The sequence below is a fragment of the Danaus plexippus genome, chromosome 11, assembly GCF_018135715.1.
Source record: "Danaus plexippus chromosome 11, MEX_DaPlex, whole genome shotgun sequence".
Lineage (NCBI taxonomy): Eukaryota > Metazoa > Arthropoda > Insecta > Lepidoptera > Nymphalidae > Danaus > Danaus plexippus.
This window is the reverse complement of record NC_083544.1, coordinates 252,422-359,250: the sequence shown is the minus strand read 5'-3', so window position 1 is coordinate 359,250 and position 106,829 is coordinate 252,422. Positions and strand designations below refer to the sequence as shown.

Here is a 106,829-nt window from a genome sequence, read left to right as displayed (position 1 = left end):
TATACATTGAATAACTATAATCTTAATAAAAAGCACATGCATTCGTTTTAAGAGCACTTCAAAAGTAAACCGTAAGTTGTAACAGTGTTCAACTGCTTCCATTTAACTTCTAACTTCTATGCGAGTGTACGATAAGGATCTGGTTTACGAAGATTTTCAGCTTGAGATCTTGCTTCAGAAGAAAAATAGTGAGAGCTTTTATAATAGAGTATACAAAATTAATATTTTTTTACATTTTCTTCAACCCTAAAATTGTCCTAGAAACACTAAATTAAAAGGTAATAAATATGTCTGAAAGCTTGTTTGACATTAAACTCATTTTAACTAACATATTTAAACACGACGGTTTTATACAAAACACTGTAATTATTTTTGAGTTAGTCAGAATATATTTAGAAAAAAAAAGGCATCGAATTCAACCCGAATTCACGAATGAATGAAAGCTCTCCATTTAGTAACGGTATATCCAGTTACGTGTTATCTAAGAGCCATGCTTTGTGACTAAACATTCAAATAAAACACAATTTGCTTCTGAATCGATCAATTTGCGTTAAATATTCCATTCATCTCCAGCAGTCAAACAACCTCTCGCCCTTACACACACAACGTCACCGAACCGACGAGCCAAAATAAAACACAACTCAAAATAATTATATGATAACACGAACATAATCAAGCAATTATTTTTTACTTGTACTTCATAAGTTCAGCTTAATGGATTCTTATCTTTGTGTACAAATTTTACGTTACATTTACATAGAAATCGATTTCATGTAGTTTGGTATTCTGTCGTAGATAGGTAGTTGGTTTTTATCTATCAGATAACCGGAATAGTCAGAACCGGAACAAACACACCAATATGTATTACGTTACCCTTATTGTTAGACATAATCTATGTAGTGTCAGTCTAATATGACACATTGATAGATTTATTTTCGCAACATTTCATATTTTTCTAAATATCTAATATCTGAAGTCAAGCCATAACTAGAATAGTGTCCCGTAAGCGTTTTGTACACAAATAAACATAGTAGTGTGCCAACATTTCTAACAAAACAATTATTTATAAATCAATAATGCGATACGTTCCGAGTTCATTTTTTTTATTTTGACCCCACATAGATATATATAACCTGATTGTCTGTTTTACTATTGTTAGAAGAAATAGCTTACGACCACCGAACCCAGAATTGAGTAAGAGGTGAGAGCTTCACCTTGATTTCCACGGCAAGCAGAACCACGTGCCATTTTTCTCTCTGCAGCCACTTTATAATATACGAACAAAATTAGCAGCTGATAGAACGAAGACCAAAAAGAACTGAACGGTTCCTTGTCAAGATAACATTCTTTTGAATACAAAAAATTTCAAAGCAATAGCAGTTAATAACAGACTACTGAATCAACAAAGCTCACTACGACAACTCTTACCATGTCTTTGACTTACTTCACTTAGAATGGTTTCTCGTTTAGATTTGACTCGTATGGAACTGTTAGTAAAGTCCTGGTGGTTATGACATCATACATTCCTGAATACATAAAAACATGTATTTTCAAAAATATACGACGGAAGCCCCAGGTATAAGAACCATGCCGACATTTTTTGGGAATAACTTTGAATTAGTCAAAAGTGAAGTAGTTGCTCCCTGTCAGGTGGGTCGTTCTATAAACTTATATGGTATGAGTAAAACAGATTATTCAAAAGAATTAACTGTTTAATAAACATTAATATTTTTGGAATACGGAAAAAGGAAACATTTATTAAAATATACTGTTTTTATTAAAAAATTAAAATGAAAGATGATGTATTAAAAGCCGTCGATTTATTTAAAGACTCCATATATTATAAACACATTGTAAATGCATTCACTCGAAGAAACCTTTTATGCTAACGTCGAAAAGACGGATTGTTTAAGAGAAATAAACTGATGACACATTAAAAGCGGGTCAGCGATAAAACGTAAATAAAGTATTTTTATAAACATTACTGATACTAAGAATAAAAATGTGTACAAGTTGGTCAAGGGCGAACATGCTGATAGGACAATGTATTGTTTGACACTATTTATATCGCAGGAAAACTAGTAATTGATTTTCTTATTATTTATACCTAGACATAAAGTCGAACCGCAGTACTCTGATCTGGTATCTATATGAATTATACGAATTTCTCTTGGAAGATGATAGAAATATAAAACTATGTAGTATTGTTGTGTAAATATGCCGCGATGTTTTGGCGGACAGCCAACGTATTCACAGCAGAATTTATTGCAGGACACCTTCATTTGCCGAGCAATTTGATTATGAGAGCTTACCCACACTCATCATAGCGCGAAGTTCAACTGTGTGTGGTGTAATTATACAGATCGTCATCTCTTGACCTTTGTGTGATACGAAATTCTTTTAGATTTCTATCTATTAATTTATAGAAGAATATTTTACTGTACGTAATTAAGTCCTTGTAATGAAAATAAATACTCTATAACTCAGCATTGCTTAATGATTATTTTATAGGAACAGTATGGTTTAAAGAATAACTATTTAACGTGTGTGAGATATAAATGTTATGAAAATATTACTGTATTTTACTTTTGGATGTTTTATTAAAACGTCTTTCCTATCACAAGTAAGTGGAAGCAACTAGTGATATTAAATCCTTAACAAGTCGAGGCGCCACGAGTTGATGTGAGTTTAGGACTCATTAAGTTTACTGTGTTCATAATAGAGGGTCTTTAAGAACATTGTAAAACGTTTTTTAAGATCTATATGTATCTTAAAAAGTTCTAAAAACAAAAGAAGGGTTTTTGTCTGGTGGCATAAGATGTGGCTTTGATTGTATTCATTGAATAATTTATCTCTTGATTATATTACGACGAGATAAAAAATTCGGTACGATAATCAATTTTTTAATTATCGAACCATTAGGTTAATATTTTTTTTATGTGAGAGGTGGCAAACGAGCAGACGGCCTACTTGATGCAGGCAGTAGTGACCGGCGCCCATGGACATCCAAAAACTAAACTTGTCGCGGATGTGTTCCCAACCTTGATTTTTGAGGAAAAGGGAGGGGTAGGAATCAGGAAATGGCAGGAAAGGATGGCAATTTAGAAAGGGCAACCGGCTCTTTCACTCATCGAACTAAACGCAGTCGCTGAAGGCTACTTCACGCCGATCTTATGTGTGAGGGTGGTACTTCCCCGGTCGAGCCAGCCTATGTTCGACCTGTAGTAACTCGACCACAGCTAGGCTCTACCTTAATGAGTCTTTCTCTTAGTCAGATACGGTAGTCCCAATAAAGCTTGCTTAGGTAAGGCAATACTAGTAACTCGCTACGACTTATACGTTTTATGTAGTTTTGCACTTTCTTTTTTCTATCTTAAAATATAATTTGCTAAAATAGTTACCATCCGATTTCTAAACAATCGCTAATAAAATCTGTTTCAAATATATTTCATAATTATGTATATACATTATTCTATTATAAAAATGTTGAAGTAGACTATTCTGATCAAACCTGTAATATAACTTCATGATGCATGGGGTCTTAATCGATTGACCCAAGAACTGACTACAAATGTTATTAGTCTTTTAGTAAATCTTTTAAGAACAAATGATTTATGTTAAACCAACATTTACTAGCTTTTTCGCAAACTTAGAGATTCCAGATTTATTAATTTGGTTTTATAAAATATTGCGAACCAGAGGTCATTACATTAGACAGGTTGATAACCTCCTCATCTCTTGTGTCAACAACGCTAATGTAAACACGCCTTTATAGTGACACTTTCACAATAATGTTATGTCAGTTTCATTTTTAACCTGTCAAATCTTGTCAGACTGATCACGTGTTTCTGTTTGTTTTATAAAAAAATATTTTTATGTAATGTAACATTTTAATCGTATGCGTTCTTAAATTATCTATATTCCCAATCGTCTATGAAAAGGACTAATATTTATTTATATTTTTACTTCTTAACTTCGACAATATTAATGATATTTTCCATCACCAAATTTTTTTTTTATTTATATAATTTTGCTTTTTACATGTACATATATTGTATATTGTATATTTTTATTTTAGTCATGTACACTGTATGTGCTGTCATTTGCATAGTATTCTTAAACATGTTTAGTTCAGGCTGGATGAGTGAGTATGACATGAAAAGGGAAGATAAGAGAAATCCCTGAACCGGATGCCGCGACGACATTATCATAAAACGCTATTTCATACCTTAGTCACATCACATGACACTTTGATCTGTTCTTATTCCAAACAATTGCTATGGTGGATGAGGAACTCTTGTTTTGTGATGTCTTTTTTTATTTTGTTTGAAAACCCTTATTTATAAAGATAAGATCTTTGAGAATCTCAAGTTTTGTAATTATTTTCGTCTTTTCATAGTGTACATAATAGTTTTGTATAATTGTATATTTTTTTTCTAATATTATTATCATTAGCAATTTTCTAATTATCCTGCGAATAATATGAAATAGCATTTCCAGCTGTTACCGTTACAAGAAATTCTTTGGGAACCCATTTCGCTGGGCTCAAGAGGAAAAAGTAGCTTTTGTCTATTATAATCTCTTGGACTATACTCGTCGAATAGGATTTCAGTTGTAGTTTTTGTATAAAAAAAGCAATAAAGAGATCAATTTACATTCATTTCATTATATTTGAAAAATTATTAAAAGTTAAATGGTTTGCTTGTACTTTATATATTACAAGACTATTTAACTTGCAATGTAAATAAGAATGTTCGTGTCAAGTCTCGCAATATATTTCGAAGCAGATAACTTCCAAGGATTGAGCTGCACTTATATAAACATGTTCAATTTTACTGTAAATTTATGGTGGATGGTCAACGGATACTTATGACGTCATTCCTTATCTAACATGGCTCCATAACAAAGATGGCGGTCTAGTTATTTTTAATTCTTAAAAGAAATTTGACAGTGATAAAGAAACTGTCTAAAATAATTTACACAAGTAAAATTTAGCAAAAATATTTTTAATTTGTAGCATCGCCTGTATTTATACCAACCAACACTCTTTGTTGCGACTGCACTTGCATAGGTGGCTACGCAGGTGGTTATGCATGTGACACTTGATAATTTTAACTATCCGTTATTATTAATTACGTAAAGAAAAGGTATTCGCTCTGAAATATACAATAGTACGAATGATTAACGTAAAATTACTTAGGCCATTAAAAATCTTAAACAAAAGAGAAATCTTCCCGCTGAGTATGATTTTAAGGAAATATATCTTGATCTGGTGCGAGGGATGGCACGTCTATGTGGTTGTCGGACAATTTCGTTCCCTGGTCCAATTCCGCCCTAAAACCGATTTCCGCGTGTCATTCACAACTTCATCCGCCGTTGACAAATGTTATTCAGGACTAAATTTACAATTATCTCTTAGAAACAAGAATAGTTGTTCGAATTATGTTTGATAATTTTAAAAATTGTTAGCAGTGACCGATATAAGATATCTTTAGAATCTTGAGTTTAAGCGGTAATGATATTCATTCACTGGTATACAAATGTCTCAGTATAGATTTAATTTTATTTATTCTATACATATTAGAACATTAACGAGTAACCGAGAACATTAGTTTCTAGTTACTATTTACTTAGCTAAATTCCTAGAATTTAATTACAACTTTTAGGGAGCCATAAAACAAATGAAGTGCGTAAAGCTAAGTCACAGTAACTATATTGCTAGGCGTGGTCCTGAAGCTCAGCGGCCTGGCGTTGATACATTCCATTCTAATTGCTAGGAAATGAGCGAAAATTTTTATGGAGCTGTAAAACTTCCGTCGTAAATAAATTGAAGTTTGTCTCAGTTTGTAATTCCAGCGATTTGATGGTTTTTACGGACCTTAGACCGCGTTGTTAACTTTGTTAATTATATACAGTAACGATAGAAAAGCTTTCTTTGGGAAATGTAAAATTTATTGAAACGACTAAAACAATTATAGATTTTCTTGTGGTCGTTTATTTATTACCTAATATATTGTATTTTAGTAAAGAAACATGGCTTTATAAACGGTTACTACAACCTGATACTGGTTTAAAAATATATTTTGTTCATTTATATCACCAGCCGGTAACGTATTTATTTTAGAAGACATGGGATCCTGTTTGTTTTTAATTCCACTAGTACGAGTAGCCCAGTGTTCGGGACTCATCTGGAGATCTTAGGCTTTAAATAGTTACTTTATCCTAAGGTGTATTTTTAGCAAGAAGTTCGCTTTTATTATATTAAATAAGATTTAAGAATAACTACACTTGTGTTGTTAAACGGCTAACGGACTTTAAAATGTTAACGTTTTCGTTAATTATTTATCATATAGATCGAGCAATAGATATTGTTTTTTTTTCAAGTGTCTCTTATCACGGAGTTTCACGAGTTTTAATCTAGAAATATAATTCTCTACATCGGTACCTCGGTGCAGTAGTCACAGAATCCTTTATTCCTCATTAAGAAATTAAACATCTATTATTAGGAAAACGATGTAGTAGCTCCTCTTGAGTTAAATAAAATTATTAAGGTTTTCCGTATTCCCTTACAAAAGAAAGTAAATTAAATCTAAACAATACGATAAAATATAAACTTGAAATCGGAAAAGGTTTCCGTAGTATGTCAAATAAATATATGGAGAGATCTTTGTAAATTATAGTTAGTAAAATTTACGAAATGTGATAGCTTTTGTAGGATATAATCTAAACCTTCATCCAGATCGGCTCCTCATGAGTCTTTATTAGTATATCAAACAAAACAAAGTATTAGAATATGAGGAAGTCAATAGGGGTAGTCAAGGTAATCATTTTAAATCCAATTTAAAAACATGCCATTAACAAATTTTCTCTCAAAACTATTATTGTGTTTAGCTGATCGAAGTTTACTAACTTTAATCTATTTCGTAAATTAATAAACAATCGTACAGAGGTATTTTATTTTGTGCTCGTTATGGTGTATATTTTTTTATTATATAAAAAGTATTCATTTTAATTTACCGTACCTTATAAATTATTTGATACACATCAAATGTTAACGACATAGTGTTTAACTGAATAACAAATTTCTTTAATTCTATATATATAATCTACCAAAATAACTACATCCTAGAAGGTCGTCGCTCTGCCGTAACTAAGAACTTCTAAGCTTAAGTAAATAATTACCTCCATCCAATTCCTGCTTCCTACTCACAGTAAGATCCCGTAGTTAAATAATCCTTTTCAATCTCCGTAACGTCTTCTTTACTATGTTCTATCTAAGATACTATTGAAAACCATACAAGTTGTGCCTTTTAAGAAAATATATACTACATATAAAATTTAAACATTATCAATGTTAAGAATAAACAATTTTAATAGATTATTATGACTTGCCAATCGATGATTATACGATGAAACAACTTAATCTTAAGAAATAACTCTTACTTTTGTAATTTAAATTTCTGTCAATGTGAAATTTTATTTGATGACAGACGAAGAAGGAAAAAAATATTTCATAGAATAGTGATTTTATACCGAAGGAACTCTAAAACATCACTATGGACAATAGTTTTTTTAGCTGAAATGCCAAACTGCTGTTTACTTGAAACATGAAACCAAAATTTATTTATTAACTTTATTTTCGTAAGTTAGTTTTGTAGTCAACGATAAAAGGGATTCCGGAAGAGACTCATAAAATCTGTCGTAAGTTCAGCGGCGCTCTGATCACAATATGAAAAGTCAAGGTCAGTGAAAAGATCCTTCGATATATTGCAAGTAAACAAATGTTTACGCTACTCATTAATATATATTACAAAACTGTGAACATTGATGTAAAAATTAATTCTGTTGCCCCTCATTAGGAAAGCGAACAAAAAATAATGATATGTTAATGAAATCAACATCTCCCAGCAAATTTTAAATTTTTACTTAAGGTTTAATTAGTTATATTTCAATACTTTTTATTAATATTTATAAGAATCCTGTTTTTATTGTGGTATTAAATTGTACAAGCGCACATCAATTAAACAACCTACTTTCACCCACTGTCATGTATCTCTAACCTGTGAAGATTCTTGTTTGTTCCTTTCACACTCATCAGACATCTTCAATCAATAAGTCAGTATGTTCTCTAAGACTCGATCACATCCTTATTATGTCACTTGTCGTATATTACGAGTGGCGATCATTGTTAATACTCTCCTTCTACTTATATTTTATTGATAAACTTTGGGAATTGACCCGGTAGAAAACATAGTTGGGAGCTTTCCAAAATTATATGAAAACTATTCAGGAAGATTTGTCAATTTATTGAGTTTGACATAAATTTTATGATTCCTGCAATAAAAACAATACCGCATTATAATAATCATAAAATTCTAACGTTTATTTGTTGCTAATATTTCTATTTGCGAAGCAGAAATTTTTAATTTAATTGATGGTTCTTATGTATCTATTTTAAACTTTAATCTTCAGTAAAAATTATTCTTCTTAGATATACCATGCTGATCTTATATTAGATTTCTATATAATTTAAGTTAATAAATGCTAGAACCACGTATATACATACACATACCTTATGTTTACTACATAGGATGATTTTAAGTGTTAGTAAACTCGAGGTGGAGCCCTCTCTCGATACTGCCCTCTCCATGTATCGTTTGTGTAAGGATGTTTTTCAGGTACAGGCCATCGAATCGTGCTAACTAAAAACGTCTTGTCCACTCAGTATTGCTTTCTAAGTTACTTCATATTTAATCTTTACTTTTGATATTAAGTATAATGTAATTGTTCTATTTATAATCGCTATAATTTAAACCGACTCCTTATGTCGTATGCAAGGAATTAAGGCCCTCACCGTACGGGTTATGTATAATCACTTCCGGTTTTCCGTCCGTCTGCCTGACGCCTGTTAAAAATAATAATGTTAAATATATTATGGTACAGAGAAAGACTTAAAGATTCGATGGGATTGTTAAGAGGCTGAAAAATTCCACGGTTATATAAGAAAAGAGGATACATTATAAGTCGGAATGGTACCCGCTAATAAGATACAATATTTTTTTTGGCTTATTCATTCTCCAGCTATGACTTGATGAAACTAAATCTCGGATGTTGCTCGTCTTGCGTATTGAACAACCCACGGTTTGAACACAGCGGGTGATACATTTTAAACGAATTAATATGAAAACATGGAAATTGTTTATGTGGCCGTGAAACTACCGACGGAAATTGAATTTAGAAACTTGTCTTCTTTTATTTGTAAATCAATATTAATTTAGGAAGAAGCGTTTTTTCCATTAATTTCATCAAAAATTGTACGATATTTTAAAAGAGTCGACTCATTTTTTTTCCTTGCTAGCGGAAAAAATAATATTAGCATTTAAAAGTTGGGCTAAGCGAACAGTTTTAAATTTTTAGAAGGGAAAATAAGAACAAAGTATTTTAATAAAAGATCCCAAAAGTAAATTTAAGTAATTATAAAAAACGTTTTATAGTTAACATAGTCTTATAACAAAAATTTAATACACTTACTGTATTATAAAAAAAAAAAAATCTTATTTTTAAAAGTTGCTAATTTATCTACAGTTCAAATAGTGACAATACTAATTAAATCACTAATTACTATATATGTATCTCCTCTATATGTGTATGTATTATATTATATTCGTAATAATTTAAAAAGCCCAAGCTATGTAACATAAATATTTAACCTTGTATGACCTCGACTTATCAACGAGACTTCAGTACTCTTCTTTTATGGTGGCTTTAAGTTCTTCCTGAATCTAATTTTCATAAAATTTTGTATACAACTATGATTAACAAACTCAAAAAAGAGAACCAATGAGGACTTAAATACAAATATATTTAAAAATTTTAGATTTATCAAATAACTATTATAATATGTTTCTTAAAATAAACTGCTGTGTATTGACAACGTCTTAGTTGAAAAATTGTTATCTTATAAATAGTATTATAATGTAACAAAACATATAACACAGAAAAGTTCACCTCATGAGAGATGAGCGCTGTTAAAGATTACAAAAATCTATAAGAAATTCACAACCATGTGGTTCAGGCACCAACATCATTAGCCCAAAATATCAAAGTTTGGAACCCGATAAATGCATGCGTTTTCAGTTAAATGTTGAACGAAACTATGATTCAATAGATGTTCCTTCCAAATTGTTTTAGATTAGAGATTAGTGCTGTTGTCTCGTCGTGCCTTTTACTAGTGTATTTCGCTCAGTGTCTGAGAATCCTTCCGCTTAAAGCCACATATGTTGCTAAATAAGGATTTTCCTTATTCCAATGAATGAAGTTACTGTTACTGCTCATTTGTATTGAGATGATACACTGCCGTACGAGAAGACTACATTATTATAAAGCTGTGCAAGATATCTGTGATAAAATATGGAAGGAAATTTTACGAAGTTGGTTTTTATAACAGCGGACTTAAAATATTCATATGTAGTTTTATCCTACTGGTAATGTTTCCTTATAAAATACATCTATTGAAAATACTGCAAGGATTTTTATAACAACAGTTCAACTTGTCTGTCAGAGTGTCGTATCTATTATAAACATAAATAATTTAAGTATGTAACTGATTTAGTGGAAACATTTTTATGGATAAAGAGTTTAATTTTCATAGCTTATGTATATCCTTTTAATAAAGGTTTCTTAACAAATTCGCAGGCCGCCAAATAAATATGAAATTTTGCCCGATTTGTTGTTATTCAAGACCTCCACTCTTACTTCATTGACTATATTAACTTATGCTGTTGTAAAATAATTACACAATTAATGTAAAAATAAGTTATTTGAATTTAAAGTCACATGAAATTTAAAAGAAAAATGAAAAACTGCGATTAATTCTTTAAACAAAAACCGCCAATAAATACGAAAAAAAATAATAATACGGAAAGCTTTCTCTCTATATCTAAAACAAAGCTCTTTTCAAAAGCAGTTTTATAAATTATAATCAGGAAAAGTATTTTATGACTTTTTTATATCAATACCAATTAAAAAAAACTTATACCATATAATGACCATTCAAAATCTATAACATAGATTTATGAATTCATGATTACAAAAAAATCTCCAATGCAAGGAGAATACAAATCGTTTAGAAATTGTTATCCACCATGAATCTTAGAGTGACCGTGAATGCAGGCAAATGAAACATTTTATCAAGCTCATAACGTCATTATCTTTATAACTTCAATTTAAATAAATTTTTAATAGAACAAGTATTTTTAAACATCAACTGTTTTTATGGTGACGAAACATTTAAGTCTGCTTTAAAGGAAATTAAAAATATAAGGACAGAACACAAAGTATCAGTGCAGAGGTCGGGGAAAGTCGGGGAAATTAAAGGAAAGTTAATAGTCATAAAAAAGGGACAAAATATCAGAGTTAACTTAGTTTTATAAAAGTGAATTCTAATAAAGGATTATAGACTATACGATGAAATTTTTTTTGGTGACGCTGGAAAAATGTTTTTCGCTCGGTCTTCCTCCCGCCAAAAAATCCTGCAATTCAAAAATAATAAAAGCCGCCTTTATAACAAAGTTAACAATGAAAACAATGAGAATTACATTAAAAAGAAATAACAGACTGAAATAATATCATAAAGTATGAGACACATAACTAAACTTAATAACACATTTGACAATAAAAGGTTAATTACTTGTATTATGTTTTATACTGTTTTAAATACGAGGTACTATCTGGACATCGCTGAATACGAAGAACATCATACCAATGTAAGGAAGTATATACATATTAATAACTTAAGACACCGCCCGACAGATGACACTTATTTCTATGTAGTCGCTATATATTAAATAACATAAATATATTATCGTAATATATTGACAAAATCAAGTAACGATTGTTTTATAGCTTAACAATTGTTCTAATAATAGAGTGACTTTTCTCACTTCTTTGTAAACTTCAGTCAACACAACACAATTGTGAGAGAGCATTTCCATGTTTGTCGACGTGTTGATGCGATGCTTATGTAATATAATACACTAGACGAGCCACGCAGTTCCGCTCACAAATCCTTAATACAGTTGAAATAAACTAAGCGGTGAAATATATAAGCTTTATACACACAGACAAACTATAGTGTTTAAAGATTCATACGGACCCATCGAGCTTTAGTTTTCATTTGAAAATAAAGAAATAAATTTGTTATCATAATATCTAGTAAAACGGTTCAATTAATTTTGAGAGAAAATTATTATAATTGCAGATATAAATTGAAGACATTAAATCAGAGCCGTTCTAAAAGCATAATTATTGGTAGCAATTCATAAAAGCCGACAAATTTAACAGATTATTAACAGTGAATAAACAAAATTTTAATGAAGTCGCTTCTACACAGAGAATTATATCAAACCGCAAGTTACCTATTTAGCATACGACCTTCTTAAAGACCCTCTATTATGAACACAGCAAACTTAATGAGTCCTAAACTCACATCAACTCGTGGCGCCTCGACTTGTTAAGTATTTAATGTCACTAGTTGATCATATCATATTGTAGCTACAAACATCATTATAAGTAATTTACACAGGTGCTACAAAAAATTATATTAATTGTGTATTTAATAAAATCTAAGTAAGAATTTCTTAATTAATATAGAAACCTCCGGGTCAGTGCTTACACATCGTTAAACACAGTTTCAAAGACAGATTAAATCCTCGTCTGGATTTTGGGTTCCAACGAGATAAAACCGGCAAAAAAACAGCTCGATTGTAACTCCTTTCCAACCAACTTTACAAACTAAGTTTAGGGAATTTATATTGAAAGTTTTTATATTTAATGTATATTAAATTTTGTACTATAATTTGTATAAAAAAGAAGTTAAGATTATCAATGTATGCGAAACAAGCACTTTTTTTTATAGTAACGTAAACGAGCTGAAGATTTGTAATAGTGAAGCTGCATTCCTATACAGCGTTTGCTGGTATATTAGATAGCCTTAGAAAAATTGAGTTTATCTCTATTTTAGAAGACAATTATTTTATAATTACTAAAAAATACCCCCCTTCATGACATAGTCTCAAGAAAGGAATTTTTCACCTTGAACAAACTTGGCCCGGACACAGCGGTCTCCTAAAATGTAATTTTCGTAATTACTATGGAGCCAAATCAGAACCCTCACAAAATACGATCTGTCTGATGAATACCATGTTAGTTGCATATATTTGTTTTAAATAAGTTGAACAGGTTTCAGTCCCAAACAAGAGTAAATTCAAAATACTGGTAAATCTTAGTTACTGATATTCTCAAATACTTATTAAGTATCTTACTACTTTTATTAATTTAAATGTGAGGTATATTCGAGTAGAGTAAGATGAAACTGAGGCGCAAGCCTTGCTTACAGTCGGGAGCTCGACCTTCAGTATAATGACTTTTGTAATAAAGAGTACTCATTACAATAGTGATAGTCGAAAAGAATGATATTGAAGCATATTGCAACATATTCTGCGTCATTCCGGTAGAGTGAGGTCCTCTGCGGTCTTAGTTACAGTATCTGCCAATTACTAACAAGCTGACCTATGGGAAACTGATATATAGTAACTAGTGTTGAGTTTAAAATATAAAACAAATTTTACCTCACAAATTGACCGTTCTCAAGAGTTTAACTAAAACACAAGAAAGTTGTGCCTACTAAAGACCAGAAGCTTTGAACTGGAAATAAAAACTCTCATAACATAAAAAGCGATCATTTTAAAATTACTAAGAAATCTTACACTTATTTTTTTTAAAGTAGTCTAAGTCAGGAGTTTTTGTACTATTCATCATATGCCAGAACTTCTCCAAATTCAATTTTCGAAGTTAACATGACATGGAATCAATAAAGATCAAAACCCGTCCTGCCGTATACACATTACATCAAGGTTAAGCCTTAAATTACTCTGAGCCCTTAAATTACTTCATAATAGCTTTTGGTCTTGAACATTATAATTAATCTGAATTAATGAACCTCTCTCAAACACACTAACCGATACACTGGGTTCCAATACAGGACGCGGCGTGTATTCGATCAGACCGAAATTAAACAATATACGGTTTACTGTTTCAGACTTTATACACAATGATTTTATTTTGTGTTTTGAAAATGACTTCAGATAGTAAAATTTACCATAATTTAAACTGGTAGTATCAAATTTGATTTCATGCTAAGGATGAATGAATAGATAACGTGACATTGTATAATAAAGCCCTCACGGAGTCATTCTATTTGATCACTTTCTTAACAATAAAAATGTCCATTTAATTATTATGTGTTTTAGTTTTGTGCAAAAACTTAATTTCATTAGAAATTTTTAAAAATAAAGTAAAACTACTTACTCTATTAGTCTAGTATTGGAATTTAACTCGGATATAAATTAAAATAAATTTTACTATAAAATTAAGTACTTACTACATATTTTAATCTTATAAAAAAAGAGTTTTTAATCATCGATATGAATAACTTTATTGTTCGCTAAAACAATGAATGACTTTTTTAATTATACTCTTATTTTAAATTTCATTGTAATTCCTGTCTTTCAATGACAACATTAAAATCTTTCACTTGTAATGTGTTTGGAGATCGTGTACGAGATATGATATTGAAATTAGTGTATCCTTTTATAATAATGAAGTGAGTTGTAAGTTCAGTTTTTCCGGCAGCGAGCGAACTTACGACTGTGATGTTATCTTGCTGCAAGAGAATTCATTGTATATAGAACATTAAAATGAAATTATCTCTTATTAACGTGACATTTAAACTAATAATATAATTGTAGGGTTTCTATATATTTTAAACCTTAGCCTTAGATTGTTTAAATTTTGTATTGTTAGTTCAAATATTTGAGTAACAAAATAAATTATTAGTTAATCTATCATTTGAGACAAATAAGTAAATAGGCTTTTAAAAGCGACTTAATAAACACTGTAGAAGCTTTTGATTTAATTAGAAGAGAAAACAAGTATTAGATATATATAATAAGGTCTTGGATATTAAACCACAGCTAAAAAGATTTTTAATGATGTTAGTAAAACTACAATATAAGATAATAAATGCAACATTCTCAGAATTCCAAGAATTTTTATCTCTCATATTTATTCCCCATATATGAATTCATCTGAAATTAATTACACAAGACGTAGAATTTTTGGAGAAATTCGGAAAACCACATTTCCACGAGCATGTTTTAAATTAATTAATTTTATCCTCCATAATTTCTATCTGTGTGATAGTTAACTTAATCTCAATGAAGATTATGAAAATGATATAGTAGAAAATTAATGGTTAAATTTAATTTGTACCTGAAGAATTTCTCATTATTGTAAAGAAAATAATTTTTCACAAGTGTTCGAAAAATATGTATACGGGCTTTGGATAATAAACCCTCAGTTTTCTCTTGTATCTTTTGTAAAGTTTTATGATCACAGGAAAAACTTTTACATTGAAGGGTATAGCTACATGGGATATGGCCTCTGTCATTGCTTAAATTGGTGAAATCACATGATTCAGTTATTAGTTCCAAAAGCAGAGCTTTTAACCAAGCTTTTAATAAATCCCCGTAGCAAAGCAAAGAAAGGCTAGTTTTGATCCTATTGACCATAGTGAGATTAATTCGGATAAGCTTCTTTAACCACCTTCTCTGGTTAAACCTTGACGTGAACAAAGCTAGTAACCCAGGCATTATTTATCTCATAGTGGTAAAACTAAAGCGGTCTTTCTTTCTGACATGTTTGAGTGACTAAGTCTTGGAAACTCATAAACTAAAAAATTATGGCTGATCCAAACTGGAGACCAGTACCTGAAAGAAGATTCAAAGGTGTGCCACTGGATGAATCCTTTACCCTTTTTGGGGTTCATGTAGATAAAATAAAAAAAATATATAAATCTAAATACTATGATATAATTCAAAGGTGACACAAACTTATAATGCATAAGAAATAAATTAATAACAGAAAAAACTAAACAAATGTCATACATAATGAATAGTAATGAAGAAATGTACAACTTACAGTGAATAAAAAGCCTTTTTTATATTTCTTGTCAGATATATATGGCTACGCAAATTACAGCACAGTTGTGGACTCGTTTTACGATCAGCAGACAAGACAAGTGGCGAAGCTCTGTCCTTCCGTTATAGACTTTCCTTGCAAATAAACGAAGCTATACGATTCCATCTCTCTCTTGCACATAGCAAAATATTGGAAGAGTTTATTTACTTTATTAGATATCGTTATGAGAACCAGTTTATTGGCGTCTATGTTCTCATCCATTTACAATTTGGAGAACTTCAAAGAAAGAGTGCATAGGTTGAGACCATCTAAGACTAGATCTCTATTCACTATTTGGTTGCATAATATCCAAGCACTTTACAGTTCTAATTTAAAAAAAAATATATAAATTAATATTTACCTTGTTAATCTTATAGCTAAGTCATTAAAAGACACGACACCTTTATAATATATTTTAATAATATAGATAGAGAACATTTAATTTTTACATTTTTGCTTGTACAAAATTGTACAGACACTAAAGGACTTACAATACATAAATAAGTACAATTATATTATGTACATTTGTGTATAAATTTAAGCTACATTATAGTTTATTATGTTTTGTCGAAAAGTATTTCGTTGTTGGCTTTTTAAGAATCTTTAATTAATAAAATACACAATCAGAAAGACTAGGGCCTTACTTCTTAATAGATTTTAATACTCATATTATGTGTAAATACAAACCTTAACATTTAGATAATAATTTTTATAAACTAAGCTATAAGAAGTTCTCATACTTTTTATTTTTCTTAATGCTTGTCGTTGAATATTCCTAATCATATTCCAGGACATTTAAAACAATTCGATACAAGTTTCATCGATTCTCATTACTAAAACTTTTATCATAGTCCATTACAATAACATGACCATAACCAACATTAAATAAATCGATTAAATTCATAAGTAACCAAAATTTTGTTAATAATTTCACTATAACATAATCCACTTACATTATAAACAAGAAAATTTGTATGTATGGCCCGAAGTATTTGCAGGCGGTAGATTTCATGTACGCAAAACCATCAAAATCTTACAAACATTTTCAAATAATACAACATTATTAATACATCAAGATTATTTACTGTTTGTATATCAATGATTTAGATATTTATTACGTACTTCCGCGAACTTCCCGTTGGAACAAGACTTTATAGTAAAGTTCAATTAACACAGACAATAGATGGCGCTGATTACAAGTGGATGTGAAGAACTAAAAGTATTAATATTTTTGGATATTCAAGATTTAAGCAAATAATAATCCAACATGTACAGTAAAGATAGATGCAATAACAGTGATTGCTCGTTTATATTATTTTCACTTTAGATTCAGTCTTAATTAGCTTATAATGATATGAGTCATTGTAAGCTAATTGTCAAGATACAGTAAGAATTAATAATATAATTAAAAAAATACTCTTTGGCCGTAAAACTTACAGAGTATATATATACCTAGATTTATATAATATATTTCACTTATATAGAATTAACTTACCTGGCTCATTTATATTACAAATATAATAATTTTATTGATAAAAATTTTCATTATTTGCGAAATCACATTTTATTTGCTTTCTTCTTCCTAGGATACGATAGTAAATTGAAGATTTACATACGTTTTAATTCAATAATGTTGACGTGAAATATTCCGTATTTTTTTGAATTGTATGAGCATACATTTGTTGTTCGTCCCACAGTTATAAAATAAGATTACACAAAAGAAAATAAATTAAGAGACTTACAGAAAATATGTTCTAGCCAAAATTTATATAATTGAAAACTTTAAATTGTGTAAGCTGAATTTTTTCATCGGATAAACGCTTCCAAAGCAAAAGATCTTATACTGGTGATAGTCGTAGAATAGAATTATCATGTGACTAATACATGGTAAAGACTATTTGACACTGTGAGTGGAACTACATTGAAAATTATTCTGTAATAATATATTTTTGATGATCTTTACCATTTCTGTTTCAAAGCCATCTTGTCAATGTCAACAAAATTCAATGAATCAGTTTTGTATCGTTCAGTTCATTTCACTAGGGTATCATACTAAAACAGTGGAGGCAAAGACGTCATCGTGCATTTTACAGCATGACGTCACGGTGACGTCACGGACGAGGTGCCAGCACCAACAGCTGAGCGCGGCGAGAACCAGCCGATGAGCTCCCAGACGAGCGATTCAAAACCTGCAATAATTGACAAATATTTAGGATATAGAATATGGATATGTATGGATTTTTCATTATTCTGTTCCTGGGATGCTGACAATATTTAGGTGTTTCAAGGATCTCGCCACAAATGTATCGAAATTTTTTTAACAGACACTATAACGTTTTTACATTTTTTATCTCTCTTTGTTTATTCAGCAACATAAGTCTCATAAGAATCATCAATACATAAAGATGGATGTAATTCCAAATATTACTTTCTTAGATCTATTGACAAAATAAGAAGACGGTACGACAACTGATAGTCAGTTGCTACAAATGATTTTTTTACTACTTCCTTAGAGGTATTGGGATTTAGGAAAGCAACATGGTTTTGCTACAGGAGAAGTAAAGCACTCCCGAAACTTATAAGATTCTTAATATACTAATTGTATACCTTGGCGACCGAGTGTGATCTTCTTGCATGAGTGGAGCTCAGCAGGTCAGAATGTGCAGTTGAGTCGGACCGTGACCGGAGCGTGCCGCGTGCACGACCACGACCACACCATATCCAACGATAAGGGGGCACGCGTCTGAGGAGATATTATACTATCACAACGTAATCGTCAACATTATTATTGTTATTGTAAGTTGAAATTAACTTTATTATATTCTAACGCAACTTGACGTTAAAGAGCCTATTTTGGAACAAATGGTAAGAATAAATGAAGGTGACACTAACCAGTTATACACCTTTAATAAGTTCATTTCTTGTCAAAACAGGGACAAGGGCGCTAAGGGTGGCAAGGATATCGATATGTGGTGGATTCGTTTTAAAAGACGTTTCTTTACTATATGAAATTGGCGTTTTGTAAGGGAGTAAGCGATAGTCGATTTTTTTCAAAATATAATTTATTTATTTAATCAAAGTATCTTTGCATTCATGCACTTTGGCCTACTTATAGGTAGTTCATAGATTCCTAAATAAAAAATATATTCGGACGGGAATCAATAAACTCTTTTAAAGCGATATGGACTGGCCATTCGGAGTTGAATTTTTTCCCTTGCAAGAAGTTATCCAAATTTCGAAAAAAATGTTAATCTGTTGGAGCAAGGTTTGATTATCTTAGGAATTCCAATTGAAACTCTTCTAAACTAGTAACTAACTGTAGCGCAGTGTGTGGTCTAGCGTTGTCCTGAAGCAACAGTGGTCATAGCCAGTGGCGATTGGCCAGCGTCAGTTATTTAACACCTACATTTTCCATCATACTTTGCAATTGCTGATAATACACATCAAATTGTCTCTTTTCGGTTGGGGCAGAGTTTGGCTGGTTTACCATGATTCAACCATTGCGATTGATGTTTCCGATTATCGTAAAAGATCCGCTTTTCATCATAGATAACGATTCACTTGAAAATTCCTTCATTATCATCCCGGTTGACTGATGTAACGCAGTAGTCGACGCGCGTTTTTCGGTTTATTCCATTCAATTCATGAGAGATCCACCTTTCAGGCTATTAAACCTGCCCAATTTGCTTCAAGTGGATTACAACAGTTTTGTCACTAACACCACAGCCTTCAGTAAATTTATACGTGGTTTGCGGTAGATCTGTTGCCGCCATAATAGCCTTAAAGGAAGACCTTATCAACCTTCAACTCAGCCACCCACGGGGCTTGCTGTGCAGGTTAAAATTTTTAGAACCATTAATCCTTCGCGCCGTTTCTACAGATCTGGTGCGGCGGAACTCGTACTCGTAAGTTATTCTTTATTCTAATTTTTACATTTTGTAAACTGGGTTATATACATATAAACAAAAACCCAAAGATGAAAAAACATATGGATAGCGGTTTACAAAACAAAGAACTGAATCAGTAAACTGAATTAGAATTCCTAAAAAACGAGGAGATATTTAAGATCAAAGTGGCTCTTACGACAAAACGCTAAATTCATATGTTATGTAGGTCATATCAGCTGTATTATAAGCGGTAGAAGTGGAAGCGAGAGGTGTAATGGCTAAATCTCTTTACAACCTACTAAAAGACTAGCTGTCCAGAATTAATATCAATTAATTCTTGGAACCCACTTCAAGGGAAGCCCTAGTAGGATCTTTTTAAATTTGGTTAGGTAGAATAAGGAGCGTGGAGCGTGGAGCGTGAGCGTTTAACGCGCGTTAGATAGGTGTTCCTTAAACCCACGCCTGGGTCGGAAGTCCCAGTCACTGTTGAAGCTCCTCTCCCTGCAACGCGATGGACCCGGCACCCGCACAGTAAATCCATTAAATACTAAGAGGTTTCATCTCGTCTATTTCTTTAAAACGTTTATTTCACATATATATAATAAATCTATATGTTATATAGTATCAAAGTGCGGAATATTGCATAACATCGCTAACCACATCGATACTATATGGTACTTTTTTAAGTTTTGAGTTGTTTATAATATTTTTTTATGAAAGTTTATCATAAGTGAACCGTCTCCGGCAAATTGGACACCACATTGAGAATAATACCTTTTCACATTGATTACCGTCGTACTCAATTTCCCTTTAACAAGTGACGTCTTTTAAGAGATAAGTTAAAAAAATAAAATTCACCTAAGACTGGTGTAAATATGCGGAGAAAACATGCAACAAATGAGTGGGTTAGCGGCGGAGTTGAGTGGCGCGAGGCTTTGGATGAGTGTCGCCACTGCAGATGTCGTCTGTGTCAGAGGGATCTGGTCGTACACCTGCAGCAGGTCGAACACGATGTACGGAGACCAGCACAACACGAACACTGAAATAATAAATACAATTTTCATGTACTGACTTTTCATTTAAATATTTCCTTAACAGTTGGAAAAAAATTCAATGGAATTATAAAAGCCACATTTTTTTAGTGATTTTTTTTTACAATTTTTGTGATTTTTTTTCAAACAATCTTTGTCTCTTCTTTCAATTAATTCTTTATAATTCTCAATTTTGTAAAAGTTTAAAATATTTTTGTTATTTTAATAATTTTTATATATATAAAAAAAGTTAAAACTGATCTATAATTTCCATTTGAAAGTTTGGATCGAACAAATTTTTTTATTTAAACTTTTTAGGCGGTATTCATAAATTCTGACAAGTATACTTTTTTTAGACTACAAACTATTTCATAAATAAAGGGTAATGTAAAATACTATCAGCGTGTTAATAAAGGCCTCGAAAACTTTAACTTCTTTGTTAAAATATGTAAATGTCAAAACTTGATATAGTAAGTGAGAATTAATAAAGTATCAACTGTGATGTATATCATTGAACGAAATTAATTTTATTCTTGCAAAATATTTGGAACGCATATTATTTATTCCCCGCTGGGTAAAAATTGCAATTTATTACAATAACTTCACATATTTCGCTGTCATAAAAGTAATTTATGTTAGAGAATGGCCACACTGAATTTATTTTACCTATTTTGAAACCTAATAAAGTGAAACGATTTACGACCGAACTAATTAAAATTTCTCAGCTATATTGAAAATATTATCAAGAAATAATGAGAGGAGGAAAAAATAAACGTCTAATTGGGTCGATGAAAGAAATCAAGTAGGCCGATACTATGTATTGCTCGACATGGACGGTTGCGACGACCCAAAAAAATGACAAAATAACAGATGTGACAAGGAAGCTACAAGCATCGCCGGGAGATAAAAATAGTTTTGATCTTGAACCGGATTGAGGCCGTCTAAATATAACAGAACACAGTTCAATAAAAATGTCGCATCGAAACAAACAGTCAAGTTAACTATAACGCTTTTATATTTTTATGTTATAAATAGCATACCATTAAGAAATTCATTTTAGGGGAGAAAAAATATTTCTTGAGACAATGAATCACCGCAATTATTTTGTTTGTAAGCCAATATTAGTAAGTAGCAATTTTCTTACAAAGATAACAGATTAACTGTATTTTTAAAAAATACCTTGGGAATTCTTTCGTTTATTCTCAAAACTTGAATATGTATCTAAGTATAAAATTTACAAGTTTGTCAATATTTTTTTCTATATATTGTACAATTAATCGATTCAATAACTCTCCATCAATATGCGACTTTGATATGGATTTTAACAAAATATTTTTACACATGTACTGTCGTGCCATCAGCCAAAGCAGATCCTTATCGTGTCACGGTTCTTACGTCTCCATTGAGACTAGTTTTTTATTGACTTACCGAAGACAATAACAAACGTCATCTTCACACTCTTGATCTTCGCTCGAGGGATAAGTCCTCTTGAGCTGGCTCGTCGCGACTCCGGCTCGCAATCACTTCGACCTGTATATGTACAAAATACAGCATAATCCAATGTATATATTTTAATAACAGGTCCACAAAATTATATCTTCATTTGTCAAATTAAGGACAAATTGGCGAATTTAATTTCATTAATTCCTATAACGTTATTCGTATCCAGTTAATTGCCTTGTAGGATGCGAGCAGAATTGTTAATATCATAAGTTCAATTTACACGCATCTCTCAAATCCTATAAATGCTAAATTTTGTGAGTACGTTTTGGTTAAATTCTTATATTCACAACAAAAACTTGTTGCTCATTCTTGTAAAATATAACCACTAAACGGATTTTAATAAAACTTTTAATTGATGTAGGCTTATACGATTTATTCTTTCATTCCTTGTAGTTGGTACAGGATAATTGTATATAATATGAAGTCAAATGGCACAGACGATAGGTGTCACTGCCGGTTGGTCCACCGTGAAGTATTTATCTCTCTGAACATAATACTGAAGACAAGTGGGTGAAGTCACGGTTTTTCATTCGTTAAAACAATACATGTTTATAATGTTGTTAAAAGCTAAAATAAGTTTTTTAATTGTAGAAATCTCTCTTCTCTTGATTCCTTTACAAAGAAGGTAATTAAAGGGTATTTCGATAAAGTTTACGACGAAGTAAGTCAAGAAAATAAATTAAAGTTTATTTATTATACAAAACTGATATCTCGTTACTCATCGGAGATGTAAAAATTGTAACGTGCTTTATTATTTTGAAAATTGTTCTGCCGCGGAATAATTAAACACAATGAAAAATATAACAGTTTACGATTTCATGACGGCTTCGTGTTACAAGGAAGCCAGTTGTTTTATGTCAAGCCGTTGTATTATTTTTATTTAGCGGAAACAGGGAACTGAGATGTTTTATGAAATCTTTTGAAGTGTTATGCTAAAGCTATTTTAAAACGTACAGTTTGTAACAGTCGTTGAAAAATTATAAATTCCTTTTAAATATAAGCTAATCTATGAAAAGTAGTTTATAACTGACTTTTAAGAAAATATTTTAATAATTAGTATTAAGAAACTACACTGCCAAACCAAATAACTCTCATATCTAACCGTGTCGCGAGTACACATTTAATTTAAACTTTTTGCGTATTTACTTCGTTTGTTTAATTTTTCTATATTATTACTGATGTTTCAATTGCTTTGCAGTAACCATGATCATGATATAACGCAAAGCAAATCCGAAAACCATTGTTAAATTCGGAAAACCACTTTCATGTATTAAGAAAACCTCTACGCATTCTAACTTACCATTTCTCAAACTCTTAGTTCTTCTGGAATTAACCGGAGGGCTCATGACGACGGCCTTACTATTTGACCAAATAGTGAAGACGATGACGGCGTAACAGGCGGCGATGGCCAGCGCTGGCAAGACGAAGATCATCACGGAGACCAGCGTCATCCACACCTGCCAGCGACGAGGGCTGCCCAGCTCGATCCAGCATTGAAGCTGTCCTACAAGTTACAAGAAATATTAAACCTCGGAAACCTTAACCATTTATTAATTTATATATTTTAAGGTGAGGATGTAAACTAGAGTTATTGTGAGAAAAAGTGGGGTCACTAGTTTGAAATATAAATAAGTAAATTTTTCACCTGGTGTGGTTTAAATATTTCGTTTTTCATCGAATGCGATTAAAGAATTTGCTGAGGAACTTAACAACAATTGAATATTTGGTTGTTTGTCCAAGTTACATTTTATTAAAATGGGTCAATTCCTATGACGTTTATCAAATATTTTTTGGGTTAAATTGAATTTAGTCCTTGAAGTAAATTTTGAATCTAAAATTAAATCGATTGAGGTCTTAAACTTATTACGATCGTTATCGTTTGTCGTTAATAAATAATTGGAAAACCCTCGGGGGTCTTTAGGATTACATAAACCCGGAAGGTAGGAACACCCTCGTCTGATCAATTATTACGTGTCGAAATATAATCGATGTTTTGTATAAGTAGGAAGTAGGAAGAGCACAATGTATTCCATTATACTATGACATGTTATGCCTTAAGTTACTGATCTATTATACAAATATATTTTATATAATATTAATATTACGTTATAAATTAATTTAAATCTTTGCTTTGATAATCACTCTTTTTTTATTCAGTATTTCTTTTTTAATCCTCTTTTCGTTAGGAATTAATAATTGCAAAGGGCCGCAAATGTTACCGAGATTAGGTAAACATTGCTCAATATCACATTCAAATATTCTATAAATGATATTTTGTGTGAGTATTCAAAGCACACACAAAAAATTATAAAACATCAACTTTCTCGCACAAACAATACAGTTATATGTATATGTACGTTTATAAAGCATTACCCTGAACTTCCTTGACCTCATATAGCACTAGAAGAGGAATTGAGAACAACACGCTCACCGCCCAAGCTGACACCACTAGTCCACGGGCTCTGTTCCCTGGTGGAAGAAAAAAAAACTGTCAACTTCTGAAAACCTGATGGATTTATACAATTTTAAAATGTGAAATACAAATTGGATGAATTTGGTGTCTTCTTAAAAATTATATTAAAAATGATATTTTGTAAAATGTATCTTATTAAGTTTTTTAAGAATAGCAGATTCGATGACTATTGGAGTTTTAGAAGTGAATGTTTGCAACTCACAGCTGCCGGAGAAATTCATGGGATTAGTGATTGCGTCGCAGCGATCTATACTGAGAGCGACCAACACATACGTGGACGCGTACACGACAATTCCCTGTGGATATATAACAAGTAATTTTAACAATAAACATTTTTAAAGATCGAACACAATAGCCCAGATATTTTTGTTATCCTGAAAACGTACCTGTCGATAGCAGCTATTATAAAACATCAACGCGAGAATCAATTTTCTATAAATTGAATTTTACGATTTAACAAATTGAAATATGAATACAAAAATACTTTGCAACAATTCATTTTATAACGTCGTAAATGTTCGTATATTTCTATAATAAAAAAGTCGCAAACTTTTATTATGAACGTATAAATTATAAAGAGAGCAGGTTAAGTGTCGATAAATTGAACAAATCGTCCACATGACTACACTAATTGATAAGATGGTGAATTTATGGCTCATGGTTAAATTTTGTGGCCGATAGAAGCCGTCATGACACTCCCCTTCGTCAGATATAACAAATGTTATTCAATTATCATCCTGCTATTAAAATCTACTTGCAGTGATGACTTTTATTATGTACGTTATATATTATGTACGTTATATATATATATATATATATATATATATATATATCGATTATCTCGAGCGATCGATCGATCGATCGGTCGAGATAAACCTTTTTTATTTTCCTTTTGCAGGAATTGCTGGTATGGTGAGAGGCTCTATTTTTGGAACTAACAACAAAAACTTTTAGGTTTCGAGCATTTTCTCATGATGGATGTGCCGGATGCTTGTGCTTTTCAGCCTAAATTCGGACTTTTCCTAATTATATGATCTTTAGACGGAATATTTGTCTGGGTCCGGTATTGTAATTATTAGCAGAAGATCCAGGGCACTTTTTACACGTTCATCTACATACGACACCCTTGTAGTATATTTTACTATCTAAGAAAGACTTTTCAGCTAAGCAAATTTTTTGACAAATCGAAATTCCCCACTCCTCTCCCAGGTTAATAGGTCCCATTATATGGAAACATACAGTCTTGTTAGTGGCATTAAAGCAGTTGGGGGTAAGATTTTGTCTAAAGGGTAGTAACGATGCTAGTGGCTAATGTTAGGACTTTCCACAAATGATATATATACAAGAATGATAAAAAAATTATAATTATGTTTCATATAAAACGGAAATAATTTACTTAGAAATATTTTTTTTTAATCCCATTACTCAATAATTATATAAAAGAATAAAAGTTATATTACCTGCAAGAACCTTACGAATTTGCACATGAACTCCCCTGCCAACCAGGCGATGGTGATTTTGTGGACGATATCACCAAATACGTTTATAAGACCGACGAATAAATCTATAACAAAAACATAAAATTCATTTAAAGAAGTCCAAAAAACAAAAATATTTTTGAAACGAAACAGATCTAATAGAAACATTACCAAACCAATGATTCATAGCTATTTTAATGAATTATAATGCGATGCCCACGTCACTAAAACAAAATATTTTCACAAGATTTGCTCTTTTGAGATTAATTGATTGCTCTCGTTATATATTGTTAGTTTTAAATTCCTATGCCTCTGAATATAAGTAATTACAATGAATTTATTCCTAAATCAATAAAATTACTGTTTTTTAAGTGTAGTTAAAACTTTATTCCTTAATTATAAAAAAACTCCTTACCACATAAGTAAATATCATTTAAGAGATACCACTAATTTGAGTATTTTATCTCATTTCACATAAAATATATTCTTGTATAACAAAATTTCAACCAAATCTTCAAACCACAATAAGCCGAATCGTAGTAATCCTTGTCTATCAATCTCATAGTCTATACCAAGCTTAGTTTAGAAAATATTTTGTTAACAATAGCCTGGGTTGGATTAAGCTCCCGTTTTATGATCTTCCTGCGTGAGAATATCAGTTATCGGGGTCACCCTTATGCCTCTCTTATATTACAAATAGCGTGAAGTAAAACCACTTTTACAACTTCCAAAAAATAAGCTTTATAGATAAAAAAGTTAATTCCCTTAAATCTCTCAACAATCTGTTTATTTGTCGTTTATGTACTTTAAGAAAGATTCCCGCAATAAAAGAGGACTGTGACATCTGGACATCAATTTAAAAGTGTTTTTATAATTGAATGGCAGAAACCGTCTAGACTGTTAAGCGTTTATTGGAATTGTATTTTCACATATTCCTTCGTGTCTTTCGCTTTACAATTAAACGTTCGTGTAAATGTTTACAGAGGAAGTCTATAAGAGCTTAAACGAAGTGACGACGATTTCTTTATTTCAAAGTCTATAACTGTAAGTATATAACCTTTTCAGTCGCCTAAACATCAATTATAATGTAAATATAAAAACTGAAAAGTTAACATTAAATAAAAATATTATCTACAAAATACATGTATTGCTATTATTATTATTATTATTATTACTATACTGGTATTTGATTGGTGAAGGCAACTTCATGGTATTAATTTTAGGTTAAGCTTTTATATGAGACGGTTCCCACTATTTTATTTAATAAATTTATTTCTCTTATAACGAACAAATCAAATCCAAACACTTTTCCATAATCTGAGTAATTTCTGAGAAGCACTAGAATCATGCCTTAAATTAAAAACTTGTCGACATTAGTTAAGCAAAAAAATATTTAATAGATTTAATTTGTGTCGTATTTACGTTGGCCCTGAAAAAAATAAATATTTGGAGTAATTATAAGATTTAACATGATTTAAAATAAATATGAGGTACTTCAATAATCTAATACATATATGCTTTCAAACAGTAAACGATAACTTTGTGAAAACCAGGCAATTTTTTTTTACCGTGAAACAAAGAACACAAACAGTAATTAGCTTTCGCTATTACAAGTCGCAAGTAATAAAACTAACATAAGATCAGCTATTGTAGAACATAGATATGAGAGGACAGGAAACATCTTTTGGTCTAACTTACTTATGGGGTACGTATAAGTGTGAAATAACTAAAGGATTATCATTGTTTATCCCTTTGATAGTTTAAGTAATATTATAAATTCGTTCGCATAGGTTTAAGTATAGGAAGCAGGAAGAACTCTGTGTCACAATAATAATATCACAGAATTAATAAAAGGACTAACAAATGTTTTGCAGATAAAAATATCCTCAAATGATTTGCGCTCGGAACATATTTCCGAAGCCAGATCAAAAATCGTATACAATTTAATATGTAACTAACATTATAAAATAATAATTAAAAAAAAATTACTAAGCCAGCTAAAAAGTTATTAAAAAAAAGAAAACTCAGTATTCACGGGGGAGGAAATTTAATATCAGTTTTATAGAAGTCGCAAAACTTTCCGAGATTTTACAGCGAGTGGTTCTTGTAAACATCGTTGTGTAAGTTTTATGACGTCCAATGAAATAAAACAATAAATTCTGTTTATCCTTCACTGTACTGCATCGAACAACCCTTCAAATAAATCTTACATTTAACAATAAAGATTAAATGCAACATTGTTTACTAAGAATCAAACGAATACAATTCTCTGAGCTAAACAGCAAATATATTGAATCATATCTGAAAATTAATTCATTTTTCTTAAAATCACTTTAAAAAGCACCATTTTTGTCAATGAATGTGTCAGTGTGCCGCCGTAAATAACCGACAGAGCTTTAAATCTCACAGAGCAGATAAAATCAATGAGCTCTTGTAACGTACGACTCGAAATAACTGTTTTGGTGTTTGTGAATTGTATCGTAAAGATGTTATTTATACCGGAACTTGTGTTTCTGGTCGGTTTCTACGCGTGTACATAACATCTTATTATGCCTTATTATCAGCCTCTGAGCGTCAGAGTACAGGAATAGATTTCTCAATGGCGCATCCAGTATGTTAGACCGTAGCGGATAATTTACAAACGTTCTGTTTTTCCTTAATATCTGGCAGCTGATGGAAAAATATTTTAAAATATTACACGAAGATGTTGTTTTAAAATATTACACGAACTCTTTACATTCGCCATGTTCTATTTGTGGATGTTTTAATGTTCATCGCGAGATCTCTTTCGATGACTTTTGTAGTAAATATTTTCATTATATATTTATAACATCTTACGTTCTGATACCATGTTCAATAATCAGAAACAAAAACTTTAAATATTGGACAAAATGGATATTGTTTCACTCACTCTCACACCACTGCTCACATATTTTTGTTCGTTGAACGAAATAAACACACGCAGAGTAACTCAAATTGAGGTGACATGTTGATGGCTTTGTGTTACTCGGGTGTGTCAAGTAAGAAACGTATATTATTTTATTAACAATTCAACGAACACCTCAGGAGAGACTTCGTAATTTTGCTTTACTGTTTAAATTTGCAGTTTTTTTGTGTCTTCGTCGATAATTTTACAATATATAGGTAATAAACAGATACGTCTCTTAAGAAATTTATTTTCTTATAGTAATATATTTTATTATAAATCACACGGTACAAGCGCTCTTCTAACTTCAATTTATCTTTATTAAATGTGAGTTAATAAATAACTAATACTAATCGTGTTTGTTTTATTAACTTCAAAATTAAAAGTAGTAATGTAAGATCAAAACGGTTATTTTCCTGAACACAGTATATAATACTTAAAAATATAAAATAAAAAACATTAACAATATTTTTGTAAAATTGCTAAAAAAAAAAACAAAACGAACAGAAGGGTTGAAGGTATGACTCGCTTATTACGTAAAAAGTTAGCTAAAGAAGCCTAGCGGCCCTCTGAAGTCTCCTTTTTCTATTCAACAGCAGCCTTTATTAAAAATATATTTATTGCATCATGACATCTTCACATACCTTTCATTTGTTTAATAACAAGTTGTCACTACATACTTTATTCAGATGTAGCTGTCACATTTCTTCTACTTCGTGAGATATGAGTTAGGTAAACAGATTAATGAGCGAGTTACACAGAAGGTTCGGCTCACTGGAAGGGTTTATGAAATGTTGAAAGTAACATTGTCATGCTCGCTTAAATCTGACCGTTAGGACGAATTGGAGCAGATTGTTGGTTACAATCTGACCCTTCAACTAGTTTATTTTAAACTAGTTTAGATTTTGACCACGTATTTTTTTTTTTTGTTGAGGGATCATTACTCTCAACTTTGTAGTGTTATACACTAAGCAAAATATTGTAATTATAGATTGGTTGGAAGAGATGGCACACTAAAATTTTTCATCAAAATCATAAAAGGTACATTCGTTATTGAAGATTTAATAAAACGTTTATATATTTTTTAAACAAAAATTAAAATTATATATTTTTGTATTTCAGTTCGGAGATCATTGGTCCATTTAACAAACAACAATGACAGACAATAAATAATATTTTGGAACAACACCAAAAAATATATTTGTGTGTGAAAATAAACAAAGTATATTTTTATTTTGTCACACTTATAACTTCCTTGCCTAAGTATCCTACCTGCTATCGCCAGTTGCATAATGAAGAAGTTCATACGACTCTTCCTGGCGTTGGTGCAGAGCAGTGCTGCTATCACGGACGCGTTCAGCACCACGATCAGCACAAACAGCACCCACATCACGGTGAACTGGACAGACTGCGGCACAAACATAGCTGTATAATACACAGTGATGACACTTCTGTTTGGTGACTTAGCAATGGTAAATAAAACCATATATCGTATAATAAACTAAAATTCTTAGATTGTATATTTCCATGAACATAAAAAACTCAACCGCTCTTCAAAGACGATTTAGTGTCAGTGTCTATTCAGAAACACCTTACAAAATGTTTATTTGAATTAATCAAGTCAAATATAAAAAAGAAAAATATTAATTGAATAATCCAACAGGGTTTTCACATACAGAATAATTATTGTTTATATGAGAATTACGTTCAGAGAGACGAGGTTTCAAGAGGATTTCTGAAACTTATAAACTCTTATCATTTGTATGATATTTTAATTATATTTAAAACATTATATACAACCCCAAGATCTGATCTTAAAGTAAATTAAATCGACTATAATGTGTAGAGCACTTTTATTTGTTTCAGTTCGGATTCAAAATATTTCTTAATAATGGTCTATTTCAGTCCCAATGGTCGTTAATCTTCTACTAGCAGTTTGAATAAACCCGGAAAAGGTGTTTTATTTGAGCAAAGACTTAAAAATAGTTCGTTTAACGCCAGTATCGATCGGAAAATGTGTGTTGTTTTTATTAAAGCTCTCTACACGTTCCTCTGAATCGTATCGAATCTCTCACCATAATAAGAAAAAAATAATTTTTGTGTACCTTAGTTGTTTAACTTGAATTTTTTTAATTTTTTGCAATTCAAAACATTAAAACGAATTTATTTTTAAACCTAATGGTCAAAAATGTAATTGATATAATAAATTAACAATAAACAAAATACCTACATCGACCACAGCAGATGTTTTAGTTTTTATGCGTGTGCAAAATTATAATAAATACAAAAATTAATATGAAAGCTGTAAAATAATAGGTGAGCATAAAATTTATCAAACCCTCAATTAAAGAGAAGACATGATCCGATTGATAATATTCATCTAAAAGTTATTTTTATATGTAATTACTACTTTTAGTACGTCTTTTTTTTTCAGTCAGTTATTAAATTTATTTTCCTTCTTCACCTGACACTGTTCGTAAAAGGAACCAATTTTAATTATGTATTTTCAAATAATCCGGAATCATTTGAAAAATATTGTACATAAAAATGTGTTAGTAAAACCCGTCCCGTATAACATACATGTCATTCATATTAAGTTGCTAAATATATATTTTATTAAAGATATCAAAACAAAGCCGTAAACTAAGAGACATAAAATAGATCTTCTCATATTTACTGTTCCATGTAACGAGCTCTAGATGTGACTATCTGTTATCGCGTGATGTAAATTGAATAATCTGTTTTTACCCAACCTTTTAAGTGCAAAGCTTCAAGCCAATTTGGCCAAAATCCATATCACTTTATCTCTCAGTGGAAATTTCCTCGTTTTGCCTAGTGGCTATACGTTAAACACTAAATGTTAAGACCCAGTTTTACCAAGATCTGTTTGTTAAATCCAAACGAGGCATTCACTGACAAACCTTCAAAAATACAGTTTTCTGTTAAAATATTTACGTTCCACGACGAAAAATTAACAACACTTTATTAAATGCCACGTTAAATGACCGGCTACAAATTATTCATTCTTGTTATAAGACGACCAAATTGAAGTTATAGCGTTTAATATGACATATTTGCTAGGATGCACCACTTTATCCCGTGATCGTATATATCCCTCGACGTTACTTGTTAGCTAATGCGACCAAATTTTATATATCGTTGCATAGATTTGGCACACAAAAAGCTTTCTTTTCAGTTTACTAGAAGTAACGAGTCAAAATCGTGTTGGCAATTTATTAGCATTAATTGTGTTCAAGTTATATGTGATGAAAAGAGTACCTAATTTGCATTGTTATAGAAAAGCTGAGGGCAAAATGTTTCATTATATGATAACGAAATTTTAGTTCACCTTATTAGTGAGTTTTTGGTTGTTTTAAAAGTGGTCTTCATCCGTGTAAAGATGTGCACAGTGTATTCTGCTAGTGTCGTGTAGAATGGAGGAGACACGATCCGGGATTAACTTCTTATTAATAAATAGGCGGAAATAACAAAACAGATGCAGTCACTATGGCTACAAAAAATCAGGGGTGGGAATGGACATTTAAATTTTGACAATACAGTCCGATAGCCACTTAACGGACCTCTAGAGCAGGAATTAATATTATGGTCTTGGTAAGACATTTAAACAGACATTAGCGCGTGGTGGGACACTTGATACATCCAACAGTCCCTCAAACGCCTTAACGTGACGTTATATATTTAACATTTGTAAAATATAATTCTCTAAATACTATTAACAAAGCAGTTCCTCAAGCATATTTCGAATTGCCAGTATTTATATTCCTTGTAAGTAGTACCTCTCAAGTAGATATTTTCTTCCACAATAAATTACTGGTTTGCATTCTAGTGTATAAGGAATACTTCAAAAAAGTTCAACCTTCGACATCTATAATACATATATTTTAAAGCAATAACGGATTAAAACATTCCTACTACAACAAGTTCTGAAAACAATTCTGTTTTAAGAATATATAGCTTTATTAAGTTACTTTAATTAAAGACTTTGTTCAAATATTAATTACCACAAAACAGTTACACAGTTTTATGAAAACAAATCATTCAACAATTAAACAGCGGAGATGGATTGAATCGATACTCTGAGCCATTGAAAGATGTTCCGATATAAAATATAACAATGAAAATGATAAGAACCGTTAGAGACGACGTTGGAATAACGTTATTCTACGGTGTGGCTAGCGCCTACTGTCGGAAACTTATGAATGAAAAACTACTAAAGCTCCGTATGTAACCGGACGATACAAACTTGGGCTGAACACACTGGTCGCTCCTCTATCGCTATTTGTCTGATAATAATCTGAGAGTACAAACGTAGCCTAATATCCGAGTAGTAACATGACTAATATTGAAAGCCTGTGAGGGCGTTTGCTATCGCATCATTCAACGATATCCTACGCGTCCATTACACTGAAACCTTTCATGATGTTAAGCTTATCCTCTAACACGTGGGTGTGACTTACTTTACACAGAGCCTTTTATGATAGCTTACATCTATTATATTTAATTTATCGTCACTCCTCAGATACAAATTATATTACGTGTATTTAATTTTATTAAAAGAAAAAAATAACAATAAATCTTTAATAAATAAAATGTTCTTTGGTGGTTTTCTTTCAGGGTTTTATATAACATAATTAATTTAGTAAATATATATACATTTATGTGAATATTCTAAAACATTGGCCAGTCCCAAGTCCCTTCTGCGCTCATATTAAGTGAAATATTAATTAAAATTCCAAGAATTATGTTATAGGAATCTTGTAAAATATTTTCTATATAAATTGTTTCGTGTAAAAAATATGCAGTTAAAGGAAAATATACAGCCAATGTTTAATTTATAATATATGAAACAGTTCAGTCTAGTCATCCAACATTAGAGATCATGACGAAATTATTCATTACTGCTATTAAAGTTCATCGAAAATGTTACCAAAAAAAGATATCTTGAAGACTTATATTTCAGTGAGCAGATAATTTCATGGAATTAATTTGATTTAATCAACTTTAAATTGGCAGACTCGGCTTACATAAGAAAATTAATTTCGGTTCAAAATAATATTAAATTAAGACAGTATTTATTTAGAAATCTCAATATAATGTACATAAATACTGAAATTCTTTCAGATTATTTAGATCCAACAAATACAAGGAATAATAATTCGATTTAACCGAACCACCACTTAGTTTGAGACTTTATTTCCTTCTTGAAGACCGAAACTTTGACAATTTAATTCATTGATCACTTTTCAACACTTTCCAAAATTCATAAATTTATTTTAAAACAAATGAATTAAAGACATTTTAACCTTAACGTTGAAAATTAATAGTAAAAGTTAATCTTCCTTGAATGGAAAGTTATATTTGTAAGAGCTTACAGAATATAAAACAATAAATACTTACCTCGTAAAAATAATAAACGTTGAGATTGTTGTTGGTAGTGTTGCCGAGGAGGGTGGTTCGGGGCGAGGTACCCATCTCCCCCGCCTCCTCCACTATAAGGTCCGGGTCCATGATCTATAACAACGAAACAAAAATTGGCTCACTTGGTTGTTACTCCACTATAACCTAATCGGTACATCGGTTCAACAGCGCCCGCTCACGTTGGAAACATCCTATACTTAAATTGTAATTAATTAAAAGGCCTGTAAGATGACAAGAATGAAGAAGACATGAAAATTTGTTCATTGGTTTTTATTGGTTTTGATTTTGATTTTGTCAATATTACATGGCAAGTGTTTAAAAACATCGAAATAATTGTAAAAGATCGTGACGATCACTTATCAATATGGATCTTCGAATTAACAGTCTGAATATAAATTGTAATCATTTTAACTTCGTGTAATAATATGTTAATTCTAAAGGATTATGTCTAACGACGGCGTTCGCAACATTATAATATTAAATACATATACATATACTTCACTTACAAATTATATCATTTTTTGCCAATAACATAATGAAAGACCATTTCACATTAAGTGGCTTTATTCACATTCGCCGAGGATTTAGGAAGGCAAATAGGGACGGAGAGGTAGAATAGGGGATTTAGGACTCCGAGACTCTTCCTCGTCAAACTTAATACAGCTTTAAAATATATTAAAACAGATCAAATACCTGTCGCTCTACTACTAATAAAAATATATAGTTTTCGTTCAAACGGTTATAAAACTCACTGAAAATACAGATTAAAGATATATGACATTCAAACTGAATGCTGGAGTTCTTAGATAATGCTGTTACTCATTATATGTAAAGATTGCATATACCATTTCCTTATACCTAATTTAAAAATTTACGATTGTATTCTGCTTATTACGAAAAAACACGTTCATAATAATGTAAATATGGTGTAATTTTACGAGCTGGGCTGAGATCTAAACCCGCGCTCCAACGAAAGATATATTATACATTCCAGCGGATCATAAAATATATTTTTACAAGCCGATAGCCGACTACAGCTTTACAGAACCTGTAACAACGCAATTAAATTTTATTTATGAGCTTCTTTACAGATACTTAAGTATAAACACAGTCTCATAATACATTTTACATTTATATTTTTATTATAATGTTACGACCTAACAGACGTTTGGATCATAAGAATGACCGACTGACTGATCACTACGTATTTTTACCGGTTTATATTTTATTTTGGAATAAACTTAACAATATTAGCGAGTATTATATTAAAAAAATTGAAGTTGTCTCGAAACGGGAACAATTCTTTGACAATTAAAACCCTAGGTCCTATAATATATGCCCTGATTTAATTAATATTCATACCAGCGCTAGACAAGACAGTTCTATTTATGATTCAATGAAAGTACAATTTTGGTTAGTTATTTATTTTTGACAGTCCAAGAGGACTATCACCATACTCCCAAAAGGCCCAGGGCCCATAGACGTTACTGATTTTCTGAGGGCAAAACATATAAAATAGATTAGTATTAGTGTGCAGTAAACAGATACATATCTGCTAGCGTATACTAACGGCCAATTCTCAGACATCAGATGCTACAAGTAAAGTAAACATTGTACTCAACTTACTTATAGTGTGAGATCTAATTTTCACGTATGTTGTAGGATGTATTGTAAACAATTTCAAAGTATTACTGTCAGAGACCTACTGTCAGCAGAATTTTTTGCCAGACACTTCAAATATCTAAAGCAAAAAACACTATCTTGCAGTCTGATATCTACAAATGTGCTGTTTTAGAGGATATTTATCCCAGGGGGCTAAATATCCCTAAAACGTATCTAAAGTGTCGCTGAGAGTAAAAGACCAAGCATGATAATTAAATGCCTTTTTAATACCGTTTCATTTAAATTATCTTGTAAATTATAAAATGAAATCTTAAAACAATTAAATGATTTATTGTAATCTAATTGTACAAACGATTGCAGAATAATGTTAAAATCATCGTACATTTTGTAATTTAACTGTCGATATTTAGTGTCTGGTAAAAAAATTCTACCGGCAGAAGGTCTATAGCAGTATTATTTTGGAATAGTTACAATACATCCTACAACATACGTAAAAATCAGACCTTAGGATATAAGTAAAGTGAGTACAATTCATACTCACCTGTAGCGCCTGGGACCTGAGAGTTGGCCTTCGGTATAAGCTAGCAGATATGTATCCGTTTATTGTATACAGTAATACTAACCTATTATATGTATTGTCTGTCAATAAATAAGTAAGGTCTGGAGGTTCTGGGATCTTGGACTATGAAGATATGAATATATCCCACTATATATCAAAGCATCTCTATATTCATGGTTAATTTAAAGTTATATTTGGATCGGACTCCTGAAGTGGAGTTCATTTTGGTTGGAAATGTTGTTTAAATTTATACCTTATACTGCTTAACTTATTAAATGGCAGTCTTATCCTAGCTGCTTCTTGTTAAGGAATCAAAGCTATGAAATTATAAACTTAAAAAACAAAATACGCTATATTTTGGAATAACCAAGGATGATTCAATAAATGATTTCCATGGTTGGAAGCAATGAGCCCTAAGCTAATAACATTCATATATTTATTTATTAGTGGGCCCTCTGCCCACTGTCCCTCGTCCTCTGTCCTCTTTTTGATTGGTTCCCTGTATTACTTCACTATTTACTGTATCGCTTTATTGGATTTCATCGACGTCATTATTACATTTTGTGTCATCGGATGGGAGCGAATGAGTGGAAAATTACCACATCGGAACATATTAAATAGAAACAGTAATGTCAGGAAATACGTGGGACTGTAACTTTATGAGTTATTAGTTCTCACTGAACCATAAAACTAATAAAACTATTATTTATATATTATCGTCCACATCAGGGAACATCTATAGCAGATTACTAGAGATCCCCTTTTTGTTTCGTGACCCACATTCCTCAGTGCGGGTCAGCCTGAACAACAGTTATGGGCTCCTAAGATTGATCACCGATTCTTTTGCTTTCCGACAGATAACTTTGGATTTACGATTCCTTCGATGTCATTTGAATTGAATGTCTATTGAAGTGAATCCTGTTTTATTTTCAAGTTTTTTCTTCAATTTGTCATAAGAAAAAACATGTTAAGAACTCTTAAATAGAAATCATTAAAAGTGTTACGCTTGATTTTTTTTTTATAATAATTATAATCAGATCTAAGACTATCGCGAGTATTCATTTAACTAAGATTAATATTTTCGGATAACTACGCGTTATTTTATTATAACGGATGAAAATTAAACATGAAAATTCATCTCGTCCGCCCGTAGTTTATAAATAATAAAATAGCGCATAGTTGTCCCAAAATATATGTTTTATTTAAATAATTATAATTTCCTTACTGGAATAAGTAAACAGTAGAATCAAATTGAACTTAGTACAATAAAAAAAATTAAAATTTAAAATAAAATATATTAACTATATTTTCTATATTTGTTTTGAACATACAGAGTATTCAATGTAAGATGATGGGTTGAAAATATTTGTCCCTTTTGTGATATACAATGAATATTAGGATAACTCTAGATTATCTACTAAGTTTAAGAAATCAAGGAACATTAGAAGACGGCATCGAAATGTATGAGCTACTGTTACCGTTACTATTGCCATAAATACAAATTTTAGATGGTAAAATCCACGTAGTCATCAGTCCTTTTGTATGCGTGGTTTCGATAACTAAATATCGGAACTGCAACAGCAAATAACATTGTCTAAACTTTTCATGTATCTATCGCATGTCATTACAGCTAGGCGCAGAAGCTAATATAGAGGTACGCTTTCAGCACAAGTCACATCAGCTGAAAACATACATGTGAAGTATTCAAGTACTTCGGAGTATTTGTGTGTTTCGATCAATGATTTAAATAAATATCGTGCTTAGATTTTAATAACCATCTGAATGTCTGTTTTATTAAACATATTATATATTAAACTCTGTATTTCGTTGCAACTAAAATGTTTGCATGGTTATCGTAACTACCACTGAATTTAAAATTATTATTTAAGTATTAAAACACAATAAATATTATTTTCAGCGTTAATAAAAAATACATATTTCCTTTCTGTTATATGAATCATAAGGATATTTTTCGTCAAATGTAAGGTGTAATCACCATGCCCTATCGTGGATGACGAAGGTCCGACAAATTCGTTTACATTTCTCCAACTAGTACCTTCGAGAATGTGACACGTGATTTATGAATTAATTTAAATAAATCCATATTTTTGTTTTTGGCATAATTTTGTAAACTGTTCTTTTGAAGTTTCTTTATTTCTTATTGTACGTCATATTTTCGGTTCAGACTATTAATTTTATTTTTTTAAAGAATAGGTAAAAACTAAATCTATTATCTATTGGAAATTGTTATTTTATGAGTTATGGCAACGTATTGGAACTGGAGACAAGAACATTTCGTGTTTGAATTAAGTGAAACTGGGAAGTATTTGTACTTGTGTTTTCATCATAAAAAGTCAAGTCATGTTCCTCTGATCAAAAATTAAGCTCACCAAAGAAATATATAATATATCTTAAATAATGTGCTCTAAAGTCTACTTAGAGTCGAAAACACATTCCCTTTCAATCGGAAACAAGACTTTTCTTGATTATTTAAAACGTCTTTTCTTATTTTTGGTCGCAATTTTGTTTATTTTATTCACTTCTATTGATTAAAGCCTTTCATAAGTAGTATAATTTCTTTGTGCACCTTTTCTTTATGTAAGATCCTTTGTAGATTTTCGTGGATTTATTTTTGTAATGTACGTAGCACTGCCTTGATTCTGGTACAGTCTTGTTTATATTTCAGACAGGAGTCACATTTATTTCAGTCCAATTTAGTAAGTGCTCTATTTATATTTTATTTTGATTATCAGGGATGGGTGTTGCCTTACTTTCAATTCCAAGACTAAGCATGTTAATATCAATATTTAAATAATAAATACATAAAATACATCTTAAGAAATTACGTTGTTTACTAAATTAAACAAATACATTATGAAATCAAAAATCTAATCTTATTTTGAAGGCGATTCAGAAAAACATTATAAAAAACTTTAAAAATAAGATCAATGTCTCCTAATATAATTGCATAAATAGATCAACATTAGTCAATTTTAAACCTTGGTGTTATTTCAAATGTTTTCTAATTTTTCACGAAAAAAAATTTAATCTGATTATTAGGGTTCCATACCCTCGTAGTCCTTACTAAGCCTCCTTGAAACATTCCTTACCATAAAATATTTATGGACTAAAAGTTCAAAAAAGCCTTTCTCATCAATGGTAAGCAGCATCACGTATTTTGCGACCATTTTTGATGTTGTTCTTCGCTTATATAGTCAGCAGTTTCAGATACTTTGTGAGTAGCTTCCGTACCGTTGGATGGAAGTACGGAAAAAGGGCAGTTACAAAGAAAGTTTTTTTAGATGGCGGGATTGAACCCTCCAATAAATTAAGGCAGTTACAGGAAATATGGTATTAAGTATTCCTACGCAGATAATATGACAGACAACACATCGAATATTCCCGTCACGGTTTCAATCAAAGCATCAATCAGAATTCCAACGTACATGATTCCTTGGTTCCTAATATCTTAATGTAAAGATATGTTTAATATTTATATATTTCATAGAATACCCTCTTATCAATCATATCAAATAATGATCATACTGATCTTATATTCCTTATATACACGTATTTACATGCTTAAGTATTATTACCAAAAAAAAAACTAATGTTTTGTTTAGCTAAAACCCATAACTCTGCTTCATCTGTTTTTTTTTATTTATGCAAAGATTCGGGTGTTCTTATATTAAGATAAAAGGTTTAAATAGAACCACGTTTATAATATGAGTTCGACCCTAAGTGCTTTTGTATCGGGGTTCTAATTTCTTGTAAATTGGTTAGCCGAGCCAACCTGCTTGGCAACAGTTAAAGCTGGCGTACCGGTGACCACACTATTTGAGAAGCCAACCGCAGCATACATAAAACAAGATGAAATAATTATAGACATGCCAATGTCTGTAATTTCAATTTAGTTTCAGTTAATATATTCCGTATGTTTTAAAAGCAACGACATAACAGGTCGACATCCAATTTGCTGTGAGAACATTCGTGAGCATTATCCGATTTATTTAATGTTGGTTGTATTGTAAAATAAATTTAATGTCATACAAAGTAAACGAGGGCGATCGGTATCTGATCGACTCAATAATACTTGCGTCGTATAAGTTTCGCTTAATTTCGCTCGGAAATCTTTTTCAAAATTAAAAGAGAGCAATGAAGATTTAAGTATTAAAAAATGATATTTTTACTCTATTTTTGTCAAAGAAAAGTTCAATATTGTATAAATTACGTGTAGGCTCTTTTTTACAGAAACAAAAACACTCTACGGTAAAGTTTAAAAAAAAAACTGTTAAATTTAAAATAAACATAATTTTTATTTAATGAACCTAAAAAAAAATCTTCGTCTATCGATATAAGACGAACCCGTGAGCGAGTAGATCTCATTTTATAGTATTTAATATTCGCGTCGGTTTGTCACTATCAAGTTTATTAATGAAGCACCTCGTACTCATCACTGTTTGCATATTAAAATATTTAACACAATACAAACATCTCTGTGACAGCTGAAGCGTGAAAACATATTCTATGTAGGATGTACTCATAATGTACGAATAAATTTCGAGTAGTGCGTTCGCAATAAGTTTACGTTTACGTTGTCCCTCTTACCGATTGTCTCTTAACATTTAGTTTGTACACACTTGAAAACTTTCTACTGGTTTTTACTCCGACTGTCACGGATGAAATATACAACACATTCTGATGAGATTTGGTATGAAGCTAAATGAGATTTTGAAGGTAGACCTGCACTATGCTTTGTGTCTAAAGCTAAGAATATTGGCCGCAGATAAGATCCATAGCATCATGAGAGATATTCGGGTTCATGTTAGCTTCTATCACGGACACGTTCACTACACGTTTATCAAACTCTATTACGGACAGAGGTTTTCAATAGATCGATCAAATCAAATTAATCACGGTTCGATACTCAATTATTTGTCAAATCACAGGCCGCCGTCGGCTTTGTCAAATATGTCGTTATGGACATATCGATATTTGTATAAATGTATACATTATAGCAGTATGTCGAGTTTTATATCAAAACAGCATCATCGCTGACTTCACTGGCCACTACAGCTGTTTCTGGCTTCACTCATATATTATAAACGGCGTTTTTATTCAAATGCCTCAAGCAACAAAATGTCAACATTATTCAAATAACGAAATTCCAATTCAGAATTTAAATGCATTTCACAATGACAGGAGGAAATATACAAGCGGGATGTCTCCACTGGAAATGTAAATTAAAGTGGTTTTTTTTTTTAATTTGACACTGCACTGATTTTATAACTTCTCGTTTGATAAAATATTTTCATGTTTCGTGTATTTTATTCCATGTACCGTTGGCTTACCGTGTGTTGTTTTTAAAAAAGCATATTGTAATTAATTTGTCTGTATATATGACAAAGCAACAACAATTTCATTCTACAAACTGCATTAACTATTTAATAAAACCATTAAATTCACTTAATACCTGAATTGCTTTGAACTGGAGAAAGTATTCATAATATGGTATGTGTATGTATTATTAGACTGCAAATATTCAACACTAACGATGTATCTATTCACTGCCACTTCTATCATGTTTTATTTCTTTCATTCCAGTTGACCGATCATAACATTTTATTGTTTTAGATATTCCTTTGAGCTCTGTTTCAGTCTAATAAAACATCTCTTTTTAACAAATGTTAATTTCAAGTAGAATATTAATTGAATACAAATACTTCATTATATTATATTGTCAGTAGAATATGCGTGTGAAAACCAAAATTATTCCCTGAAGAATAATTCAAATAAATCAATTCATAAATCTCGTTATGACCTACTTAAAGTTTCTATACCAAAATTTTAGTAGGAACCGAAACTTTCCCTGCGACAGAATTTCCTAATTTAAAAGAGAATTAGATTCAAAGATAACTTACCATAATATAACCGATTGATTCTCAGGCCTTTTTATGAAAAGCGCACAATACAATCTAGAATTATTTTTCATATTTCACATTTAGTTACGTACCGATGAGCTCTTGTTGGAGTCAAACACCACGTCTCCTGATCCCTATATATATGACATCCATCAACAAGTAATAATTTCATAAAAAATAATATTAAAATTTGCTTATCGGTTTTAAAGAATGCAATGTTCTTAAAATTTGCTCTCAAACAAAAATAAGTCAAGCTTAACATCGTTCCAAATGAGAAAGGAATAAGAAATAAAAGTATGTCCGGCTTCGTTTGTACCCGGGTTGAGCGATTAATGCATCTTGATTCATTGGCCGCCTTACGAGTCTTCAATATTACAATCCTCAACAACAACTTCGCCTGTCATGAAAATAGTTTTATTCTACATATATTTAGGTATAAACTTTTTATTTGTGGCAATACGAGCCAGCTGTCCTGTGAGTTTAAAGTGTCTGTTTATTAAGTCTTTGTGTAAACTGATACAGCTTGTATCATGATTTCTTATAAAGTGATATAATTATGGTACGAAACAAGTTTTTGCTTTAGAAAAGCAACTTAATTATTTATCTTAAATCCTTTAATCAAATCAGATCTTTTGTTTGCTGCACACACTTCTATATACATGTAATAACTGGATATTATATTTTAAATGTTAAATAAAAAGTTAAAAAAGTTAATTATATTTTTCAACGTCCAAAACATACCGACGTTAATTGCGTGCTCGTTTCAATAAAAAGTCAATATAAAAATACCGACAAAATGCTGTCCGATAATCGCTTACCCAATAAAAGGGTGATGAGGGTTAAACAATTCACTTGAATATCCAATTTTTACAGAAACAGTAACAGACGAAGAGAAAGTTAACTTTTGTCTGAACCTTATCTTGGATACAGTTTTATTTGATACCATTCAACTCAAACAATATTTTTAATTCTTTTAAACGAATATTAAACCTTTATTATCATAGTGATAGGTTTTTAAAAAACAATTGCAATCCAAGCATATATGTTAGGTAGGTGTAGCTGTTTCCACTCGTTTAGTTTGGAGGAAAGCGCGTTGCTATTAGTGTGAGGTCACTCCACATCAAAATAGCGAAACATCTAAGTTGACTAAAAATTCATATTTTGATTGCACTCCCACACTCACAAATGGGCACCAAGGAAAAGGACTTGCTAAGTATAGATAGTGTGTATTTTTTATAATTTTTCTTTTTAATTTATATGTTGTATTATCAAAATTTTATAATTGATTATTATTGATATAGTAATTAAATTCCAAACTCACTTTTCTAAAGTAGTTTTATTAACCCTTCTTTTATTTTCAATCTAAACGAAAGAAGTTAATCATGATCCTTTGAAAAGATGTCCACTTCGTATAATCTTTGTCCCTTGACGTATTCAGCTCCGCAACGATGTGAGCATGAGAATCATGTCTAGAAACTATCACTCAATCTATTTTGAAGTGGTGACTCTTCTTGAAATGACTACACCCACACAGAGATGCACAAGGCTAAGTCAAGCCATGTCCACCAAGCCAGGTTGGTTGAAAGGAAAACGTAACCAAGGGAAAAACACATCACATAGAGACGGTAATGGGCGAGAACTTATAGTTATGTTGAGAGAGCACCTTCATCTTCCAAGTCCAACAAGTTTTGACCAGAGAAGTCTGGTTGTGGTTAACACACTGACAATCCCCACTCTCTTAATCGTCCAGCGAGATTCTGATAATCACATAACGTCAAAAATTTGTCGCAGTGATGGTGACAGACCTTGGTTTTAACATAATTCAACAACCAAGTGCCTTACCGTATTAAAATCTGTATTTGTATTTTCCTTTACATAACTATTGTATCTATAAATATAGATGTACTCGTATATTGTTATAACGACAGTGTTTTGAATTCAGTCAGTTTTATGTAGCCAACGTTATCCTGAGCTTTGTTTCTCTAATGGTCGATCGAAAGATTGCGTGTCTACTTTTTATTTGTATACAGTATCGTTGTTAAATTATGATTGACTTTAACATTGTTTTTCACCAAATAGATTTTTGAGGCGGCGTAACAGAAACTGACGCAATCGTAACTAATTAAGTCTTGCTAAAAGTTATGGAAAAATATAAACTAATTGGTTATGTAAATACAGTTATATCAAAGAAATTGAAATAAAAGATGGCTATAAATATTAAAAGCCAATTTATTAAAAAATATTGAAACATTCTAAAAATAACCTTTCATCTAACACTTTGTCACATTCGCTATATAAATATATCAAAGCATGTTCACTCAATACTTCAAATATGAATTTATTATTCGATCATAAATACTTCATTCATTAATAAAATCAAAGTAACATAAAGAGATAAATCCGACGTCATAAAGGTATTTTAAAAGAGTCATATATATGACAGTGACACATGAAGGTGGCGTTACTCAAGTTTACAATGTTACAATATAAAATATTATATATTACGAACTTCCATTACTCAGAGCGGAAAACAAATTCCGAAACACATTTAAATAAACAATTTTCTCTTTGATTGTACAGATTTATAATACAAGCTGTTATGAGCTGAATCGTATATTCAATTTAAATGCACGTGAGACGTCGCAATCACGACTCTATATGTATCGATATAAAATATAAAATATCCCCGGCCACCACCGACCCGGAGGCTCATAACCCAAATAAGATTAACGAAAAATTAACGGCTACGTGCACAAATTCAAACCACCAATACACTGCACCGCACGCTGCGTTGAATGCAAATATAATTTTAAAGAAGACAGAACTGGTTCAGAGACTCCGACGCTGTTGAACGTTACCATAAATATTTCAATTTACATCGATTGTGAGGCCGAATTGGGTTAAATTCCGGACAACACACCGGGACGTCGCGATGTCCGATCGAATGAATCCGCCTTTAAATAAATAACTAATTATACTCTGAAATAAACAGCGGACGTTTTCGTTAGCTTTGTATCTCACTGCTTCCAATAAACGGGATTTTATGAAGACACGCCAGTGAATTTATGAGGCATTTATTGGTTACCTATGACCGACCTGACACCTCATTACGCTATCAATATCCGTAACATTCTTTATATTTCTACCAATTTCACTTCGTTTCTACAGAGTAACATCTTTGTAGCACCACTTTATATACTATTGTATAACATACCTCGGCTTATAATAATATATATTATCATGTACACACAAACATTAATCAAGGTTAGTTATTATAATGCTCTATATATGATGCTGTAATTTATAATAGTTCTGTTGACAGATCACATGACAAATTCCACTTCAAAACGTATTATGTAAATTACAACAAACATAAATTTACAAATCATCAATAAAATTTAACAATGGGAGTCACATTTGTCGTCAGTCGTTACCATCCTATTGTATTCGTGTCCAAATAACTTAATTAGAATATTAACTAGCACGAAGTTGCCAATTTCTAAGTATCCCTAACAGCGGTCGTAACGGTGACATTAAGTCGCGTCAGACTGTCGTAAATTGAGCTAATTTGTTGTTATAAGTGCTTCAGATTGATCTCGTATCATTTGATTAATATAATGTCAACAATCTGAGATGAAAAGTTAATAAATCGAACATTTTATAGGTTCTAACAACGCCGTACTGAACTCAGCCTGCGGGTGTTGCTAACGGATCCCTGAACACATTGTTGACGATGTCGGTGTTGGGATTTTCACAAACGATAAAGGTCAACACCTCGCGGACATCGCTGCGGCGAGCCATTCACATATCAGATATGAAGCTATTTTTAGCAGCCTTTTGATGGGTCATTTTATTATCATCCTAGCAATGCAATTATTGAATAGAATTAAATAATAAAAACTTACGGCTATAAGGAGGATGCATTAACTTGAAGCTCATGTTTTTCTTTAACACTTTTTGTTAAAAGTGTTATTCAACGAATATTTATTTAAAAAGGGATCTAATTTCTAAATAAAAACGCCTCATTTCTTTTTTGCTTTATAACAAACATCCTCGAATATAAATTTACACTTTAAATAATTGACATATGTTTCAGTAATCTGCTCAATAATGAAAATGATGTTCCCTGAAATAGAAAATCATTTGACGGTCGACTGAAATCACCAATCTATCACTTGTGGGTTGAGTTGCGTTTGATTTGTACTGAAACATACTATTTATATGCAAAGTTAACAAATAAGAACTTGTCTACTGAATTGTTCACAAAAACAACACAGAATTTCCTACAATTTATTTCTTCTATACTATTTGTGGTTAAAATCTTCCCAAAATACAGCTGAAAGTTGTAGAATCATAATAAATATTTTGAGAACAAATGTATTCGTTACCTGAATTCTCTACCTTTAACACAGATATTTCTTGACCTTAATTTATGTTCGAACACAAATTGACTTAGGGAAATAAATAAAATCGCGAAAATAAAACTAAGTAAATATTCGTGACACAATTAATATTCAATGAAACGAATGGGTCTTAGAAGATTTACAAAGAATACATATAAAAACAAATAGAGTTCAGGGCTTACTCTTTGAATCAAGCATTAGTTCTCTTGAAGGTTTGCTGTTTTCGTTACCTGGTCATACGGTCGTTGACCCGCTGGGTGACAATACTTCATCCGCACATGCTAACATATACAACAAAGCATGAGGTACACGTATTAATTGATAGTCAGGCGTATTCGTCTCGATGATTCACCTATAAAAGCTTTCTACGTAGTATAATAATTCCTAGCAAATTGTTTATTATACAATTCTATTCTAGTATGAGCGAGTGTGCGAATATCTCACAGAAAGTTTAATACAGCTTTTCAATTACTGCCAATAGCGAAGAACATCTGTGAAGCTTTACTTAACACGTTCCCCTCGTAAACTTTTAAAACGTTACTAAACGGAACTGGCAGCGATCAGATATCGGGAACATTTGCTGAATTCTAATACGTGATTAACGTAACGTAGTCAATACAATTTTATTTCTTTTTAGCTGTGATTAATAATAAACAGAAAGGAAATATTCCCTCTTAATATTTCTGCGAGTTACAACTTCTGTGGGTTGTGTTCGCGGCTTTGGAAGCTGAATTAGATTTAACATCATCATCATCATCAATAGCCTATCGGAGCCCACTGCTGAGCAAAGCCCTCTTGTCACATGGTTAAAGAAGGTTAGAGCATTAATCACCACACTTGCTCAAGACGGGTTAGCGATTTCAATCTTTTAATTTGAAATTATAAGACCAGATTTCTTCGCGATGTTTTCCTTCACCGTCTGTCAGAGGTGTCTAAATACTCTTAGAAAGTACATATGACTCGAAAAAGATCACATTGGTACTTGCCAGGTTTCGAAGCCGCGCCCTCACTCGAAGTTTAATTATTTATTTTCTTATATTATTTATCTTTGAAAGGTCAATGAGTAAGCCGTGTAATAAATATTTAGATAGACTTTATATCAAGACACAAAACCTCTGTTAATTTTGGATATTCCTAAGCTTTCGCAATGATGGATAGCGAACAACATTTAAAAACCTTTTCTGAGCACGACCCAATTAAAATAACACTCTGAAGAATAACATTTGAATATCTAAAGAAATAACAACAAATTGCTCAACAATAAATTTTAATGAGCCACTGTTTCTTATATTTTCCGTTCCTCAACCGAAGCTGCTCTATGTACCTGACCCGTTGTCTGTCTTTTAGGAGTCTATGACTCAGGAAATTGTGGAAACATCTAGTTATAGTTAATATCAAATTGGGTCAGCTACCATTTCGAAGAAAAAGTTTAACTTCTTAATTAAAACAGTTTATGACTCAGTTATGTCGCAGATTTTTACTCTAATTAGCCTACAGAAAGAGGACCAACCGTTGGCCTAAAATCATACAATTTGAGAAAACATTTAGTAATACTTTCCTATACAAAGTTCCTTGATGATTCTCAACTAACGACGACGTACGCCGATATGCGAGTGCCATACTTTTCAACGTAAGGATGATGTTTATTTTCTAGTCTATTCTCACTTTGTTTTCTTCACATTTTAAAACAGAATCAACAATAAAATAATTAAGGGTTTGTCTCTTTTTGGTATGGATTTTTTTACTCGTTTGATTTGCATTTGTTTGGACAAATGTTACGGAAACAATGAATAATATGTGTGTGAGTAGATTATTATATTTTCAATATCAGCCTCTCATCGGATATATTATCAACGGTGTCATTATAACAACAGTATGGTGGACTGAATACAGTAAATGAACTCTCATGAGAACATCAAAACGGAAAAGTATGAACAGCACGTCCTCTTTATAAGTGACTCGCGTCCCGTTATACTGCCATTGAACAGAATCTGAGCGATTTAATACATTTTATTTATTTAAGACTGTGTCGCTCACCGTGGTTTAAGTCACACCGCTATAACTCTTGATGTTAAAAATTTAAGTATAAATTAATTTTTATATACCAAAAGATTTTTTTTTTCGTAACTATTGTCGTTGCACGCGCACAATCACAAAGAGGCATTAGAGTGTTGCTATTTTTATCAATAGTCGTTGTTTGAAAAGCTTTTTATAAAACATGATTTTTTCCTTACATGAAAATTCATCAATAATTTATATTTGTAACAAACAGACAAAACATTACAGTACGATCCCATTAACATAATGTCTATGTTAGTTTAATAAAGTTGATCATATTATTTAAATCGAAAATTTTATCCCTGGACCATTTGTTTCAAGTAATTTTAAGTAGTGTTTGAAGTTACTATGTATTCAGTTGTAACGCGTATGTTTAAAAATTCGATACAATTTCTCACGTACTCCCTACATTAATTTCATTTCTTTACGGTATTTTATCGGTTCCATGTTAGTATGACTAACGCACCCATAGTTCAGGTTTATAATAACAAAACCTGAATGAACCTCTTCATAGCACTAAATAGTAAAGGACCATTTTGTTAACCATCCAAGAAATCAGCTGTTTACTTTACAACAATGTATGTATATGTCTGTTAATATTTTCGTATATATAAGGTTACGTTACATGATTCCTATGTTCGCAACTAATAAGGAAGGTGGCGTATAATTTGATCTGCGATGCTACATTTACTTACAATAAAAATTGATTTAAAAAATAACTTCTTTTAAGGGTATTAAACTGTTGAATAATAGCTTCTATACCATCAGAGTGAGACCAACAGATCCCAACCTAAGCGTTATGATGTATTTGTGAGTCTCCACTAAGTATGATCAAGTGAAGCTTCAATATAAACTTTGACTGCACAAAAGGACGCCATATATTACTACGATATACAATACTCAGCCAGCAAATACAAATTCACACACAAACATGTTCTGAACTTCACTATAACCGTATTACTAGAACTTGCTAAAGTTGATATTTTATAATATAAGATTCTATTTAATTTTTTTTCTAATAAGTGTATTTGTTTTATGTTATTATTTCAAATCAATCCATAGTATATTAGAGTTTTTCTGTTCTGATTAATTTATTTATAAAAAATACTCGAGGTCTGTAAGGAAAATTCAATACTCTAGATTCAGTTGCTCCAAATAATCCTATTCAGATATAAAAGTAATAAGGAGAAAAAGATTTAAATGAAAAATAAAAGTACGAGGCGGTAATGGGCGGTCCTTCAAAAATAAGTCTCCTACTTATATAAGACATTCATCGTTGCTTTAAATACTGACAAAGAAAACATTACAAATCACGTATAAATCATCATCTTAATTAAGAGTACACACATATTGTTTTGCAAGTAACAGGCTTATGCTACAGTACTATAATTATTGTGTCTGGAATAATACGTAAGCCAATATTCCAATAGCTCTGGGTGAACTACACATAGTATCCATTATATAAGAGGCAACCTCTCGAGATCTCATCTTCATGAAGTAAGTCCTCGCCGCGTCGGAGCCGAACATCTGGATTTAGATATCCTCTTAAAGTAACATTAAAAGGGAAATTTACTGTTATTTAATTCTACGTAATAGTTATCTCTCGCAATAAAAACTTATACAATATTATAGAGCTTCAAACTTTCCGGACACATCTTTCTTATTTTTCTTATACGCCTATGGGAAACCGTTTTAATTAACATCTTGTATACGAATAGTATTTATTTATTTTTATAAAAATAAATAAATGTGCAATAAAATGTATTGATGAATATACTCGTACAGAGAATGTCGGGACGGGTTGTTTTCAGTCTTAGATTTTAATGCCACGTCACCATATAGCTGAACGTGGTTACAAATAATATAATTATGTTGATTTTCGAATTTAACAACCGCTTTGACAAATGGATATCATAAAAAAGACATAAAACGAACCGTATAAACGGCCAACGTATCGTATTTTAGGAAAAATTTTCCGGTAGCTCTACTTTTGATGTAATCATTATCAGCGGCGTATCGTGTAAGCGTGAGTGGCCATCAACCCTGGTAGCATAAGAGGTCGCTTTGACGAGATTTTATACAGCATTTATAGCACCATACACAGATACAAAACTATGATAACAAAAAACACAATACATAATGAATACTATACTAGTTTGAATTCCTTTTTTTACTCACACTATTACAAGAATTTCCGAAAAATAAAAAAAATCCATAACTTCTAAATATTCGCTGGAGGAGACATACGCTCATTTGACGTCGAGAAAAGAAAATCCTGACCGAAAAAAAATCAGTCCGGGCACTCCAGTCCTTTATCAGGACACGTGCTTTTATCTGTACATGGCTTAAATAAATCAGATATGAATTCGTCCTTGAGGTGTCATACAAGGGTCATGTCTATATAGTGATCTACACACATATCTATATATATACCTATACCTAGATACATATCGTAATTCTGACACATAAATACCGAGATAGTATTTGGATAATATATATTAAAAGTAATATACATAAAATATATAAAAGCCTTAACAAAGAGACAATTGCAATGTCTCAACCTGATTTAGAACATTCTTTAATGAACATAAAAAACCATTTTACTTACCAATTTGGTGAAATAAAATTATTTTGGCAAATTTGAAAGAAGTCTTTTCCATTTTATTGCTTTAAAGTAACCACGAAATTACTTTACATGAATCGAACCGAATCATTCATAAGTTTATCAAGTGACTTAAAACACATGATATATTTGTATTTTTTTTTACATTAAGTGTTCAAGTGATCGTCCACACAGGATGTGATATATATCAACGCGCATATCGTCAATATGAATGAACGGATCAATAAAAGGTTACCATTTAGTTGATTTACTACTTCTTAATCCGATACACTGTCGACCATCAGCGGGCTGGTGAACGATGTCGCCATGAAACCTTCACGGCATTAATGACTCAGTGAAGCCGACGTTACAGCGGCAATTCAAAGCTTTTAACAAAATTCTGGCCTCTTAAGAAATATAATGTCCCAGCAACCTCTAGCCTTTTAAATATTTTCTTTAACAGCGATAGAATAATAATTTAGTTTTTTTTTTTGTTTTTTTATATTATTTTTTATAATGTTGACAAATGGGAGTAAAACTTTTTTATCACAACTGTTTTGGTATATGTTAAGAATTAAAAGAATATTCAATTTCACCAGTTCTAAATAATCATTAGTCGGAAGGCTCGCCCTTGAGGCCTCCATTAACCGAAAGAGTTTCTTATTGCACTAATAACAATAACAAAACCAGTTACAAGATAAAAGGAAGCAGTCTTTTACGGAAATAGTGTTTAGTTTATAGTGAAACAAATGTAACCTGCGTAATGTTTTGTGTGCTGGCTGTTCAACTGAAGCTTACAGTCCGACAACCAATTACTAGATCAAGGCATTTTTGTATTCTTCATATTAATATTTATGTCCAACTTGATTCCTATAATAGTAAAGGCTTTAAACAAAATTACGTTCTCATTTATTATTCATGGTCGTCATGATAGAACTGTTTAAAAATCCGACTTAAATTTAATAAAATGTCATGAACACTGGGAGTCCAATCTTATATCGCATACTTGAGATTCCTGGACGGCGCCGCACGATGCGAGTACTGACACTAATAAGAATTCATACAGAGAACAGATACTTACTGACTTAATTATATTCTTAATCATATTTTTGAGGATGTGATCAATGTAGTTTATTATGAAAGATAGAATCAAATTATTTTTTTAATTCAAAACTTTGATGAAAGTAGCATATATACATATTATTTATACAACACATGTCTTCTTTTATGTAACCGTTCCTACGTTTTTGTATAAACCTTTGCGTACTATAAGTGTCTATAAATAATAACCATTAAAAATATTATTTTAAAATAAAAACAATATGAACATAAACAAAACATCTAAAACATGGAACCGGTGATATAAAATGCAGACTTCTTACGAACGCTGGTCATTTTCAGTTTCATAAATTAAATATGAAGTGATTTATCGAGATCACATTGGGCGCCGGATTTCTTATTAATAAATTTTGGAACAGCACTATTTATTCTAAACGGACGATCGTAACTGTTCAGACTGACGTTTTATAAAAACGTCTCTCAAACCTTGCATTTATCAAATATATTAATAAATGTCTAAAATATTTTAATAATCACAGTTCGTTTTGAAGGTTAGGTGTATAGAAGCAACGTTTAAAAAGAAAATAATTACTTTGTTTTATTAAGAATAAATCAATAAAACGGTTCTTTCCTCGAACATGCTACAAAACAGGAACTACACACAGAAATCAGTTTGTTTTTATTGAGCTCTTTGTGATGAATATTATTTGTTATAATCTTCCTCTAATACATCAAATCCTTTGAGACTATTATGTTATAAGAGTACATTTTGTAATATGCCAGTCGACTGATACCACCCATTAATTAGCTCGGTTCAGCCAACGTCTAAAAATAAAGTAACCGAAATAACAATGACATTAGACTTGATAAAGTGTGAAAATATCCAGGACAAGGCGAAACAAATACGTTGAAAAATTTAATTACAAAACATCACCTCATGGTATGATTATTAACCCTTCCCTTCCTTCTCTCGCGGCCACACTTAGCTTTATTACACGTTTTATTCTAAAAAAGGGAAAGCTAGTAAACAAAATAAGTAACGTAGTACGATAAAGCATATGGGATCATAAACTTTACTGTATCTCAGTCGGTCAAATTTTACGGCGTCTAGCTAATCTCTTAACCACAGGCATCATAAGCCCTACTCTGGGTAAGGGGATACAATCTTTATACGTTTTATAACCTCTCTAAGCCTTTTTGTAATGACATCCTAATAATATTAGTCTTGAAATGAAATTATCCTATCAACATAAGCTATTCTACTTTTTTAAGTTGCCCTCTTAACAAACTAAGGATGAAATGTACAACTTCATCACCCAGCTGGAAATATAAAGTTAAATTGAAGAGGATTTTCTTTAAATAACTTTATTTAAATATACAATTAACCTGTCTCGTAAGTGACACAGACGTTATAACAGAAAATTATATTAAACAATATTTTTTTATTTTCAGATCTAAGGACTTATTTTTTTACTTTCTAATATTTTATTCAATAATTCAACATTTGTCAGTCATTCATTGGACTTCAAAGTTTACATAAAAATTTAATATTCAGGAGAAATTCTATTTCAATTATATATTCGAGAAACCACAGGAGTATTAACATTTATAATCATAATTTATTTGTACAAAAATCTTTTAAGCTTTGGTGTTGAAGTTCGCAACTAAATATATACACACGTTAAGTGGAGATAACTAGCTCGTGCTTTCAATACATATAACGGAAATGCCCCGAAGACAAGGGAACATTTCGTACATTATGAAAATTATATACTATTAAAAAAAATCCTACCACACTGTTAAAGCTATTGACTCGGACGCGTTGAAAGTTATACAAACACTATTATAACTTTATTATTCACAATAAACTAGCATATTGTTTTAAAGTTTTAGTAAAATAACATTTAACCTCTGCGAAATACATTGAACTATACAATCGATATCTGTGAATAAAATAATAAAAGAATTATAAATAAGACTGTATTGAGTAAACCAGCCTTAGTTTTCAAACGACACAAAAGGAGAGTTAATGCAATCACTCTACATCGCCCAGGTTAATACTTTAAATGATTTTAATTGTAAGACAAAGACGCCTTATTATAGGGGAGCGGTTTTTGAATTTTAATGTTGGAGATGGCCTCCCTTCTTTTGATTATTCGAAATATTAAAAGGAAAATTACATTATCATTGAGTGATAAGTTCGACGAGGGTTTAATTTATCATTTAATATTTTATTCTTTAAATATAAATAGTTTCTTTTACTTAACAATACATTTTTATAGCCACTAAGGACTTATTTAAACAAAAAAACATAAAATGTAATCTGTAATGAGAAACTTCAATGAACAGTAATTGATTATTATTATATATTAAAGGAAATAGTTATTAATTTGATAATGACTCCTGGGAGCATCGTTAAGCGGTGTTCAGCAAAGATAACATATAACATAAAAGACATTCAACCGTATCTTATGTACCATATAATTAAAACAAAACAGAAAAATGTAAACAAGGAAATAGATTTATCGATAACATAGGGGATACTTTAAAACAACACTATCACAAATGTTTATAACACGTATTAGTGGAAAACAAACGTTAGATACAACTTACAATAATAATATCACGAGTAGACTTGAAACACCGCAACTAATCACGAATATCTTTTCGAGACGAGCTCCTGTCCAGAATTTTGCTTGTTGTTAAATGAAAAGGCCTGATACGGTTTCATTATGAAGCGGTGATTCATCGTCATATTTTCTCTCATTAACAATACTAATCAATATGTAATAACTCTCGAAAATCTTAGATCTCAGTAACTAATTAATATATTTTTCTTTTAAGGCGACACAGACACCAATTAAGAGTTAGTAAATCTATATCAGAATTAGTTTTTATGACTATTAATAATAACTGTGTTCTTTATTTAGTTGTTTTAAGCTACTCGCCGTATACGGATATTACAGGCGCTGACCAATTACGTAGAATGGCTATAAACTTCGCAATGATGCCGCGTTATAAGCTAAGTTTTATTTGGAACACGCGTCCAGTATATTATTTGATAATTAAGTGTTAGAAGAAAAAATCTTAATAAATATGCAGTTTTTATCACGTTTTAATTTGTTACAGCCACGGCTTCCAAACTATTGATAAAGCTTCTAATGTATATATGACAAATAATAATACAATAAATAGAGACTTTATAAAATTGTTTTTTGACAAACAAAAACATTCTATGAAGGATGTGGTTAAGAGTTATTAATTTATGTTCTCACAAAGTCTTTTCTTTGGTTGTAATTACATTATACTATGAAAATGTTTTTGAAGCTAGTAAATGACATTTTCATGTAACAAAAAGCTTCGATACTTTTATAAAAATATTCGAACAATGTCTTAAATTAACCGACCTTAATGAATTTTCCTACACAATGAATAAAACACAAATATGACAAAAACAAGTGTTCCCATATTTTCTAAATTGTTTTATTTTTTATTAAACGCCTTTTTATTCTGGACTACAAAGTGCAGTTGTACTTCACTGTCACATTATTTGATCTTTCATAAATTTCAGAGACACTAGAAATATCAAAGAGATTACTCGCTGAATGGAAACACTTTAGACTGGAGCTCTTTTATAGATATAGATAACATTTTAAGGATAGTTTTATTGACGTAATACGGTAAAGAGCTTTCATATAAATAATTTTATATTTGGATTCAAACGTTTGTCAAGGAACAATGACATTACATAAATTATGGCTACCTTGCAATCTCATTATCATCAATAAATATAAATAAAATTGAAGCGTGTGTTTGAAATTTCAAATAAGTGCTTTTATCTGTAACAGCTGGATCGACTTTCATGGGAATCTCCCCACAAGTTAGGTCATTAAAAGGAGTAATTTATTATGTAAAAAGAGGAAGTTCGCAATTCAACGATATTTTGTAATGCTATTGCTCTTCGTATTGAAGGCAGCTATTCAAATTTAATCGAAAAGGGCATTGTTCTGATGAGATCCTCTTGAAATAGAATGAAACTTCATAAGGTTTATAACACACATCCTATCCGGGGTTAAATAAGAGAGCAAAAGCCACAGAAAACGGCCAGTTTATGAATAAAATTTGAAATCATCATTCGTTGCCTTCATTAGAAAAAAGTTTTTTTATTTTCTCTTGTGTCATAAATACAAAATAGTGTTTGTCTTTTTTAGATGTCACAAGATTAACATAAAACTGTAAAAACATATTATTTATAATACTTTAATCCTCAAACTCATGACATTAACCTAGTCAGTTGTAATTTTAAAATGCTTTCAAACTATTTATAAGTCACTGGTCACTGGTTGCTCTACTCTGTCTATTTTTGAATGTGATTCTGATAAACTGTTACTGTTGCGATTAAACGGCGCGTTTTCTTCATCGATTTTCAGAAATAAAATGTCCAGAAACGTTAGCAAGCATTCTGCGATTTAAATTAAAACACCAAATGTAATATCTCAATAATATTTACAACAAAATACAAAAGCTAACAGTTTGTTCTAAATTTACTTTTATTAGGCACTTCGTCGACTATTTCAAATAGACATACATTATTTTTGTCATTGCTTAAAGAAAGTTATCTTTAATACGTGTTTTTCATAACAGAGTTAAAAATATGAAACTGATTTGATCCTGTGTTATTTTTTTTATAATAATTCCATAGAACTAAAAATAGAATTACTCATAACACTATCGCGTCGTGGTGTGAATGAGATGGAATGTAGGAAGGCGGTAGGTCCGTGAGTGTGTTCATAAATGTGCTTATTATACCGCCAAGAAAGGAAACTGTTCTTAAAAGCTTGTTTTCTTTTCAAGAGGGTGCTTAAAGTGTCGAGAAATGCGCTCTAATGGAGGTCCTACGCCTTCAGATAGTAGATGTGCACCGCTCCGGCGTGACGTCAACATCACAAGAAATTCCCATCGGAGGAATAAACCTCCCTCATCTCGTATTTACTCTAAGTAACACATAAAAGATGCTATGATTTGGTTTCATAAAATCCAGTTCGAAGCAAACATTTTTCGAACCCTAGTCAATAAGTTTAACAGTTTCGGCTACGTATTCCACTTTCAAAGTGCTTTCTTGTCTCTACTTAAAAGTTTAAAACAAGAACTATTTTTTAAATGTATAGTAAAATATTTTTTTTATTTTCGTTTTAAAATTTACCACATAGAATACTATCATTGCGTTAGGCGCATATTAAATATTTATCAAAATATTTATTTAAATCATGGACCAAAACAGACATGTAGTTCCGATCACTTACGCGGTCAGCCGAAGCGAATCGTTGGCGCCTCTGTATTGGCCTAGGTAGTCCTGCCGAGAGTATTTAAGTTAAGCACTACTCGACAGCACACTGTAATGCGATATGCGATAGTTGAACAAAAAAAATGCAAATAATTTTTAATATAAATAATGTATATCATTTCCTCTACAACTTTTCCTCAAAGCATTAATTAGTTTTCAAGTCTGTCATTTAAACTATGCTTCAATTTATACGACAAATAATGACTTAATTGTAGAATGTGTCAAAAACGTATGCTAAAAACGATTAGTTTCACTTAACACAGTCCAGTAAAAGTTTCGTAGTGCTCACTCGACTCTAAATGCGGGACAAATTTAAATTGTATTTTTATCAAGTCAACTTCATCATTTATATTTTTTCTTAACTGAAACAAATGTATCACGTAAAATAAGAAGTAAGAAATGGCATAAGTTAACTGCAATTTAACTCAGACGAAACCTTCATTAGGCTTGATTACTGGAGCTCTGGTAACGTAATGAGACCCTTGCATGTGGAACAAATAAGTACTGAATATACATGAATTCATGCTTGTACCTCTTATGTGAGGTAGACGTAGACAAGCAATAACAAGGTTCACCTATCACCTCACAGTCAGTTCACATGATAAAAAGAAGTCTCCGATGTTTTTCTAAAACACAAATGTCTTGGTACGTAAGTCAGTTCAATTAAATAAAAAGGTTAATAATTTGAGGGTTATATTGAAAATGAAGTGAGTAAGTCTCAGAGCTTAACATTAAAAAGTTCTGTATTCGTAAAACTTATATTGACGAAACTGGAAATGGAAATTTTTATTGCAATAAATATAAAATAATATGACGAAGTATGTGTGTAGCTGTTATTTAGTCTTTCGAGTTTTTGACTCAAATACTCGTAACAAGGGAGACAAGGGAAAACAGCATGGAGTTCAAAAATGAATACTGAGAAAATTATCACAACAAATATTTCCAACGATGAATTACAAAAACAATGTTTATTTTCAGCTAATTTAATTTATCTGTAAATGTAATAAACATGTTATTAATTGTTAATTCTATGTAATTGCAATGTAATTATGTACAGGGGGTCGCGGCTCCGAAGCCGGGCGACCTCCGAGTTTTTCTAATTACTTGATTGCTTCATTTAGTTATTTATCACTTGTTGTAAATAAAATGTTGTTAGGAATTATTTGTCAAGGTTTTGAATTACGTACGTTTACTTTGGAAAAGTTGATAAAAATATTATAAAAAATATATTGGGAAATAGAACAAAATAACAATCACACACTCGTAATATGTACATATATTCAGTTGTGATATTATTAATAATCGCTGAAAATTAACATCACGTAACATTAACAAGTACAATAATTGATTAATATATTTTTTATTGAAAGTCTTAAATTCAATTACATATTTTTAAGGAACTTCCCTTTCATAAAAAAACTGTATACAGATTATAAAAGAGGGGTGAATTTCAGTTTAAGTTTATTAGCATTAGTTTGCATCTGAAAGGACCGCTGGCCAGGTGGCTGACGGCTTGGTTGGGTGATGACCGGATGCATTAACAAACTTGTATATAAAGCAATAATGTGAGACAATTAAGAAACTGTAGCCAACTGTTACACGGGAAACCATTCCACAGCCAACCCGAAACTATCTAAAGGGGCAGCGACTCATGTAAGGCATTCTAAGCCTAATGTCCAGATGATGCAAAGCTTCCAACTCTGAAGCGAAAAGTGTGATGCCAAAGAACTACCGACGGCGCCATGGCTGATAATCATTTATTTTTATTTCTCGTTTTATAGACGAAAGAACACACAGAAGTTAGAAACAAGTACTACTAATTGGGATTTTTCTTGGATACGTAGTATTATTTAAAATTATAATTCCCCGGACTTCACGAAACGTCGCTGACTTGCCGGAGCAACGGACGGAGCTTGCAAAATTTGTGTATAAATATTTTATATTGAAAGTATTGAGAGAGAATTCCAATAAGTACGTCTTTAACACAGGTGTCGATTTTTTTCTTAAAATAACCGAACCACGAGGAATCATTACGATCCATTAATCACAGTCGCTGTTTATTTTCGTCTCAAGATTGTCAATTTAATACAACATTATATAACAGAAGGTGTTTTTTACAAGCGTGATTTATTACCCTTTTGTTTTATATTAATTAAGATCAAAACACTTTAATGACGGAGGACGGACCGACGTCCGTTCAGTTCTTGATAAGTGTACGTATGTAATATTAAAAATCAACATTCTCTGGCACAAATTTCAAGTGACACACAAAACAAAAATGTCACAATCAGAATGTATTATTATTAATTCGTTCCGAACCTTACAAACATTTATTTAACGAGTAATTTCAATACATGTCAATGATCGTCTCAAATGAATAATATTCACATTTTCTAATATCCTAATATGATTCTCTGTATGTAGTGTTGTGTTTTCGTCACGTCCTGAAGGAAGTCCTATAGTTTTCTCCCAATGCCAAACCAATTAAATAAACGATCGTTAAAAACTCAGTCAGATGAAGAGCCAAGGACGTGCCCTTGATTTTGCTTTTCGAAAGTTTAAGAGCGGAATGTTTAGTTATACTTGATCTCAATAAATAACTCCGCGCCTCCGTAAGCCCTCGAGATTTATTCTCTGCGAGAGATCTCCGATGGTTAAATGAACGTACCTATGATCGTAAAGCTGCTTCCACGGCGTTACTAGAATATTGTTTGTTTTAAAACTTATAGTGAAGTCTCAGGGTGTGTATGTTTATGATCAACGATATGGGATTTCTTTAAAGATTTTAATAGTTTAGTTCGATTTGAAACTACACACGACATTTAAAATATGGTTTGTATGAAAAAGTTATGAGCAATGTAATTTTATGACGTAATTCTTAATTGGTTCAAAATTCAAGATTTAGTATGGTGTATCCGGCACACATTTTGTTTTTTTTTTTTTTTATAAATAAATGATTAATATAAATAAAACTATGTTTTTGAATTCAAGCGACTTATATATAAGTGAGTTATGTGAACGTACTTGTTTCAGTCTAGCCGTGAATCAAAACTTACCGATATATTTAGGAAGAAAATCCAAAATTGTTGCGCTATACGAGTACGAAGTGAGATGTAAGTATTCAGATAAAATTTATTTTATTCACGAAGTCTTAGGACACATGCCTAACTTACTGTGATCACGGTTGCTGTAAAGGAACTGAAACACAGTCATTGTGTAGTTATAAATTAATAAAAACTCGTAACATCCTAAAAGCTAAGTTAGATAGAAAATTGTTTCAAATAAATTTTAAAACATCTTAAAGTTTTTTCACAAAACTCTGAAGTTACTAATGCCGATATTCAAACCAGATACAGGCAAATTTTAGTTTTAATTTAGTTATATAGAGCATGAAGTTTTTCATTAACGTAAGAATTAAGGACATTCATAAACGCATCTAATGGGAAGTAGTGAGTAAAGTTAGCACGCCAGCTAATGTTCTGCTCTGTCACTTAATCAAACTGAATTAGTCCTCGTACAATTCACGCTCTCGTTTCTTTGACCACTCAGTTAGAATAATGCCTTTGACAATGCTAAATGAGTTCACGCACTCACTTCAAATCAACAAACATTACGGTTTTTAATTATTTCTTCGTTGTTATTTTTCTGTGAATGAATAAATTTATCAATCATAATTTGACGAATTCTTTTCATAGTCATATTATTTTCATTTCGATCACTCAAACCGTTTTTCGTAATCTTTACTTGGATCGGAATTATTTTAAATGTCACAAGAAGACGTATGTATTTAACTGAAATATAAATATGCCGTTTCTAGAACAAAACGTATATATTTATATTTAAAATGAAAATGACAATGCAATGGAGATGAGCAAGTTACTTGTAAACGACATGTAGGAGAATGTTTTTATCAAGACTTTAAAACATGTGTCAATATATTAAGGTTATTTGTCCTCTTAAACTTATTATATATATATATAAGATAGTGATGGTATAAAATTATATATATAACAAGCAAAAAGACAGTCAAAGCATCTGTATCGGTGATCGCCATCACGTGATCTGGCTACTTCTGCCCCATTCAGCTCTACTGCGCTTTAAAGGCGCTGCCGCTAGATGTACAGCTAGACGGTCATTAGACTGTCATCTGTCGGATCACTTCACCTCTACATCGCTGCAGAACTGATGGCTTGCATGAAGTAATACTTCGAAATCTCTAAGCACGGACCTCGAGTTATTATCCCGCACAGATACTGACTGCCCACATACCAACAATAGGAAGTTGTATTTATGACAAAATTCTATAATATATGTATAGCGCGATCTACGCCTAAATATATGATTGGTTAGTTTTAGGACATTAGTTAAGTGCTTTGGTGATTAGCGTCCTATTGAGACATGACAGACCGCTACTTTGACATTAATAATTATCATTAGTTACAGTAAAAGAATTGTCATTGAGATAAAAATTTAATCCACTTCTGTACAGACGTGTTGTCTGAGTGGACATTATATACGTAATTGTGTTTGTTTCTGAGAATATGAAATATATAGACGAAGAATAAAAACTTTCTTTATATAAGGTCGGCTGCCGAGACAAAAATGTTTTTTGTGTAATGAGAAAACCAACTAGGAAGGTATTACTGTGACTAGCTTTCGCCGCTGTTTCGTTCGCATTGACTTGGAATTGGGATGACAGAGAAACGAATTATGTGCATGAATCATTTTCCCTTAAAAGTATATGTATGTTACGCAACCAGCAGCGCCATCTATAATGATGATATATATATATATATAGTACCGTTTATAAAAATCAAATCATTTGTAAAACAAATTAAATATAAAACATACATCTGTCTATACAAACTTTCCAGACAATGACATAGGTAAGTCATTAAAATTACTATTTTGTACTAAGATACTGTTTTATCTGAATATATCTAAGTAACTTTCCTACCCGGTATTAGTGATCAATAAAAAATTAATATTTTCCTGTTTTATTTTGTAACAAGTCACTACGGTTAATTTGGCAAATACTGTTATCAAAACACGTCAATCAATCTCGAGAACACAGATTCTGAAAAAGTTACCCATTAAATGTTTATTTAAAAAGTAAATAATATAAAACATTTGTCAGGCAAGAAGTGAGTAGTTTTCTTGTAACAGACTAACAAATTTACATAAGTGGATAAACCAACTTCAAGTACTTGAGCGTCCATAATATATAAGTGGGAATAATTAAAACACTACAGAGGTACATACGAACTTTTTCAAAAGCAGTTTCTTGCACGAAAACGGTTCAATAAATCTGGAGCTGAATGTGTTTCAAATCAACTAATCTGAAATTAATATTCGCATAGCATTAATTAAATAACTCCAATTGTTTGACGAATCGTTAAACCCAACTTCGTATGAATTTCAAAAGGAATTTGATTACGTGCCCTAATATGAATTATTTCAGTGAGATTCACTTAAAGATTTAGATTGAAGTATATGTGTTTACTCACATTTAAATGTATCAAAATATAAACCTTTCCTTACATCTTAACATCCCAATCATTGTTTGTCCAACAAACAATAAGAAGATTACTTCATAATTTTCAATGTACACATAGCGTGGTTTTGAAATGGGATAATTTTGTGGGAACATATTTTTAGACCATAATAAAGCCAGATCCGTGATGAATGCGTCCATTTTAATTGACCTAAATATTATCTGGTCGTTCCCACAACACGTAGGTCAATAACATTGGTTGCGTTTCTGACACTGAGTTTTAACCGGTCAATCTCAAGAAGGTTATGTTTTTCAAGTATGTTTGTTTAAATGACTCTATGAAGCAGACTCTATATGATCATTATTTAAATAAAAGGTTACAATGACTGAAATTAATATTCTTAAATCCAATAATATTGCCATCTTATTAAAGAAAGACATATTTTCACCATTTCCAGGTCCACCTACAGGCAGCAGAACAGGAATTAAGTTTATAAATAACAAGTCATTATAGTCATAAGTCATATTTCGGATCTCCAAAAATGAAAATGAATTAAAATCTTTAATCAAGTATATAACATATATAAAACTAACGTCTGCTTCTCCTAGAAATACAAGTTTATTTCCCGAGAGGAATTTAATTTTAATTTCCACACCCTGTATGTCGTACAAAACTTTACTCTCATTCTGTTTAAACACCATGTGTTAACTTTCCCATTCCAAGTCATAATCATATCAAACAATTGTTCTGAAAACATCCTCTAAACAAATGATTCAATCAGAATGATTATAAAGTAAGTGTGTGCGTTATTTTGGTCGTAGATATATGTTGCACATATGATATATGTGTAGCTCAAGAACTGTAACAAAAGGAGAATAACAATTTTTATATAAATGTGAATAATGAGCTCGTGTATGGATGTCAGCTGCGATACGAGCGCGTCACTCGTTACTTCGACTGGCTGATGCTGCACGGATTTTAATATATTTTTAAACTGAAATACACTGATCTAAGAAAGAGCTAGGAAACAAAAGAGATTGTTATTGCGGGGAGGAACGAGATCATAAACCGAGAAAAGCCTCTTTGATAAATGTATTATTTCATGAGTATTTCATATTGTTGGGAATTATGATGCGCTGATAACAATTATCAGTTTTATTTCCTTTTATTTATTGTCTAGAAGCGAGATAAAGTTATGTTGTTACAGAGTGACAGCGGTCAAATTAAAACTAAGTAAACCTGATCCATGCATCTTAGACGATAATCTGAGTTTTTTTTACTATTTGGATAGGATATGAGAGCAACGGATTTTCATATCATTTGATGTAGTAAAAAAAAAATTATAATTTTTAAAGTGATTTGCAAGATAAATAGAACTAAATAGTTTAACATTAAAAAGCGAGCTGAGAGGATAGAAACCGCAACGATAACCATATTAAGTAGAAATCATTATGTATTGCTCCTTCTAATTCCGTTTCTGTATCTCCTATTAGCAATAAATTTAAACTCATTTCCACCCTTTTCAACTCGCCTGTTAACTCTAGGGTTTTCTTTTTTCAAACATACTCGATAATTATGTATCTCGCTTGTACCATACGTAATATTTTATAGAAGCTTTTTAAACGTATTTAAATAAGAAATATTAAAACCTCTTTAATTTCTTATATTAATAAAAAGTAAAAAAGACAAAGTTGTCTGTTATGATACGTATCATTAGATATCAAATGAGGAAATCCTTAAAATATACAATCAGTTAGTATGTTTTCTAAGAACTTATCATTTAATGCAATTAATATTTTCACACGCCTTTCACTTTTAAAGGGGATAAAGGAAAGTATCCAATACTTCAGAATAGAAATTGAATTTGAGAGTTTGTTACTGAACTATAACCGGATAGATATTATTTTTATTCCAGACGCAGAACCGTTGAATTACAATTGACAAATAAAATTCATATTTTATTGCCTTTTTTTCACAAAAGTTTTCGCGTTTCTTAGAAGTTTTTGACCTGCTGTTATAATATGTCGCAAGTGAAGTTTAGAGGATTTAGCTTGAACTACAAACACAACGTGAAACGTAAATAACAAAAAATTTGCATGATATATATAGATAAACCCGAGATGAATATAACTATACCATGAATTAGAATAATTAATTATTATTATTTATAAGAAAATTTTAGAAATAAAAAGATCAATTTGAATTCTGTGATAAATTAGTAGTAAAAATTATTAACAACTATTTCAAACCAGCTCTGTATTATTTCAACAGAATTTTATAATGTAAAAAAATAGCAGTGAAGTAAAGTGTCATAACATAGAAGACTGAATGGACAATAAAAAATAATAAGAACATTAATTATTTCTTAATAACAAACAAATTTAATTTACCTCAAAACAATAACTTTGAATTTTATTTTCACTTCCGTATCTGCGATATTGAACATACAAACCATCAAGAAAATATTATATCGAAATTGAAAGTACATGTATTATCAAAATACTTTCAATCTATTTTATTTTTATTTTAGCAATGAATCGAATAACGTACAAAAAAAAACTTTTCAAAACTGTATCAAATCTTATACGTAACTCTAGAAAGACTTGGACATGAACTATTATATGATATTTATATCCACTGTATATAATTTAGACAAATCAATTATCACGACAACGAACAAACAATATTAAAATAAAATAATAGACGGTGGTGTAACGCTGGCAGCACGTGTTCCCTGCTAGGAATCCGAGACAATTATAACTAGATGGTTTTCATATCTATTTATTTCAAGGAGTTCGAGTCATAAATTATTCATAATAATTAGGTGAATAACTGTGCGCCGGCACTATTAACTATACTTAATTACTTACGAGCGATCAATCTCCTTGACTCGAAATTCGGCGAGCGCCACTATCAGTTAACAGTCATTGTAGTTTCACTTCGCGAATTCACTTTTAGAATTATTATTTACGACGAAAATTAAATAAGACATTGTTGAAAATCTCCTTCTGTAATTATTTTCCCCGAGCTTATCTATCTTTGTTTTATGAAGCTGTATATTTGATTCACATTTTCGCTCGCAAACTTTGTCCGTATCGTGAGTAGACGCGAGGTGGCGGCGACACGAGCTGCCGTCTCCGAGTTCAGTCGGTAAATGAAGCCAGCGCAGAGACATCAGCTGTTCCATTCCGAACATCCCGTGTTTTTTGCTGATGATCGTCAATTAAGGCAGATTACTGTGATTGAACGCTAGAATATTTAAACTCTATACAGGACCGTAACTCATATGCCGTGAAACAATTCAACGAAGGACTTCCGTCACATAAATCACAAGATTACTTCGCTCGATGCAGATTAACAAACTTTTTACTTCGCTCGCCTTCCGTTGAACACTTTTTAAGGACATTCCATGTTATCTGTAGAAGCAGTGAAACCCTCTGACATTAATCCTTTATTAAAGCCGTATTCGGACCATAAATTATACATTTCGATCCCGAACGATTATTTTATTTGTTATAGTTTATACTGGCTACTTTTGTACTTTACATTATTTTACATAATATTTTTTATAAATTTAGAACAGAATCAAATTCTATCCGTTCTATATTAGATGATGCTTTACACATTAATTGGATACACAGATTTCTAGAACTAATGCCACAGCTAAGAAAATATATTATAATTACTACTTGAATATACAGAACAGTTCACAAATAAACTTTATAAAATATATTTATATTATTCAGAGGTGTGCTGGGTCTGTGCAACGTTGGTTAACATAATAATTTAAATGTTATATACAAAACCACTAAATACGTGAACAAAACTAATAGCATTGCGCTGAAGAGCGGCCTGAGACGTAACTACGACTGTCATTATTTAATAACACATACACTCATTAGAAATATTACAAACTATGGCAGTTTCTGATAATTTAAAAAACCGAGGTCCTGACTATTATAATATTCAATAAAGATAAGTGTATATGAATGAGAAAATTATTGACTGAAATAAAGAGACTGGCTCTGACAATGATATTCATTTGTATGAGACAAAAGAAAGTAGATAGGACTTAAAGTAGCACCAGCAGAGGTCACGCTGTCTCGCGCATCGGTCCATATTACCTGAATATTCAAATAATACAGGTGTAAAGTAATTTGTTTGTTATTAAAATATTTGATGAAAGTCTTGAGATCTTTATAAAATGTGTAATCTAATGTCTTAAGACATGTTGCAGTCAATGTTACTGATTATTGAATAAACGGAAACACAACAATCATTTTACCGCCTGGCAGACCTTTGACTAATATTTGGTTCATAGATAATAATACCTAATTGCATACCAACAGTCAAGTTGACTTCTCCAACACATAATGTGTAAAGATGAGAAACACGTTATTTAATAGCATTATATTTTCATACTTTTATTTTATATTAATTGCACATTTTAGTTTTCTCGATTTTAAGTTTAATTTCATGAAAGCTAATTACAATTAGGTTCTTTTTCCGGATACTGGGTAGCTCTTAGTCAATACGATATAATTACTTTTCTTTTGTGAACACTTTTTAACTGCAGAGACGAGATGGCGAGCTTCTTGTACATAATGTATAAGTTTTAATAACTCTGGGCAATTAACACAAGAATCAATTTTAAACTTTTTAATTTTGTCTATATTTATATGTAACAGACATTCTTTTTATAAAAGAACTGAAATCGAGAATTCCTTATAAAACACTATTTATATTTAGGAGATATGAATTGGTAAATTTCACGAAATGACTAGCAGATGTATTACTCGACTCAACACACCGAATGTAAAACACTCTTTGATAGTGTTAGCTTGTTATTATTACACTCCCACGGGAAAATTTAACCAACAGAGAGCTGTATGTTTTATGTGAACACGTGGAGTCAGAGAGGATGAACATAGAAATTACTTTCAAACTAAATTTTGCAATTGACTTAAAACGCAAAGATGACAATTGAAGACAATCATAGCGACGTATTGCGATAAAGAAGTAAATCTGTAGACTGTACATACTCTCCACATTCTCGTATATTAAAAGACAAATTAAAAAATGTATTTGGTAAGATATTCGAATTAATACGCTAATGTTATTACAAAGAATAAATATTATGACGTTCTTGTTGCCTCTTAAATGACACCTACATATATATGTAGGAGCTATGATTTGAATAAGATCTGTATTAAATTTCATATTCGCTATGATTTATTTCACAGAATATTTTTGTAACATCCATGTTTTCTACAATAACCTAAATATAGCAACAATATTACAAAAAAAAAGAAACTTTCGCTTCTCAATTCACGAATGGTACAAAATAAAACTATGAAATAACTTATAATTTTCAAACGAAAATAAAACTTTTCAACTCGCTCTTACTTATATTTTTATTTATTTCTCATTACTTCTTCAACACTTTCAATGTCATAATATTGGACAACTAGATAAGAATATCCGTGGTATATATATTTTGGAAATTAAATGAAAGCGTATTTGAATGTGCAATAGATATCTAAAATACAAATAATCTACGTGGCCGGTGACAAAGGCAAAAGTTACTTAATTGTTAACGGGGACTTGGAAATCGTAGATAATATTAAGGAAATTAGATGCATTCATATTTAACGACATGGGAAGCGTGACTGAGGTTATCCGGAAAACAGAAATGAAATTAAAAACAGGCAATGAAAAAGACAAAAAATATATTCCATATAATTTAAATAACTTATTTTATAATTTGAAAGATATTAAAAACCACCAGAATAAACTAGGCAGATATAAATTATTTGTTCATAATTGTTAAATTAAAACTGATAAAGAATTGACACTAAAATTATTTTAACATTTTTCTGTTTCCTTGGACACGAGATCGTTTTAATTTCACATTAAGCGATCTTGGAAAGGTTTCTGTTACGCAATCATAAATGACTGTCACGGCGGCCGTTGAAATATGTCTACAAAATAATTTAATATACATAGCCTTTATAGAGCAAGTGTGGTGCGGAAAGTCACTCAAATACCAATTTAACTCACCCGTAAATATGAAAGTACCCACACTTATAAAAGATTACATCTTCGAAGGCTAACAAATTGCATGTAGTTAAAATGTTTAAAATTTCTTCATAAAAAGTTATTATTTTCATTGCTGTTATACAAAACTATTTAAATAATAAAAAAAGTAAAAGCGCGAATTGAAGCCGGTTTGTAGCGAGATGTTATCTGTAGTGTTACATCATTATTGTTACTTGGTCTAATAATCCTAAATCCCGTACGTTTTATATACACGTAGAATTAACTTTTCAATACATCGTTTTGAAAACAGTATACCTTTTTTGTATATTTTTTTTAATCTGATTAAAACATTCAAAGTCTTCATTAAAGATATATTAGAGAATTATCACCATGACCGAATCTTGCTCGTGTTTTGTTATTCAAGGAACATTCTTGTATATTTCCTATACAAAATATAAATCTTTATATATATATATATATATATATATATATATATATATTGTGTTGTATATATATATATATATTGTGTTGTATATTTGTCATTTATAATTCAACATTGCTCAGACATCTGAGACATGTACAACAACATTTTTCACTTTTCCTGTTCCTTATAAAGCGCCGCTCCGTACCCGGCACTGCATCGTATTTTCTTTCGTTTGCAATAAAAATGGTAATCTCGAATGATAAAGAACTAAACCTGAGGAGTGATAGGAACTTCAATACAAAAGAGATTATTAATATTACTTCCTTTCCGTGACAATACGAAAGCGGGTAGTTTTATTTTTTAATTTTTAATTTATTTCACGTCACTCGTGCAAATTCTTTTCAAACTTAAGTGATATTTTTTTTGTATTATCATGTCACACGTTTCACATAGAAATATTTTTAATAATATGTTGAATGTTGGGCGAAACTCTTGTTTTTTTCATTTCTTTGTTTCCGGAAAGCAAAGAATCATAATCCATGTATGTTTTTATATCGGATTACTCGCTAGTAACTTATAAAATTTCAAAATAATAAACTGTCGACTAACAATTAACGTCGTGATCCATGGAGTATTTCTTTTTTGATATTTCAAAGGAAATGTTCTAAATCTAAAGTACATTTAAAATAAAGCATTATAACAAACACTACTGTACAGGAGTCTCTGCTACAGTCACTGAGACATTAGAAAACAAACAAATATACGAAAGTAAGCAGATAATTGAAGCCATCCTCTCTCAGTTACGACTTCATCCAGAATTTCAATGTTGACAAAGTTGTATGAATCCAGTCAATAGCAGCAGGTGTACAAACACAATAACTCTGTAAACCAAAATATTGGATTTGGTAACAAACCGCAGTTTGCTGAGTGCAGGCATCTGTCCCGTAATAGAGTTATACGTTATCGGATGATGTTTCCGGGATATATAATAAGATTAAACAGAACCAGCCTTGTGAAGGATTTAGAGCAAAGCGTTATCATCCCACACCGTGCTATAGAATATATCAATGTATTTCATAGGAAACGTCGAACGGCTTGTTCAGTAACCCACGTGTTCAGTAGTTCCAAATATATTTGCTTTGTATGTTTGTTTTATTTATTTAATACTCGGCTTTACCCACGATAAATTAACTTAAAAAAGCGAGTTTCTTCGTATTTAACATTCATGAAGGTATTAACTTACCTTTCCTTATTCGTTCGTAATTTTCATGAAACCGATACTGAAATAACTCTTTCTACAGACATCGTGATTTTTTAAGTTATACAGTCGAAATGTTTAAAATATTCGATTTGATGGTTAGCTATCTAATCAAATATTTTTATGATAATGGAAATGTCATTAAACGACGATTCCGTGTAACTTCTCATGAGTCTGTTATATCATGTTGAAAAGACCTGTATTCTTGACATGGTAGCCACCTTAGATGTTAAATAGGAGAGTGAGCATAAATAAGAACAACACTACTTACATATTCAAACACTGCTTAGATCATCTTATGTCTAATGTATTTTGAAACAATTCCTTCTTCTTAAGTTGAGGTAAATGTGTAAGTTCAAAAAATAACCGACCTCAAATTAAAAGATTGTCTTCCCCATTTTCCAGGAAACTAAAGGTTAACAAAAATCAAAATAATATTCAGAAATCGTTTATATATTTCATACGTTATTGCAAGTTATAAAATTTTTTTTTTTTGTATTACAGTCAAATAAATTTACAGTAAGATTGGCTTCACAAACATTCACTACATCCAGAAACATCTGATAATAAAACCGAGCCCCGAGTGGCAATAGTTATTTAATACATAATAACCTGTTAAACACATTCAACGCCTCACTTATACTACAGAGAAAAGTCAACTGAAATTGTTTCTCAGAAGTTACGAGGGAGCTAAGCTCTAACACCTGTACGAGAAAACGACCTCTGCTCTCATGGAATAATAAAATATCTGTTCTTGGAATTTATTTTCACTCTGAAACTTAACAATATGGTCTGCGACCACTTTTACGATTAAGATACATGTCGAATATCTCACACATTCTATTAATGACAATATGTTCATTATTTAGAATCGAACCTCACTTAAATAGTTTTGTCAAAAATAATTACTGTGTAGATGTACAACTTTTATATTGAAACTTAACTAATGTCATAGTGTTTAATATCGTTAGTCTCCTCTACTCTAGTCTGCTCTGAGGAAAAAAAAGTTGGAACAGAAATGTTAAATCAATTGGGGTTTTTAAAAAAAAATCGAATTTTTATTTATTTCAAACTTTAAAATAAATTATATTAATAATTAATGCGAAAAACTTTATAAAAATTAAAAATAGAAATTGATATTTTTTTTAAAACAGCCACGTGACTAAGAACACACAACGATTGGTCGCCAAGCTTATGACGTCATAATGTTAAAATAATTTGAATATAGAACAGTGTCAACAGCTCCTACTCGTGAAAATATCAGAAAATTTAGAGTAAAAAAAAATATAATATTAAGTAATTCAATTTATTAGTTTACATAAATAATTGTTGATAGCTATATTATTATAAAATACTGACATCAAAATGATCTTCACAACAAAAATAAAAAAAAATGTTGTTTTGGGATTAATTTTCGGTACTGGATTCAAAAATTTATTTTAAATTTAACATAAATTTTTGATTATACCAAAAAAAATACTTTTGCTATAAAACTTATATACGATCTTTCCATTTATCTTAAAAAATATTTTCTTTCTAAAACCTAATTAACATGTGTATAAATATATTTCCTTCATAAAATCATTAATGATATATATTTTTTTTAAACATGCATATTTAATATTTTGCACCAATCAAATCTTTGCTTGACGAGGATAACAAGGAAATAAATCAATTAATTTCATAAAGCTCAGCTTCACCAACCAAGTAAATATTTCTCTTTAATCGTCTCAAATATTATTATTACTATTAACCAATCATCAGAACTAATACAGGTGATCAATGTGCTTACCACAAGTTTCGTTCAGTCAAACTAAATACGGATCCTTTCCAAGTTTACATTTATCAACCCACATCGACACCTCGTCTGCCCGTGATCACGGTTGCTGCAAAGTAACCGAAACGTCGGGATTATGTAGTTTTTAAATAATAAAATCCGCGTAGTAAATCCGAATAATACTAGTTTCATTTAAATGAATACTCGCGAAAATCTTAGATCTCATTACATCGATACTATCATGTGCAGTGTTTTATGAAAAAAAAAACTGGTATAAAGGGTACTGAATGCAAACGAAATTACTTAAATGGAAAATATTCAAACCACGCTACGGTTATTAAAGCAATCGTAATATAAATGATTAATATCATGAAGCCGAAACAATTTAACCTTATTCACTTAACATTGAGCAAATATTTTATCTGCTCTGTATGATCCGGAATATAATTATGAAAACAAAGTACGTAATCGAATATTAATTTCGTATATAACACAGTTCAGTCAACTTCGTGTTACCTGTGCGATCAGAAATAGACTCAAACATTTACTACAGAATAAGATAGGAGGCTAAGTTTATTAAAACAAGCTCTTAATCTCATCTATTTGTTTTAAAATATTAAAACTCTTCCTTTCTATAATTCTATGTTATTATTATAGTCTAACTTCTCTACTTATTTTCAAAGAAATCCAATAACTTGACGTCAAAGATCCGTCATGTACGAGTACGTTCATATACTTTTAATATTATATTAGAGAAGGATATATTAGAGCTACAAAATCAAGCGTCAAATCTTACGAGCTAGAGGTATAACAGCTAAATCTCTCTATAGCTTTCTAAAAGTTCAAAATATTCAAAATATCAATTCATTCTTGAAAAGTGCGTCGAAAGCAGCCCTCGTAGGTTCGTTTCAGATTTGGTAAGGTAGTGAGAGGAGCTCGGTTGGGGAAAGAGAGCGTTTAACGTCCGTTAGATAGGGGCTCCTTAAACCTACACCTGGGTCGCAAGTCCCAGGCATTGTTGAAGCTCCTCTCCCTGCAACGCGATGGACCCGGCACTCGCACGTTGAATCCATGGAATGCTGAGAGGTTTCGACTCTCTTATAATTATTACATTTGAAAACTTAAGACTTATACCTAAGACTACACGATTGCCCCAATGTTGGGATAGCAGAGCCATTCAATTGCTTGTAATGTGCCATCAAAATTCTGGTTAATGAAGCTTGGTGTTCGTTTCGGGGAGTCAGCAACTTCTCTCGTGATATGGTAACTAGAAGTTCCCAGTGTTCTTTTTGTTTATAACAAAACTAATACGAAGGTGACCGGCTTCGGCACAACAAACATGATCTCAATTAACTTCAACGTTTAAATTAAAACATCCGTAAAAATTGGAACAATTTCAGTACAATTTATGTTTTCTTTTTGTTTAATTTGGTATGTTCATTAGTGCGCTCGTTTCGTGTGGATTCACTTTTATATTGCTATGTTCATAATAGAAAAAAAATACCAATTAGCTACGTATATTTAACAACGTCTTTGTTATTAGGTTGGATGTTAAACGGGCACGCGGTTATTACAATGCACTCCCGATCTTAAAGTCTAGTTCAAACTTCGTTTATTCGAGTGTTTGTGTTTAAAAGATTCTGCTCAATATTATAATGGCAGCGAGTAATAAAGATTTCATGGGAGAGTTTCAGTAATAACTTTAAAAGTGATCTCCTTCTTGGAAGAAGTTTTAAGAGTCTGATTATAATTTGTTTGGTCAAACTATAAATATTCCTAAAATAGTCAATTGTAGCGTTGGTATTTCTTTAAATATTTAATTCAATTAGTTATTAAAATATATACAAATATGTTATAGAGATTCCTACTCCAAAGTACTAAGTTAATTTTTACTTGAAATATAATTCTCTTCTTGAATCAAGCCTTGCTTCCTCAAATTAATTTTTATTTAACAAAACAACATATTGCGATATGAACATCGCTTGTTGTTTTTTTGAATAAACACGAAGGAGAATATTAAATTTAAATATAAATAGGTGACATATTTCAGCAGCGTTGAAACTAAACGTTTCCTTTATATTAAATATATTTTCTCTTTTCTGTATCAGTACGGGTACCTTTGTATAAAATATAGCAATATTTTAATTCAACACGAAATCATACAGACTTCTTGAAATTAAATTAAGGAATGTTCTTTGTAAGTTTTATTAATTGTTATTAAATAGAAATCAAATTAATACAACTATATTATAACAGACTCCTGAAGCACACGCAGGGCGAATCATACAGTAAGTTACTTTTTAGTCTCGTGTTGCTCGATCAATCGCAACGTCAGTACTATGTCGACGTTTTGGGGCTGGCGTTAACGGAGTTTGTTTTGATAGTTTGTGTTGGATAAAAGTTGTGACAAAGCAGAACGCTACCTTTACCAACTAACCCAAAATTGTAAGGTTTGATTTGAAGGTAACGTCTGTTTAATGCAATCATTCATCGGTTCTTATAGAGATGATGCTTATGTTTTGATGTCTTCATAAAGTTTTAATGTTTACTTTTAGAGTACATTACATTAAGCTGCTCCTAACATTAGTTGCTGACGGTGAGCAGGTTATTAATTTTTTCAATATAACCAATGATATAGTTATTGAAATATGTTATATTATTATAAAATTTTAAAATGTTCATTCATAGAAAAGGTTAACTGAAGTGTATCGGAATGAAAAACACTCCGTTTAAAGTACACTATACGAGCATTGTCCAACGATTTTAATGTTTGCTTTAATTTTATAATTCTAGCCTTTTATATAAAACAGCGGGGGAAAGTGGCGCGGAGCGGAACAGTCATAATAGGAATTAAATGAAGTCGTGCCTCGAATTGTAAACATTAGGAACCGAGACTAAATTGACAGAAATTAACGGAGAAAACTTAAAACTTTTTGTTCCTAATTTCTGTGAGATAAATTGTTCTGTTTTGCAATCCTCAGTCTAATTTAAAATTTTTGTATCAATAATATTGTTATGTGAACCGGTAGACTTGTCAGATTTACAAAAACCGGGTCTTTATTAAGTAAGGGTTCTGGAAATAAATATTTTTTTTTCTGGTGTTACAATCTCCCACAAACAACACGTTTCTTTAATTTTAGTAACTTTCATTTCGTAATATTATAAAAGTTGAAATATTTTAAATGATATAAAATTTAAATTGTACCATTTAAATTAAATATCCTGTCTCGTTTCAAAACATCTGTCCATTTTTTTTCAAAAACCGACAAAACAAACCTGAGAGACTCCGCATTTCATGATAACAAGAGATTATCAGTAATCCTGTTTATAATGCACGCGGGATTTTTTATGAACTAATTATTTATTTATTTAAAACTTTCAAATGGTTTCTAACTTATTATTTCATTTCATAATCCTGCCTATAAGATCCTTTCCATTTTTGTTAAGTATCATTTACATTCGATATGAATCCAGCAATTGACTACATGTAGAAATAAACACTTGCAAAACAAACAAACATACACACACGTAACCTGTAGCTAACAACATTGAAATTAAAACCGTGCATGGATTCAGGATGTACACAAACCGTCCACATATGTTTTATTGAACGCGAAGTCTGAACCAACTATAAATACATATTGTATTTACATAAATAGAAATACAATTTGTGAAGAAGAATGTATTGTGACTTCGAAGACAGAGAGCTCTATGATATTAAAATGTTTTATAATTCCTTCACAGATGTAACAAACCTTAAAGTTGATTTCATTAGCGGCCGAAGATTCTCTTTCCATTGAAGTTTGTCAAGGGTTAACTTTCACCTCAAAGGGTTTCATCATTTGATACTTTATTGAGCATTTGATTTATAACATTTTATTCAACAGAACCTTTAAAAATTTTCCCCAACTTTTTACGCTTCAAACTCGTTTAATATTGAACTTTATTATTTTATTTCAAGATTCGAAATGAAAATTTCAAACTTAATATTATTAAAGTAAGTTTATTCCGAATGAAATGAATTTAAGTATTTTGAAGTGAGATTTTTGTTTCCGTTTTATTTCAATGAATCGGAGTCTTATGGAAAAGCTCTGCCGCGACAACAAATGTTATTCGGACGTTACGAGATTTTAATATTTACCACACGATCTGCTTAAGAACTTTGTCTTGTACGATATAAAAAAATAAGATTTTAAATATAGTTCACAGTTTTAATATACTGTGTACTAGTCGGAAATTACTTTTCGGGTTAAAGGCAAGTTGAAGTATTCCTTCACTCTGCGAGGAACATCTCTCGTCTTGTGATTAATTATTTTTAGAGGTTGAAATCTTGGTAAAAAAATGATCTTTCTAATAATATATTAATTCCACGCAGCCCACAGCCCCTGCTTACTATTATAACAGTATATATTAACTTATCTAATAATAATTGAGGACTTTAAAAGGTCGAAGCCAAATTGGGATTGGCCGTGATTGGGATGTAACGCGATTCATTGCTATTCATATTCAGCTTGTAAGATATATTGTATTTCTATGAAAATTATTATTATTATGTTACACCGTAGCTTGCGGTGACACTAGATTATAAAGCGTTCGTTACATTTGATCTGAATAATTTGGAATGCCGTGAAATCTATTTAAAGTAACCTGTATACATATAAAACTTTCTGTAATCTATCTTTACATATTTGTTTTATTTCGAGTGCGACATTTTTAACAGAAGTTATACGATCGAGCCTATTTTGTAACATTACAAAAGCTGTTGAAGTCATACTTTTTATTGTTATAGCGTAAAATTGTATGACTTAAATTTTGTAGCGTTCTACATTAGGTAAATTAATATACTAGTTTTGCCCGGAACACCGTCGTCGTGAACATGAAAGTTGGGTTCAGAGAGAAATGTATAAAATGTGTTGCAACAATACATAATATAGTAACTTAGGTTGCAGCCTTTTCATTTGAAACAAGCCAGATACCGACCGCAGTTCCATCTGCAGGGCTGATTTGTGAATCTAAACAAATACAATCAATAAATAATTCAAATCGGTCACACATACTGTAGACTTATGTATATAAAGATAATAAATTTGTTATAACTCATACATGTTCTGAAAACAATCAAATTATATTTCAAGTTCAAGGCCAACACGGTGAAGTGATTTATTTATGAACAAACACTTAATGTTATTGCGGTTATAATTTCAATGAATCATCTTTGAGTGCTGTCTTCAGAGAAACATTAACAATACGAGGATGTTGCTCCGATGCGAGCTACCAAATAATTATATATTTTACAATAAGAACTGTTTATAAAAAATTGTCGTGAAGGAAAGTAGAAATGACGTAACAGTTTACACGAAAATGAAATAAAAAAGGAAGATTTAAAGAAAATATCTGTAAAACGAAACTGATGCGGCAATAACAGTTATTGAAACTGAAGTCTGAACATCAATTTGTTTTGCTTGTAAATATAAAACACTCCTTCACTGAATGCATCGATGTTACCAGGCAGTTGAACTTTGAATCTTTTATGTTCCTGAAGTGAATACAACGATGCCATTTATTAGCTACCTTAATAAATGTCTTTGTAGATATTTTTAGACTCAAACAAAGAAACTCTGTAACATTCTATTCCTTTTTTAGTTTTAATATGAGCAAAATTTCAAACGTAAATGTTTTGTGATATCGAAATACACCTCAATGTCGTAAACATTATAAAAATTATCGTACATGAGGTAAAAAGCATCGTCAGATGTTGGCTCACAAGCGATTCAATACATTTACATTATTTATGAAACGATGTTGTTGCTCGTTTCTTTATACCGATATACTTTGCTAAACAGCCATCAAGAAGCTGTCTTCAGTCAATTGAAAAGCAGCAATGATTAATTACCTACCTATATCAAAACTTTAAAACAAAGTCGCATACAGTTATGAACTTCGTACAAGTCTATTTTGGAGGAATCTTTTGTTACTTTGAACAAAGTCGTATATAGGATAAAATAAATATGTACATATATATATATATATATATATATATATATATATATATATATATATATATATATATATATATATATAACGGAGGATCAGAAGATAGCTCATTATCAGACATAGTGAGCGATGGAACAAGATTTAGTTGGTAACGCAGCGAGTTCATCCACTCCAAAAAATGTCGGTGACATTCCCTTTTTTTCTCTGTCAGTTGTCCAACGTCAAAACCGACACCCGGGTGACCTCACTCAAGCTAACTGCTTGACGTTGCCAGCTAATTCGTAATAATTTGTAAAATAAAATGGAAATAAAATGATAATTAATTCTGACGCTCCGACACGGCCATCGTGACATCTCACACGTCCTCGTGTGAAAATAGAAAAGGTTCTGCAGTAGATAAAAATTTCCACTCGGCCAACCTGGCACAAATAAAGAACTCGGAATAGTCTTAATTATTTTATGGCAAACAGAAAACAACTAATCCTCTTTTATAAAGCAAAATTATTACCACAACCAAAGTACAACCATAAATTAGCAATCAAATTTAACTTAAGTAAACTATGATTCAGAATACTAATAATCAAATAATGAACATCATTTTCGATTATAATATACGCGGGTACTAAATTCGGCGTCCGAACAAGCCATGGACAACCTTACAGCATCCGACAACATCAGGATAATCAGGTTGGTGTCCGAACAAGCCATGGACAACCTCACATAAAGTTATTATACCTGGATAACTGAACGGAGTCCGAACAAGCCATGGACATCCTTACAGCATCCGACAACATCAGGATAATCAGGTCGGCGTCCGAACAAGCCATGGACAACCTCACATAAAGTTATTATACCTGGATAACTGAACGGAGTCCGAACAAGCCATGGACATCCTTACAGCATCCGACAACATCAGGATAATCAGGTCGGTGTCCGAACAAGCCATGGACAACCTCACATAAAGTTATTATACCTGGATAACTGAACGGAGTCCGAACAGGCCATGGACATCCTTACAGCATCCGACAACATCAGGATAATCAGGTCGGCGTCCGAACAAGCCATGGACAACCTCACATAAAGTTATTATACCTGGATAACTGAACGGAATCCGAACAAGCCATGGACATCCTTACAGCATCCGACAACATCAGGATAATCAGGTCGGTGTCCGAACAAGCCATGGACAACCTCACATAAAGTTATTATACCTGGATAACTGAACGGAGTCCGAACAAGCCATGGACATCCTTACAGCATCCGACAACATCAGGATAATCAGGTCGGCGTCCGAACAAGCCATGGACAACCTCCTTTTAGCATCCGACAACACATGGATAACCGTGCTGGTGTCCGAACATGCCTTGGACAACCATCCCGGCATCCGACATTATAACATATCGCTAATTTTACAGTTTTAACAAGAACTAGTAGATAGCACAGCAAAGTCATCGTCAGAGTCATAGTCGTCATAGTCTGGTCCAGGCATCCTACGGAGTCTATCATCAAACCGTATCTTATCATACTGGGCATTTCTAGTTATGTTCTCTATTGTCTGATCTCGTACAACAATCAGATCGACTTCGGGCTCTACATCACTAGCTAACAAAATATCTACTGGCCTAACAACCTTGACAATAAGCAATTCCAGAGGACTTAACCCCGTGACTCTGTGTTGTGAACAGTTTAGTGCTAGTTGTACATCTGGCAAAGCTTCCTGCCACGACCGTTTACCAGTCTCGGCGGCAGTAAGCATCCTCTTAAGAGTGCTCATTGTACGTTCGACCTGCCCGTTTGCCCGAGAACTACCAGCGGCAATAAGGTGTAGTTTAATGTTAGCAGAATCGCAGTACTCTTTAAAATCTTTGCTGGCAAAGCATCTGCCCTGGTCTGCAACGATTCGTGTAGGCGCACCAAACAAAGAGATTCTAGCTTTAACTGCTTTTATACTACTAGTCGCATCGATGTGTAAGGTATGGTGGAGCAAAACAAATTTAGTGAAAGCATCGATAACTACAAAAACCTACTCCTTACTATCGCTTTTTTCGCTAAGCTTCCCAGTGGCATCTATGTGTAAAGTATGCCAAGGGATCGCTATCTTTGGGATGGAGTGAAGCTTGGCCTGTGTTTTGCCAGATTGCGACTTTGAAATTCTGTATGTGATGCAATTGTCACAGAACTTTCTCACGTACTTGGTCATCTTATAGAACCAGTAAAGTTCGTACACTTTCTCTAAGGTCTTCTCCCATCCCAAATGCACCAATCCCTCATGCACACCATTAATGACTGACCACCTCATAGGTAAGAAACGGGACTTACCCCGACGCTGTATTTTGCGATACAAGACACCCGATCTGAACTCGTGAGTCTTTGCAATATCGTCAGGCAATTTCTTAGCTTTAAGGTCATTCACCAACTTACTCATTTCTTCGCCACGCTGTTGTTCTGCTAACAGCCAATTACTAGTGAACTCAGTAATAGTAATTTGTTCTGTATGTACCTGTGAATGGTGCGTGTGAGCTTCTTTGACTGGAAGAGGGTTTCGTGAAAAGAAGTCCGCATGTGCCATACGCTTACCATCAATGTGAATTACATCAAAGTCAAAGTCCTGGAGAAATGTCCACCATCTCTGAACTCGAAGCGTCAAATCCAGCCTTTTGCAAGTTCACTGAAGGGAGTTGTAGTCGCTTAGTACGATAAACTTGCGACCATGTAGATAGTAGCGCAAATGCTTAACCGCGTTTACAACCGGTAGAGTCTCCAACTCGTATGAATGCTATTTCTACTCTGCGGCTGTAGTACGCTTACTAAAATAAGCAACTGCATGCAGCTTACCTGCTTTTTCTGCATAAGCACCGAAACGTATCCAACCGCACTTGCATCAGTATGCAACTCGATCTGTAGATCTGGATCGTAGATCATAAAAACCGGCTCCCGTGGTAGCTTGGAAATAATTTATTACCTTACCACCTCATACTCAGACTTCCAATCTAGTTTACTATTACAGCTCGAAGTCAACGCGTATAACGGTGCCATTGTCTGTGAGAATCCCGCAACAAGCTGCCTAAAATAGGAGACCAAGGATACTGGTGAAAGGTAAAAAACTAGGACGAATAATATTTGGTTAACTTTTTCCCTAACAATTAATTAATTAAAACAAATTAATTGGTTAATGTTTTCCCTAACAATTTTTCGCTCCTGAGGACTTAAACGATAAGGGCGACAACTTACTGTTTTGTGGGGGTCAATGAGCCTGATGGTCATAGGGTCGGTGTTGGCGTGAGTCATAGGTACACCAGTAATAAACGACTTTTCGAAAGACTTCAAGATGTCAATTAATTCTGCTCTATGTTCTAAAGGTACATCAGTATTAAATTAAAGTTGTTCATTCTCGCTAACACTACACGATTCGATAATACAAGTTTTCTCTACACTCAACAGTTACGAGTCATGTGGACAGTTAGGCTTTGAGATAATTTTTCAAGTCCTACCATTATGTCATATTGAAGGCAATAGTCGGGTAAAACATGAAATAGGATTTCTAAAGTAATGTCGTCAATCTTAATAATAGTCAAAATCTGTAACATTGATTTAACAGATGTTTGCCCTATGCCTGTTATATTAATAATACTATTCAATCTTCTACCACTAAATTTGCTAGACACTGATTCTTTAATTAAAGAGATTATGGTACATATATCCAGTAGGCGCATCTATATTGCACAGGTCCACCCGCTTCTCTATAGTTGAAGCTAAGCTGCTACCGTTGCCTCCGCCCTTGCTCCTCCACTCCGGGCAGCTGAATGAGTAGTGGCCTTGTCCTTGACAGGAGTAACAAGTGATGGAGAGGTATTCTGCAGCAGGCTTCTTATAGTTGTTGAAGCGAGTTTGGTTATTGTCTCAATTTGGCTTCAAATTCCTCCTCGAGAAGGACTGAGTAGACTTATGGCCCAGTTTCCCACAGTGAAAGCACTTGATGCTTGCATGGCTTGTAGCTGGGCGAATCCTCTTAAAATCTGGCACGTCACTGTTAGGTGGAGCTCTTCTCTTTAAAACGACTCCGCTGTAAGCTCTTATTGCAGTCATTTTTGCAGTTGCAGGACAATCGTTGAATACGAGGCGCGAACTGCGAAATATGTGCCAGAACTGTGGCTACCGCGATCTGTTCTATCGTCAAGTTTTTCCACCTTGATATAATAAAGGTCATCAAAGAAGCACCATATGCAGCAAGACATTCATTTTCTTTGTTTTGCTTCCAGCCATATTAATAAGGTAAGATGCCACAGTCTCAGGACTTGCGTACCTTGCATTGAAAAGCTTCTTGAAATTTTCTCAGTCATCCGTGGAAAAGATACAGTCGACAGTCATGTGGATTCGTCTCCTTTCATTGCACGACTCAACGCAATAATTAACGGGGCGCCATGTTGGCATCCGTCAGTAATGCACGTGTCCGCTGTTGCAATCTAAGCACGTCCGTCCATATTGTGTCGGTCCGGATCAAAATCAGGAAGACGAAGTTCGTTCGGAGATCGCGAATGCTTCACGGCCTCTAGCATGGCCAGAAAGTTTCTATTTTGCTGCTCCAGTAAAAACAATAACTTTTCGCTTTCGGATGTATTTCCAGCACGTGGGGCGTTCCGGTTACATCCCACTTCTGATAACGGAGGATCAGAAGATAGCTCATTATCAGACATAGTGAGCGATGGAACAAGATTTAGTTGGTAACGCAGCGAGTTCATCCACTCCAAAAAATGTCGGTGACATTCCCTTTTTTTCTCTGTCAGTTGTCCAACGTCAAAACCGACACCCGGGTGACCTCACTCAAGCTAACTGCTTGACGTTGCCAGCTAATTCGTAATAATTTGTAAAATAAAATGGAAATAAAATGATAATTAATTCTGACGCTCCGACATATATATATATATATAGTTGATTCTTTTAGGAGTAATGAGATCTAAGATTTACGCGAGATTTATTCATTTAAATAAAACTAATATTTTTCGGATAAACTACGCGTGATTTATTTTTGTAAAAATACTACATACTCCCGAGGTTTCGGTTACTTTTCAGCAACCGTGATCACGGGCAGACGAGATGTTATTTGTATCACGTCCATGGGAACATTTTCACCCGCTTAGTTATATTATTATAGTCATGTTGAAGAATATTAAGACATGAACTATAAATCCCAGCAGTACCAAAGTATAGTACAACAATTATTAGCAACACGCCAAAAGACTCGAAAACTTAAGTGCACACAATTTGTGTTTCGATTAGAAAGTTCGTTCACTTGTTGTATGAAATGGAAAATGTTTCTCTAGTTAATAATATTATAATGTTAGAGTCCTCGTTAATTCACTTTCTCCCTCTGAGATTTATCTCTCCTCGCTTTATTACATCATAATTTCTTCCTAAATGTGAAATACGTAGTAACTTTAACTTACCCGAAGTGTCTGCATGTTATAAATACTCAGTGATATATTACTATATAGAGAGTACTGATTTTGCAAAACATTTTTTATTCAGCGAGAAAAACAAAGAAATTTAATATTTATATTACTCTGGCATTTACATTTTTTAATATCTTTAAAATTTTACATTGCTTATAATTAAATGTGTCTTTTGCCGACAACATTGGAATACATAACAAGTAAAAAATAATTGAAGTCTTCAGAGAGATTGTTTATAGAAATTATCGTGGATGTATTTTTTTAATACATTAATAACAAACGTTTTCAATCTCCAAACTTTAACAAAACAAAGCACATAGATTCTCATACTAAAGTTATATAAGTAACTTATAAATGAATAAGTTTCCAAATTGATTTTATAATCACATGATGGCTTGGTTAACTTTCTTGAAGTTTTTAATCGTGTCCTGACAGAGCTGCAAAATTATACTGAAGAATAGAAAGATCCTTCTCTGGTAGTCGTGATATCGCTCGATCACCACCAGAGTAGCCGGTTCACCGACTCACTCTTTAAAATCTTTATTTATTTGGAAAAGGTGATCAAACAAGAAGTTCTGAACTAACTGTGGAGATTACTGGCCAACCTCCGATACCACGACAACACTAAGCTAATGTAAAGTTAAACAAATATGCACCCACTAATACAAAATTCTAATTTAATTTTCAAATAACAAATTCACCACTTCTATAATTGAAATTTAAATAAAAGAAATTACTCGGGAATTGTAATAGAGTGTTTTAACTTTTTTTTTTAATTTCTAGCAGAGTCATTTATTAACTAAGAATCCAGTTAAGAAAAGTACCAGGTCGAGATTATTATCTCGAGATTCCTTAAATTTTTTAGCTTTTTTTAAGTTCATGTAACTTTCCGTTAAAACCTGTGTAGTATGTACATGGAACCCGAACTAAAATTAGATCATTTTCATTGATCTGATATCGTAAGGTGAACAACGTTCGGTACGCTTATGAATATTCCATAAATTCATTAGACAATTAATTAATATTTATGTGTGAGAAGGGAACAAGTCTTGACAAATAGAATATGTATATAGAATTACATAATTAAACTTCATCATTAACATTAACTTAGTAGTACTCGGTTGCTGTTCGAGGACCTTAAGGCCCCATCGTCTGTTAGTAGTTCAAGCTAAGTATCCATTCCACTTCCACTTAAGTTTAGCAACTCTCAAGGCTTTATCCATTACTTTGATCCCTTTAAAAGTCTCCTCATAACTGATTCGTCAACGAACTAAAATTATTACCATATTACCTATTCGCATCCATCAAATACTTCGAAAACAGAGTTTTTATAGTGAATGGGACAGGCTTAGCATGAAAATTGAACACTATTTTAATTCTATACACTTTCATATTCAATCCTATTTAGTCTTTTTTTGTGTGAGAAAGGTGACAAACGAGCAGACGGCCTACTTGGTGGACTGTTTTTTTTAGGAATAGGGAAGGGTGGAAATAAGTGAATGTTAGAATGGGGAAAAGGCAACCGACTCTCTCACTCATTAGATGAAATGCAGCCATTAAAGAATACTTCACGCCGATCTGCTTTGAGAGGGGGGTTCCTCTCCGGTCGAGCCAGCCCATGTTCGATCTGTAGTTGTATGACTACAGCTACGCTCTACCACCTAGTAGTCTCCAAACTTCTAAGAATGATTAAGACATCGCGATCGAATCGCAGGTACAGGAGTATGGTTATAAATGCTTAAGCCTTCTCTTTTACATTGTAAGTCCTCGAGGAATTCTTCCAGTTTGAGGGAAACAGATTCGGCGAAATAACGTCGCCTTGTCTCACGTCTTTCTACAACCTTAAAGGCTTACACTTCAAACCTGGGACATTAAAATTGTATGGTGGAAAGATACTACAGTAAATAAACTTCTCCATCAGCTCCCGCTGTTCTCTATTTTGTTTATATACTTGTTTTGAACCTAAAATAAAAACATTTTGTATTGTATTTGAATATAGATACATTCATCTCATATCACCAAAACGAAATATTGAAATCTTTTTTTACTCGCCTTTTATTAGTTTCATTTGTAAATTGGTTTGTTTTTTTGTATGTTTGCAACTTCCTCCCTGTGCCGGGAATGGGTAAACTGCGCACCTCCCGCCAAAAATAAATAATAGCAATCATTTATAAAATAATTGTAATAACTAATAAATTATGATGGCTTACAAAAAATACACATCTATGTATATATCGGATTTAATACAAATTCGTTGTTTAAACAGTGAGAGAGACGCCAGCCTCGCTGACGTCACTAATGTCACTTTCCATGATATTTGAAAATGAAACTTCAATTCTTCTAAATGTTCTTGTATTTCTCGTAGATTCTTCATAGTCACATTCTTCAATGGTCCGCACTCCTTAAACTCTGCCGTCGTTCGTCAAGACGTCGTCGAGTTCTATTCTCCTTTTAAACCGTCTTTGATTTCGTTTTACTTTTAACAATAATTATGAATACCAATTAGTTTTTATAATAATTGATGACAGCCTCAAGTAATTTTCAAGTTGAATCCGTCATTAATGCTGATAGCGCCGATATATATAATAGTAAAAAAAAATAATACAAAAAAGCTTTTATAAAACACCAAAGTAAAAAGTAGAAAATATATTTTTAAATAATTAAAATTACAGACTACAGACAGATTGATAAAAAAGATTTTTATTTAATATTAAAAAGGATGGGTGCCTTTTAAAACTATTTGAAAACTAACTTTGCAACTACAAGTATCTATGTATGTAAGACAAGTGTACAACGTGGGAAAGGGATGCATGTCCATGTGTTTCAGCCTAAAGCCCATAACGCACACTTACCCACATAATTTAATCAATAGAATAATCATATCGAGCTCCCCAAAATCAAGTGAACCGTGTGTGTCTTGTTTATAGATTAAGTCCAGTATACCACCATGATGTAAATGAAAGTAATATTTTTCGGATTACTTACTCACTACGCGTATGTTATTATTTTAAAAACTACATTTTCCCAACGTTTCGGTTACTTTGCAGCAACCGTGATCGCGGGCAGACAAGATGAAAAAATCTTGAAGTTTTAAGTAAATCTTATAGTTTTCAGTAGTATACGTAAAATATAAATAAAAAAGCCTTATATTTAAGTCTCAACAATCGAGTTTACAGATTTTGTTTACTAGCTATACTTAATTAACAATAGAATAAAAAATATAAAAAAAGAAAATAAAATAGAGAAATTAATTACTGTGCCACTGAAATTATCTTAATATATGTTTAATTCTACTATACTTTTTTTTCCTGAAAAAAATCATACTATAAGTAGGTAGGCAGTAGAATTTTACTGAACCTCCCTCACGTAAAGGCCTCCTCCAAACCTTTCCATTTCTCTCGGTATTTTTTTTATAAAGGGTAAAATCAAAGGAGTTCATCTCGCCACGCTCTGATCTGACGCGGCAGCGGAGTTTGGCCCTGGCGACAAGCTTCAGAGCATGTATTGCTTTAGTTGTTGATCGTATTTCATTGTGCTTTATTTTTTGTATTTTTTTGATATTTAAAATACTACGTTCCATTCCTCGCTAACATGTGTTATTTTATTCTACATTTTGTTGTTATATTTCCATGTTTGACAGGCAGACGTCAGACAAGGAATGAGACACGAATCCACAACTTTTTCTTCAAGTTGATAGGCATTTCACTTTTAAATATCTCCTTGTGATACCAATACTTTTGTCAAGTTTGTTTTACTCTTCTTTCTACTTCCAGTTCATTGTTATCTCTGTGGAATCCGATTTGTTTTCCCAGATAAACATACCGTTCCACATAATCCAATGGTTCATTTTTAATTGTTACTATTGCTTTTTTGAAGTTGATCATGAGTTTAATCTTTGAAACATTCATTTCTTATCTCACTTGTTTGTTTTCGGTGTGTAGAGTATCCAACATGTATTGCAACTCTTGGCTTGATTCAGATAATAAAATTAAATCATCTGCAAAATGGTAAGTGTTCAGGTATTTACCCTGGATACATAAACTATTATTTTTCCAGTCTAATTTTATTATAATAGATGCTAATATCGCAATATTTTTTTTTGTATATATGGAATCTCCTTGCCTGACTCCTCTCTTGACTGCGAAAGTTAGGCCAATGGTTTCCAGTTTGACTCTACTGGAGCAATTACTCTATATGTTACATATACTTTCGTGCGATATGGTGTCAAAAGCTTTTTGGTAATCGCTGAATATGACATTGAATATGACATGACATACAGTGGTAAATATGGCGTTGGCTTCATAGTGAAAATCATCTGAAACAATATATAGAGAGTTACATCGTGCTCTCGGAACACGTAGGGCTAAACCTAAACGTACCAAGAAAGAAATTCGCAGTCATACAAGTATACGCCCCAACAGAAACAGCAAAAGAAGAACAAGTAAATTTCTTCTATGACACCACCTATGAGACAAAAAAACATATAATAATTTTATTTTGAATGGCGATTTTAATACTTAGGATGGTACACCACAAAAAGACGAAGTCTTACTAATGAAATAATATCAATATGGAACAAGAAATGCGCGAGGTCAAAAACTTATTGACTTTGCGCTGGAAAATAAGCTATCTATTATCAACACCTACTATAAGAAGAAAGACAAAAGAAAATGGACATGGCAGTCTCCGAATAGTCATAAAAACGAAATAGACTTCTTACTATCAAACCATCCTCATTCATTTCAAAACATCGAAACACTTAGTATTAACTTTACATCAGACCACCGCTCACTTAGACAATACAGTTCACTAACTAAACCTGAGACAACACGTGCCAGGTTTGCAAATAAACCAAACAGTATACTTAAAAACAAAAAAAAATGTAGATTATAATTACTTTTTCGTCCAATATTTTGTTTTTTTAAGTCACTTTTTGTTTCTCATTTTTAGTTATTTTATTTTATGTTACTTTCACTTTTATTTTTTTCCAATTAATTACTACTAACTATAAGTTAGTTAGAAGGAAAGCCTTCTGTTCAGAAATAAAAGGCTTTTTATTTTATTATACTTCAAAACGAAGAAGAAATACAAATATTTGAGGAAAACTAAAACAATATCTCTACTCACCACCGAAACTAATATGACAGTACAAGGCTATTATGATTAAATAATAATAAACATAACAGATAGTTCACAAGCCGCACATACTTCACATTCAACAAAAAAGCACAGTGTGCTCACAGAAAGTACAGAAAGACTCTAAAACGAAGACAAGAATTACAAAGAATCAAAAATAAAACAATGAAAAATGAACTCTAAGTACTTTACAAGTTGTTAAGCAAATACTGTATTAAAAAGATTATAAAAACCATACAATTCATATCCTACACAAACATTTGATTGTTTGAAACTTGTTCCAGAGACACTGCGTATAACCGAAAAGACATAATTAATATTGCTACAAAATTTTATAATAACTGTTTACTAAACCGATCCTAGTAAGCGAATCCACAACCTCTCATACAACTAGTAGATTTTTCAGAAATAATTGAATCAAAATTGTCAATCATGATTTTCGAAACTGTTGTCACACCACCTCAATGGTCTGAATCTAATAACATCTTGCTATACAAGAAAAGAGACCCAAAAGACAGCAGCAACTACCGGCCGATAAGTCTTCTACCTAGTATTTATAAACCTTTTTCTACAATAATAAATCAAAGAATCAACACTAGAGGAAAGTCAACCTATTGAACAAGCAAGATTTAGGAGAAATTTTTCAGTAGTGTATCTTTATATTAAAATTTTATACTTTTAAGTAGTATATCGGAAAATCTTAGTTTTATTTAATTGGACAGGTACTCGCGAAAATTTTAGATATTATTAGGAGTATAACACTCACGATTTTTCTTTTTTACTAAACTATCTTTTAATCTAGCAGTAGAAATGAAATTTTTCTTTTTACAATGTTTTTAAAATTTTGTCATTTTTTTCAATGTTTGTCAATGTTAAAGGAATGCCAATTGAGACCCACACCGCTCTTGCATTTAGCCGGTACATGTTTGAGGCATAGCGAGAAAATTAAAAGTACTACGTAAATATTTATGAATTAAATAATATTGTGTTCGTCGATGGCTTCTGCTATGATTATAAAATGTACAATATGCTATACTAGCTAACACTCGTCATCATTCGGTGTTAATATAGTAACAGTGTTCGTCAAAGAAATAAACCACCATATTCAGAAAAGTGTGATATTTTTTTTACTTATTCACGCGGTTTTTATACTTATCGTTGTTTCTTTAACCATAATAGTCGTATATTAAGTGAAAATATCACAATATATTTCTGTGTAAGTGTCAAACAAATAACAAGAAAGTGATTTGCATTCTATTCAGAGTTTTTGTTGTGATTCGCCCACAAGTTCAGACCTCTACAATTTAATTTATACAGATTAAATTAATCCAAAAAATTTTTTTTAAACTTCAGCCTTAGTCAGCTTTAGAATATTAAGTGTATCTTATCATTACCAAACACAAGTCTAAATAAATGAAATTTGTCATAATCGCGCTTTTTAATTTACAATGTCCTCGTATGTGTAATAAATAGTATGATATAGAATAAAAAAAATATCACACATATTGTAATGAGAAATAACTATTGACTTACCTTCAATTTCACATAAGCCTTCAATTCAGTAACATTTTATAAAAACCCTATCAAAGACCAACGGAATAAAAATCATTAGAAACGATGGATTTATAATAACTCATAGTTTCATCACACGCTTCGCGATCTGTATAACTAGAGAAGCTTTTTAACTAGAGAAGGGCTTTGCCGATTTCATTTATGTTTACGTTGTCTTATAGAAGTAACAATAATTTAAAAATTAGCGATTTCAATGCTTTCCAAGCACTTTTACAAAGGATTTACTCTGGTTTCTGGTGGACAGAATAGATGTGGACGAAATACGAATTCTTTCTTTTTTTGCCAGTTTTAACCTATGGCACAGCAGTGACCAGGATACGCCTCATACATCGGAACATCTCAGGGGCTGCTGATATACCTCTACTTCAGCATAGCTGGTGTTTTGAGTAAGCTTTAAATCTCACCATCAAGGCTGGGAGGAGCCTTTGACCTCTTATCTGTTAAGCGTCTCTACTGAAGATCCATCAATGCGCCGGCGCTGTTACTGGTGTGATATGTAAGGCGATGTATAATTCATTCCCATCGCTCATATACTCCTTGGTGGCAAAGCTCGACTATGACTCAAGAAATCTTTATATTCTTGACGTGAACAAAGCCAGGAGCGTGAATGGTATTCCGGCCTTATTGCTAGAAAACATCTACACGGAATCTGTCTCCTGTTTTGATACAATTGTGCCATATCTATTTTTAGTTACTAAAACCGCATCCACATCATATAAACTTGACAAAGTCATACCTACACTTCATCAAGAAAGCCTGTATGGCTTTTGCTAACTGCTGTCCGTTTTATAATTTTTAAGATAATTCATAATTTTTAAGATAATGTGCCTGAATGTATATTGAACTGACCTCGTGGTATATACGGATCTCCGCGAATTCGGTAGACCGGGGATCCTCTAGTACACGCCACATATTTATGAGTGAGAATTCAGTTTCACTTGATGTCTCAAATCTTTCGCCAGCGTTCTACAATATAGCCTTATTAGTTATCTTTCTACTGGGTATGGTACATTCGATGGTCTAGTTGCATATATTTCCGTCTTTCTTCGAACCGCGCTATACGAGTAGTTGGTAACGGCTGTTCTACGAGTAGTTCGTCTGAGCCAACGACAGTCCAAGCAGTGATTCCTCAACTTCTCAGCTTCCAAAACTCAGCAAAAAAAAGTAAAGATGTTAAAATTTTTTTATTAGTTTTTTGCTATTTATAAAATAAAAATATGCTATAGAGTATTTATTTTGAATTTTCTTGTGAAAATACTAGAAATTTTATTTTACATCTCTTAACTGAGATTCAATCCAAACACACAGCTTTCCCATACAGTTAAATGAGCGTTCCTGAGACCTTCATTCCAACTTCAATTTCAATTAATTAAACGTGCTATGTCCTAGAAGATATTCGAGGCCAATGGAAAGTCCCTCGTATAATGACGACTAAATAATTATAATTTAAATTATAGGTAATTGCACTTTGTAAATTTTTAACAAAACATTTAAAGAAGTAAGAAAATTAAAATCCACATTGATTTTCATGTCATTTACATTATGTATCCGTATCATTACACGTTTCCTTTATCACACTACTGAAGGAGCGTCTCCACTATTTCATTCATTAACCTTCTTACTATCATTCATACCATCATATGTGAATATTTTTGTAGTATACTTGAAAAATCTTTGGAAGAAACATATTTTAAGTATTTTAAGGTATTTCTTCTGAAATTAAAATTATACAAAAATCATCCAGTCAGATATTTTCGTTTCAAATATATTATTAATTTCTTTTTTATTTATCCCTAAAAGAAATAAACTTCATTATTACCTGGTATTTTCAACGCACAGACAACTTTAGATAATATTCATTAAATCTAGAAACAGCTGTTTAAAAATGCTTCGAACTTTCTGGCACCGACACTATACTTTATAACATGAAAACTAGTTTACTACCAGATAATATTGGAGGAACCAAATCAACGAACAAAGAACATTTCCTATTGGTTTTAACGTGACAGACATGTATCAAACTGAATGCTTCACTTACAGGCCGAAGTAATTAATAAGTACGAACCTTGAGTTCTAAATTAAACTCGATTTCCAGTACATCAATGTTGACTATGTTTCTGCTTCACCGGACAGTTTAAATATTCAACAGTTCAAAGACAGTTTAATAAAACAACTGTTGTATTGTTGTCCTCTTGACGTTAAAAGCACTCCACGCTCAACTATAATTAATTCAATGAAAAGTTAAATTAAAAGTTTTATTTATCATATTTATGTAATCACACATGCGTGATGCCGAGCGGAAGTGGTGCGTGTTTGTTTGTCTCAATGAATTTATCATATAACCGCTTTACTTAGCTTACGTACTATGCTGAAAAATAGTTCATACACATATTTCATTACCAGTCGGTAAATAACAAGTTCAGAGAAAACAAAATAATAAATTATTCACATCACATAAAAGATTTCAGTAATTAATGAAGCCTACTTTTCGTAGGAAGTTTCGTAGGAGGCAGGTAATATTAAAGTATTTTAATATACATAGCTATAAATGTCTTTCAATGTTTAGAAGTGTATTTTGCATCATCAGACTCCTAAATAGCATTATAATTTCTTTGAACCAATCATCATCCTTATTTAGAAGGTAGAGTTGCATATAAAAAATCCCTGAGTAAAATCCTGAAATAAAACGTGCTATTAATTGTCTGACAAGATGCACATGTAAAGAATATAAGTCAGTGACGGTGTTATAACACGTGCAGTGTCATTTAAGTGATGTTTTTTGTTATTTGTTAAAGTAATGTCATAGTAAAAGATCGCTGAGAGTATTTTCCTCGGGTTCAGCGTCCAGTCATGTACGTATCGTCGAATGAATTCAAAGATTTAAATTAATAATTGTATGCTCAGAACGATCTTCAGAACAAGGTCACAATGTACGCTATATATTTATAAACACTTTTTGGTCATTTTCCTAAGACCTCTTAGTACATAATGTTTAAACATTATATACTAGAGGTTAAGTGAAGGCTGACCTGACACCTCTATTTACAAATTCCAATTTAAGTAATTTCGTAATTCCTTTGTTATTCTATCTGCTACAAAATTCAAAGCCATCTATAAAATTCGTCTTTGATTCTATCCAAAATAGAGCTCTGTATTTTGTTGATTTTGTTAAAAAAAAGCGAAGATTTGTCGCTAATTATAGGAGACTTACACAACTCTGAAGTCTGTTATAATAATGAAAGGAAAGTGACTTAATGAGTTTATATCGTTAATATTAAAAGCTTGTCAACATCACTGAGAGAAGATTTCAAATCCAAAGTAGAAGCGAAAACTATGAAAGTATATAAGCTACGTTCATTATATTTGTTCATCGTCTGTGATACTTTATAAAAATCACTTATTTTATCCTAAAAAATAGTCCAAATAAAATAATTTTATATAAGATAATAAACTGTGACACCTGGGAATCTTTTTTATAGGTATGGTGAGTAAAATTATTAGTGAATGTTAGGTAAAAATAAAGTTTTTTAGGAAAAATTGTCATGTATGTGACAAAATTAGATGCAAGCATCCTAAAGGTGATGAAGTTGTGGCTCAGTCTCACGCTATCGGCTGATTCGTCAGCCTTATTCAGGGATCGCAATAGTTTTGGGATGAGTCTAAAAAGGCATTCGGAGCTCTACAAACACTTAAGAGATTCCAAGAGATATATACCGGGGAAATCGTTACATCACCCCAAAAAGACAAAGATGCCCCACAGCTATAGTCAATACTTCAATACACTGGAGGTGAGCGTTGAACACGCCTCAAATAAGAGCTCCTTAAACCCACATCTGCTCAGTTCTGTTAAAGCTCCTATCCCGGCATCCGCACGATGAATCCATGCAATGCAAACTTTTCATCTCATATATTTTACACTTAACAAATATTTTTAAATAATCTTTTAATTTCGGCTAAAAATAGATGTTTTAGTAGCAACTTTATTTTTCAATAAAGGTTGAAAGTGACAACTTACTAAATTCATGTCAGTACTTTATAATTTTGGTAAAATGATTACTAATATATATATATATATATATATATATTGCATGTAATTGCATTAATATTTAATTGACACAGTAATGTTTTTTAAATTTCATCTAAACATCTCAATTCCGAACACGGACTGATCGAAGCTAAATCAGGTCAGGCTTAGTCATAAAATGCAAGGTATATATCCACACGAGTTATCTCAGAGGCGACATGCAGCGACGTCTAAAATAAATATTCATAAGGTATTAAATATGTGAAATTAAATATAACACAGGAAAACGTACGTAAGGCTCTGCGCTGTGTATATGAGGATCTCACTAGCTGAGTCTATTGACAGAGCTGACATGTACCACCGAGCTAGCTCATGGAACTTAAGGTTTAATATTTGATAAAAGAAAACACGAACTGACAAAGTTTTTCATTCTTTTAAGATTAAAATTAAAGACAGAGTGATACATAAAAGAAATCATGTAAAACGCGTGGCCTGCTCGAAGTTAAAATTTTATTGTAATTAATGAGAGAAGAAGCTTCGATAATGTTATATTTATAAAAATATTCAAACTAACAATAACTTGTAACTAGTCTCTAGAACACAGATGTTAATTTTTAAATTGCATTAAAACGATAAAATAAATAATTATTATTATAATTTAATACCCAAAGCTAAAGCTATGTATCGAGACGCTAACAACTTATTGTGTTGTGTCTTAAGATTCCTACATAAAGCGTTTATTCCGGCTTCTATAACAATTTACTGTTTCATGAAGATATTAAAGACCGAATTCTCCCCAGTAGTTAACATTACCTGATTGAAGACCACACAGAACTATCAACAGTTTTGCAACTTGTACTCTAATTATAAATGATACTAAGGAAACAAACTTTTTATCACAGAATTCAGGTATTGTCCTAAATTTAATACGATTTCAAACACTGAAGTAATTATTTTTTTTACGATTTGCGTAAAAGTATGAAGTAATGTTTAGAATAAGGGTGTGAGATACTGGTTCCAACAACAGTCCATACTGCTGTAAAGCTGTAACCGAATAGTTATTTGCTATTTTGAATTTCAAATTAAACTCGGATACTCCTCTCCTGACTTGGACGCTCATTATAAGATTGCTTACTAATATTATTGGGGGAGTAACTTATGAGTGTCTATTATAAAGTTAATAAAGTTGTTCATGCATAACTGAACTACGCTCTTCAAACCTTGGTTAAGGAAGTCTAATGTAATTGAATTAATGCCAAGTTCTATTCTGCAACAAAATAGGCCAGACGCAACAAAACAAATCTCATTAAGGCACACGTTTTACAAAGCCTCTAAATAAAAATTATGTCACGTTGCAAACAGGAAACAAAATGACTTCAGATATAATAAAAATAAATTGTTTTAGAATGTTATATACACCAATGAATTTACTCTGAATAATCAAATCAAATGAAGTTATTCAATCGACTTAATTGATCATTCACAAAGCAATGTTTCAATTAACGTAATATTAAACATTGAATATTATATGAAATATTTTGTTTTCTTATTCAAATATTTAAATCATTGTATTATTAGGAGTCTGGGACAGAAAATCCGTTAAAATAGAGTATTAATCGTACATCAATTGAAATATAAGATAAAATGAAAAGTTGTATCAGTGTTCTGCATTTTCCGTATTAGTAAAAGATTTTATTAAACGGACTTATGGAAATTCCATCTTTGTTAGAACCGTTATGTTTTATCAAACCAATCATTTCAAATTTATATATCGGCATAAAAAATCTAATAATTGCTACATTATTGCAAATTTAATAAGAATCCGTAAGAATTTTCAATAGGTGGCAATTGAAACACATTTTTTTCATCGGCTCAAGTCAAACCAAATGAGGTAGACAATCCCGGAAGTCCTGTCGAACTGTTACTCCTGTCGATAAACATTCTTTTTTATTTAAATTTCAAAGGATGGATTTAGTTTCATATTATTATAACAATTTTCTAAACAAATTCATAGTATTTACTAATTAATTATATGTTAAATACATTAACGATTATATTACTAGAAGAGATTGTTGTCGATATTATTGCTTGATATCAGATCGCTCCTAAATTGACTTGCAGGGAGACGAGGTTAATGTTATGGGATGGTTTACTTTGGTGTCTCATTGGATTAATTAAGAATATCTGTTTTGATTAATCATGATTAGAAATAGATTGCTGATAACGGCTTGTTAATAGAGTCGAAAATCCCTTGACAGCTGACGTCTGCTCATAACTTAACACACTCTTTAATATTGTGAAACGTGACAAAACACCTACATACGCTCGCTGTAATACACAGCGACACGTTTAAAATTATATAGAATATTTTTCATATGATCTCTTGACATAAATATCATTTAATGTAATAGATAATATAACTATTATATTTATACTGTTTTTTATATATATATATGAGAAAAACAGATAAAAACAGATGAGAAACTGAAGCATTAAGTTTAGTTTTGACAACATTTAATGAATGTTTCTTAAACAATTAGATATTATTTTCGTTAAAAACTGAAATTGTTCCGAACAAAACAAAAGTAAACTGCAGAATTCAAAAACTATATCGTTGTACGCAAATCTTCACGGACGTGATCCTGTATCAATTCTCACACAGATTACTCATTCATACGGGGTCATGGCACGTGTCCTCTTATGAGAGCCGATATCTTTATTTAGAAAAAATTGGAAAATATGAAAACGGACTGATAGAAAATCTATGAAATCCAATAACCATAGTTTTAGGTAAAAACAATATGTTAAAAAGTAGACATAAAGAATGTAAGGCTGTATTGACTTAAAAAATATTATAAGAAAAAACCCCAAATTTATATGACAAAAGCAAATATAAGAGACCCCACTCAAAACGGAACTGTTATCAGATATTCCTCCCACGCAAGGATTTTCTGTCTATTGTGTTTATGGAAAGCGGAATGCCAATTTTTTATACATTTTTTTTTTGCAAAAAGTCTCATTCAATATTTTAATAAACTCGGCCGTTATTATTGTGTATCAATTTGAAAGAAAATAAACTCCAAAAATATATAAATTCCTGAAATCTTTCTACTCAATGTGACTTTATTGGAAACTAATTAACAAAATTATTGTTTTTGTTACTTTAAAGACAATATTTTTGAAAGTATCTTATGAAATTTCGCTTTTATACAAGAATTACATATTTTTCCAATAGAATTTAATCGAGACTTTGATGTTTTATTATATCATTATAAGTTACTGCTCGGGTTCTGGATATTACATCGGCTTGTCAATACAATTGGCACAGTGGCACACAGTGGCAACATCGAATGTACACATTGAGCTGGTTGTGCATATTCAGGGTGCTGGATATTAAAGCTCTGACTATTTATGGTATCCTATAACGAAGACTGATCCTCAGTGATTAAATCGCCCAACGTAACCAAAGGTAAGGATCACGTTGCTCCGAGTTGTAATCCTAACTTGTATTAGATAATCCTAGGCGATGTTCACATCCACTGCAGTTGTCAGGTGGGTTCGTTATCTATTCATTCAATGATTTCAAAAAACAAGAATAAATAGATAATTATAATAATGAACATAAATACCATCATAAACGTTAGTTAAGATAGTTAGTTACTAACAAGATAGTCGTGGTGGCCTGGAGGTTAAAGGCCCGTCTCTCATACGTGAGGGCGCGGGTTCGAGTACCTGACAAGTACCAAAGTGATCTTTTCCGAGTCATATGTACTTTCTAAGAGGGTTTAAATACCACGGACAGACGGTGAAGGAAAACATCGTGAGGAAACCTGATCTAATAATTTCAAATTATAAAATTGGAATCGCCAACCCATCTTGAGCAAGCGTGGTGATTAATGCTCTAACCTTCTCCATGTGAGAGAGGCCTTTGCTCAGCAGTGAGCTCCGATAGGCCGATGATGATAATGATGAGTTAATAACAAAACAATCTAAGTATGAAACTAATAGGCTGTGGTGCTGGAATGTGCTTGTCACCGCAGTGTCGAATATATGTACTATCTAGTCTTTCAGACATCATGTTCATGGTAATTTACCTGTTCTAAAAGCGTTCAAGTTTCATTAATATCTTTAAAATTTAGTCTACTATTCTAATATAAATATAAAATTTAAAATTCAATATTTTTCTGTTCAGCCTTCTTCTATTATCAATCAAGTGCTTTATCGATCACTCTATGATATACAGTAATATAAAATGGAGACAAAATTAACGTGAATTATCAACATATGTTGTACAGAATTCCTTTTCATGGAAACTTTTGAAAGTAAATGAATCCGTTAAAGTGTACACAATATCTTTATTTTATAATAACCTAAACAGAATTGGAACAAATGAAATGTATATCTTTTAGAGTTATTTAATATCTACCGATCACTGACGGCCACCAGCGGTAGGACAAACCAAGGACGCCTTGAGTATAACTTAAGGGAAGCTTAGTCTGACATGTAACGTTGACTATCGACTGTCCCCGATAACTCAGGTCCGATATTCAAAAACATCAATAAAATTCCTCTTCTAGATTATCTTAAATTTTTTCAACTGTTTTTCTTATAATCGATTTCAGTTTATCAAATATTTCAATCGATACAACTTCTCTGTTTTACGTTACTTTTGACAGATATTTATTTATATAATGCTGATGTCTTTGATAAGTCTCCAGGGATACAGTATTATACAGTTATTCCGCCTCACTACGGCAGTTTCTGTTTTCTCTTTCTGTTTGTGATGGTTTAATTTTCCTATTAAATTTATATTAAACTTATTTATCTCCAGATTCAAGAGTCTTAAGTCATTATGTTTCATATCTGAGTAATATTTTAAGTGCCGTTCCTCTTTAATCAATACTAAAAGTAATAACCAAAAAGAACAACAAATCGTTTTATTAACACGATGGATAAAATAAAACGAAATAGAAGAATAATTCCTAAATTTATTCCGTCAAAGCAAAACGTTGTCAACACAGCCGAGATAATATTTGTGTGATGTTGGTGTCTCGGGACTTCAATAAAAATGTTTGAAACGAAATCAATTTATCAATAAACTTTGCTTGCAATCTTCTGGTTTGTCAACCACATCTATATAATAAGGTTAGTATGTGATGACATCACCAAGCTCATTATTTACTTAGCATTATTAAATTTTTCTTTACTTAACATTATCAAATCTTTTTTATATTTATTTACTTTGTTTTATTATAATTCCTTACAACCTTTATCTATACTACCTTTATCTCCTCGAAGTGTGGTACGTATAACGTAATTAATTACAAAATACGTTACAAAAAATATACATATTTTGAAAGTATGTTGTCCTATGTATAAAGTCACGCTGTGTAAGGCTCTACCTTCTAAGAACCAAACCACGATGACCCTCCAGTAAGCTTACCCGAAGTAAGTAAGTAAATATTTTTAGACTACACCATCATCAGCCTATTGGTGCCCACTGCTAGGCAAAAGCCTCTTTTCACATGGAGAAGGTTAGAACATGGATCACCACACTTGCTTAAGGCGGTTTGGCGTTTTCAAACTTCTAATTTGAAATTAGGTCCAAGTTTCCTCACGATGTTGTCCTTCACCGCCTGTCAGTGGTGTCATTCTTAAAAAGTACATATGACTCGGACAAAAATATTTTGGTACTTGTCAGGGTTAGAACCGACACCCTCAGGCACGAGAGGCGGGTCTTTAATGTCCAGGCCACCACGACTTTTTACACTACATACAGAGCCTTAACAGTTTATAGAATTATGACGTCACAATACATCCGAGCAAGGCTTCGTATGGAGTTTGAAGATCCTAGCTTGCGTTATAATACTATTCTGTATAGCCATAATACGATATATGTACCGTGGGAGTATATTTATAGTAAATGCTATTAATATCTTCTTGTTTCTATAAATTCTTATAAAAAACAAGATCACTTGTATTTTATATGCAAGAAATTATATTTAAACTTCCTTAAATATCAGTTCACCGACCTCCGATGTTTGTGTCGCTTTGGTCATCATAGTCTTAATGAAGATTTCTTCTCATATTCGTGCGTGCTTCCATAAGGTCAATGTAAATATAATTGTCATTTACAGATGCAGCTTGATGTATTTTAACAATCAAGGAAGACAGAGACATCTATTAAACTTATAAAAACCTTTTCGACTTACAATTAAGACCTATCATTAATTATTTTCTAAGGTCGACTCTTTAATTTAACGCTTGTCTCCATTCTGAATATATGTTAAACCCTTTTCCAATTTTCACATAGCTCAGTGTCAGCATTTGGTACGTAACACCATTGTTGTTCTATAAAGCTATGGGCCACCGTGCGCGCCTAGCAAGTGTAATAGTTTTAATTTCTTAACATATTCTTATTACGATGATTTCACAAATGACGGCAACATTAATATTTAAAAAAAATCCTTCAAACCAACTTACGTGGTTACACTGAAATTTACCTCAGATTGAATTATTTCAATTTTTCTGAAAGATAACATCAAAGGGTCCGGGAAAATATAAAAAAAAAACTTGAAATGTAAGAAACGAGTTTTGCCAAATTGAATCGGCCACTTCATTACTCTTTATAGACTGACGATTTAAATCCGACGCCCTATATTACGTTAGCTGTGTTTTTCGGGTTCACAACACTCTACTCATAAATAAAATTGCTCTAAATCATTACTGTGTATGTAGAATAACCATTAAAATTTCTATTGTGAGGTTTATAACATGGTTTTCGTTTTACTTCAATTTGTTGAAGATACATTTTCAAATTACCTTGTTCCTTTTATTATGTTATCATGCATTCGTCAAAACATATAGTACATAAAAACCAATTAACGCATTTATGGATGTAAATATAATACAAAGAAATGGCATTTCTTAGAAGCTAACTCTAACAATAATCATTGAGACTTTAATATCCGAGAGTCTATACATAAATCACTATCGTGGACCAATATTAGCATTGCACTAAGACGTCTTAAAGAAACTTGACGCAGAGAATAGCCATTACTATATCACACAAGACGAGGCTTTAAGGGAAAAATGGAATAAACATTTATAAGGATGAAAATAAAATGGGACACAAAGTCTCGTTTAATGTAAAGTATGATGAAAGATTTATGCGTGTTATGACACGTTAAGGATACCTCACCCTCCAAGCCTGACCTCCAACCCTCAGCCACGCGTTCAGCAGTTAGGATGTATCAAACGTATCATTTATTTCAATATTCCGTGCAGGCTACTTTGATGTATGGATGTGAATGAATGATTTGGACGGTAATATTACATGCCATTAGGAGTTCACGAAAAAATAAAAAAATTGCTTTATATTTAAAAAAAAAGTGCTAAATCTCCTTGAAATGCCATTTTTATCTGCTAAACTGATCGATTGCAAACAAAGCAATGTAAAAACAAACCTTTACGTAGTCAGCTGTCTGTTGACGGAGCCATTGAGTTCTGTGTTTAAAAGCAACGTCTTTTAAAGCAGTGAGAGTCATTTAAAACTTAAAGTTGTATCGTTATAAAGAAAATGGTTTAGACATTAATGTTCTTTATTGCTCTACAAAAATTAATAGCGAAATGAAAAGGAATGATGCCGATTAATGTATGATTTATATAAACTAAATCATTTAAATCAGAGTCATCGAGTCATGTTTACTTTCCTTCAATAATAATACTTTCTACGTCACGGAATTTTTGACTTGCGAAATTGTGGGTAAAACTCCTAATGTGAGTTTTACCAACAATTATAAGTGTTCAGCTCCAATTTTAGTGTCGATAAACATTTTAACTGCACTTTTTGTCGAACAAAATCAAACTTTATTAATGTAGTTTCTTAGCTGAAGTAACAGTTAGCGGTTTCCTTTTTGGACAGATTTTTTTACGACTTAATTAACTTGAGTGAGATAAGAGTCTTCAATAATAATTAAACTAATACATTAATAAGAAGTTTAGTTTTGAATGTTGGAAATTAAGAAGGTAAACCAAGACTACAAAAGAACAATTGTAATGGTGGGGATTTGTGACGTCTTTTGATATTTGTGGTGCGTTGAAATATGTCTCATTGGAATAGCGCTATTTTCGTTTTCTAATATTGAAAGCTGATAATAATTTAAAGAGACCCGTAGAAACAGCACTAGTTGAAAACAATAGAACTGAATAACCATTGAAAACGGCAACATTTTTGTTGTCTTCGTAATATTTCCGTTAATATCTTAAAATACTCGTAGATGTCCAACCGTTTGTCTCACAGTGTGTACACTTACATTAACACCCTACAGAAGAGCATTAAACCTCACGTTTAAGAACTATTTGTTTAAATTCTGTGAAAATATTTTCTGGACACAACATGGAGATATAAATAAGATGTTGATGAGAAAAATATGAAATGATCTTTGTTCTGTTAACAACAAAGATAATTTTCATCAAAGATATGCATCGAAAGGAAATCGTTCTTTGGCTTTTTAATTTTCGTTTTTAATGAGAAACACGGACTGATTGATCATTTTTTAATGATATTTGCGTTAATTTTATAAAAAAAAATACAGTAAAATAAAGATTGACGCTCGGAGATCGAGATTATTCTCAAAAATGTTATATTAAATGATACAAGATGCTATTTTTTTTCCTGCGACTAAATCAAGCTGACCTACGGAACTGGACTCAAAAAAATATGTATAAAGTGTACTAAAACATATACATATATATATATATATATATGGTAACCAACCCGCAACACTATACGAGTCACACAACTTCATTCAACATACAAATGTTATGCCCTAGTCCTGCTGAAGCTAACATGATTCCAGAATAACTACTAGTGTTTATGTCTCATCCATATATAAAAGTTACGTTACTGTAACGCGGCATCGAAATCCGTAAAATAGTTCTTGTGTGAAGAGCAACAAACATTACTACCTCCAGATACACATTTTCGTATTTATGATATTAGTCAGATAAACAGTTGAGGTATAACTAGTTACTAGGTAAAGTACTTCCCCAAGTAAGCTGTTTTAAAATACTCTTTTTTAAGGGGTTCATGTGAAATCCTTTTACTCTCCTGGCAACCTGCACCCTGCAGTTCGTATAGAAGAGTCTTTCTTCTTAGACTTTAGTGTTAAATAAGTTTCAATTATTGAAAAAGTTTTAATTAATCAAAACAAGAAAAAAACTTGTTCATAACAGTTCTTATTCACTTTGAATGTTAATTAATTTAACAAAATTTATTTTTTGTATATTTCGTTTTGTCATCAATTTATTATCACAGACGAACGTTCCAGAGAGCGTGTTTTCAATCAAAGTTTCGAGACTCAGTATAAGTGTATGTGGAGATCCTCTAAGACTGGTCCAGTGGATGATCCGTCCGGTTGAGTCTTATTGAGAGAAGTCCCTTTAGGGAGGGACGTGGCTCGGACGGGAACTCTCCAACTAGCTACTATTGTTACAGTTGTACACATACTTACAAAACTATCATTTAGATTTTAGATAATACAACTAAACGAATCGTAACTAGAATCATCAAGAAGCATTCAGAATACTTTAAGGTTATACATCACATAGCTCTCATGAAAAGATATTTAAGTGCTAAGAGTGTATGAGCACTTGTCGCTCGCTGAGTTGACAAAATAAATAACGTTCAATTAATTACAACTACGACTAATCATACAATTTTATGAATGATAAGGAAATTATAATTATTAATAGTATTTTTTTATGAAAGATGTTTAGCAAATGATACATAAATTGAACCATTGAAACAGCATCTTCGTTTATCTTATATTAAGGTATTTTTTAACATGGACAATAATAAAGTTTCCCATTCAAAGAACACCTTTAATAAACCTTTATTTTGTGAGAACAATGTTAAAGATGGAGACTGTGGATGGAAAAAACAAAGGTTCAAACAAAACTAGACGTGCATAACGTTTGTGTTTTTTATTTATTAAACTTTTTCGTCAGTACTTGATTTCTTTAATTTATTCACCCGTCTTCTGTGACTGTCAGTGTCAGGACAGTTAGTATCTGATACTAACAAACCGACGGTTATAATATCGTGTTTGACTTTGACTTAATTATAGATATTATAAATAGAAATCTATTCCAGTATCTAAAGACTGGGCTATTAGGTATATACCGACATGACCGACCTTCAGACACACAGATATAGACAACTAATAACTTGTTAACACTCGACACTCATCTCATCGTATGGTTTGAACAATGATTTGTAATTATCCATGTACATTATTACATACCGTCTTAAACACCTCTCATTAAACAATCCTTTATATTAAACATAATACTTGAATAAATACCCGATATCAATAAGAAACAGTCAAACTGGTGGTAATCAGTCGAGGACGCTAACATGTCGTAAGGACATTGAAGGTACTTATCTATAAAGTTGCAAGAAGTCGGCTTAACGTTCCGTGTAGATATTTAACAGACAAATACTCGTTCAGCATTTAAGCGTGTACATACCTATGCCTTTACGATGACACCGTCGGTTATTCCATTCCAGGCTTTACACCTACCCTACAACAATGTTCACCGCTAATAACATAAATCATGATGGCTATATGATTCAAATAAAAGTATTTTTTTTAAATCATGCTCTATTTGTAAGTCACTATGTAAAAAATATATTTCTTTTAGATAATAATGTTTGTGATACTTTTCTGTCCTTTTCTTCCTTTTGATAATTTTGAAGGTTCTTATAGTTTCATAGAAAATGTTATCAATTACTTTTTGACCAAGTCTACATTGTCATCAAAAATTTTATATCAAAATATATGTATATCAAAACTAGTTTTTGCCCTCGACTCCGTCCGCGTGTACATCAGGTCGCGTTCAGAAGTATTGTGTGTTACAACAAAACATATAATAACCTACGTTGCAGCTCGTTCATTTTAAATAACCTAGATATCGACTGCGACGCCATCTTCGGGCTAAAATGTGAATCTAAAGTATGTGGGGAACAATAAAAATGCATAAAAAATTCATTCCAATCGGTCCAGCTATTTTGGAGTTCAGTGACATACACATACTTTTAATTAATTCTTTTTATGTGAAAGGTGGCAAACGAGCTGACGGCCTACTTGATGGGCGGTAGTGACATCCGCAACATATATGTTACGGATGCGTTGCCAACCTCTTGATTGTTGAGGAAAAGGGAGGGGTGGGAATAAGAAATGGCAGAAAAGGGTCGACTAGGGTAAGGGCAAT

At 31.7% G+C, this 106,829-nt stretch overlaps 1 protein-coding gene across 1 annotated transcript; it reads right to left on the bottom strand.

Annotated features, from left to right (window-relative positions):
- Nucleotides 1-16,476: 16,476 nt before the first annotated feature.
- LOC116765910 (cardioacceleratory peptide receptor-like) lies at nt 16,477-67,021 on the bottom strand. The gene is made up of 11 exons (XM_032655548.2): nt 66,749-67,021; nt 34,794-34,907; nt 30,648-30,783; nt 26,432-26,535; nt 25,174-25,267; nt 24,872-24,967; nt 23,799-24,002; nt 22,424-22,525; nt 20,823-21,003; nt 18,685-18,820; nt 16,477-18,266 (listed from the first exon to the last, which is right to left on the bottom strand). Exons 2-11 carry the CDS (start codon nt 34,902-34,904, stop codon nt 18,189-18,191), a joined length of 1,242 nt encoding a protein of 413 aa, XP_032511439.1. The 5' UTR covers nt 34,905-34,907; nt 66,749-67,021; the 3' UTR covers nt 16,477-18,188.
- Nucleotides 67,022-106,829: the final 39,808 nt, after the last annotated feature.

Excerpts from the sequence above, each read along its gene's own strand:
- LOC116765910 (XM_032655548.2), bottom strand. The coding sequence starts at position 34,904 with ATGGACCCGGACCTTATAGTGGAGGAGGCGGGGGAGATGGGTACCTCG. Across the intron at positions 24,968-25,173 it reads CATGAATTTCTCCGGCAGCT|GGAACAGAGCCCGTGGACTA; the intron begins GTGAGTTGCAAA and ends TTCTTCCACCAG. Across the intron at positions 22,526-23,798 it reads AACTAAGAGTTTGAGAAATG|GTCGAAGTGATTGCGAGCCG; the intron begins GTAAGTTAGAAT and ends GTACATATACAG.